General features: G+C 36.4%; 6 protein-coding genes across 8 annotated transcripts in view; 1 reads left to right on the plus strand and 5 right to left on the minus strand.

Annotated features, from left to right (window-relative positions):
- Nucleotides 1-127, minus strand: part of LOC117337673 (interferon-induced protein 44-like) — a 5,743-nt gene extending 5,616 nt beyond the window's left edge. Inside the window, exon 1 of the mRNA XM_033898774.1 lies at nt 1-127. This exon is cut by the window's left edge and continues 1,730 nt beyond it. The gene's annotated coding sequence lies outside the window, so the exon portion shown is untranslated.
- Nucleotides 128-25,910: 25,783 nt separating this feature from the next.
- On the minus strand, nt 25,911-40,003 carry LOC117337682 (interferon-induced protein 44-like). 2 transcript variants are annotated; one of them, XM_033898786.1, is made up of 7 exons: nt 39,908-40,003; nt 35,444-35,987; nt 33,937-33,989; nt 33,342-33,539; nt 32,442-32,588; nt 27,220-27,391; nt 25,911-26,651 (listed from the first exon to the last, which is right to left on the minus strand). In XM_033898786.1, the coding sequence occupies exons 2-7, from the start codon at nt 35,976-35,978 to the stop codon at nt 26,341-26,343; spliced, it is 1,416 nt and encodes a 471-aa protein (XP_033754677.1). In that variant the 5' UTR covers nt 35,979-35,987; nt 39,908-40,003; the 3' UTR covers nt 25,911-26,340. The 2 variants fall into 2 exon arrangements, with proteins under 2 accessions (XP_033754677.1, XP_033754681.1); XM_033898790.1 differs by lacking the exon at nt 39,908-40,003 and adding an exon at nt 38,850-38,944.
- A 15,226-nt stretch (nt 40,004-55,229) lies between these two features.
- Nucleotides 55,230-68,073, minus strand: LOC117337697 (interferon-induced protein 44-like). The gene is made up of 7 exons (XM_033898799.1): nt 67,990-68,073; nt 65,563-66,103; nt 59,913-59,965; nt 59,320-59,517; nt 58,419-58,565; nt 56,135-56,306; nt 55,230-55,556 (listed from the first exon to the last, which is right to left on the minus strand). The coding sequence occupies exons 2-7, from the start codon at nt 66,092-66,094 to the stop codon at nt 55,246-55,248; spliced, it is 1,413 nt and encodes a 470-aa protein (XP_033754690.1). The 5' UTR covers nt 66,095-66,103; nt 67,990-68,073; the 3' UTR covers nt 55,230-55,245.
- Nucleotides 68,074-72,679: 4,606 nt separating this feature from the next.
- LOC117337708 (interferon-induced protein 44-like) lies at nt 72,680-80,300 on the minus strand. Its single transcript, XM_033898808.1, has 7 exons — nt 80,198-80,300; nt 78,639-79,173; nt 76,264-76,316; nt 75,451-75,648; nt 74,594-74,740; nt 74,048-74,219; nt 72,680-73,182 (listed from the first exon to the last, which is right to left on the minus strand). The coding sequence occupies exons 2-7, from the start codon at nt 79,168-79,170 to the stop codon at nt 72,872-72,874; spliced, it is 1,413 nt and encodes a 470-aa protein (XP_033754699.1). The 5' UTR covers nt 79,171-79,173; nt 80,198-80,300; the 3' UTR covers nt 72,680-72,871.
- Nucleotides 80,301-81,261: 961 nt separating this feature from the next.
- Nucleotides 81,262-87,967, plus strand: LOC117328360. Its single transcript, XM_033885920.1, has 5 exons — nt 81,262-81,663; nt 82,223-82,304; nt 85,792-85,908; nt 86,679-86,854; nt 87,528-87,967. The coding sequence occupies exons 1-5, from the start codon at nt 81,346-81,348 to the stop codon at nt 87,603-87,605; spliced, it is 771 nt and encodes a 256-aa protein (XP_033741811.1). The 5' UTR covers nt 81,262-81,345; the 3' UTR covers nt 87,606-87,967.
- Nucleotides 87,968-91,038: 3,071 nt separating this feature from the next.
- LOC117337718 (chymotrypsinogen B-like) lies at nt 91,039-116,217 on the minus strand. Of its 2 annotated transcripts, none has more exons than XM_033898819.1 (4): nt 115,834-116,217; nt 93,946-94,495; nt 93,143-93,267; nt 91,039-92,005 (listed from the first exon to the last, which is right to left on the minus strand). In XM_033898819.1, exons 1-4 carry the CDS (start codon nt 115,924-115,926, stop codon nt 91,325-91,327), a joined length of 1,449 nt encoding a protein of 482 aa, XP_033754710.1. In that variant the 5' UTR covers nt 115,927-116,217; the 3' UTR covers nt 91,039-91,324. The 2 variants fall into 2 exon arrangements, with proteins under 2 accessions (XP_033754710.1, XP_033754717.1); XM_033898826.1 differs by lacking the exon at nt 115,834-116,217 and adding an exon at nt 102,743-102,769.
- Nucleotides 116,218-144,179: the final 27,962 nt, after the last annotated feature.

Consider the following 144,179-nt stretch of genomic DNA (forward strand, 5'->3'; position numbering starts at 1 on the left):
ATAAAATCCCTACATGCAGTATTCCTAAAAACAAACATATGTCCTTTTATCTATTAAATAAAAGTATGTTTTTAAAAGAAAATGTCATTGATGGACAATTGACAAACGGAGAGTCAGAGACCCCAGTTGAAAATAGAATTTTGTCCTCTTACCAATATCCGTATAAAAGAGAGAAAAAATATTCAAATTTTGATAATATCCGAATAATCGACAGAAGAGCTATTCAAATTGAGATAATATCCGTATAATCGACAGAAAAGCTATTCAAATTGTGATAATATCCGTATAATTGACAGAAAACAATATTCAAATTTTGATAATATCCTAATAATCGACAGAAGAGCTATTCAAATTGTGATAATATCCGTATAATCGACAGAAAAGCTATTCAAATTGTGATAATATCCGTATAATAGACAGAAAAAATATTCAAATTTTGATAATATCCTAATAATCGACAGAAGAGCTATTCAAATTGTGACAATATCCGTATAATCGACAGAAAAGCTATTCAAATTGTGATAATATCCGTATAATTGACAGAAAAAATATTCAAATTTTGACAATATCCGAATAATCGACAGAAGAGCTATTCAAATTGTGATGATATTCGTATAATTGACAGAAAAAAAACTATTCAAATTGTGATAATATCCGTATAATTGACAGAAAAACTATTCAAATTGTGATAATATCCGTATAATTGAAAGAAAGACTATTCAAATTGTGATAATATCCGTATTATTGACAGAAAAACTATTCAAATTTTTATTTACGACCGTCGTTATTTACTGTGACATAAATACATCCGTTTTATGATACTATAAATATAATATCATAAATTACACAATGAAGCATGCATCTTGAGGTACGTTGATATATTCTATATCATATTTACAATTTGGCCATTATGTTTCAGACCATATTGTAGCGTGTTGCACACTTGCCATGATATATATGAAATGGACGCCATCCGATTGAACGCCATGGTCATGCTCATTTATTTTATCCTGGATTATCCCATATAACTATTTTAATAACATTTATTTGATTTCGATCGAACTCATTGGAGGTTTCAAAACGGTAGACAATATACATTCAGATCGCTAAACCAAAGCAGCTAATATGATTACCAAGTTTACTGTGTTCATGTCGTGTGTCCTTGACACAATCCTTTATTTTGAAATGTGCTAACATATTGTATCTTCTGTATATTCCTTTGTCTTGAAATGTGCTAACCTATTGTGTCTTCTGTACAGTCCTTTGTTTTGAAAGGTGATAATAACATGTGAGCCTTGTACGACCCTTTGTGAGGGATGTCTCCCTTACCTGTCACAAAGGCTTGCTCTGGTACGTTCTCAGTCAAGGAAGTGATGTTGCATGACATGTATAGCTAATAGTAAAGATGTAAAGCTACCATGCAAGATGTATAGGAAAAACATGAGATGTACAGCTGCCACCTGAGATGTATAGCTAACACACTAGACGTATAGCTAACGCCAGAGATGTATAGCTAACACCAGAGATGTATAGCTAGTTCCAGAGATGTATGGCTAACACCAGAGATGTATGGCTAACACCTGAGATGTATAGCTAACACCTGAGATGTATAGTTAACACCAGAGATGTATAGCTAACACCAGAGATGTATAGCTAACACCAGAGATGTATAGCTAACACCAGAGATGTATAGCTATCACCAGAGATGTATAGCTAACGCCAGAGATGTATAGCTAGTTCCAGAGATGTATAGCTAACGCCAGAGATGTATAGCTAACACCAGAGATATATAGCTAACACCAGAGATATATAGCTAACGCCAGACATGTATCGCTATCGCCAGAGATGTATAGTTAACGCCAGAGATGTATAGCTAACACCAGAGGTGTATGGCTAACACCAGAGATGTATAGCTAACACCAGAGATGTATAGCTAACACCAGAGATGTATGGCTATCACCTGAGATGTATAGCTATCGCCAGAGATGTATGGCTAATACCAGAGATGTATAGCTAACACCTGAGATGTATAGCTAACACCAGAGATGTATAGCTAACACCAGAGATGTATGGCTAACACCAGAGATGTATAGTTAACACCAGAGATGTATAGCTAACACCAGAGATGTATGGCTAACACCAGAGATGTATGGCTAACACCAGAGATGTATAGCTAACACCAGAGATGTATGGCTAACACCAGAGATGTATAGCTAACACCAGAGATGTATGGCTAACACCAGAGATGTATAGCTAACACCAGAGATGTATGGCTAACACCAGAGATGTATAGCTAACACCAGAGATGTATAGCTAACACCAGAGATGTATGGCTAACACCAGAGATGTATAGCTAACACCTGAGATGTATGGCTAACACCAGAGATGTATAGCTAACACCAGAGATGTATAGCTAACACCAGAGATGTATAGCTAACACCAGAGATGTATAGCTAACACCAGAGATGTATAGCTAACACCTGAGATGTATAGCTAACACCAGAGATGTATAGCTAACACCAGAGATGTATGGCTAACACCAGAGATGTATAGCTAACACCAGAGATGTATAGCTAACACCAGAGATGTATGGCTAACACCAGAGATGTATGGCTAACACCAGAGATGTATAGCTAACACCAGAGATGTATAGCTAACACCAGAGATGTATAGCTAACACCAGAGATGTATGGCTAACACCAGAGATGTATAGCTAACACCAGAGATGTATAGCTAACACCAGAGATGTATGGCTAACACCAGAGATGTATAGCTAACACCAGACATGTATAGCTATACACCAGAGATGTATAGCTAACACCAGAGATGTATAGGCTAACACCATGAGATGTATAGCTAACACCATGAGATGTATAGCTAACGCCAGAGATGTATAGCTAACACCAGAGATGTATGGCTATCACCTGAGATGTATAGCTAACACCAGACATGTATGGCTAACACCTGACATGTATAGTTAACACCAGAGTTGTATGGCTAACGCCAGAGATGTATGGCTATCACCTGAGATGTATAGCTAACACCAGACATGTATAGCTAACACCAGACATGTATAGCTAACACCAGAGATGTATAGTTAACACCAGAGATGTATAGCAAACACCAGAGATGTATGGAAAACCCCCAAAAACCCCCCCCAAGGAGTTGTATGGTAACACCGGATGTAGGGAAAAACACCGGAGATGTGGGAAAACACCTGGATTTTATGGCAAACACCAGAGTTATGGTAACCCCAGAATGTATAGCAACCCCAGAATGTATGCAAACACGAGGGTATGGCAAACCCCGAGGTATATCTAACCCCCAAAAGGTTTTTGGCTAACCCCCAGAGATTATGGCCAAAACACGGGAAAAAAATGGGGGCTAAAACCAGAGTTTGTATGGTTTAAAAAACCTGAGATTTTAGGGAAAAAACACTGAGATGTTGGTATCACCTGAGTGTATTTTTTAAACACCAAACTTTTAGGCAAACCTGAGTTTTGTTAGGTTAAAAAAAAAACCAAAGGCAAACACCGAGATGTAGGGGCCTCCCCGAGATGTATGGTAACACCGAGAGTTTTGGCAAACACCTGGATTATGGCAAACCCCCGAGATGTATGGTAACACCGGTGATGTATCGGCTTCAACACCAGATAATGTATAGGCTAACACACTGAAGATATATAGCTACACCCGAGATGTATAGCTAACCCCAGAGATTTGTTTACCTAACACCGAGACATGTTATGGCTAACACCTGAGATTGTTTAAGCTAACACCTGAGATGTATAGCTATCACGCCATGAGATGTATAGCTAACAACCAGAGCATGTATAGCTAACGGACCAGAGATGTATAGCTAACACCAGAGATGTATAGCTAACACCAGACGATGGTATGGCTAACACCAGAGATTGTATAGCTAACCAACCAGAGCATATGTATAGCTAACGCCAGAGATAGTATGAGATAGCTAACGCCAACAGATGTTATGTCTAACGCCAGAGATGTATGGCTAACTACCAGAGATGTAATAGCTAACACCAGAGATGTATAGCTAACACCAGAGATGTCATGGCTAACACCATGAGATGTATAGCTAACACCTGAGATGTATAAGCTAACACCAGAGATTGTATAGCTAACACCAGAGATGTATAGCTAACCACCAGAGATTGTTGGCAACACCAGAGTTATAAAAAAACCCAAAAGATTTTGGCTAACCCCCGAGAGGTATGGCTTTTCCCCGGGGATTATGGGCAAAACACCAGAATGTATAGCTAACACCAGAATGAAAAGCAAAACCCCCAAAATTTGTAGGTTAAACCGGAGGGTTGGCTAACCCCGAGATGTATGGTAACACCAGAGAGTATGGAAAAACCAGAGTTTGTATGTAACAACAGAGTTGAAAATGGGCTAAACCCAAAAGTTTGTATGCTAACACCGAGATGTATGGTTTAAACCCCAGAGATTTTAGGGTAACACCGGGGAATATGGAAAACCCCCAGAAATGGCAAAACACCAGGGAAGGGTTAACAAAAGAAGTAAAAACAAACCCCCGAGAGGGATACAAAACACCAGAAGGTAGGGGCTAAAAACGGAGTTTGTATGGCAAACCAGAATGTAGGTTTAAAACCCCTTGAGATGTTTTCTAAAAAACCAGAATGTATGGCAAAACACCGGGAGTTGTATAGCTAACACAGAGATGTATGGCTAACACCAGAGATGTATGGCTAACACCAGAGATGTAGGCTAACACCTGAGATGTATGGCTAACACCAGAGATTATAGCTAACACCAGAGATGTATGGCTAACACCAGAGATGTATAGCTAATCACCAGAATCTATAGCTAACACCAGGACGTATGGCTAACACCAGAGATGTATAGCTAACACCAGATGTATAGCTTAACACCAGAGATGTATAAGCTAACACCAGAGATGTATAGGCTAACCACAGCGAGATGGTCTAGCTTTAACTACCCAGCCGATGTATGGCCTAACACCTGACGATGATAGTAACACCAGAGCTTATAGCAGCACCAGAGTTGTATGTAGCTAATCCACCAGAGATGTCCTAGTAACACCAGAATGCTATAGCTTAACACCAGAGAGTTATAGCTAACACCCAGATGATGTATAGCTAGACACAGACGATGTATAGTAACATCCAGCGATGTATAGCTAACACCAGAGATGTATAGCTAACACCCCGAGATGTGTATAGCTAACTAAAATCACCAGAGATGTATGGCTATCACCTGAGATGTATAGCTAACACCAGAGATGTATAGCTAACACCAGAGATGTATAGCTAACACCAGACATGTATAGCTAACACCAGAGATGTATAGCTAACACCAGAGATGTATAGCTAACACCAGAGATGTATGGCTAACACCAGAGATGTATGGCTAACACCAGAGATGTATAGCTAACACCAGAGATGTATGGCTAACACCAGAGATGTATAGCTAACACCAGAGATGTATAGCTAACGCCAGAGATGTATAGCTAACACCAGAGATGTATAGCTAACACCAGAGTTGTATAGCTAACACCGAGATGTATAGCTAACACCCTGAGATGTATAGCTAACACCTGAGATGTATGGCTAACACCAGCGATGTATAGGCTAACACCAGAGATGTATAGCTAACACCTGAGATGTATGGCTACCACAGAGATGTATAGCTAACCCACCGAATGTCTGGCAAAACCCCAAGAATGTATGGCAAACCCCCGGAATTATGGCTAACCCCGAGAGGTATGGCTAAAAACCAGAGGGTAGGGAAAAACCCCTGAGTTTTGTAGGGTTTAACCCCAGAGGAGGAGAGAGATGTATATTAACCCCAAAAATTTTATGGTAAACCCAGTGTTCCTAAACCAGAGATGTATGGCGATCCCCCTGGGGATGTATGGCAAACACCAAAAGGTATGGTATCACCTGAGATGTTAGCAAAACACCAGAATGTAGGGGAAAAAATTCAACATTTGAGAGGTATGGTTTAACACCAGAATGTAGGGGCTACACCGAGATGAAAGGGCCCCGGACGGTATAGCTAAAAACCGGGGAGTATGGAAACCCAGGATGTATAGAAAAACCACAGAAAATGTATGGCTATCCCGAGGGTTTTGGCAAACCCCCAAAAGAAGTTTTGGTTTTTTGGGATCCCCAGAGTTTGTATGGTTTAAAAAACCAGAGATGTATAGTAAACCCAGAATTGTAGGCTAACACCAGAATGTATGGAAAACACCAAAAGATTATAGAAACACCAGAAGGGTAAAGCTAAAAACCCGGGACTGAAAGGCTAAACCAGGGGATGTATGGTAACACCGAGATGTTTTTAGCAAACCCAAGAGAGGTGGTAACCCAGAGTTTGTATGGCAAACACCTGAGATGTTAGAAAAACACCGAATGTAAGCTAACCCGGGAATGTAAAGAAAAACACCAGAAGGGATAGCAAAACCCGGGAGAGGTAGTTAAACCCCGAGTTATGGCAAACCCCGGAGTTTAGCTAACCCGGAATTATGCTAAACCCAGGAATGTTTTGGTTAAACCCAAAAGAAGTATAGCTAACACCAGAGATGTTTTTTAAGGGTTAAAAACCCTGAGATGTAGGGCTAACCCCGAGAGGATAGTTTAACCCCAAGCATGTATGGCAAACACCGGAGAGGAAAGGCAAAACACCAAAAGTTTTTTATAGAAAAACACCAGAGATGTATGGCTAAACCCCGGAGAGTATGGCAAAACCAAAAAGATGTTGGCTAACCCCGGGAGAGGGTGGGGCAAAACACTGAAAATTATGGGCTAACCAGAGATGTATAGCAAAACACCGGGAGATTATGGCAACACCGAGATGTATGGCTAAAAACCAAAAAAAAAAAAAAGAGATGTATATTTAACCCAGGATGTATGGCAACCCACCAAGAGGTATGGAAAACCCCCAGAGATGTTGGCAAACACCGAGATGTATGGCAAACCCCCGGAATGTAGGGCTTCACCTGAATGTATGGCTAACACCGAATATTGGCTTAATTTTGAGAGTATGGCTAACACCAAAATGTATGGAACCCCGAGATGTTTTTGGTTTTAAAAACCAGACGTATAGCAACACCGAGAGTATGGCAAACCCCAGGAGTTTTGATTAACCCCAAAAGATGTTGGCTATCAAAGAGGGAAAGGCAACAAGAATGTATGGATAACACCGAGAGGGGGCAAACACCGAGATGTTTTGGCAAAAAACCAGAGGGTTATAGAAAACCCACCAGGATTATGGTAACCCAAAAGGGGTTGGGGGATCCCCCGGAGATGTTTTAAAGCAAAAAACCAAGAATGAAAAGGCTAACCCCAGGATGTAGAAACCCACCGAGAGTATGGAACACCAGAGAGTTGGCAAAAACCCCGGGAAGTTTGTATGGCTAACCCGAGATGTTTCCCAAAAACCCGAGATGTTTTTAGCTAACCCAGGATTTTTAAAGTTAAACCAGAATGTTAAAGCTAACACCAGAGATGTAAAAGTAACCCGAGATTTTAGGCCCTAACCCCGAGATTTTTATCTACCACCGAATGTATGGGTAACGCCGAGGTATGTAACACCAGACTTTGTTTTGCTACACCCAGGAGTTAAGTTAACCCCAGCTGTTGGTTTAAAACACCGGGGAGGTATGGGCTAACCCCCAGGGGTTATGGCTAACACCGGGGTTGGGGCTAACACCGACATATGGCTAAACCCGAGAGTATGGGAACCCAGGGGGGTTTTATGGATAACACCAGAGATGTTGGCTAAAAATGAGATTTTAAAAGGTAACCGAGAGTATAGCTAACCCAAGAGGGGAAATGGCTAAAAAAGAGATATATAGCTAAAAACCAGGATGTATGGCTAACCCCCGGGGGGGGGGTGTTTGGCAAACCCCGAGTTTGTATGGCTAAAACCAGAGATTTAGTTAAAAACCAAAAGAGGGTATGGTAACCCCCAAGATGTATGGCAAACACCGAGAGGGTTAGGGAAAACACCGAGTTTTGGTTTTTATTTTCGGAAACCCCAGAATGTATGGCAAACACCGAGATGTATGGTTTTCCCCAAAAACATGAAAAGGGGCTTTTAAAAACCGGAGGGTTAGCTAACCCCAAAGAAGGGATGGCTTTTTCACCGGGAGGGGTTATACCAAAACCCCAGAAAGTATAGTAACACCGAGATGTAGGGGCTTTTCCCAAGATTTATGGTTAACCCAGGGGGTATAGAAAAACAAGGGGGTGTATGGTAACAAAAGAAATTTTTTGGCAAACACCGAGATGTATGGCAAACCCACCAAAATTTTTAAAGCTAAAACCAAAAGATGTATAGCTAAAAACAGAGATTTATGGAAAAACACCAGGATGTATAGATAAAAAACCAAAAGATGTTAGCAAAAACCCAAATGTTTGGAAAACCCGAGTTTGTATGGCTAACACCGAAAAAATGTTTTAAAAGCAAACCAACCAGGATGGTTGGCTAAAACCCAGAAGTATGGTAACACCAAAATTATTTTTTTTTTAGGCAAAAACCCCTGAATGTATAGCTAAGCCAGGATGTTTTGGTAACCCCCAGCATGTATGGCTAACACCAGAATGTATAGTAACCACCGAGATGTAGGCTAAACACCTAAAGATTTTTAGCAAAACACCCTTTAAAGAGTTTATGGCTAACCCGAGATGTATAGAAAAACCAACAGCCCTTTTTGTTTTTAGCTAACCCCAGAGATGATAGAAACCCCGGATGTTTATGGCTACCACCAAAAGGGTAAAAGCAAAACACCGAAGTGGGGGAACACCAGAGATGTTTTGGCAACCCCGGGGATATTTTAGCAAAACACCAGAAAAGGGATAGAAAAAACCCAGAATGTATGGTTTAACCACCGAGAGTTGGCTAACACCGAGATGTTTTTTTAACCCCAGAGATGAAAGGGGCTAAAAACCAGATTATGGCTAACACCAGGGGGGGGTATGGTAAACCGAGATTTTATAGCTAAACCGACAGGGGAATAAATGTTGGTTAACACCGGGAATGTATGGCAAAACCCCGAGATTATAGCAAAACCCCCGCATTTTATGGTTTCCCCCTGAGTGAAAGCAAAACCCCGAAATGATGGCAAAAACCCCAGAGATTATGGTTTAACCCAGGGGGTATAGAAACCCAGAGTTGTTGGCAAACCCCCGGGGGTGATGGCTAAAAAAGAGTGTTGGAACCCCCGGAGAGGATGGCTAACACCAGGAGTTTGGCAAACACCAGAATGAAATAGCTAACCCCGAATGATAAAAAACACCGGGGATGTGGGGGAAAAACCACCGGAATGTAAAATTAACACCAGCCGGGAGGGGCTAAAACAAGAGATGTATGGCAAAAACACCGAAGATGGCAAACCACAGAGATTTTGGGGGCAAAACCCCGAGATGTTTTGGCTAACCCCCGGGAATGTTGGCTAACACCTGAGATGTTTTGGCTAAACCCGAGATGTTTTAATTAACCCCAAGAAGGAAAAGGCTAACACCGAGTGTATGGGAAAAACCGAGAGGGATGGCACCCTTTGATTTTTGGGAAAAATGGCTAACCAGAGATTTTATGGTAAAACCGAATTATAGCAAAACACCAGAGATGTATGGTTTAACCCCCGGGGATGATGGCTAAAAAGAGATGTATGGAAAAACACAGCATTTTATGGCAAACCAGGATGTAGGGTTTTCACCTGAGAAAAGGAACCCCAGGAGTATAGTTACCCCAGAGATTTTATGGCAAACCCCAAAAGGAGTTGGCTAACACCAGCGGGAGAAACCCACCAAGAGTATCCCAAACCCCGAGCTTATAGCAAAACCCCAGAAAGGGGATGGTAAACCGGGGATGTATGGCAAACCCGAGATTTGGCTAAAAACCAGAGTTGTATGGCTAACACCGAGAGTATAGTAACCCAGAGTTTGTATGGAAACACCTGAGATGTATGGCTAACACCAGATATTTTTCAAAGCTAACAACCCAGAAGGTAAAGTAAAAACCAGAGTTGATGGAAAAACCCGAGAGTTGGCAAACCCCCGAGATATGGAAAACCCCTGAGTTTGTATGGCTAACCCAGAGATGTTTTGGTAACACCAGAAATTTTATGGTAAAAAAGGAAGGGAAAACAAACACCGGGAGGGATGGCTATCCCCTTTGGAGTGTAAAATTAAAAACCAAAATTTGTATGGAAAAAACCACCGAAAAGTATGCTAACCCCAAAGACATGTTTTGGAAACCCCTGGATGTATGGCAACACCAGAGGTATGGTAACACCAAAAGATGTAGGGGCAAACACCTGAGGAAAGTTATACTAACCCCGCTTTTGTTATGGCAAACCCCGAGTGATGGCAAAACCCCAGAGATTATGGCAAACCACCGAGATGTTTTTACAAACACCAGAGAGGTAGGCTATCCCCTGAGATGAAAAACCCTAAAACCAGAGAGTATGGTTAACACCAGGGGGTATGGCAACAAAGTTTGTAGGGCCAAACACCAGAGATGTATGGAAACACGAGATGTATCTAAAAACCGAAGAAAGGGCTCCACCGGATGTATAGTAAAACACAAAGGTTGGCTATAAACCGAGAGTATAGCCTTTAAAAACCAAAGTATGGCATCACCGGGGAAAAGTATAGCTAACACCAAAAGGGAAGAAAAACACCGAGTGTTTTGGGCTATCCCCGAGATGATAGTTAACCCAAAAGTTTTTTTTGCTAAAAACCGGGGTTGAAAGGCAAAAAAGGAGTGTATGGCTCACCGAGAGTATGGCAAACACCAGAAATGTAAAGCTAACACCAGAATGTAAGTTTAACACCGGGAGTTAAAAAGAAAAAACACCAGAGAATGTATGGAAAAACCCCAGAGATGAAATAGCTAAACAGAATGTAGGGCTAACACCGGGAAAAGGATGGCTAACACCGAGATGTTTTTTTTTTTTTTTTTTTTTTTTTTAGCTAACACCGGGAATGTATGGCAAAACACCGAGAGGTGGGGCAAAACACCTGAGATTTTTAGCAAACCCCCCACCTAGATTGTATAGCTAACCCAGAATTATGGAAAACACCGAAGTATAGCAACCCACCAGAGATTTTTTAGTAAACACCGAGATGAGGCAAACCCCTGAGAGTTTAGCTAAAAACTGAAGCCCCAAAATGTATGGCAAACCCCAGGATTAAAAGAAAAACCACCAGAAGGTATAAGCTAACCCCCAGAGATGTATGGAAAACACCGAGGGGTAGGGGCTAACACCAGGGGATGTATAGAAAAAAACCCCAAAAAGAAGGAGGGCTAACACCAAGATTTAGGGGAAACACCGAGTTTATTGGCTAAAAACCGGAGATTTTATAGCAACACCAGAATGTTTGGGCAAACCCCTGAGATGTATGGCCCAAAACACCTTTGAAAATGTTTAGCAAAACACCGAACTTTAGGCTAACCGGGATGTATAGCTAACACCGGGACATGTTTTTAGCTAACCCGGGAGTTTAAAGGAAACCCAGAGATGATAGTTAACCCAGAATTTTATGGCTACCCAGGGGTGTTTAAAAAACTAACCCCGGGAATGAGGGCTAAACCCGGGTTTGTTAGAAACAAAAGATGTATAGTAACCCGGGAGATGTTTTGGAAAAACCCCAGAGTGTATGGAAAACACCGGGGATGTATAGCTAAAAAACCAAAATTTGAGGGCCCTAACACCGAGAGGGTAGGCTAACACCTGAGGTATGAAAAAACCCCGAATGTATGGCAAACACCAGGGGGTGTTTGGCTAACACCAGAGGCAAAAATGGGGTGTATAGCAAAAACCCAGAGGGTAAGAAAAAACCCCAAGAATGTTAGCTAACACCAGAGGATGTATGGTTAACCCCGAATGTATGGTAAAAACCGAGTGTTTAGTTAACCCCGGAGATGTATAGCTAACCCGAGATGTATGTAACCCCAAAAGGGTATAGCTAACACCGAGGGTTTTAGTTAACACCGAGATGTATGGCTAACCCCAGAGAGGTATGGCTAACCCCAGGAGGGGATGGTAACACCGAGATGGATGGCTAACCCCTTGAAATTAAAAGCTAAACCAAAGGGGGAGAGGGATAGTTTAAAAACCGGGAAAGATTTTTGGGCTAAACCGGAAGGGGTAAGGGTTTTAAGAAAAGAGATTTTATAGCTAACCGGGAGTGTATAGCTAACACCGGGAATGTATAGGCTAACCCCAGAAAAATGTATAGAAAAACACCAGAAGGTATGGCTAACACCAAAGGAGGAAAACCCCAAGAGGAAAACCCCCCCGGGGGGGAAAGGTTAACGCCAGAAGGTATAGTAAAAAACCAGTTTGTATAGAAACCCCAGGGGTTTTAGCAAAAACCAGAGATGTGGTTTAAAAACCTGAGATGTTTTAGCAACACCAGGGATTTTGGGCAAACCCCGAGTTTGTATGGTAACACCGAGTTGATGGCTAACACCAGAGTTTTATGGGTTAACACCAGGGTGTATACCCAAAACACCAGGGGGTGTATAGAAAACCCCCAAGAGGTGTATACTAACACCGGGAATTTTATGGCTAACCCCAGAGAGGGGGAAAAGGGGGGTATAACCCCAGAGAGGGTTTTGTTAACACAGAAAAGATTGAACCCCGAGATGAGAAAAACCCCAAGGGGTGTTAGCAAAACCCCAGGAGGTGTATAGCTAACACCAGAGATGTATAGCTAACACCAGAGATGTATGGCTAACGCCAGAGATGTATAGCTAACACCTGAGATGTATGGCTAACACCAGACATGTATAGCTAACACCAGAGATGTATAGTTAACACCAGAGATGTATAGCTAACACCAGACATGTATGGCTAACGCCAGAGATGTATAGCTAACACCAGAGATGTATAGCTAACACCAGATATGTATGGCTAACACCAGAGATGTATAGCTAACACCAGACATGTATGGCTAACGCCAGAGATGTATAGCTAACACAACAGATGTATAGTTAACGCCAGAGATGTATAGCTAACACCAGATATGTATAGCAAACACCAGAGGTGTATAGCTAATACCAGAGATGTATGGCTAACACCTGAGATGTATAGCTAACACCAGAGATGTATAGCAAACACCAGAGATGTATAGATAACACCAGAGTTGTATGGCTAACACCAGAGATGTATAGTTAACACCAGAGATGTATAGCAAACACCAGAGATGTATAGCTATCACCTGAGATGTATATCTAACACCAGACATGTATGGCTAACTCCAGAGATGTATGGCTATAACCAGAGATGTATAGCTAACACCAGAGATGTATAGCTAACACCAGAGATGTATAGCTAACACCAGAGATGTATAGTTAACACCAGAGATGTATAGCTAACACCTGAGATGTATGGCTAACACCAGAGATGTATGGCTAACACCAGAGATGTATGGCTATAACCAGAGATGTATGGCTATCACCAGAGATGTATAGCTAACACCAGAGATGTATGGCTAACCCCTGAGATGTATGGCTATCACCTGAGATGTATAGCTAATACCAGAGATGTATGGCTAACACCAGAGATGTATGGCTAACGCCAGAGATGTATAGCTAACACCAGACATGTATGGCTAACTCCAGAGATGTATAGCTAACACAACAGATGTATAGTTAACGCCAGAGATGTATAGCTAACACCAGATATGTATAGCAAACACCAGAGGTGTATAGCTAATACCAGAGATGTATGGCTAACACCTGAGATGTATAGCTAACACCAGAGATGTATAGCAAACACCAGAGATGTATAGCTAACACCAGAGATGTACAGTTAACACCAGAGATGTATAGTTAACACCAGAGATGTATAGCAAACACCAGAGATGTATAGCTAACACCAGATATGTATAGCAAACACCAGAGATGTATGGCTAACACCAGAGATGTATGGCTAACACCAGAGATGTATAGCTAACACCAGAGATGTATAGCAAACACCAGAGATGTATAGCTAACACCAGAGATGTACAGTTAACACCAGAGATGTATGGCTAACACCAGAGATGTATGGCTAACACCTGAGATATATAGCTAACACCAGAGATGTATAGCTAACACCAGAGATGTGTGGCTAACACCTGAGATGTATGGCTAACACCTGAGATGTTTAGCTAACACCTGAGATGTATAGCTAACGCCAGAGATGTATAGCTAACACCAGACATGTATAGCTAACACCAGAGATGTATAGCTAACACCAGAGATGTATAGCTAACACCAGACATGTATGGCTAACGCCAGAGATGTATAACTAACACCAGACATGTATGGCTAACGCCAGAGATGTATAGCTAACACAACAGATGTATAGTTAACGCCAGAGATGTATAGCTAATACCAGAGATGTATGGCTAACACCTGAGATGTATAGCTAACACCAGAGATGTATGGCTAACACCTGAGATGTATGGCTAACACCTGAGATGTATAGCTAACACCAGAGATGTATAGCTAACACCAGAGGTGTATAGCTAACACCAGAGGCACCAGAGGTGTATAGCTAACACCAGAGGTGTATAGCTAACACCAGAGATGTATAGCTAACACCAGAGATGTATGGCTAACACCAGACATGTATAGCTAACACCAGAGATGTATAGTTAACACCTGAGATGTATAGCTAACACCAGAGATGTATAGCTAACACCAGAGGTGTATAGCTAACACCAGAGGTGTATAGCTAACACCAGAGATGTATAGCTAACACCAGAGATGTATGGCTAACGCCAGAGATGTATAGCTAACACCTGAGATGTATGGCTAACACCAGACATGTATAGCTAACACCAGAGATGTATAGTTAACACCAGAGATGTATAGCTAACACCAGACATGTATGGCTAACGCCAGAGATGTATAGCTAACACCAGAGATGTATAGCTAACACCAGACATGTATGGCTAACACCAGAGATGTATAGCTAACACCAGACATGTATGGCTAACGCCAGAGATGTATAGCTAACACAACAGATGTATAGTTAACGCCAGAGATGTATAGCTAACACCAGATATGTATAGCAAACACCAGAGGTGTATAGCTAATACCAGAGATGTATGGCTAACACCTGAGATGTATAGCTAACACCAGAGATGTATAGCTAACACCAGAGATGTATAGCTAACACCAGAGATGTATGGCTAACACCAGAGATGTATAGTTAACACCAGAGATGTATAGCTTCACACGCAGAGATGTATAGCTAACACCAGATATGTATAGCAAACACCAGAGGTGTATAGCTAATCACCAGAGATGTATGGCTAACACCAGAGATGTATAGCTAACACCAGAGATGTATAGCTAACACCAGAGATGTATAGCTAACACCAGAGATGTATGGCTAACACCAGAGATGTATAGCTAACACCAGAGATATATGAGCTAACACCAGAGATGTATGGCTAACACCAGAGATGTATAGCTAACGCCAGAGATGTATAGCTAACACCAGAGATGTATAGCTAACACCAGCGATATAGTATGCTAACCCAGAGAGTCTAGCTAAACACCAGAGATGTATGCTAACGCCAGAGATGTATGGCTAACACCCAGAGATGTATGGCTAACCTAGATGTCTAGCTAATACCCAGACGATGTATAGCTAACACCAGAGAGTATAGCTAACACCAGAGATGTATAGCTAACACCAGAGATGTATGGCTAACACCAGAGATGTATGGCTAACACCAGAGATGTATAGCTAACACCAGAGATGTATAGCTAACACCAGAGATGTATAGCTAACACCAGAGATGTATAGCTAACACCAGAGATGTATAGCTAACACCAGAGATGTATAGCTAACACCAGAGATGTATGGCTAACACCAGAGATGTATGGCTAACACCAGAGATGTATAGCTAACACCAGAGATGTATAGTTAACACCAGAGATGTATGGCTAACACCAGAGATGTATGGCTAACACCAGAGATGTATAGCTAACACCAGAGATGTATAGCTAACACCAGAGATGTATGGCTAACACCAGAGATGTATAGCTAACACCAGAGATGTATAGCTAACACCAGAGATGTATGGCTAACACCAGAGATGTATGGCTAACACCAGAGATGTATGGCTAACACCAGAGATGTATGGCTATACACCAGAGATGTATGGCTAACACCAGAGATGTATGGCTAACACCAGAGATGTATAGCTAACACCAGAGATGTATAGCTAACACCAGAGATGTATAGCTAACACCAGAGATGTATAGCTAACACCAGAGATGTATGGCTAACACCAGAGATGTATAGCTAACACCAGAGATGTATAGCTAACACCAGAGATGTATGGCTAACACCATGAGATGTATGGCTAACACCAGAGATATATGGCTAACGCCAGAGATGTATAGCTAACACCAGAGATGTATAGCTAACACCAGAGATGTATAGCTAACACCAGAGATGTATAGCTAACACCAGAGATGTATAGCTAACACCAGAGATGTATAGCTAACACCAGACATGTATAGCTAACACCAGAGATGTAAAGCTAACACCAGAGATGTATAGCTAACACCAGACATGTATAGCTAACACCAGAGATGTATAGCTAACACCAGACATGTATAGCTAACACCAGACTGTATAGCTATACCGAGATGTATAGGTAACACCAGAGATGTATAGGCTAACACAATAGATATGGCTATACACCAGAGGGTATACCCAAAACCAGAGTTTTTAATGGAAAAACCCCAACGGGGAAAGAGTAGGGCTAACCCCAAGAGATGATAGAAAACCCCGGGAAGATGTATAGTAAAACCAGGGGGAGGGCTAAAAACCAAAAGATGAAAATTTTTTAAACCCCCCGGGGGAGATGTTTTAAAAAAACACCAGAGAGGGATGGCTAACCGAGAGGTATATTAACCCCAAAGAATTATGGTTAACCAAAAAATTTATGGTTGAACCGGGGATGTATAGTAACACCAGAGATTAAAGCTAACCCCAGAGTTTAAAAGTTTAACCCAACCGGGAGATGTATAGCTAAAACCGAGGAAAAAAAGATGGCAAAACCCCGAGATGAAAGGTAACACCAGAATGTTGGTTTAAACCCGGGGGATGTATGGCTAAAAACCAAAATAGGATGGCAAACCCCCCGGTTTGAAAGGGCTCAAACAGAGATGTTGGGTGTTATCACCAGATGTATAAAAAAAACCCCAGATTGTATGCTAAACCAGAGATTAGGGCCCAAACCCCGAGTTTGTAAAAAAGCTAAACAAGAATGGGGGGCAAACCCAAGTTTGGATAGTAACACCAGATTGTAGGGAAAACCCGGAGATGTATAGTTAACACCAGAATGTATAGAAAAACACAGGGGTGTATAGAAAATTACAGAGATGTATTTTAACACCGAAATGTATGGTAAACCCGAGATGTTTGGGGAAAAAACCCCAGAGTTTGTAAGCAAACCACCAGAGAGAAGTTAACCCAGGATTTAGAAACCCCGAGATGTATAAAAAACCCAACCGGGGATGAAAGGCAAACCCACCAAAATTTTGTATGGCAAAACCGGGAGAGGGTAGGGCTAAACCAGAGAGTTGGAAACACCGGGAGATGATGGCTAAAAACAGGATGTTGGGGGCAAAACCCCGAGAGTATGGCTACACCGAGTTTGGTTATAGCAAAACCAGGGGTTAGGGTCCAAAATTAGGGGTAACCCAGAGTTTTGAAAGGGAAACCCAAAAACCGGGTTTGGCTTAAGGGATAAACCCACCGATGATGAAACCCCCTTTTTTTTTCCCCTTTCTGGGGGCCCCAATTAACAATCCAGAGATTGTTCCCCCCTGGGTTTTCAAACCCACCAAAATTTAAAAACACCAAAATTTATAAACCCTTGTCGAAACCAAAGAGAGGTTTAGGTTAAACCCCCCCAAAGAGATTGTATAGAAAAACCCCCCAGAGATGTAAGAAACACCGGGAAGTAAGAAAACACCAGAGATGATGGTTTAAACAAGAGATGTATGGCAACCCCAAAAGATTTTAGGGGCAAACCAGAGATGTAGGGCAAAAACCCTTTGGGGAGCTAAAAAAGAAGGAAACCGGTTTTAAAGCTAAACCAAAATCCCAGTTCCCGAGGTTTTCTCCCGGGTATGGTTCCGGATTTTTTTAACCCCCGATAATTTGCCCCCCAAAGGGGTTAGGAACCCAAAATTTTGCGGCAAGGGAATACAACCAGGAAATTTGATGGCAAACCCACCAGAGAGGGTTTTGGCTAAACCAAAAGATTATGGTTAACACCAGAGATGTTTTTTTTAAAAGAATTACCCCCCCCGGGAATTTCACCCCCCGGTTTTTTTGGTTAAAACCCCCGCCCTTTAAAGGGCTCCCCAAGTTGTTAAAAACCCGGGAGTTATATTATTTTAAAAACCAGAGAGAAAGGGTTTAAACCTGAGAGGGATGGCTAACCCCCAAAGAGAGGGAAGGCTAACCCCAAAATTTTAATCCCCCCGGGGGTTTCTAACCGGATTTAGGCAAACCCAACCAGAGAGGGCTAAACTAATAACAAAGGATGGATAAGCAAAACCCCGGATGTATAGCTAACACCAGAGATGTATAGCTAACACCAGACATGTATAGCTAACACCAGACATGTATAGCTAACACCAGAGATGTAAAGCTAACACCAGAGATGTATAGCTAACACCAGACATGTATAGCTAACACCAGAGATGTATAGCTAACACCAGACATGTATAGCTAACACCAGACATGTATAGCTAACACCAGAGATGTATAGGTAACACCAGAGATGTATGGCTAACACAAGAGATATATGGCTATCACCAGAGATGTATAGCTAACACCAGAGATGTATGGCTAACACCAGATATGTAAAGCTAACACCAGATATGTAAAGCTAACACCAGAGATGTATGGCTAACACCAGACATGTATAGCTAACACCTGAGATGTATAGCTAACACTAGAGATGTATGGCTAACACCAGAGATGTATAGCTAACACCAGAGATATATAGTTAACGCCAGAGATGTATGGTTATCACCTGAGATGTATAGCTAACACCAGAGATGTATAGCTAACACCAGAGATATATAGTTAACACCAGAGATGTATAGCTAACACCAGAGATGTATGGCTAACACCAGAGATGTATAGCTAACACCTGAGATGTATGGCTAACACCAGAGATGTATAGCTAACACCAGAGATGTATGGCTATCACCTGAGATGTATGGCTAACACCAGAGATGTATAGCTAACACCAGAGATGTATGGCTAACACCTGAGATGTATGGCTAACACCAGAGATGTATAGCTAACACCAGAGATGTATGGCTAACACCTGAGATGTATGGCTAACACCAGAGATGTATAGCTAACACCAGAGATGTATGGCTAACACCTGAGATGTATGGCTAACACCAGAGATGTATAGCTAACACCAGAGATGTATGGCTAACACCTGAGATGTATGGCTAACACTAGAGATGTATAGCTAACACCAGAGATGTATGGCTAACACCAGAGATGTATGGCTAACACCAGAGATGTATGGCTAACACCAGAGATGTATAGCTAACACCAGAGATGTATAGCTAACGCCAGAGATGTATGGCTAACACCAGAGATGTATAGCTAACACCAGAGATGTATGGCTAACACCAGAGATGTATGGCTAACACCAGAGATGTATAGCTAACGCCAGAGATGTATGGCTAACACCAGAGATGTATGGCTAACACCAGAGATGTATGGCTAACACCTGAGATGTATGGCTAACACCAGAGATGTATGGCTAACACCAGAGATGTATAGCTAACACCAGAGATGTATGGCTAACACCAGAGATGTATGGCTAACACCTGAGATGTATAGCTAACACCTGAGATGTATAGCTAACACCAGAGATGTATGGCTAACACCAGAGATGTATGGCTAACACCTGAGATGTATGGCTAACACCAGAGATGTATGGCTAACACCAGAGATGTATGGCTAACACCTGAGATGTATGGCTAACACCAGAGATGTATGGCTAACACCAGAGATGTATAGTTAACGCCAGAGATGTATAGCTAACACCAGAGATGTATGGCTAACACCAGAGATGTATGGCTAACACCTGAGATGTATGGCTATCACCTGAGATGTATGGCTATCACCTGAGATGTATGGCTAACACCAGAGATGTATGGCTAACGCCAGAGATGTATAGCTAACACCAGACATGTATGGCTAACACCAGAGATGTATGGCTAACACCAGAGATATATAGCTAACACCTGAGATGTATGGCTAGCACCAGAGATGTATAGTTAACGCCAGAGATGTAAAGTTAACGCCAGAGATGTATAGCTAACGCCCGGGATATACAACCGACACATGGATACACCAGTGATTTATAACGATGCAAATGAGATATATAAAGATAGGTCAAAGACGTGTAACGATACATCACGATTCACATGAGATGTATATTGATATAACAAAGATGAATAGAACAGTTTGACATACAAATATAACAATAGCCCGATATATATACATATATTAAACGGATGTATAGCGACACGCCAAAAAGACGTATAGTAATAGAGATTTATAACGATACATCAGCGATAAACAAATGATACAGCAGATATGTATATCGATACACTGGCGATGTATACCGATACACCAGAAAGGTATATCGATACACTGGCGATGTATACCGATACATCAGAAATGTAAACCGATACACCAGCGACGTATATATCAGAAATGTAAACCGATACACCAGCGACGTATATATCAGAAATGTAAACCGATACACCAGCGACGTATATATCAGAAATGTAAACCGATACACCAGCGACGTATATATCAGAAATGTATACCGATACACCAGCGATGTATATATCAGAAATGTATACCGATACACCAGCAATGTATATATCAGAAATGTAAACCGATACACCAGAAATGTATACCGATACACCAGAAATGTATATATCAAAAATGTATACCGATACACCAGAAATGTATACCGATACACTAGAAATGTATACCGATACACCAGAAATGTATACCGATACACTAGAAATGTATACCGATACACTAGAAATGTATACCGATACACCAGAAATGTATACCGATACACTAGAAATATATACCGGGCTTCCGGTCAGGCCATACGGAAAATCATTTTACCTTGACCAGAACTTTGAGGAGGATGATAAGGTCACATACAACTAAAGTATTTGTGTAAAACGAAATACGTTTACTAACTTTTATGAAGTGAACATTTAGAATGAAATAATTTCTCCCATCGAGTTGTAGTCATGGTTAGTGGACACTTGTACACTTGTATATACAGGTGAAATACGCGTGAAAGTCATGACAGCGAACGGGAGAGCAGGATTTTCGACGTTGTGTGTTTGAACGATACTTTGAGAATGAGAAGTCTCCACCTTGGAGAAAATACTTACTAAAAAGAAGACAAAATAGACGCTCTCCTGCGTACTAGCGAAGTTAAGATAATTGTCTTTGAACAACAGGGCAGAAAGAATAGTATCAGAATATACGGACTATCAGGCGACAGAGACGAAAAGGACGAGGAATGTGTGTCGCCAAAGTGGTTAAATTGGTGAATGACAAGTTGAAAGTTCCATGCAGTGCTAGGGACATAGATATTACACATAGGATGGGCTACTTCAACAGCGGCAAACCTCGCAGTATAATCTCTAAATTTACGCACAGGCGACAGAAGCCAGATATCATCAGACATAGAATAGCTCTGAAATCGACTGGTATTGTGATTGTTGAAGATTCGACAGTTATGAACAGAGACCTTATCAAAATTTCTCGATGTGGAAGGGGTTCAGAATTCGTGGATCATGAATGGAAAACTTTATGTTAAACTCAAAAACGGTAAAGTTAAAAAGAATCACACACCAAACAGTCCTAGAATAACTTTCAGAATGGAGAAGGCAATCCGTCTAAAACAAAGACTGCATAAGGTACATAAACAACTGTATCAATAATGTTAATGAAAAGTCTGAAAATAAGTCGTTCTAAGTGAGCAATAAGTACTATTGGTTGACTATCTACAGACGTGAAATGACTGAGTTGAATTGTATGTACTTGAAATTTGCATAGATATTAATATACAATGGTAATGAAATAGCATGAGTGGAAGATAGTGGAGAGCACGTGATGTGATAATTAAGTTCTCTTTCAATATATAGTTGATTAAACTTAAGAGAAAGATAAGGTTTTGTAAGATAAATCCACTAAATATGATGTTGTATGTGAATAGCATAGATGGAAAGTTTAGTTATAAAAAGTTTGAACCATGTGCTATATAAGATATCTTATATATTCTATAAGATATCTCATATACGATATGAGATATCTTATATAGAAATTAAATCAGATTCTATATAAGATATCTTAATTAATATATAAGATATCTTATACAGTATATGAGATATCTCATTTAATTTTCTATATAAGATATCTTATATAATATATAAGATATCTCATATAGCTATATAAGATATCTTATATAATCAAAGATCTCGTTCCTTTATAAGATATCTTATATAACAACGAGATTTTAACAAAACGATGAAATGAAGACTCCCCGTCCGGAAGTTGGTCGGACACGAGGCTGGACAAACCATGATGATCTTTTAATACATTTAGTGCTGCTTTAGAATAATCTATATAGTCTAGTATATGTTCTGATAAACCGTTGCCATGAAAAAGAAAATTTTCGGCCTTTTCACTACATTGTTCAATGCCATCGCATAATCTATCCTTCTCCGCCATAGTTTCATTGGACCACGTGTTCTGTTCAAGGGAGAAATTAGTTTCTTCGTTTATTCCTATATAAGATATCTTATATAGCAACGATATTTAAATTATATAATATATCTTATATAACATATGAGATATCTTATATAATATATACGATATCTTATATAGAAAATTAAATCTTATATGCGATATAAGATATCCTATAGAATTATATCAGAATCATATAAGATATCTCATTTAACTTCCATATGAGATATCTTATATATTATATACGATATCTCATATGCTATATAAGATATAATTCGATAAAATACAGAGTCGACATTGCTCCTTGAATAAATGAATAAATTGGCTCGCCATAGCTTATAGCTGTAAAATGCATGTAGGTGATGAATGTAATTAAATAAATATCTCGTTTTAGATCCATCAATTTTAAATAATTATCATCACTATAAATAGATAAATACTCCTTTAGTTGGTTGACTTTACATAGTCATCCAAAATATTATACTGTAATTACACTGCCGGGCGGAGTTCCGGAATATAGTGTTTACCAATATGTTAAACGCATTCGATTATCAATAGTGAACTATAGTTTTTCATCTCTTTTCTCTCGTGGATTCAGAGGACTGACAATGGGACATGTTTTGGACTTAAAATTCCTAAGATAAGATGGAAGAAATAACTATATTAGCAGGAAATCGCCAGGGTCTGTGTGGTAGAACAGACGCAGTTTACTGCTGAAATGGAAAACACCATAAGATCTGAATGGGGAATTATAAACAGATAAATAATCCTAAAGCTAGGCATATGGTATTATACCTGATAGATGATTTAGATATGGTTGATATTTATAGAGAACAACACCCTAATGATAGAAGTTTGTTTTTTTAAATATCTGATAATATGGAAAATTATATATAGACGTCAAACAAAGACATTGGTTATAGATCAGATCATTCCTCACCTACTATCTCCTTCAAATTTGATGAATTTAAGAAGGGAAAAGGATTGTGGAAATTGAATAATTCACTGCTTTATGAAATATAAAGTATATTGACTTAAGTAACAAGGTTATTCTTGAAGTGAACTTACAGTATGCAGTACCTGTGTATAACATTGAGTTTTAACATTTCTGACAATGAGATTCAATTTCAAATAAATGACCAAACTTTTTTCTGGAAACACTTTTGTTTTAAATTAGGGGAAAAACTATCTCTTACTCTTCTTATAAGAAAAATAACAGGAACATACACAAGAAAATCAAATTATAGAGTCAATTAAATTGCTAGAAGCCCAAGACAATATTGATTTTGAACAAGTAGAGGTGAAAAAACGGGAATTAGAAAATATAAGAAAACACAGAATGAAGGGAAGTCTTATTAGATCAAAGGCTAAGTGGGTTGAAGAAGGAGAGAAGCCTACAAAATGCTTTTTAAATTTAGAAAACAGAAATTTCATTTAAAAAATGATTCCTCGGGTGGAAAAAGATAATTGAGAAATTATAAAAGATCAAGCAGATATTTTAAATGAAATAAAGTTGTTTTATGAAAAGTTGTTCTCAAGAGAAAGTTATATTAAGGAGGTAAATCTAGATGCTTTTTTTAAATAGTGTTACTAATGATGTTCCTAAATTAACTCAGTCAGAATCCTGTGCTCTGAAGGGTAGCATTTCTATCGCTGAAGCTTCACAGATCTTACAAAATATGAAAAACGAAAAAAGTCAGGGGCCAGACGGTTTTACGGCAGAATTTTTCAAATGATTTTTGGGGAAGATAGGTTATTTTATGGTACGATCAATTAATTTTGATTTATTAAGGGGGGATTTTCAGTCACTCAAAGACAGAGAATTATTACATGTAAACCAAAGGGATATAACCCTGACATTTTTTAAGAAACTGGAGACCGACTCTACTCAATGTAATTTATTAAATAGCTTCAGGATCAATAGCTTGTAGAGTTAAAAGGGTTTTGGATAAATTGATAAACAATGATCACACGGGTTTTATAACGGGGAGATATATCAGAGAAAATGCCAGATTAATACATGATATCATGCAATACGCAGAAGAAAACGAAATTCCAGGCATGCTTTTAATAATAGATTTTGAACAGGCTTTTAACTGTTAGTTGGGAATATATTAATAAGGTGTTGACTTTGTTTTCATTTTGGAGTTGATATATGAAAATGTATTAAAACTTTACATGAATTAACTGTCTCTTACATAAACCAGGGTGGAAATCTATCAACATTTTTTAGTATTAAAAGAGGTTGTTGTCGAGGCGATCTGATCGCCCCCTACATTTTCATTTTATGTGTTGAAATATTAGCTATAAGGTTCAGGACAAATAGTAATTTTAAAGGAATCAGCATAGAAAATACCCCAACTCTAATTTCTCAGTATGGTGAGGATATATCAATCATTTTAGATGGTTCTAAGAATTATTTAAAATAATCTTATTTTTAATTTAATACTTTTGCAAAAATATCTGGGCTTAAGGTAAATAAAGGCAAAACTCAGGTAATATGGATAGGCAGTGAAAAATATACTAGAGTCACATACTTTCCGGAATGGAATTTACAGTGGGCAGTTACAAGGGTTTAGTTTTAGGCATTGAATTAATGACAAAATTAATTGAATTGAATTATTATGACAAAAAACTAGTAACACTGAATTAAGATATGGAATAGAAGGTTTTTGACACCTATAGGGAGAATCCATATAATCAAGTCTCTCCTTATTTCTTGGGAATTGGAGTGATATATTTATCAATTTAAGATTCGTATTGACGTTACTCTCAATCGTTCTCATTTTTCATTTTGATATAGTTACGTTTCTGTGTCCCCAAAGTTTGGTGTTTTGAATATTCTCTTGAATATAACAGAATGTTTTATATGAAATAAAAAATGCTAGGTTGGATTACGGAAACTTAATGTTAGATAGTACATATATATTCTATATTCCAGCTTTGTCCTCCTGGAATGATCTACGAGTTGTGTCTTAGTTATATATGGCGGCTATGGACTATATTGGGGACAGGGGGTCGATCATGCTAAAATGAACTATTTAAATTATAGATAACACGTTTTTATTATAAGTACACGACTATGTTTATAGTTACACTGGTATATTGAATCGAGCTTCTCAATAGCAAAATCAAAATGTATAATCTAAATTTAGATTAAAAATGTACACCATGTGTTTTCAATGTGTCATGACTAAAGGACAAAACCACAAACAATGTTTTCAATCAATCATTGATCTTTACTAGTATTGGTCCTGTTGAATTTGACTTTATTTGATACAGTAAAAATACGATAACAAATTCAAGGTTTGACGAGCTAGTTAGCAACAGTACTTCATGCAAAGCAGAGTAAATAAATGCTCATAGGGCAATCATACAATTCGCCAGTATGCTATAAAAGTAATAAAGATCTCGAAAACTGTCTCTTCTCACAGATATCTGAAATACAACACATACTATTTGGTTCGGTTATTTCCGGTTTAATCGCCAATTTTAACCTTTTTTAACTGCTCAACTTCGATTTCGTCCAGTTTGTTGTACAGGAAGTCATCCACAAAATGTAGAATTCGTCGGAGGCTGAGAAGTGACAGGATGTTGGTGTTCTGGTCAAGCTCTACCTCACACTCATAGTTCTTTATAGGAAGTATGTGTGACCGAGGCAGACCCATCACCATAGCAACCTTGTCCACACTCTCTTTCATTGCCGGACTGAAAAACACTTTGCTGACGTCATCGGAGATTTCCTCACATATTCTGTCGATTTTTGTCAAGAGCACAACCTGGGGTACACCTGTGAACGAGATTAAATGACACTTTGAAATGTTACCCAGCGAAATCGTAATGCAGACCTATACACATCGACTAATGGATAGTTTGATCACTGAATTGCACTTATACTCAAATAATATAACAATCTCCAGACTGCTGTGGGAATTTCCTCTCACCAGAAATAAACGTCTATCTTCCCATATTTAGAAAGAGAGTAAATTGATCTTTATGACTTACCATTTTGGTTTTTATGTTAATTACATCTTACGTGAGTGATTTTGATAAATTGTATGGCAATATTAAATTAATTTGCAAAAAAACAAATTGCTTTTCTTGCTTTCGATTGAAAAGCTAAAATATGAATGAACAACTAGGGATATTTTAGCACAACCACGCAGTAATCAGTATCCATGTGTTTAAAGATGAAAATTCATACAAACTGCAAAGTAACTATTGTTCTGACTATTGCTCTGAAAATACTCCGTGCGAAGCAGATATGCATTGAAAAGATATAGCCAACAAGCCTGTGTCTTCCTTTTTGTGACAGATGTTATTTACAGTAACTGAACAAGAGTGAAACAAAATATTACCTCTTTGATTCATCCGCACCTGCATGGCTTTGATCCTCTCCAAAACCTTCTCAGGGATAACATCTACAGTACTAACGTCTAGGACGAAAGCAACACAGTGGATTTTATCTGACAACGTAGGGTGCTTTAAAAATCCAATGACATCAGGAGATAGAGGAACGGACGGGTTAAACTGTAAGAACAAAGGACACAACATTACAATGAAAGAGATTATAAACACACATAGTGGTTTTTTAATACATATCTGGTTTAAAACGGATTTTAAGAAGCAGCTTTTAAAATCTTACTATTGGCTTCCACTGCTTTATCAGATTGTAATGAGTTACCCGACAGGGTGATTTTGTGTTGTTTTTTCGATATGCAGACATTTTTACATTTTTACTTTCTAAAGAAATTTTCCTTTCGTCTTTGAAATAACAAGGATGGATAGTATTGCAACAGCAATACAAAGTCCCCTGCCTGAGCTAGAAGTGCACCTATTCATTTTTGAAAAATGGATTTTCGAGAAAAAAAATGTGGGATGCACAGCTACATGTTATACTGATCATGTATACCAAGTTTCGTCAAATCGGAGTAGCACTTTAGGAGGAGTTGTCCGGACAAGCCTCAACCAATGAGAAGCCGGCGGTCATTTTGAAAAATAGAGTTTCGAGAAAACAAATGTGGGATGCACAACTACATGTTATACTGATCATGTATACAAAGTTTCGTCAAATCGGAGTAGCACTTTAGGAGGAGTTGTCCGGACAAGCCTCAACCAATGAGAAGCCGGCGGCCATTTTGAAAAATAGAGTTTCGAGAAAAAAAATGTGGGATGCACAACTACATGTTATACTGATCATGTATACCAAGTTTTGTTAAAATCAGAGTAGTACTTTAGGAGGAGTTGTCCGGACAACTGTTGCGTGACAGACAGACAGACGGACGGACAGACAGACGGACGGAGGGGAAACCTAAAGTCCCCCCGTTTTTCAATCGGCAGGGGACTAATAACTGAAAGAACGGTGAGCATTTTAGATTATGGTAGCACACCACAGTAAGACAGCCTGGCCATGGGCAATTTTTTTGTTAAGCAAATAACTCCTGTATTATGATATGCATAAAAAATGAAAAAATAAATGTACACTATAATTGGTATATTCAGTATGAAGTAGTACATACAGGCTTCACATTTATTAAAACAAAAATCAATAAATTGGTTCCGGATTTTAAATATCCGGATTTTCCGAACGTGTGTTTACACAGGAAATTTAGTTTTGCCTACAGCGCAAAATGGCAGCCCACAGAAAAGGTAAGATAGCGGAAAAACTTAATTTACAACATATGTCCAAACAAGATTAATTCTGTCTTTGGGATAGAGATATTTAATTTTAAATAGGTTTCAGGAAAAAAATTGTGTAGAGAATTGTGCCATTTTGGGTCAAATATCATAATATTTTGCAATTTTTGAGAATTTTTTAAGCTGTTACCATGGTATTCACAGCTCTAAAAATCACAGAAAATATCAGTTTACTTATCCTTCAGAGCTCTATTAAAATTGCAAATGTTGTACAGATTTCAAATATATATACTTTATTAGAGGTTATATGTAAGGTTAACTGGCAATGTTTACATATCTAAAACATGTGCCATATTTTTCAGAATTTGGCATTTTTACTGTACACTGCTACCTTATAAGGGCTGAAAAATGTTATTTTTTGGAAATTGTGCTTAATTATGCTTGATTAAGCTTCATTTTAATTCATTATTGCTCAAAAATGCATAAAAACAATCTAAAACTTGTTTATTATCTGGCTTGTCATATTAGAGGAATCAAGGGAGGTAACTCGCATATCTACCCATTTTAAGGGTGGGTTAATTAAGCATAATGTTAATGAGTCAGTGTAAATTGAAAAGATATTCTATGTTTTATAACAAACCCAATATAACTTATTGGGTATCTAACAAACCATATAGACTGAATTCTGGTTAGTTTTACCTGATTTATTACCCCGTATCCATGGAAACTATTACAGTAAGTGTTATTTTTTGAAATATTTGGTGAAACCATTATTTTCAGTTTATTTATACAATGGTAAGCATGTAATTTCAATGGCTTGAGTGTACGGTTGATGCAATATTGTCAATTATGGTCATTCACTTAGGTAAAGCAGAAAAAATAGCATTTTCCGCATAAAATGGGATCAGCGGACACTTTCATATGATCATTGGTACATATCTGAATAACCGGGGTGGAAACAGATGATTGTGATGTCATAGGCATGACATTTTGAAATCTTGGATGTCATGCCATGATTTATCAGTTAGAATATTGCATGTGTTGCTAAGCTGAGGTTTGGAAAGGAATTTGGTTATTTATTATGACACCATTGAGTATTTATGACGTCATAGATACCATCTGATGACGTCATAGTTACTGATGACGTCATGGTAACTATGACGTCATATTACAAGGCTAAATTTGATAGTTGTATAGTATTTTTTGCTTGATTACATGCACAGAGACTCAAAGTACCACATTCAACTCAAAACACAACTTTATTCAAGAGATATACAGAATTATGGGAGTTTTCATCTTTAAAATTACCTCCCCTTATTACTGGATTGGGAGAAAAAGTTGCCAAAATACACCTCTCAGGGAAATCAGCAATACTCGGTGACTATTAAAGATACACGGTAACCGGATATGTCATTTTGTTCGTCGGAACATGTCCTAGACATTCATGGGGTTTTTAGTAAAATTAGAATTTAAAAAAGTGATGTATAAGGTAGCACACCACAGTAAGACAGCCTGGCCATGGGCAATTTTTTTGTTAAGCAAATAACTCCTGTATTATGATATGCATAAAAAATGAAAAAATAAATGTACACTATAATTGGTATATTCAGTATGAAGTAGTACATACAGGCTTCACATTTATTAAAACAAAAATCAATAAATTGGTTCCGGATTTTAAATATCCGGATTTTCCGAACGTGTGTTTACACAGGAAATTTAGTTTTGCCTACAGCGCAAAATGGCAGCCCACAGAAAAGGTAAGATAGCGGAAAAACTTAATTTACAACATATGTCCAAACAAGATTAATTCTGTCTTTGGGATAGAGATATTTAATTTTAAATAGGTTTCAGGAAAAAAATTGTGTAGAGAATTGTGCCATTTTGGGTCAAATATCATAATATTTTGCAATTTTTGAGAATTTTTTAAGCTGTTACCATGGTATTCACAGCTCTAAAAAACACAGAAAATATCAGTTTACTTATCCTTCAGAGCTCTATTAAAATTGCAAATGTTGTACAGATTTCAAATATATATACTTTATTAGAGGTTATATGTAAGGTTAACTGGCAATGTTTACATATCTAAAACATGTGCCATATTTTTCAGAATTTGGCATTTTTACTGTACACTGCTACCTTATAAGGGCTGAAAAATGTTATTTTTTGGAAATTGTGCTTAATTATGCTTGATTAAGCTTCATTTTAATTCATTATTGCTCAAAAATGCATAAAAACAATCTAAAACTTGTTTATTATCTGGCTTGTCATATTAGAGGAATCAAGGGAGGTAACTCGCATATCTACCCATTTTAAGGGTGGGTTAATTAAGCATAATGTTAATGAGTCAGTGTAAATTGAAAAGATATTCTATGTTTTATAACAAACCCAATATAACTTATTGGGTATCTAACAAACCATATAGACTGAATTCTGGTTAGTTTTACCTGATTTATTACCCCGTATCCATGGAAACTATTACAGTAAGTGTTATTTTTTGAAATATTTGGTGAAACCATTATTTTCAGTTTATTTATACAATGGTAAGCATGTAATTTCAATGGCTTGAGTGTACGGTTGATGCAATATTGTCAATTATGGTCATTCACTTAGGTAAAGCAGAAAAAATAGCATTTTCCGCATAAAATGGGATCAGCGGACACTTTCATATGATCATTGGTACATATCTGAATAACCGGGGTGGAAACAGATGATTGTGATGTCATAGGCATGACATTTTGAAATCTTGGATGTCATGCCATGATTTATCAGTTAGAATATTGCATGTGTTGCTAAGCTGAGGTTTGGAAAGGAATTTGGTTATTTATTATGACACCATTGAGTATTTATGACGTCATAGATACCATCTGATGACGTCATAGTTACTGATGACGTCATGGTAACTATGACGTCATATTACAAGGCTAAATTTGATAGTTGTATAGTATTTTTTGCTTGATTACATGCACAGAGACTCAAAGTACCACATTCAACTCAAAACACAACTTTATTCAAGAGATATACAGAATTATGGGAGTTTTCATCTTTAAAATTACCTCCCCTTATTACTGGATTGGGAGAAAAAGTTGCCAAAATACACCTCTCAGGGAAATCAGCAATACTCGGTGACTATTAAAGATACACGGTAACCGGATATGTCATTTTGTTCGTCGGAACATGTCCTAGACATTCATGGGGTTTTTAGTAAAATTAGAATTTAAAAAAGTGATGTATAAGGTAGCACACCACAGTAAGACAGCCTGGCCATGGGCAATTTTTTTGTTAAGCAAATAACTCCTGTATTATGATATGCATAAAAAATGAAAAAATAAATGTACACTATAATTGGTATATTCAGTATGAAGTAGTACATACAGGCTTCACATTTATTAAAACAAAAATCAATAAATTGGTTCCGGATTTTAAATATCCGGATTTTCCGAACGTGTGTTTACACAGGAAATTTAGTTTTGCCTACAGCGCAAAATGGCAGCCCACAGAAAAGGTAAGATAGCGGAAAAACTTAATTTACAACATATGTCCAAACAAGATTAATTCTGTCTTTGGGATAGAGATATTTAATTTTAAATAGGTTTCAGGAAAAAAATTGTGTAGAGAATTGTGCCATTTTGGGTCAAATATCATAATATTTTGCAATTTTTGAGAATTTTTTAAGCTGTTACCATGGTATTCACAGCTCTAAAAAACACAGAAAATATCAGTTTACTTATCCTTCAGAGCTCTATTAAAATTGCAAATGTTGTACAGATTTCAAATATATATACTTTATTAGAGGTTATATGTAAGGTTAACTGGCAATGTTTACATATCTAAAACATGTGCCATATTTTTCAGAATTTGGCATTTTTACTGTACACTGCTACCTATCCATATTTCTATCTTGGTACATATCAACATTTGTAGATATGTGTACATATTCACTCACCTTGTACCTGTCTGGCACGTGACCATCAAGTAGATAATCAACATCGTGGTCATCAATACCTTGATCCTCTTCGAGACCACGCGTGTCGCACAACCGGAAGTTGAAGGGTTTACCAGCATATCCATCTCTGACTTGATACATCCGGTACTAAATGGGAGGAAAACATTATTGAAAATTCGATATGTAATATTCCATTAAAACATTATTACATAAGTAATACTATTTCAAATCAATCACTCCTGATGGCTCGGTCGGAAGCGCGCAAGTGGAACTACTGTGAGAGAGAACTGGAGAAAACCACATCTGGTCGGGGAATCGCACCCCTGCCGCCTAGGCAAACGACAAGTGTGTTAGCACTATGCAACCCAGTGATAGCCATAGCTTGACAGCCGAGGGGGACGATAATGAGATTTACCTGACCAAGTTTATAACTTTTCTCAGGATAGTACATAAGTAATAAAACTCATGTTCGTCGTAAACTCATATCTGGATTTAAAATTAGCAGATTCCAAAATGGATCTTGACTTCCCTGGTATGAAATCATTAAATGTAGTATTTAAAAGACTGTCTTCTTATCTATTAGTCTACCTTTGTAGATACAACATCAACACAAATGTTGTGAATTGGCTAAATATATTCACCGCAGTTACGCAGGGCACCAAAGTCAACCCGCAAATTAAGGTTGACTCATCCAGCAAATACAATTCTTGAGAAGCAGTGGTAACTAGGACAGTTAACGAGGATATGTATGCAACGAACGATGATCAGATGAAATATAAAGTGTAGCCACGAGTGGTAGCAAATTGAACAACATAGCATTGGACGATATCAAGCTATATTCATGATATAAAATGCTATAACGTAATTTGGTTTCCAAGGATTAAGGCTAATGATACTCACAGCTGTTGTAAGACTATGTTCCGCACTTCCAGTGTTAGCTTGGCCACTGATATGCCCCCGGAAGATGGAGTTAATGGTGTTGAAGAAGCTCGACTTTCCAGCCCCGACCTGTCCGACCAATAGAATCCTCGCCTGCTGAAGGTCCAGTCCAGGTAAAGGTTTGTATGTGGCCACTTTGTCCTTGATCTCTTCCTCAAGCTGAAAACAAAGTGACAACAGATAGATAAATCTGTTTCTACTATATATCACGTAAGTTGATCAAGTTGAAATGAGATTCTTATTTATGTTACCTTCAATAGGTCCGACAATTCGGCTTATAATGCATCCTAATTCATTTAAACTAATATACAACGTGTCTTAAGAAATGCGATTTAAGGTATTCTAAATACATAAATATTTTGATAGTTTTGATGTACTACAATGTTTTACATACGAACCGTAACTTTATAATGCAAAATATTATACAGAGGACATACACAATATTTACACCTTTCAACCGGAGAGTTAAGAGCCAAAATTTGATTGAACTGGGTTTTTCTTTTCGTTTGTCAGGGACTCGTCACTGATGCTAAGGGCCTAAAGGGTTCTGTCTAACCTGACTACTCCAGTCGACATTTTGAATCCACGGCTTTTGAAGCAACTGCTGCTCTGAAAATAATAAAGAGGAAAACAGTATGTTTCAAAAAGTATTTTATTGATCAACATATTATGTCGTTGAAATATCAAAATTACTCCAAGGCTGTAAAATATATATACGGATTGTATTGCAAAAACAGAAATTCACGAAACAATGCAAGTCCATATCGTTTATAAATTGTAAGCTGTTTTGCAATGATTTCAACCTATAAATGATGTTATGTATTTTGTCCGTTTAAATAGCTGTGCCTATCCAATGAGACATGCACAAATACAAACAAGATGTTGTTACAGGGACATATTATCTACCAACATTGAAGATGTACAGTAATGTTAACCAATAAGTAATAAAATTGTCATATCCAAAAAGATATTTTCAGACAAAAATATGTTTTGCAACCTTTTATCATATAGGGACATGTAACACAGACTCATTATGACACAAAGAGATAAGGTCACACAAAGACATGTCATATACAAAGACGGAGACATATTGTCAAACAAAGAAATATTGTTACACAGAGATATTCTCACAAAGAGATATTGTCACAAAACAGATATTGTCACAAAACAGATCTATATTGTCACAAAAACAGATATTGTCACACACACAGATACTGTCACAAAGAAATATTGGCACACACACACAAATATTGTCACACACAGATATTGTCACACACAGATATTGTCACACACAGATATTGTCACAAAGAGATATTGTCACACACAGATATTATCACACACAAATACCGTCACACACAAATATTGTCACACAGAGATATTGTCACACACACGGATATTGTCACACACACAGATATTGTCACACACAGATATTATCACAAAGAGATATTGCCACACACAAATATTGTCACACAAAGAGATATTGTCACATACACGGATATTGTCACACACACAGATATTGTCACACACAAATATTGTCACACACACAGATATTGTCACACACAAAGATATTGTTACACAGAGATATTGTCACACACAAATATTGTCACACAGAGATATTGTCACACACACAGATATTGTCACACAGATATATTGTCACACACACAGATATTATCACACAGATATATTGTCACACACACAGATATTGTCACACAGATATATTGTCACACGGATATAATCACACACATATATTGTCACACACAGATATTGTCATACACATACATATAATCACACAGAGATATTATCACACAGAGATATTGTAAAAAACAGATATTATCACACAGAAATATTGTCACAAACAGATATATTGTCACACACAGATATATTGTCACAGAAAAGCATATTGTCAGTTACTATATCGTATAAATACTTGAACACTAAGACATATTGCGTCATCGTGATAATCACCTCTACAAATTGGTTAGTTTCAATAACCCCAGAAACCTTTGTTATAGAGTGTATATCTGTGTATCAGTGTGGTTTTGTATGTCATTATACTATGTTACCTTCGACACGGTAGACTTCCAGATCCAGCACCTGTAGGTGACCGTTCATCACGGAGTTGTAGTTCTGTTCCTGAAAATCGTAGGTAGTGCCGAGTCCGCTAGTGTTACCATTTAACGGAAAATAGGTTCCTGACTTATTTATACTATCACTAAAAGAATGTAGATCATGTCCACCACCGAAGGTTGGTCCGTATCTGGAAGCCCCATATAAAGCATTGGTTCCGTTGGATTTGTTGGGAAACTTCATCGGCTGTTCTGCACCATTGAATTTTAGTTTAAACAGAAATGCGTTTACATCAGCGGAATAGTCGCCATTCGAGTTCCAACTGACAGCTGCGTATCCCCCATACACCGAACTATTTGTGTTGTAAAAGACAGTGACAGTCGGTCCCTTGTTGTCACAGTAACTGTGGAAGGTCTGGGCGTTACACCCGTCACGACTGATCTTATACAGTAAAGTAAACTTGTGTGTTTTTGATGAATCAATCCATTTGGATAGTTGATTTTTGTGGGTTGGTGTAAGCTCTGTTGCCATTATGTATACCTAAAAATAATACAACATACATTATAGATAACCAATTTTCCTCACATACTTAACAGGGTTATCCGGCGGTTGATAGGGAAAAGATTTATAGAATTTTTCACCCTCTTGGGGTGAGATAGGGGTTTGGCAGCTTCATTATCTTACCTCGAGGGTTGAGATTCCTCTGTCTCACTTCCTTGGGGTCGAATGATTATTTTTTCTCTTATCCTGTTTACCCTCTTATGTATCTAATTTTGACGTACATAAATACAAGGAAATATTGACGTGAAGTGATTGAATTGTCGACATGACGTCATTGCACTATTGCCGTGACGTCATGGTATTGTTGACGTGACGAAATACAATTGTTGAGAACGTGAAAAGAGCACGTGTAGCTTGTCTTTTCCCTAGGGTGAGATAAGAAAATCTCAACCCGGTAAAACTGCCGATATCCTTATCTATGGTAATCGAAAAATCGATCTTACACAGGGGGGTTAAGACAGCCAGCACGCGCTATATGACGCTTCTCACAATAACATAACGTGATCATTTTACATTCAGTGACCAAGTCGTAAATGATGACGTCATAAATTTTGACGCACATTCCAAGAAGCATTGAAGATGGCGCGATGAAAAACTTTTATAAAAACTTACATTTGGTTGCAAGTATGTGGGGAAAATAATCAAACATGGGTCTGTTCCGAGAACAAGGATATATCAACCCTAGTGTAAGAATTTGGCTGGCCAGCACTCGGCAAGTCTCGTGCTGACTGTCCAAACCCTTACACGAGGGTTGAGATATCCCTGTCCACGGAACAGACCAAGGTTAGATTACTTTAGTCACACTTTGAAATGACTAATATATGCACTATTTGCCAAACTCAGGTAGATCCAATATCACTGATACGAATGCAGTTATCTCTTTATAAATTCCCTATATTCTCCATTTCCCCATTTCGGATCCGCTTGACAGTCATGCCCCTATCACAAATATAGTCTCATGTTCAACCATGCTCCTGGTCAAACTTGGAGCAGAACACAGGAACGTTTTGATAGGAGTGTGATTCTTCATTAAATATAGGAATAAATTGTTTTACAACAATAGGTTACTTACATTAAAAAGGTTACAAAAACAGCAGTAGTCCTTTTTTTATATTTAAGACAATTATACGCGGATTGTTAATTGTAAATCAATTTTCAAAATCAAACATCAATTTGTTATATACAGGATATTAATTAGTTTTATTTCATATGAGATTTTTTGAAACGAGATTTTTTTCCCTTTTTTTTCATATTTTTATTAACCTTGGTGAGCAAGCTTAAAACGAGTTTCATGAAACCTCATATATAATGAAAACTTAAAGATACGTTTCATCAAATGTCTCAGAAAACTTTCATTTTGTGAAAAAAATAGAAGCCCAAATTAAAAGAGGGCAGCCATTTTGTTTCGCCATTTTCAATTCATGACGCAACGTCACTATCCATATCATGACGACACATTCGATCATTCCAGGGTACAGAAAAATTGTTGAATTAATGACGAATCCAACAGGTACGACCGATTATATCATAAAAAAAAAGTTTTATTCTCTTATTTCTAACTATATTTAATGAAGAATAGGCCTAATGAACCTGAATCGCCCACCTACTTCTAGAACAACTTTGAATTTGATCTACATGTGTAGGTCCTTCATGTAGATAATAAGCTGATTACCATTCTATTCAAACATCAGAGTAGGCTAGGTTGTTATTGTAAATCACTCCATTCCAGCATACTATTGTCCCAATATATCTTGGAGTCTCTTTGCTATCACGATTTCATTGTTTTAAGATTTAAGTCTATTTTACTCCCGTGACCGTGAACATAGGTCAATGTCATTCATATTCTTGGTATCCCTTCATACTAGTATACTACAAGCCCAGTATCAAGTCCCTAGACCTCTTAGTTATTGAGAGGAAATTGTTTAAATATTTCAGCATATTTGAGCCCTATGCCCTTGAATGAAGGTCAAGGTCGTTAGTTGGCGATAGCATGATAGCCCTTCACCCTAGCATGCTAAAGACCCTTTATCAACTCCAATTGCCTCTTGGTGATTGAGAAGTCGTTTAAAGGGTTAAGTCAATTTAACCTGTGTGACCTTGAATGTAGAGCAGGGTCAATCAACAAGCTTTGTAGCCCTTCACCCCAGCATATTACAGACCCAATATCATCTCCCTGATCCTCTTGATGTTTTGAGAACCAACTTGTTATAACTTCACCCTAGGATGCTACAAACCCAAGTCTTGGGACATGTTGGTTATTGAGAAGATGTTGTTTAAAGAGTTTTGCATATTTGACCCCTTTGACATTGAATGAAGTCAAAGAAATTTATTTGAATACATTTGGTAGTCCTTTACCAAAGCATGATACAGGCCCAATATCAATCCTTGGGCCTCCTGGTTATTGAGAAGAAGTTGTTTAACGATTTTAGTATATTTGACTCCTATGACCTTCAATATGACCTTCAATGTTTGTCAAGATTTTGAACATATTCAATAGCAATAACATAGGACCAATAGTAGGCCTCTGTGTATCACGGCTATTGCGACGAAGCTGTTTTAAGGAAAACGTTGACGCTGGACGGCCGGACGACAGACACCGCACCACGAGATAAACCCACTTGCTCTTCGGGCAGGTGAGCTTTAAATCACATTCCTATAAACTACCTGCTCCAAGTATATCTACAACGCCCTCTTATATATGTAATATTACAGTTCTTAGCCCAAACATGCATATTTGTAAACAATAATATAAACATTAATGTAAGGCGGTGACATCAGAGGTAAAACATATTTAAACACCGTTTACAATGAGGTAAGTGGTCACGGTATAGCGATACTTACGTTGCTGCCTGACCTGTCACGACTTTGTGGTTATTAAGTGACTGAATTTTGAAACTCTAATATACTTCTGCCTACAGGGTTTTCCCGACTCTTCTGATAATGAAAACGAAAGTAGAGAGCCGCGATATATACTTACTGAAAACACGTTGATGTATTATCGAAAACAAGCCTGTCTTAATGTTCTATGAAACGAAAGCGAAAGTAGATAATCATTATTCTGTGAAAAGGGGAGATCAGTACACATGTGCTTCAAATTATAACCTGAACTTCGATATAAACTTTACAACACAATTAATCTCAGATTTAAACGGTTAGTCATACCTGACCTAGCTTTTATCTATATAGGCTTAGTCGATAGTGACAAAGTCCTTTTCTTACTGATAATCAACAGACTATCGCCTCGTCTGTCAGTACACCCAACTATCAATTCTCGCCTCGCCTGTATATATACCCAATCTACAATAAAGAATTGTATTTTAGGTGTATTGACAGGAGGTGGGTTTCTGTGAATATCTAAGTAGCCTGACGTTTTAATAAACTTCCAAAATTATCAGAGTATAAATTAATTGTATAATAAAGATTGATATTAAGCCAGACAAGCAGCCAATAATATTCCGTATGTTAAAAAGTACATTCGCTGTGTTCTATACAGGCGATCACTAACTGTATTGTTTATCATAATACATGTAATATGCATCCTTGACATTCAGAAAAATCTAAATATACTCTAACCCGTACAGTACTAGTCTATGTATTTGTGTACATATATTAACCTGTGATAAGGTCCGGACTTCAGGACACAAAAGAAAATAATTCAAATTACAGACTACGATATATATGCTATGTCTTTTACAAAGTACGAAGTCTTAATAAAAAATAATCAAAACCGCCATCTTCCGTTTGGACCAACAGTTCAAAAATATCTTCATAAATACTGTCTGCACATTTCAAATATCGTTATAAAAGGAAAGCAATTATCTAGTCTACGTCACATGTTTTGATGATTGATTGATATTGTGATGAAGCAATATTCTCATGAATTGTAACAACATACTTACGTAGCTATACGGTTACGACTCCTTTAAAATGGCGTGCCTCTCGCTGTGGGTTTTTCGATGACTTCACTTCCTCTTTCCTAGTACAGAAAGTGAAAGTGAAAGTTTAACACTTAAAAGTCCTATTACGGTACGGTCGTAATGCATGCAAAAGTTCATGAGATATGGTAAGTTATATCTTAACAGGAAAGATTATGGCCGCTCTATCAAAATGTTTGTTGATTTTGTCAATGTGGGAAATCGACGCATTTCACAACTAGTCAAATAACCTTTACATCATTATTTTATAAAGTATCAATACTTTTAAATATAACAGATTTGTTTGTTTCATCTCAAATACAGAAAAAAAAACAATACACATAATAAAGGGGGGGGGGGGGGAGAGAGAGAGAGTCATATATGTTTGTTTTTATGTACATAGTACAAAATATTTAAATTTCCTAATACATTTCTAGATGTTATATCCGATAATGTCAGTGATCTTGATGAAAACATGGTTATTAGAATATTTCAGTTCCTGATGTGCATTTTATGTATGTATGTGTGTAAATCAAGACAAACGAAATTGATATTTATTTATTCAGCAATGTCGATCTTTACCATTTAAACCATATGCGTCTGCTTCAGGTTGATATGGTAGTGGAGACATTTTTTTAATACTTACACTTACAAGAAACAGACGCCTATATATAAAATGAACATATTATATTTAATTTGTGAAAATTATTAATAGATCTAGCTAGATCGATTTGCAAACATTCACGTGGTCCTGATATTGACATCAGACCGAACAGAAATAGCCACTGTACATTATAGACAGGAAATAAGCCCAACGAAACAATGAAGTTCCAATCCCAGAAGAAATCAGAAGTAAAAACCGAACATACTTGTGTATTTACCCAATATTTTATAAAACATAGGATCGAATGATCATCGGTTTCAAATTCCCAGATGTGCTATATTTAGACTGTCTAATTATACATTGGCTAGGTGTATATTCCCATCAATTTTGCTCGTCCAAATTAAAAAACTCAATAACCTTGTATTGTATTGTATCTGTATGTGTTGTTGATGGACCAAGGTTTAATAATTTTTGACCCACCATTAAAGCTTTCTTGTCACCAAATTCCACCAAAACCTAATGATACATGAATATAATTCAAACACTCTCAACAACAAAATGAATAATTTCGATGCGAATATCACCAAACAATATGAGTTTGAATATGTCACTGCAAATACAGCTTACAACTTGTATATTTAATTAAATTGAATACATGATACAAATGCGATAGGTTAAAATAGTACACCCGTTTAAATCGTCAAAGCTGTACCCAAGACTGTACTGACAAAGCTCATGTACCCTAGCAAATACTATCTTAAATAAAAGTTTTTCTATTTATATTTATAATTTATAAAGCAAAGACCGGTAAAGTGAAGAAAAATATCGCCCAATTAATGTTCTTCGAACTTTGTTTTTAATAATGAAAGATTATTAAGTGATCAGCTTAGTGATAACTTTCAGAAATTGACCCCTTTATAATGGATTTTGGGGCATCATATAGATGTTAAAGCAAATTTCAGGAAGGGATCGACTCAATCCTAAACATCAACCTAAAATTCATGTACATACAATACCATACTGGTTTCCGTTATGAATATAAGTTTCGCTATACACTATACCCATCCAGTAGGATAGACTATCTGGCACTTGAATCGACTTTAGTGCATATGTATGTCGACCTCACATTCTGCAACCATTTATATGTGTCTTACCTGTGAAGTACGCATGCGTGACTCCAAAGCACTCGGTATACTATACGTAATGGATATCGATTTCAGTGACGTTATATATCGCTATATACTAACCTGGACTCGTGCACGTGCTTCGCGGCTTGGTATATGTCAAACCAGAATGACCTGCCGCGTTGACCTTTTCGTGGAATATTCACAGTGGGTAGTTCCATTTGTGCACAGGTGTGTTAACAAAACATATTGGTTAGGAATACTTTTGTGTGCAGCAGGGTGCTGTTTTGGACCATTCGTTTTTATTACAATTTTATATTGACAACACAGGAATTGTATCATTTATTTTTGATGCATGGTTTACACAACAATGTGTTCAATTGTTCACATATTAACAGTTTTGTCGCTAAATCTAGGCCAGTATAAATACAAATGATGCAGCTGATGATAAGGTTTGTTATATTATCAACAACTAATAGATATACATTTATATATACAAAGCACCTATTCCCCCTAAATAATTATAGACTCGTCTGTAATCAATACGCTAATCAAAGTTCAAAACGACAGGTCATTCTGGTCGGACACTAAGTACACCAATGCATAGCGACACTGAAGTTGATAAAAATTCAGTAAAAATGTGTAACTGAAGAGTAGTCAAATTGTTAGCCAGCGGGATTTTATACTGAGGGTATGTGTCTGTGTGGGTTCGAATCCCAGCAGGACAAGATATACGCTTTTATATTTTTGTTACAATATTAAATATATTCATTATGAACTTCGATTGGTTATTTTTCGAAATACACATTCCACGGGCGAAAGTTATTTTCCTTTGTATCAAAGTACATGTAAAGAAAAATGTATACGCAGGGAATAGAAAATGAGGGCATTTCATCAACCAAAACAATTTTGTCGATGTTCCAGCTTCTGAAAAAAACGTTGAGCGAGGCAATAGATATTTCGGATATGTTCGGCGAAGCTGGTCCCTCGGATATGGGTGTGGTCATAACCATTGCTATGGTACAGGTATGGATGTACACGTGCTCCAAACAGGACAGTATTTGGAAACTTACCTCTGCTCCTGCGGTGTATGGGGTAATACGACCAATAATGACTCTATGCAAACAAAGGAACCATGCGGTAAGTGTAGTTGCCATTGTTTCTCGCTGGTGTTAAAAAAAAAAAACAAACAAAAACCGACATTTTTTTTAAATGGATGATTTTGTTTTTACATTAATAATTTCATAAATTTGACCAGTTTGACCTTCAAAGTAAGTCAAGGTCGTAAAATTGAACAAACTTTACAGTCTGCTATCAAAAAAAGCACTGAAGTGTCCCATTATCATAATCCTGGACCTCTTGGCTATTGGGAAGTTGTTTAAAGATTTTAACACATTTGAACCCTGTTAGCATGAAAGTACATTAAGTTAGATACTTTGAACATCTCTGGTATTATGGCGATGAGCCTTCTGGTTATTTGAAAGTAGTTGCCTAAAGATATTGAGGTACACATTTGACCTATGTTACCTTGAAAGTAGGTCAAGGTCATTCTTTTTTTAAAAACTTCGATAGTCTAAGTCTTTTATCCAAGCATGTTACTGGGACAATATCATGATTCTGGGCTTCTAAGTTATTTAAGGATTTGAACATATTTGACTCATGTGACCCTGGAAATAAATCAAGGTCATTGATTTGAACAAACTTTGTAGCTCTTAATCCCAGCATGCTGCCACCCCTATACCATGACCATATGCATGGATATTGTTAAGAAAGTAATTTAAATGTTTTATAAAATTTGACCCCGTGACCTTGAAAGTAAATCAGTGTTTTTGATTTCAAAAGAAAATAGTAGGCCATCGAACGTTTCTAACACTTATGAACTGTATTCTAACGGGCAGTATTCAAAATGTAGGCCTGACGTTCGATTGGTAGGCCTGACGTTCGATCGGAAATCTTTTTGTCGGGAGGTAGCATTTTATGAGTGTTTCATATCCCATTAACAGCCAACATCTCATGATGGGGTGTTTAGAATGGAAATAATGTTCATTAACAAATAATTCAAATATTCGTATATTCAACATTTTTAATAATAAAGCTCAATATAAAGTAAGGTTTGCTGTTTCTGAATTTTCTTTCCAGTATTGCACATAAATGTATTATATTTGCAAAAAAAAGCCAAAGGATGAACAGACAATGTTCTCACTTCAGGAAATGTTCGCATCATAACAACACTTCTGATCTTTTTGATGATACTTGTGGAACGGATCATCTCCGTAACAAAATCAAAACGCTATCGCACCTAGATAATAATGGCTGTACAGATTTTCAGCGACTTGAAAAATAAAATAACTGAAGGTAACTAAGCCTACAAACAATGACATGGTATACAAACAATGACATGGTATACAAACAATGACATGGTATACAAACAATGACATGGTATGCAAACAATGACATGGTGTACAAACAATGACATGGTATACAAACAATGACATGGTACACAAGCAATGACATTGTGCACAAACAATGACATGGTATACAAATAATGATATGGTATACAAACAATGATATGGTATACAAACAATGACATGGTATACAAACAACGACATTGTATACAAACAATGACATGGTAAACAAACAATGACATGGTATATAAACAACAATATGGTATACAAACAATGACATGGTATACAAACAATGACATGGTATACAAACAATGACATGGTATACAAACAATGACATTGTATACAAACAATGACATGGTATACAAACAATGACATGGTACACAAACCACGACATGGTATACATGACATGGTATACAAACAATGACATGGTACACAAACAATGACATGGTATACAAACAATGACATGGTATACAAACAATGACATGGTATACACACAATGACATGATATACAAACAACGACATGGTATACAAAGAATGACATGGTATGCAAACAATGACATGGTACACAAACAATGATATGGTATACAAACAATGACATGGTATACAAGCAATGGCTAGCATACAAACAATGACATGGTATACACACAATGCCATTATACAAAAAATGACATGGTATACAAACAATGACATGGTATACAAACAATGGCATGATATTCAAACAATGACATTGTATACATGACATGGTATACAAACAATGACAAGGTATACAAACAATGACATGGTATACAAACAATGACATGGTACACAAACAATGACATGGTATACAAACAATGACATGGTATACATGACATGGTATACAAACAATGACATGGTACACAAACAATGACATGGTATACAAACAACGACATGGTATACACACAATGACATGATATACAAACAACGACATGGTATACAAAGAATGACATGGTATGCAAACAATGACATGGTACACAAACAATGACATGGTATACAAACAACGACATGGTATACACACAATGCCATTATACAAAAAATGACATGGTATACAAACAATGACATGGTATACAAACAATGGCATGATATTCAAACAATGACATTGTATACATGACATGGTATACAAAACAATGACATGGTATACAAACAATGACATGGTATACAAACAATGACATGGTATACAAACAATGACATGGTACACAAACAATGACATGGTATACAAACAATGACATGGTATACATGACATGGTATACAAACAATGACATGGTACACAAACAATGACATGGTATACAAACAATGACATGGTATACAAACAATGACATGGTATACAAACAATGACATGGTACACAAACAATGACATGGTATACATGACATGGTACATAAACAATGACATGTTATACAAACAACGACATGGTATACAAACAATGACATGGTATACAAACAATGACACGGTACACAAACAATGAGATGGTACACAAACAATGACATGGTATACAAACAATGACATGGTACACAAACAATGACATGGTATTTCAAACAATAAAATGGTATAAAAACAATGAAATGTTACACAAACAATGACATGGTTTGTTTGTTTTTGTTGTTGTTTAACGTCCTATTAACAGCCAGGGTCATTTAAGGACGTGTCAGGTTTTAGAGGTGTAGGAAAGCCGGAGTACCCGAGAAAAACAAACAATGACATGGTATGTTCACAAAGCAATGAGTATAGAAATGTCTTGTTTCAACTGGTCAGCTTCGATTTCGTCCAGTTTGTTGTACAGGAAGTCATCCACAAAATGTAGAATTCGTCGGAGGCTGAGAAGTGACATTATGTTGGTGTTCTGATCAAGCTCTACCTCACACTCGTAGTTCTTTATAGGAAGTATGTGTGACCGAGGCAGACCCATTACCATAGCAACCCTGTCCACGGTCTCTTCCATCGCCGGACTGAAGAATACTTTGCTGACGTCATCGGAGATTTCCTCACAGATCCTGTCTATTTTTGTCAGGAGCACAACTTCCGGTATCTCTTGTGGAGAGAATACTTCTCAATTGATTCAAAATTGAATTTGTATCACAACTTCATCCTAAAAGAATAAGTATTAACCTTTCATAGTGTTTATTGTTCACTACATGACAATGTACAGGTGTATTATCATGCATCCCAAAATTGAACATGAATTTTGGGATTTATATGTATTAACCTTTTAAGCCCAGATGATGCATTCATGCATCAACGGGCCTGGGCCGAATGATGCATTAATGCATCACCGTGTCGGGGCCGAATGATTCATTAATGCTTCACGGAAGTAGATTTTTTTCTGCATTTTTTTTAAGTGATGATACAGCGATTTAAATACTCATAACTGATTCTCACGTGAATAAGATAATGTGGGCAATAAATAATGAAATTAACAAGGCGTAACACGACTTTAAATGTCTAAATTTACGTGTAACGTCGTAATTGTTTCAAACTTCTGCTCTCGAGAACTTCCGGTCGGACGGGAGCAAGTAAACAACTGATTCCCGAAAAAATATATTACTAATTTAGTTTTTTATCCTGTGACATAAAGCTAGGATTGTTCAAGACAGTTTGCAATATGTAATGATATTGACTTTTTGTACAAATGGTCAACATATTCATGAATTAAAAGCACAGAAACAACGATACGTTTCATTAACTGAATGAGCCACTGGTGCATCACGTCAGCGGTGCGGCAGTGTCTGCCAACTTGCTAGCTTTTATTATCAAATCTTCACCATCTATCAAAACATCGTTCAAAAACTATTTGTGTGGTTTTATATGCATGTTTCATTGTATTTCTGTTGATACTTTATCGGAAAACGAGCTAATAATTCGGAATTTTAACACACACGGTAGACCGAGTATTCTAATTTGAGTAACACAGATCATGATCACATGACCGTATCTTATCCAAGATGGCTCTATAAACACACGTGAGTAACGTCGATTGATACGAATTCGCGATTTGATTTAATTGCGTGATTTTTTAAAAGATTTTGAACTTGTAACCTATATCATTTTTTTTACATTTTCGTTACATGTCAAAGTAATATATTTACTAATAAAGTAGCGATCTTTGTTGTCATATAGTTATTATGCGTGCTGTCGAAATCTGAAAATGTCTACGTTTTTGCTTATTTTGAGAGAGGGCTACGACATATTTTTACATCAAGGGGAAACACATGACCAACAAGGTCAGTGACTCAGGAGTCAGTGGATTCTCTGGCATTGTTATTAAATGAGAATTATAGGCTCAACACAGTAAATTCGAAATTGACACAAATCCGGAACAAAACAAAAAGGCAAGCAACCTCGGAAGGGTCGCCTTGAAAGGCTGTTAGTGTTGTTAGATGGAAGCTTTCCTGTGTCTTTGTATGGAATTGAGTGTGGTCATGAACCTGTCAGTAAAACTTTATGATAATGAATTCATCGGATACAATATTATGGTATTTTTGCTCCTACTTGCAAATTGCATTGCATTCATACTGAGTTGTACTAATTGTGAATACATGTATCTCAAACCTTATACATCATCCATAAAGATGTATATATTGCAAAGATCAAATTTATTAACATTCACAATGTATCCACTCATAACAAATAAATCCCTATATTACTTAACAATAACATTTTTTTCTGGTGTGTTCTTAATAGATTAATTGGAGGAAGATGCCATCATGCAGAAGGGGCTCTAGCCAGCAGTATTGTGAAGAAATGTTTACAGGGGACTGGTATTCAGGGTCAAGGCTACATGTATACTTGGATGACTCTTATACTTCACCAGACCTACTAACATATCTTTTAATGAAAAAAAACAATGCCTGTTGTACAGTAAGGTCTATAGTAATTAAGGTCCAACTTGCCGTGATTTGCCAAGGGATATCACGCAGAAAAGGCCGGGTGATATTGTACAAAAAGGCACACTGGTATCTGTTGTATGGAAAGACAAAAAAAATGTGTCACTGCTCTCTCTACTATTCATGAACCTGTCACAGAAATAGAACAGATTTTTAAACAAGAAGATGACATGTTAAATAAGAAGATGACACGTTTGCTAGGGAAAATGTATCTTGCCCAGATATGATAGCAGACTACACTTCCCACATGGGTGCTGTAAACAAGGCAGATCAAAACTTCCAGTATTATTTGTTTAATCATAAAAGCTGAACTCTTATCAGTTGTTCCTTCAAAATACCAACAACCTTCCTGGACAGGACAAGCAAGAGTTGTTAATCCTGCAGTTTACGCAAAGCATCATATGGGGACTGGTTGATAAGTTCACCTCAAGAAAGGATCGCCTTACCCTACCTGGGACAAGTTTGTATCTCGATCTTGGTATCATGTTTGTTACATGTGTTGCATAGGGGACAGCATGATAAATCTAGTCAATCTTTTTTGCTGGACATTTCACTTTTCTTGCAGTATTAATTTGCATGAATACCATTTACCTCATAGTGAAAATTAAAAAAATAATGAAAACAAGAAAAACAAATTAAAAGAAAGAAAGAAAAATTGAAGGAAAAAAAGATTAAAAGTCTCACAAAAATGCGTTTTTGTAATCCTGCATCAAAATATTTTTTAAAATCATGTATTTGAAAACACTATTTGGTAAAAAAAAAACAAATAAATAAACAATGAAGACAAAGGTTGCTATTTCAATAACTACCCACCCTTGATGCAAGCGTTTAACTTTTAATTTACTGTGTTGTTCATTGTATTGTTTTCTTTTTCTTTTTCCCTCGTTTATATTAAATATTAGAAGAGCTGTTTCAAACTGTGTTTTGCTTCCTAAGTTTTCGTTTCGGCGAGAGTTATCCTTCTTAAAGTTGGAACCGCGTCGTCAAAATGGCGGCTAACAACCAAAATCGAGAATTTGCTGTTGGTACTGCATGCTACCGCTCACTGTTCAGAACTGTTTCCAAACAATTTCCAATCGTTAAATTGGTACGTCTCGTTTTTAAAAGCATAATATAATGTTTGTTTCTATGACGAATGCACCTTTTGATCGCGCTTCAAAACGAAAGTACACATTCCCAAATTTGGAATCGTGTTCTCCGCTAGTATTATACGCAAAGTAGGCAAGTCACCAGCCTATTTTTTGTTATCGCCTGTATTTTTCTCACGCATTAGAACTATAAGAGATATTCTCGATAATCCTATTTACTGAAATGCGTCTGTATCATCAATTATGCAATGCATTTCTCTCAGAAACGTGCTTTTAAAAATAAATGTCAAATTGCACCATCAATAATCGTAAATTAATACAGGCCAGGAAAGGTCACGTGCATATTTTTCAGGGCCTGAATACCTTTCATGCAATTTATTCAGTAACAAAAGTGAAGCCATGTGGAGCTAGTATGGCGCTAGTGTGGAGCCGTGAGCAGCCGTGTGGGGCCAGTGTGGAGCCAGTATGGAGCGGTGTGGAGCCAGTGTGGAACCAGTGTGGAGCCATGTGGAACCAGTGTGGAGCCAGTGTTGAGCCAGTGTGGAAACGTGTGGAGCCGATGTGGAGCCAGTGTGGACCCATGTGTAGCAGGATGTTTATATTGTGACATTTAGTGGTAACGGCTATGTAGTCCACACAAAATAACAACACATGGTATGTATTTTATTTGTATTCAAAGTATCGAAATATATATTAAAAAACATTAGAATCATTGTCTCGTTTGTCATTTTTAAATTGCTGTACAATATCTTTCATAGGCAAATTATGACATTTCATAAGTAAACAATATAACACATAATGTTCGCACACTTGAGATTTTTTCTGCTATAATGTGACATCATTCCAAATATACGAATGAGTGTTACGTTGTATAAAGTTTATGAACTGTTCGTTGTAATGATCTGGAGCATGTCCAAAACTGTCAGAGAATTCTGCATTTTCAGAACCTCGGAAATAAATTGCAACCCAGTGTTGGTCCGGTTTTGATGACGGATCCGTATTTACGATGTATGCGCAGGGAAACAACGGTACGTGGACAGGGAGTGTGTTCATAGCATGTATCCCCTTCACAAGGTCGTTCAAACAGGTATTCTTTATCATAGTTGATAATATCACCGTATTCATAGTCTTGCGTAATTGATTTCTCTGGATTCGGTAATTTCGATAAGCGCAGGGAATGTTGCGAAAGCCACGTAATTCAAATTTTCGACCGTGTTTGTTTCGAATTTAACGTCCAATCTGATGTCGCCTTGACGCACCAGGTTTGTATACTCAGAGGGTGCGAGATCAATGACGTACATGGCAGTAGTAAAATTATCTCTGTTGATCATCAGATCTTCATTTGGTTTCATTGTTCGGCCACATCGAATAAGCTGCAGAATGGGGTCACGTTATTCCTGTTATCTCCTATATCCATTTTCATGGGACGAGCAGGCACGCTTTTTCCGTTGACGTAAAGGGTCACGTCTTGTGCCAAGTTGACGAAATTGAAAGGGGTTTTGGTATAATCACCATTCACGGCAACCTGCTTGACAAATGCGAATACGGCTTTCGTCGGCATGTTATTAGCCCATACGTTATGCCTTTTAAAGGAGCCGGCGCCAGATCCGACAGTATTTATTTTGACTTCCGTTCTGACAAATGGGTATTCGGCAGTGGTGTCTTTTAATAACTTGGCATGCTTTACCAAGACACCGCTGTCCACTTTGATCATACATGCCTTAAAAGCCACGTCCAATATATCCAACTTGTAACTGGGATACGTTTCGTCACTCATCAGAATAAATGGGCATTACTTTTAAATAGCTTTAACTGTAAGTTAACACCGTTAAGAAGATACTTGTCGATTCCGAAGATATCTTCGTATCAAGGCCCTTCCATGTCGAAAGTCTTACTTTCTTCAGTGTAAGCATACTTCTTCTTTTACCCCGCGTTCGATCCCGTCACGATGGGTTTAGCATCGTCCATACCGTTATAGTCCAAGTAAAATATTTGCGAGGTGAGTTGTGATTTTGTGGCATCAGTCCCACTAGACAATATGGTTTTCAGGTAATCCTTCCAAGGGTAGTTGTTGGTGTTGAGGGATACCAATTTACCATTCATGTAAGTATCGATCTGTGACCACATACTCTGTAATAATAAATTGATGACACTTGTTTTCTCGTTCTCGGCTAAAACAGAGTTGTCGGCCTTTTTGACCCGGCATTTGACATACAAACTCGACTTGTGCAAGTCGATTTACCTGTCACCGGATCCGGGTACGTATATTTCTATGGGTGCGTCGGAAGTACTGAAAGAAGACATAGGTCGACATTCCGAAAATTATACCCTTTCTATCGCTTACCTGATTGGGTGGGACGGTAAAGATAGACAGAGTGGCCGGTAATCCAATATGGCTGACGTTGTCACTGAGAAAAGACATTATTTAGGCGAGTGCGTCTATCGGTTCTTCTTTCCTTTTTTTGCTAGATGATGTTGTTCCTTTGCCTTTCCTTTTCAGACTGGTGGTCGTCTTGGACATTGTCTTATTTATAGGTACGTGAGGTATGTTATGTTTGGCGGCTTTTTTAACATCTTCTTTGGCTCTTTCCAGCACAGCATCCATCGGTGTGCTCCGTTTTCCTAACTTAGTACCACTGTTTGATTTGTAATTGACGGGAATCATGTACGGTTTGTTAGTGTACATACCAGCGAAACCACCACCCGTTTGGAGTCCTCTATATTGACCTGGGTGTACCTTCCTTTCTTTTAAGTCTTTAAAAGTTGTTCCCAAACCTTGAGGTCAGACACGTACGGAGATCCAACCATGATTGATAAAAATGGCGTTTTCTCAAAACCAGCGTCCCCGACAGAGTTCCTTCATCAAATGACACTGGTTTGTTTTTGTGTCCTTTATATGGACATGAACGTCTTGAAACTGACCGAACCTGACGGGGATCTCGCACGGGTAAGGGAACATGATATGTCCTGCAGTTTTAATGTAAACCGATCTCAGTAGGGGTAATTCCGCATCTCCTACCATAGTTTCGTCACAAAGAGTACAACAAATCAAATATTCTTTGGACAAAGAGGGTTTCCCCTTTCCACGATGAAATGTTAATTCCATAAGAGAGACCGCCCAGTGTCCATCTAATGTTAATGGTCTCGAAAGGTGAATTCCAAAATCCCCTGCATTGTTATTCGGTATAACTGTGGGCTATTCGAAGACCTCAGTACCATTCGCGTACCCATGTTTCTGTGGCAATCCGTTGAATACTTCGTCGTATTTATACCATGTCTTGTTCTGGAATCCAGGAATTTAACTTTGATAGCCAACCCAACCATTTCACGTACACTTCAGTCGTACCAGACCTTTTTCTTTTCCTCAACACTTTTTTCCACACGATATTTAGTCTCGGCATCGGCATTCACCTTTTGCATTTCTTTTTCATAAAAGGTTCCAGATATCTCATCGTTTACAAAATCTTTTAATTTAGAAACCGGTATACCTTGTCTCAAATATCTTCGATCTAGGATAAATAGTTCATCGGTCCATTCTCGTTGATAGTCTCTCTGAAACGTTCGTTTGGCGTGTGAGATTCTGACTTTACCACCTATCTTAAATTTACACGTTTTTTTTTTCATTCGGCTTGATATACGTTTTACGTCTTTTTTATGCACCAAATATTTGAGATATCGGACTTCGTCTTGGTTTGATTTGCTCACGCTAGAGGAAGACAATTACCTCAGTGATTTATGTGGTCTATTGTTGTAATTTGAAACTAGATCCTGGAGTATATCGATGTATCTATACGTTTGCTTTGACGTAAAGTATATATACATCAAGTTTTTAAGTGTTACGCCCCGCATAATTTTTCTGGGTGGAATTCTGGATAAAATGTACCCGTATGTTTTCATCTTCCAGGTATTTCCTTACTTTATCATTCCGAAACTCTGACTTCTTGTCATAACGAGCTGTACTTTCTTTTTTTTCCTTTTTTGAATATAGATTTTAGTGCGTTGGCGACGGTTTTACCCAATTTGTTTTTCAATGGTACTACCCATAGAAAACATTAATTAGTATTAAAAGGTATTTAATACCGTCATTGAACGATGTCAAATTTTGAAAGTGTGCCAAATCTCCGTCAAATAACGAGTCGATTCCTTCCAATACTACCCGATTCTTCTGAAATTTTGTGATCAAATCTTTCTGTAAACTGTAAGCGTCTTGATCTTGAAGCCATTGAGTTATCCTGCGTATGCCTATTTTAACCTTTCCTTCTTTACGTACAACTTGATCTATTTTTTTATGTCCAGCAAAAGATCCCGGATGTTTTGTATCATACCAGATCCTATTGAGATAGTCTTTCCAGTCAGCAATTCTCACATCTGGTGAGCATATGCACGTATGGTGTTTCCTTATATATCCAATAACAAACACTCACATTACAACAGATATTTTATTATTTACAAACAATATACACTCATTATACTTTTCTAATTGACACGTTGATGTTGTTAAGTATAGTATTCGCTGTAAATAATTCCACTGTCTGGTGTTTTAAGCCGATACCACGAATGGTGGCTTTTCCGTTGATGAATTGTCTCAAGCCAACCAGTATACGTCCTTCGTATCGACACACGGAAGCAAAGTAGTCGTCGGGTAACGGATACTGTTTCAAGCAGCTACACAGCGTGGTATTCAGGTTTAGCAATGCTTCAGAATTCGTAGTATTTGTCAAGATCTTGATGCAGTCCGATGTCTCATCACTTTTTGCTGCCATATTTTCTGTTACAGCCAGAGATGTCATAGTCAATTTAATTAAGGCAATTACTCCAACACATTTCACGATACGGACGTGAAGACGGTACCTATCGTATGCTGAATTTAAATTGGACATCATACTTTCCTTCATATCTGGTACGACGACACCGTCGAATGAATTCGTCCTGGAGATCGTTGTTCCTTAAACTGTTTTCACAGAATGATTTTTTGTGCAATACCCTTTTATATGGAGTTCACATATCCCAGCATGTATCATTCGGGTGGCATTCCGAACAATAAATAAAAGACATATGGTTATTATGATATTTATAACACGGTTCAATGTCTTTCAGTTCCAGTATTCTACAAGGTAACTCCTTCATGACCTCCTTCAGTCGCGTATATTGGTCGAAATGTAGCGCCACTCCAGTATGGGTAGGAGCTTTTTACACAGGTGCCTTCGGGCCTCCAGAAATGACGAATGTCCACTGTGGGATAAGGGTGATTTACCGAAACGTGTACATTACCACCTATATGTTCACAGAACGTTATTTCTTTGCCTGCTTTGAAATCCATCACGGCATCATTTACTTGGTCTACTGTACAGGTAAACTCTTTCCAGCGTTGTAGAGGAAACATAACCTCCTTGGTGTCCTTTATGAGACAAATCAACTTTGCGCATGCCTGTTCCGTAACTTCCCAAGTCGTACGTAAATCTACATACTTTCTCTTCGCTCAGGTTTTCGGCCGCCCTATTCTGTAACGGAATCATCGGTCAATGAAAGATTCTTCATGGCTTGGATAATGCTATCTAAGACGTCTTTAAGTATCGCCTTTGCATACTCTTTATCATTCAATGGGGTTTCCGTCATTTCCACATCTCGATTTTCTGTTATTTCTCTATACGAACTCATGATCTGTAAGAATAATAATGAATGACCGTAAAAAACTGTAAAGATTAACGATCTGCATACTGTGTAACAAACATTCATTATGAATCTTACCTTGTCTGGGATGTGTTCCGTTCTTTGCTTTGTAGAGGACTGATGCTGGACGATCGAATACCTTGTCTTTAAATACAGTTAAGTGGGTCAATTTTTGGGGCAGGTCACGCTAGGTCAGATTTGGGTCTGCGCAGGAGTATAGGTCGCGGGGGCTAGGTCAGATTGGGGCTAGGTCAGGTTGGGGTCTATGTAGGTCACGCAGGTGTTGGGTTAAAGTAGGTCAAGTTGGGGTCGAATGTAGGTCAAGTTATAGTTAAAGAGACGCCTATACTACTCATGCTACAATGAACGATTTAAATTGTTAACAACAGTACCTCATGCAAAGCTGAGTAAATAAATGCTCATATGGCAATTATACAATTCGCCAGTATGTTATAAAAGTAATGAAGATGTCGATAACTGTCTTTTCTCACAGATATCTGAAATACAACACATCATATTTGGTTCTGTTATTTCTGGTTTAATCGCCAATTTTAACCTTTTTTAACTGGTCAACTTCGATTTCGTCCAGTTTGTTGTACAGGAAGTCATCCACAAAATGTAGAATTCGTCGGAGGCTGAGAAGTGACAGTATGTTGGTGTTCTGATCAAGCTCTACCTCACACTCGTAGTTCTTTATAGGAAGTATGTTTGACCGAGGCAGACCCATCACCATAGCAACCTTGTCCACACTCTCTTTCATTGCCGGACTGAAAAACACTTTGCTGACGTCATCGGAGATTTCCTCACATATTCTGTCGATTTTTGTCAAGAGCACAACCTGGGGTACACCTGTGAACGAGATTGAATGACACTTTGAAATGTTACCCAGCGAAATCGTAATGCAGACCTATACACATCGACTAATGGATAGTTTGATCACTGAATTGCACTTATACTCAAATAATATAACAATCTCAAGACTGCTGTGGGAATTTCCTCTCACCAGAAATAAACGTCTATCTACCCATATTTAGAAAGAGAGTACATTGATCTTTATGACTTACCATTTTGGTTTTTATGTTAATTACATCTTACGTGAGTGATTTTGATAAATTGTATGGCAATATTAAATTAATTTGCAAAAAACAAATTGCTTTTCTTGCTTTCGATTGAAAAACTCAAATATGAATGAACAACTAGGGATATTTTAGCATAACCATGCAGTAATCAGTATCCATGTGTTAAAAAGATGAAAATTCATACAAACTGCAAAGTAACTATTGTTCTGACTATTGCTCTGAAAATACTCTGTGCAAAGCAGTTATGCATTAAAAAGATATAGCCAACAAGCCTGTGTCTTCCTTTTTGTGACATATGTTATTTACAATAATGTACAGTAACTGAACAAGAGTCAAACAAAATATTACCTCTTTGATTCATCCGCACCTGCATGGCTTTGATCCTCTCCAAAACCTTCTCGGGGATAACATCTACAGTACTAACGTCTAGGACGAAAGCAACACAGTGGATTTTATCTGACAGCGTAGGGTGCTTTAAAAATCCAATGACATCAGGAGATAGAGGAACGGACGGGTTAAACTGTAAGAACAAAGGACACAACATTACAATGAAATAGATTATAAACACACATAGTGGTTTTTTAATACATATCTGGTTTAAAACGGATTTTAAGAAGCAGCTTTTAACATCTTACTATTGGCGTCCACTGCTTTATCAGATTGTAATGAGTTACCCGACAGGGTGATTTTGTGTTGTTTTTTCGATATGCAGATATTTTTACATTTTTACTTTCTAAAGAAATTTTCCTTTCGTCTTTGAAATATATACTGACCATTAGAGTAACAAGGATGGATAGTATTGCAACAGCAATACAAAGTCCCCTGCCTGAGCTAGAAGTGCACCTATTCATTTTTGAAAAATGGATTTTCGAGAAAAAAAAATGTGTGATGCACAACTACATGTTATACTGATCATGTATACCAAGTTTCGTTAAAATCGGAGTAGCACTTTAGGAGGAGTTGTCCGGACAAGCCTCAACCAATGAGAAGCCGGCGTCCGTTTTGAAAAATGGATTTTCGAGAAAAAAAATGTGTGATGCACAACTACATGTTATACTGATCATGTATACCAAGTTTCGTTCAAATCGGAGTAGCACTTTAGGAGGAGTTGTCCGGACAAGCCTCAACCAATGAGAAGCCGGCGGCAATTTTGAAAAATAGAGTTTCGAGAAAAAAAATGTGGGATGCACAACTACATGTTATACTGATCATGTATACCAAGTTTTGTTAAAATCGGAGTAGTACTTGAGGAGGAGTTGTTCGGACAATCCTCAACCAATGAGAAGCCGGCGGCCATTTTGAAAAATATATTTTCGAGAAAAAAAATGTGTGATGCACAACTACATGTTATACTGATCATGTATACCAAGTTTCGTTAAAATCGGAGTAGCACTTTAGGAGGAGTTATCCGGACAAGCCTCAACCAATGAGAAGCCGGCGGCCGTTCTAAAAAAAAGGATGTTCGAGAAAAAAAAATGTGGGATGCACAACTACATGTTATACTGATCATGTATACCAAGTTTTGTTAAAATCGGAGTAGTACTTTAGGAGGAGTTGTCCGGACAAGCCTCAACCAATGAGAAGCCGGCGGCCATTTTGAAAAATAGAGTTTCGAGAAAAAAAATGTGGGATGCACAACTACATGTTATACTGATCATGTATACCAAGTTTTGTTAAAATCGGAGTAGTACTTTAGGAGGAGTTGTTCGGACAATCCTCAACCAATGAGAAGCCGGCGGCCATTTTGAAAAATATATTTTCGAGAAAAAAAATGTGTGATGCACAACTACATGTTATACTGATCATGTATACCAAGTTTTGTTAAAATCAGAGTAGTACTTGAGGAGGAGTTGTTCGGACAATCCTCAACCAATGAGAAGCCGGCGGCCATTTTGAAAAATATATTTTCGAGAAAAAAAATGTGTGATGCACAACTACATGTTATACTGATCATGTATACCAATTTTCGTTAAAATCGGAGTAGCACTTTAGGAGGAGTTGTCCGGACAAGCCTCAACCAATGAGAAGCCGGCGGCCGTTTTAAAAAATGGATTTTCGAGAGAAAAAAAATGTGGGATGCACAACTACATGTTATACTGATCATGTATACCAAGTTTTGTTAAAATCGGAGTAGTACTTTAGGAGGAGTTGTCCGGACAAGCCTCAACCAATGAGAAGCCGGCGGCCATTTTGAAAAATAGAGTTTCGAGAAAAAAAAAATGTGGGATGCACAACTACATGTTATACTGATCATGTATACCAAGTTTTGTTAAAATCGGAGTAGTACTTTAGGAGGAGTTGTTCGGACAATCCTCAACCAATGAGAAGCCGGCGGCCATTTTGAAAAATATATTTTCGAGAAAAAAAATGTGTGATGCACAACTACATGTTATACTGATCATGTATACCAAGTTTTGTTAAAATCAGAGTAGTACTTTAGGAGGAGTTGTCCGGACAACTGTTGCGTGACAGACAGACAGACGGACGGACGGACGGATGGGAAACCTAAAGTCCCCCCGTTTTTCAAACGGCAGGGGACTAATAACTGAAAGAACGGTGAGCATTTTAGATTATCCATATTTCTATCTTGGTACATATCAACATTTGTAGATATGTGTACATATTCACTCACCTTGTACCTGTCTGGCACGTGACCATCAAGTAGATAATCAACATCGTGGTCATCAATACCTTGATCCTCTTCGAGACCACGCGTGTCGCACAACCGGAAGTTGAAGGGTTTACCAGCATATCCATCTCTGACTTGATACATCCGGTACTAAATGGGAGGAAAACATTATAGAAAATTCGACATGTAATATTCCATTAAAACATTATTACATAAGTAATACTATTTCAAATTAATCAATCCTGATGGCTCGGTCGGAAGCGCGCAAGTGGAACTACTGTGAGAGAGAACTGGAGAAAACCACATCTGGTCGGGGAATTGCACCCCTGCCGCCTAGGCAAACGACAAGTGTGTTAGCACTATGCAACCCAGTGATAGCCATAGCTTGACAGCCGAAGGGGGCGATAATGAGATTTACCTGACCAAGTTTATAACTTTTCTCAGGATAGTACATAAGTAATAAAACTTTTGTTCGTCATAAACTCATATCTGGATTTAAAATTAGCAGATTCCAAAATGTATCTTGACTTCCTTGGTATGAAATCATTAAATGTAGTATTTAAAAGACTGTCTTCTTATCTATTAGTCTACCTTTGTAGATACAACATCAACACAAATGTTGTGAATTGGCTAAATATATTCACCGCAGTTACGCAGGGCACCAAAGTCAACCCGCAAATGAAAGGTTGACTCATCCAGCAAATACAATTCTTGAGAAGCAGTGGTAACGAGGACAGTTAACGAGGATATGTATGCAACGAACGATGATCAGATGAAATATAAAGTGTAGCCACGAGTGATAGCAAATTGAACAACATAGCATTGGACGATATCAAGCTATATTCATGATATAAAATGCTATAACGTAATTTGGTTTCCAAGGATTAAGGCTAATGATACTCACAGCTGTTGTAAGACTATGTTCCGCACTTCCAGTGTTAGCTTGCCCACTGATATGTCCCCGGAAGATGGAGTTGATGGTGTTGAAGAAGCTCGACTTCCCAGCCCCGACCTGTCCGACCAATAAAATCCTCGCCTGCTGAAGGTCCAGTCCAGGTAAAGGTTTGTATGTGGCCACTTTGTCCTTGATCTCCTCCTCAAGCTGAGGACAAAGTGACAACAGATGGTGAATCTGTTTCTACTACATATCACGTAAGTTGATCAAGTTGAAATGAGATTCTTATTTATGTTGCCTTCAATTGACAATTCGGCTTATATTGCATCTTAATTAATTTCAACCAATATACAACTTGTCTTAAGAAATACGATTTAAGGTATTCTAAATACATAAATCTTTTGATAATGTTGATGTACTACAATGTTTTACATACGAACCGTATCTTTACAATGCAAAATATTATACAGAAGACACACAAAATATTAACACTTTTCAATACAAATTGAGAGTCAGATACTTAAGAGCCAAAATTGGATTAAACTGTTTCGTTTGTCAGGAACTCGTCAGTGATGCTAAGGGCCTAAAGGGTTATGTCTAACCTGACTACTCCAGTCGACATTTTGAATCCATGGCTTTTGAAGCAGCTGCTGCTCTGAAAACAATGAAGAAGAAAAAAGTATTTTATTAATCAACAGATTATGTCGTTGACATTCACGAAACAAAGCTAACCCATTTCGTTTATCAATTGTAAGCTGTTTTACAAAGCTTTCAACCTATAAATGATGTTATGCTTTTTGTCGGTTAAAAAAGCTGTGATTATCTAATGAGAGCCGCGCAAATACAAACAACATGTTGGTACAGGGACATATTATTTACCTACATTGTCAAACTGAGATGAACTGTTAAATAATAAATAATACAATTGCCATGCAAACAGATATTGTCAGACAAAAATATGTTTTGCAACATTTTATCATACAGGGACATGAAACACAGACTCATTATGACACAAAGAGATAAGGTCACACAAAGACATGTCATATACAAAGACGGAGACATATTGTCAAACAAAGAAATATTGTTACAAAAGGAAATCGTTTCACCCACAAAGATATTGTCACACACAGAGATATTGTCACACACAGATACATTTTGTATATTGTCACACACAGAGATATTGTCATAGAAATATTGTCACACATAGATATATTGTCACACACAGAGATATTGTCACACACACACAGATATTGGCACACATGTATTGTAACACATTGATATGTCACACATAGATATTGTCACACAAAGATATATTATCAGAGATATTGTCACACACAGATATATTGTCACACACACAGATATTGTCATACAGAAATATTGTCACACAGATATTGTCACACAAAGAGATATTGTCACACACAGAAATATTGTCACGGAGACATTGTCAAACACACAGATATTGTCACACAAAGATATATTGTCACACAAAGAGATATTGTCACACACAGATATATTGTCACAGAGATAATGTCACACACAAAGATATTGTCACACACATATATATTGTCACACACAGATATTGTCACACACAGATATATTGCCACACACAGATATATTGCCACACACAGAGATATTGTCACACACAGATATATTGTCACACACAGAGATATTGTCACACACACAGATATTGTCATACAGAAATATTGTCAAACAGATATTGTCACACAAAGAGATATTGTCACACACAAATATTGTCACGGAGACATTGTCAAACACACAGATATTGTCACACAAAGATATATTGTCACACAAAGAGATATTGTCACACACAGATATATTGTCACAGAGATAATGTCACACACAAAGATATTGTCACACACATATATATTGTCACACACAGATATTGTCACACACAGATATATTGTCACACACAGATATATTGCCACACACAGAGATATTGTCACACACAGAGATATTGTCACACACAGATATATTGTCACACACAGAGATACTATCACAGAGATATTGTCACAGACATATTGTCACAAAAAGAGATATTGTCACACACACAGATATTGTCACACACACAGATATTGCCACACACAGGGATATTGTCGCACAGAAATATTGTCACACAGATATTGTCACACAAAGAGATATTGTCACAAACAGATATATTGTCACAGAGATAATGTCACACACAGAGATATTGTCATACAGAAATATTGTCACACAGATATTGTCACACAAAGAGATATTGCCAGACACAGATATATTGTCACAGAGATGTCACACACAGAGATATTGTCAAACACAGAGATATTTTCACACACAGAGATATTGTCGCACACAGAGATATTGTCACACACAGAGATATTGTCACACAGAGAGATATTGTCACACACAGAGATATTGTCACACACAGATATATTGTCACAAACAGACATATTGTCACACAGAATTATTGTCACACAGAGAAATACTGTCACAAAAGGAAATCGTTTCACCCACAAAGATATTGTCACACACAGAGATATTGTCACACACAGAGATATTGTCACACACAGAGATATTGTCACACACAGATACATTTTGTATATTGTCACACACAGAGATATTGTCACACACAGAGATAAGGTCACACACAGATACATTTTGTATATTGTCACACACAGAGATATTGTCACACACAGAGATATTGTCACACACAGATACATTTTGTATATTGTCACACACAGATACATTTTGTATATTGTCACACACAGAGATATTGTCATAGAAATATTGTCACACATAGATATATTGTCACACACAGAGATATTGTCACACACACACAGATATTGGCACACATGTATTGTAACACATTGATATGTCACACATAGATATTGTCACACAAAGATATATTATCAGAGATATTGTCACACACAGATATATTGTCACACACAGAGATATTGGCACACACACAGATATTGTCACACACAGAAATATTGTAACAGAGACATTGTCAAACACACAGAGATATTGTCACACAAAGATATATTGTCACACAAAGATATATTGTCACACATATATTGTCACATAAAGAGATATTGTCACATATATTTTCACATACATATATATTGTCATAGAGATAATGTCACACACAAAGATATTGTCACACACAGATATATTGTCACACACAGAGATATTGTCACACACAGATATATTGCCACACACAGATATATTGCCACACACAGAGATATTGTCACACACAGAGATATTGTCACACACAGATATATTGTCACACACAGAGATACTGTCACAGAGATATTGTCACAGACATATTGTCACAAAAAGAGATATTGTCACACACACAAATATTGTCACACACACAGATATTGCCACACACGGGGATATTGTCACACAGAAATATTGTCACACAGATATTGTCACACAAAGAGATATTGTCAAACACAGATATATTGTCACAGAGATAATGTCACACACACAGATATTGTCATACATAAATATTGTCACACAGATATTGTCACACAAAGCGATATTGCCACACACAGATTTATTGTCACAGAGATGTCACAAACAGAAATATTGTCACACACAGAGATATTTTCACACACAGAGATATTGTCGCACACAGAGATATTGTCATACACAGATATTGTCACACACAGAGACATTGTCACACAGAGAGATATTGTCACAAACAGAGATATTGTCACACACAGATATATTGTCACACAGATATATTGCCACACAGAGACATATTGTCACAGAGATATTGTCACAGACATATTGTCACACACAGAGATAGTCACACACACAGATATTGTCACACAGGTATTGTCACACAAAGAGATATTGCCACACACAGATATATTGTCACAGAGATAATGTCACACACAGAGATATTGTCACAGAGATAATGTCACACACAGGGATATTGTCACACAGAAATATCGTCACACAGGTATTCTCACACAAAGAGATATTGTCATACACAGATATATTATCACAGATATGTCACACACAGATATTGTCACAGAGAGATATTGTCACACACAGATATATTGTCACACAGATATATTGCCACACAGAGAGATATTTTCACAGAGATATTGTCACACACAGATCAATTGTCACACACAGAGATTGTCACACACACAGATATTGTCACACACAGAGATATTGTATCACACAGAGATATTGTCACTCAGAGATATTGTCACACACACAGATATTGTCACACACACAGATGTATTGTAAGAGATATTGTCACACACAAGAGATATTGTCGCACACAGAGATATTGTCACACACAGAGATATTGTCACACACACAGATATTGTCACACACAGATAAATTGTCACACACAGAGATATTGTCATAGAGATATTGTCACACAGATATGTCACACAGAGATATTGTCACAGAAATATTGTCGCACACAGATATTGTCACAAACACAGATATTGTCACACACACAGATATTACCACACACAGGGTAATTATCACACAGAAATATTGTCACACAAAGAGATATTGTCACACAAAGAGATAATGTCATACACAAAGATATTGTCATACAGAAATATTGTCACACAGATATTGGCACACAAAGAGATATTGTCACATACGGATATATTGTCACAGAGATGTCACACAGAGATATTGTCACACACAGAGATATGGTCACAGAGATATTGTCACACGCAGAGATATTGTCACACACAGATATATTGTCGCACACAAAGATATTGTCATATACAGAGATATTGTCACACACAGAGATATTGTCACACAGAGAGATATTGCCACACACAGAGATATTGTCACACACAGATATATTGTCACATATATTGCCACACAGAGAGATATTGTCAGAGATATTGTCACACACAGATAAATTTTTACACACAGAGATATTGTCACGCACACAGATATTGTCACACACAGATATATTGTCACACACACAGATATTGTCACAGAGATATTGTCACACACACATATATTGTCACACACACAGATGTATTGTCAGAAATATTGTCACACAGAGATATTGTCACACACAGAGGTATTGTCACACACAGATATATTGCCACAAACAGATACATTGCCACAAACACAGAGATATTGTCACACACAGAGATATTGTCACACACAGAGATATTGTCACACACAGAGATATTGCCACACACAGGGATATTGTCACACAGAAATATTGTCACACAAAGAGATATTGTCACACAAAGAGATAATGTCATACACAGAGATATTGTCATACAGAAATATTGTCACACAGATATTGGCACACAAAGAGATATTGTCACACACAGATATATTGTCAGAGATTTCACACACAGAGATATTGTCACACACAGAGATATGGTCACACAGAGATATTGTCACACGCAGAGAAATTGTCACACACAGATATATTGTCGCACACAGATATATTGTCACACAGAGAGATATTGCCACACAGAGATATTGTCACACACAGATATATTGTCACACATATATTGCCACACAGAGATATTGTCACACACAGATAAATTGTCAAACACAGAGATATTGTCACGCACAGATATTGTCACACACACAGATATTGTCACATACAGATATATTGTCACACACACAGATATTGTCACAGAGATATTGTCACACACACAGATATTGTCACAGAGATATTGTCACACACAGATAAATTGTCACACACAGATAAATTGTCACACACAGAGATATTGTCATAGATATTGTCACACACAGAGATATTGTCACACACAGAGATATTGTCATAGAGATATTGTCACACACACAGATATTGTCACACACACAGATATTGTCTATAGATAGTGTTACACCTCCAGAGATATTGTTACACACAAAGATTTATTGTTACACACACATATATATTGTCACACAGAGAGATATTGTCACAAAGAGAGATATTGTCACTGAGATATTGTCACACACAGGGATATTGTCACACAGAAATATTGTCACACATATATTTTTACACCTCCAGAGATATTGTTACACGTATAAATATTGTCACACACAAGATATATTGTAACAGAGATATTGTCACACACAGGGATATTGTCACACAGAAATATTGTCACACAAAAACATATTGCCTCATCGTGATAATTATCTCGACAGATTGGTTAGTTTGAATAACCCCAGAAACCTTTGTTTCAGAGCGTATATCTGTGTATCAGTATGGTTTTGTATGTCGTGATATTATGTTACCTTCTACATGGTAGACTTCCAGATCCAGCACCTGTAGGTGACCGTTCATCACGGAGTTGTAGTTCTGTCCCTGAAAATCGTAGGTAGCACCGAGTCTATTCGTGTTACCATTTAAAGGAAAATGGGTTCCTGACTTATTTATACTCTTAGTAAAAGAATTAAGATCATGTCCACCGAAGGTTGGTCCGTATCCGGAAGCCCCATATATAGCACTGGTCCCGTTGGTTTTGTTGGGAAACTTCATTGGCTGTTCTGCACCATCGAATTTTAGTTTAAACAGAAATGCGTTTGCATCGGTGTAATAGGCGCCATTCGAGTTCCAACTGACAGCTGTGTATCCTCCATACACCGAATTATTTGTGTTGTAAAAGACAGTGATAGTTGGTCCCTTGTTGTCACAATAACTGTGGAAGGTCTGGGCGTTACACCCGTCACGACTGATCTTATACAGTAAAGTAAACTTGTGTGTTTTTGATGAACCAATCCATTTGGATAGTTGATTTTTGTGAGTTGGTGTAAGCTCTATTGCCATTATGTCTACCTAAAAATAATACAACAGCATATTACAGACCCAATAACATCTCCCTGAGCCTCTTGTTTTTTTAGGAAGTCGTTCAAAAATATTCTCTGTGATCCCTTTGACCGTGAATGTACCTGTAGGTCAAAGTAATTCATTTGAATACACTTGGTAGTCCTTCGCCCCACCATGCTGCAGGCCCAATATCAATCACTGTGCCTCCTGGTTATTGAAAAGAAGTTGTTTAACGGTTTTAGTCTATTTGACAACTATGACCTTCAATGTAGATAAAGGTCATTCATTTGAACAAGCTTGTTAACACTTCACCCTATGATGCTACAAACCCAATATCAAGTCTTGGGACATGTTGGTTTTGGAGAAGAAGTTGTTTAAAGAGTTTTGCACATTTGACCCCTCTGACCTTGAATGAAGTCAAGGTAATTTATCTTAATACACTTGGTAGTCCTTTACCCAAGCATGCTACAGGCCCAATAGCAATCCTTGGGCCTCCTGGTTATTGAGAAGAAGTTGTTTAACGATTTTAGTATATTTGACTCCTATGACCTTCAATATGACCTTCAATGTTGGTCAAGATTTTGAACATATTCAATAGCCATAACATAGGACCAATAGCAGGCCTCTGTGTATCATGGCTATTGCGACGAAGCTGTTTCAAGGAAAACGTTGACGCTGGACGGCCGGGCGACAGACACCGCACCACGAGATAACCCCACTTGCTCTTCGGGCAGGTGAGCTTTAAATCACATTCCCATAAACTACCTGCTCCAAGTATATCTACAACGCCCTCTTATATATGTAATATTACAGTTCTTAGCCCAAACATGCATATTTGTAAACAATAATATAAACATTAATATATATAAAGGCGGTGACATCAGAGGTAAAACATAATCAAACACCGTTTACAATGAAGTGGTCACGGTATAGCGATACTTACGTTGCTGCCTGACCTGTCACGACTTTGTGGTTATTAAGTGACTGAATTTTGAAACTCTAATACACTTCTGCCTACAGGGTTTTTCCGACTCTTCTGATAATGAAAACGAAAGTAGAGAGCCGCGATATATACTTACTGAAAACACGTTGATGTATTATCGAAAACAAGCCTGTATTAATGTTCTATGAAACGAAAGCGAAAGTAGATAATCATTATTCTGTGAAAAGGGGAGATCAGTACACATGTGCTTCAAATTATAACCTGAACTTCGATATAAACTTTACAACACAATTAATCTCATATTTAAACGGTTAGTCATACCTGGCCTAGCTTTTATCTATAAAGGCTTAGCGACAAAGTCCTTTTCTTACTAATAATTACACCCAACTAAAAATCCTCGCCTCGTCTGTATATATATCATACATACCCAATATACAATCAAGAATTGTATTTTAGGTGTATTGATATGAGTTGAATTTCTGTGAAAATCTAAGTAGCCTGACTTTTTAATAAACTTCCTCCAATTATCAGAAAATCAGTTAATTGTGTAATAAAGATTGATATTAAGCGAGACTAGCAGCAAATAATATTCCGTACGTTAAAAAAGTACATTAGCTGTGTTCTGTGATCAATATAGTATATACATCACTAGTCTATGTATATGTATATGTGTACATGTATATATATTAACCTGTGATAAGGCCGGGCCTTCAGAACACAAAAGAAAATCATTCAAATTATAGACTACGATATGCTATGTCTTTTGCAAAGCAAATCAAAACCGCCATCTTCCGTTTGGTCCAACAGTTCAAAAATATCTCCAGAAATAATATCTACACATTTTAATATCATTATGAAAGGAAAGCAATTATCTAGTCTACGTCACGTGTCTTGATGATTGATTGATATTGTGATGAAGCAATATTCTCATGAATTGTAACAACATACTTACGTAGCTATACGGTTACGACTCCTTTAAAATGGCGTGCCTCTCGCTGTGGTTTTTTCGATGACTTCACTTCCTCTTTCCTAGTACAGAAAGTTTAACATTTAAAGTCCTATTACTGTACAGTCGTAATTCATACAAAAGTTCATGAGATATATGGTAAGTGACATTTAAACAGGCATGGTTATGGCCGTTCAATCTAGATGTTTGTTGATTTGTCAATGTGGGACACCGACACATCTCACAACTAGCCAAATACCCTGTACGGCATTAATCGATCAAGTATTAATGACTTAAAATATAATAAATTTATATGTATAATCTCAAATACGGAAAAAAACACATAATAAGGGGGGGGGGGGGGGGGGGGGGGGATTTAGTCATATAGTCATATATGTTTGTTTTTTATGTATATAGCACAAAATATTTAAATTTCCTTATACATTTCTAGATGTTATATCCGATAATGTCAGTGATCTTGTTGAAAACATATGGTTATTAGAATATTTCAGTTCCTGGTGTATGTCTGTCTGTAAATGAAGACTAACGAAATTGATATTTATTTATTCAGCATTGTCGATCTTTACCATTTAAACCACAATCGTCTGCTTCAGGTTTATATTGTTGTATTAGAGACATTTTGTTTTCTTTTAATGCTTACAAGAAACAGCCGCCTGTGTAAAAAAATCAACATATCATATTTAAAATTATTTATAGATCTAGCTAACTCGATTTACAAACATTCACGTGGCCCCGATATTGTCATCAGACCGAACAGTATGAAATAGCCACGGTACATTATAGACAGGAAGTAAGCCAAACGAAACAATGAAATTCCAATCCCAGCAGAAATCAGTACAAACCTAGCATACTTGTGTATTTACCCAATATTTTATAAAACCTAGGATCCAATGACCATTTGTTCCAAGTCCCCGATGCGCTATATTAAGACTGTCTAATTATACATTGGCTAGGTGCATATTCCCATCAATTTTGCTCGTCCAAATTAAAAATAAAGCCAATAACCTTGTATTTGGTATCTGTATGTGTTGTTGATGGACCAAGGTTTAATAATTTTTGACCCACCATTTAAGCTTTCTTGTCACCAAATTCCACCAAAATCGAATGATATACATGAATATAATTCAAACACTGTCTACAATAAAATGAATAATTTCGATGCGAGTATCACCAAAAAAATATGAGTTTGAACATGTTACTGCAAATACACGTTACAACCTGTTTATTTAATTAGATCAAAGACACGATACAAATGCGAAAGGTTAAAATTGTACACCCGTTAAAATCGTCAAAGCTGCACCACAGTACTGACAAAGCTCATGTACCCTAGCAAATACTATCTAGAATAAAAGTTTTTTTTTACCAAGCTTAAGAGAGCACCACAGGTTACAATTTATAAAGCAAAGACCGATAAAATGAAGAAAAAAACATCGTCCAATTAATGTTCTTCGAACTTTGTTTTTAATGATAAAAGATTATTGAGCGATCAGCTTATAGTAATAACTTTCAGAAATTGACCCCTTTATAATGGGTTTTAGAGCATCATATAGATGTTGAACAACCTTGCATAGAATTGTTGAAAATTGAAATACTGTACATGATAATAACTTGCACGTGGCTGCAGTCTTTATGGACTTATTTTTAGTTTTTTGAAAGTTTTCAAATCAAATTGCACAATACAATGTTATTTAATTAGTCTTCAAATCAATTTTATTGTACTGTTTAATGTAACTTGCAATCATCTTCTTGGATCCAAAATTATTTTACTGAAATTCACCTACATGTAATCCACATATCTTACCCATTTATAAGAGATAAGCAACTTGTAGGAAGGGATCGACTCAACCCTAAACCTAAACCTAAAATTCGTGTACATACAATATCTACTCCAACAATATTAATATTAGAGGTTTTACACGGCGACGTACTTTAATTTTGACAGGCGCCATATTAACATACTGGTTTCCATTAGAAATATAAGTTTCGCTATACACTATACCCATCCAGTGGGATAGACTATTTCGCACTTGAATCGACTTTAGTGCACATGTATGACGACCTCACATTCTGCTACCATTCACATGTGTCTTACCTGTGAAGTACGCATGCGCGACTCCAAAGCACTCGGTATACTATATACGTACGTAATGGATATCGATTTCAGTGACGTTAATATATCGCTATATACTAACCAGGACTCTTGCACGTGCTTCGCGGTTTGGTATAAGTCAAACCAGAATGACATGTCGCGTTGAACTTTTCGTGAAATATTCAAAGTGGGTAGTTCCATTTGTGCACAAGTGTGCTAACAAAACATATTGATTAGGAATACTTCTGTGTCCAGCAGGGTGCTGTTTTTGACCTTTCGTTTTTGTTACAATTTTATATTGACAACACAGGGATTGTAGAATTTATTTTTGATGCATGGTTTACACATATTAAAATAACAATGTGATCAATTGTTCACATTTTAACAGTTTTGTCGCTTAATCTAGACTAGTATATAAATACAAATGATGCAGCTGATAAGGTTTGTTACATTATCTATATACAAAGCACCTATTTCCCCTCAATGACTATAGACTCGTCTGTTACATTATCTATATACAAAGCACCTATTTCCCCTCAATGACTATAGACTCGTCTGTAATCAATATGCTATTAAAAGTTCAACACGACAGGTCATTCTGGTCGTACACTAAGTATACCTATGCATAGCGACACTGAAGTTAATATCCGACTTACCGCATTGTCGGTGAAATAAAAATTCAGTAATAATGTGCAGTAGTCGAATTGTTAGCGAGCGGGATTTTTTACCAAGGGTAGGTGTCTGTTTTGGTTCGAATCCCAGCATGGCGATAAATTTACTTACATACTTATATTACAAAATTAAATATATCATTATGAAGTTACATTGGTTATTTTTCTTAATACACATTCCACGAGCGAAAGTTATTTTCCTTTGTATCAAAGTACATGTAAAGAAAAATGTATACGCTGGGAATGGAACATGATGGCATTTCATCAACCAAAATAATTTTGCCGATGTTCCAGCTTCTGAAAAAACGCGGTTTAAAAACTTTGAGCGAGGCAATAGACATGCCTTTCGGATATGTTGGGCGCAGCTGGTCCCTTGGATATGTTGGGCGCAGCTGGTCCCTCGGATATGTTGGGCGCAGCTGGTCCCTTGGATATGTTGGGCGAAGCTGGTCCCTCGGATATGGGTACTGATCATAACCATTGCTATATGGTACAGGTATGGCTGTACACGTGCTCCAAACAGGACAGTATTTGGAAACTTACCTCTGCTCCTGCATTGTATGGGGTAATACTGGTATTATGCCGATGAGCCTCCTGGTTATTTAAAAGTAGTTGCCGAAAGATATTGAGGTTCATTTGACCTATGTGACCTTGAAAGTAGGTCAAGGTCATTCTAGTTTAAAAACTTCGATAGTCTAAGTCTTTCATCCAAGCATGCTACTGGGACAATATCATGATTCTGGGCTTCTAAGTTATTTCAGGTTCAGGATTTGAACATATTTGACTCAAGTGACATTGGAAGTAAATCAAGGTCATTAATTTGAACAAACTTTGTAGCTCCTAATTCCAGCATGCTGCCGCCCCTATATCATGACCTAATGCATGAATAGTGTAAAGAAGTAATTTCAATGTTTTTGTCGCGAGGCAGCATTTTATGAGTGTTTCATATTCCATTAACAGCCAACATCTCATGATGGGGTGTTTAGAATGGAAATAATGTTCATTAACAAATAATTCAAATATTTGTATATACAGCATTTTTAATAATAAAGCTTAATATAAAGTAAAGATTTGCTGTTCCTGAATTTCCTTTTCCAGTATTGCACATAAATGTATTAGAAAAAGCCAAAAGGATGAACAGACAGTGACGTTTTAGCATCGTAACAACACTTCTGATCTTTCTGATGATACCTGTGGATCATCTCCATGACAAAATCAAAACACTAGCGTACCTAGATAATAAAGGCTGTACAGATATTAAGCGACTTGAAAAATGAAATGAGGGTAACTAAGCCTACAAACAATGACATGGTATACAAACAATGACATGGTACACAAACAATGACATGATACACAAACAATGGCATGGTATACAAACAATGACATGGTACACAAACAATGACATTGTATACATGACATAGTATACAAACAATGACATGGTACACAAACAATGACATGGTATACAAACAATGACATGATACACAAACAATGGCATGGTATACATGACATGGTATACAAACAATGACATGGTACACAAACAATGACATGGTATACAAACAATGACATGGTATACAAACAATGACATGGTACACAAACAATGACATTGTATACATGACATAGTATACAAACAATGACATGGTACACAAACAATGACATGGTATACAAACAATGACATGGTACACAAACAATGACATGGTATACAAACAATGACATGGTTTACAAACAATGACATGGTACACAAACAATGACATTGTACACAAACAATGACATGGTACACAAACAATGACATGGTACACAAACAATGACATGGTATACAAACAATGACATGGTATACAAACAATGACATGGTATACAAACAATGACATGGTACACAAACAATGACATGGTATACAAACAATGACATGGTATACAAACAATACATGGTATACAAACAATGACATGGTACACAAACAATGACATGGTATACAAACAATGACATGGTATACAAACAATGACATGGTATACAAACAATGACATGGTATGTTTACAAAGCTATGCATATAGAAATGATTTTTGATGAATTCTAAAAAAGCACCATAGGAAATATATCGTCACTTTAAATTTGGTTTCATTCGCTGATTTTAACTTGTTTCAACTGGTCAGCTTCGATTTCGTCCAGTTTGTTGTACAGGAAGTCATCCACAAAATGTAGAATTCGTCGGAGGCTGAGAAGTGACAGTATGTTGGTGTTCTGATCAAGCTCTACCTCACACTCGTAGTTCTTAACAGGTAATATGTGTGACCGGGGTAAACCCATCACCATGGCAACCCTGTCCACACTCTCTTTCATCGCCGGACTGAAGAACACTTTACTGACGTCGTCGGAGATTTCCTCACAGATCCTGTCTATTTTTGTCAAGAGCACAACTTGTGGTATTCCTGTGGAGAGAATACTTCTCAATTGATTGAAAATTGTATTTGTATCACAACTTCTCCCTAATAGAATAAGAATTAAACTTTCATATTGTTTATTGTTCACTACATGACGAATGTACAGGTGTATTATCATGCATCCCAAAATTGAACATGGAATTTGTGATTTTTAGGTATTAACATGTATTTTATCACAGAAATACAGTTGTTTCCAAGCAGTTTACATATCATTATCTGTAGTCATATATATCTACTAGATATTCTTTTATTTCAGAATTATATCTGGAGCTGTATGGTAGATATATTGTGAATTCTAGGCCTCATGCACGTATGTTAGATCTACCAAAGTCTTTGAAACACAGACTTGAAAGTGAGCATCTAGATGCAGACTATCATAGGAATAAATATTGATCATCATCTAACAAAATATTATGATGGACCTCTAAATGTAGACTTTTAAGGTCTTAGACTCACAAAGCATCCATATCTTTTGTGGTGTGGCAGTGATGACATCATACCTGTATGTCAGTACGTCCGTATCTTTTGTGATGCATCAGTGATGATGTCATACCTGTATGTCAGCACATCAATGTCTTTGTAGTGTAGCAGTGATGATGTCATACCTGTATGTCAGCACGTCAATGTCTTTGTAGTGCAGCAGTGATGACGTCATACCTGTATGTCAGCACGTCAATGTCTTTGTAGTGTAGCAGTGATGACGTCATACCTGTATGTCAGCACGTCCATATCTTTTGTGGTGTAGCAGTGAGTTCATTATACCTGTATGTCAGCACTTCAAATTTTTAATTATTTTTTTTTACATGTATATGAGTGAGATTCCTCATATCTGAAGGGTATAACAGTACATTACCTCTTTGATTCATTCGCACCTGCATGGCCTTGACCCTCTCCATTACTTTCTCAGGAATAACATCCACAGTACTACCATCGACCACAAAAGCCACACAGTGGATTTTATCTGTCAACATTGGGCTTTTCACAAATCCTAAAGCATCAGGTGATAGTGGAACCGCAGGGTTAAACTGACAAAGATATAAATACATACATAACTCATACAGTATTTCTTGACAGGTGTATTTCTCCACAAGTATTAACAACAGTGAACAATGAAAAGGTGGTGGTTTAACAAATAACAAAATAACAAATATATTTACATTATATTAAATCTCATTTCACTCTATACAGAAATTTTCACCTTGTAACCCCTATTTCACTGTCTATAGCAATATTTTCACCTTGTGACCCCTATTTCACTATCTATAGAAAGATTTTCACCTTTAGTAACCCCTATTTCACTATCTATAGAAAGATTTTCACCTTGTAACCCCTATTTCACGGCCTATAGAAATATATTCACCTTGTTATCCCATTTCACTGTCTATATATATACATTCACCTTGTATCTGTCTGGTACGTGACCATCCAGTAGGTATCCAACCTCATGGTCATCAAGACCCTGATCCTCTTCAAGACCACGTGTGTCACACAGCCTAAATTTGAAAGGTTTACCAGCATATCCGTCTCTCACTTGGTATATCCGGTACTAAAGGTTCACCAAAATACAAAATAAATATGATAAATTAAAAAATTAAGTATAGATTCATTAAAAATCCTTTAGATATCTGCAATAATTAAGGCAATAGTTGCAGGCATCGTTGTAATTTTATTTTTTCTTAATTTCAATTTTCATGCAACTTTTTACCAACCTGTAAAAATTAACAAGTCTGTTTTTTTTCCAGTTATAAATTAGTAACAAGTTACCTTGTGTTACATCTATTCAAAATGATTCTACATGTGGAAATATGATGATTAAAGAATGCAATTTCTGTAAATATAAAGGGGCATTCCTTTGTTTGAATAAAGTTTAGGTCTTTCAAATGGAGCTTAATGGAAAATATGTATTTTTCCTGAGTAGTTTAAGTTGTAATCTTTACATTAATAGGGCAGTTTTACTCCCAAGTAAAGGTAAACCAAAGTTCTTCAAGTGTTAAGTCCTAAAAATTCTTAATTTGCCCAGAAGTATCACTAATTACCGCAAAGACAGATGATATTTGTGTATGATTTGTCATTTTTCTGTACATTTCGGCATATTAATTGCATTACTAGTAGGCCCAAACACTCATAAAACCCTTGTTTGGACATAGATTTCATCAATAGAAATTTTGCATGTTTCTGATGCCGGACGAAGGAATATGCCCCTTTAATATCTTACCAACTTTACTCTTTATTGGGGTTCTATCAAAGAAAACTCACAGATGTTGTTAAACTATGTTCAGCACTGCCTGCATTAGCCTGGGCACTAATATGTCCCCGGAAGATGGAGTTGATGGTGTTGAAGTAGCTCGACTTTCCAGCCCCGACCTGTCCGACCAATAGAATCCTCGCCTGCTGAAGGTCCAGTCCAGGTAAAGGTTTGTATGTGGCCACTTTGTCCTTGATCTCTTCCTCAAGCTGAAGACAAAGTCACTCACTTAGTTCTCAATAAGTCACTCATGCTTATTATACTGAGCCTCATATCCTTCTGAATTTAATATATCAAGTTTGTTATATTTGCTACTTGAAGTCTGCAAAACCATAACAAATTTTAATAAAACATATTGATGGAATATTATTCCAAACATTTTTGCATGCTTCTGGACAAAGAATATATGATAAAAGGGGCATAACTCCCATGAGAATTGCTGATAGAATAAGGTGCATGTAGATTTTTCATGAAAATTAGTTTGGAAAATACGAGCAGCATTTCATCCACATAATGTATACAAACTTCAGTCCTTAAGTTTAAAGAAGATCCAATTATTATTTTTAATCAAATATCAAAATCCAAAATGGTGACTGGTGGCCATCTTGGAAATGTGATCAAGCTGAATATGTGGCATGCGTAACTATATAGGACTGGACTGCATGTCTCAAGTTTCAAGAAATTTCCTTTAGGGATTCCTCTGAAATATGGCACCAGCATCTCTAATGAGGATCTTTAAATGATAGAAATTTAAAACAGGTTTACACCATTATAACAACTTATGTAAAATTACTGATAATTGTTAAAACAAAAAGCTATCTAACCTTACGACTCCAGTCAAAATCCCGAATCCAGGGCTTATGAAACAGCTGCTGTTCTGAAATTAAGAAAAGGTACTAACAATAGTGATCAAAGATATTTATATTGATGTATGGAGAAAATAAGAACTAGATCTCAAACTGTATTATATATATCACAAACCTGTGTATAAAGGACACTCATGGGACAAAGCAAAAGTGTCCTTTATACAGAGGTGTCCCTTATATAGAGGTTCAATGAGTTATGTCCCTAATAGTTTGATTACAGTACATTATATACATGTATCTCCTGATTTATTATATTTAAACAAATGAATAAAACTCAAATAAATAAAGTTAGATGATTAATTAATTTTTCAAGATTCAAGTCACCAATATTAAAATTAGTTTGATAGTTTTGTAATTTTAAAGTAGCAGTTTCAAAATAATTCCTCATAATATAAAATTATTGCAGGATAAAATTCAGAAAAATACCTAACATAGAAAAAAAGTAGAGATAATTCAAATTATCCTGGTACCTTAATTATGAGTATAAAATAACGAAAAAAGGGGATTCGCTTTTTTCTGTATTTAATTTTACTGTAGATCCATCCCTTTTTGCTCATCTGTATTTTTAGATACAATATGAAAGTCCAGTCATTTTATTGGATCGAGATTATATGCCACTCAAATGATGTATAATCAATAATATTTTTCCATTTTTTTCAATCAATACAATTCTACAGAATATGATTTCTAAGTATATTTTAAATAATTTGTCATTTTAAATTTTAGATTTTTGTTGAATTTACCTGCATACTCCAGAATGTACAAAAATTTTGTTGTTCATTATGCAAAACAGGAAGAACAAATAAGAGGCCTAACAGACCTGTATTGCTCATCTGCTTCTAATGCAACTTTGAAGTTATTCCATTTCCAAGCAGATCCTCAACTACATAACCTTTTTAAGCAAATATTAGACAAAGAATGCTAGGTTTATTCATTCCTGCATACATGTACTACTGAACCATCATCAGGTCTCGTGGTTTCATGGTCACCAGTAAATCCTTGTTTAAATATTTCAACACATTCAACCCCTGCGACCTTGAATGTATAGCTTATTAGGTTGAGATGATTCATTTGAATAAACATTGTAGCATGTCAACCCAGCATACTACAGACCTAATATATCAGGTACATGTATGGGAACCTCTTCAGGTTATTAAGAAGAAAGCATTGAAAGATTTTAGACTATTTGACATCTGTGACCTTGAATGTAGGCCATGGCATTTATTTGAACAAACACAGCAGCCCTTCATCCTAGAGGACTACAGGCTCAATAGCAGGTCTCTGGGCCTTTTGGTTATTGAGAAGAAGTTGTTTATAGGAAAATGTTAACACCAGCTAACTGGACGGATAGATGCCAGATGCTGCACCACAGCATAGAATATAAGCTCACTTGCCCTTTGGTGAAGTGAGCGTAAAACATACATTGGCATTTTTTAATGAGTGTCAAGCCAATATTTTCATTGGGATTATATTATTGCATATTATATACATAAAGCAGAATCTGTCATCAAGGGGGATAACTACTCCCAACTAATGTTTTAGAACTATAATGAACATGACCCTTTTGCCCAACACCAGGATTTAATGTTTCAATACTTAAGATTTAAAATTTGGTTTATTTCTATAAATTAGGCAGATTTCATAAGGTTAAAAATGTAAAAATTAAGAGTATAGGTCACCTTAATTTTACTAGCTCAGGCTAGGGGGAATTTCCTTCTTTTTTTCATGACTTCTTCCTATTAGATTTGGTCATTAACTACTCCTAGTGAAAGCTATAGGAGATTAAGAGGTTTCCTTAGAGCCAAATAACCTATGTTGAGGTTGTCATTAGGGGTGAAGGAGGGAGTAAGTGTAAAAGCTCATGGCTAGAATGATTAAAGTCCACTTAGAGAGAGAGGCTGGGATAGCTTGTTTGAGACCCAGTATCGGTAGAGTATTTTTCATTATTCCTTAATTCTTATTACAAAGATACACAAATTCTGTCTGGATATGGAACATAAATTCTTTGAATAGACAATGTGAATGTTTTAATGAAACAATGGAAGAAATACCCATTAACCTTTTTAAGGCAACATGCAGAGCTTTGAAGAATAAGCAATTGAAATAGATAATTGATGCTAGGCAAATAAAAAAAAAAACTATTACTGTCCATCTGTACAGTACAATGTCTAGAAAAAATATATATTCCTCTATAGATCACCAGACAGAGTGATATATATATAGATTCAAGTTTTCTGTGATTCTTTCAAATATCTCTCTTTTTTTATAATTTAACCAAATCAAGAAAAATGAATTATACAGAAACATGTATATATTAACTTGTAAAAGTTTACCTTCTACGCTGTAGACCTCCAAGTCCATCACCTGTAAATGTCCATTCATAACAGAATTGTAGTTCTCTCCCTTTAAACTGTAATTATTTCCAAGTCCGCTGGTGTTACCATTTAAAGGAAAGGTTGATCCCGATTTACTCACAGTCTCTGTGAAACAACATAGGTCATTTCCATTTCCAAATGTTGGTCCATAGGAAGAACTTCCAAAGATTGCATTCGTTCCATTGGTTATGTTTGGAAACATCACTGGTTCTTCAGACCCATTGTACTCCAGTTTAAACAGAAATGCTTTTGGATCAGTGCTATAGGTACCCTTGGAGTTCCAGCTAACAGATGCGTATCCCCCGTACACCGAGTAGTCAGTGTTATACAGGACGGTAACAGTCGGTCCCTTGTTGTCACAATAACTATGAAAGGTCTTTGCGTTACACCCGTCACGGCTTATCTTGTACAGCAACGTGAACTTTTGTCTTTTCGGTGAACCAATCCATTGGGAAATTTGATTTTTGTGTCTTTGTGTGAGTGTTGACATTGTCTGCAAAAAATGGAAACAATACGTAAATTGCTTAGATATATGTTTCTTACACTGCATGCCTCCCTAACAGCCCACTACAGAAGGTGTTTTCTTCTATATCATCATCTAAATGTATAATATAGTTATATATGTCACACACTGCCCTTAAATTGACCAATTATATATAATTCATTGACTCATCATTCACTCGTTAGAGTAGTCAAAATCATTTTGTGTCACATTTCATTGACTTTTGATCATTCAGGTTGATTATGGTAATAAATGGTTTATCGATGAGAGTGACAGAAAAGAAATAAGTTGGACCCATTTTATACCACAGCAATGAAATTGGAGTAACCCCTATAACTTCATACCACAGGGGCTCATATATGTACAAGTAGATCTCTATTTATATTAAACATTTAGAATTTTTATTAAAGAAATATAAAAACTGGCATTATCTACAGCCGCGGATCCAGGAATTTGAAAAGGGGGGGGGGGGGGGGGGGGTCCAGTAATTAAGTGATAATGCGAGCCTAATTTTTTTTGGCGAGGGGCCTGGTGGCCAAAATTTCGGAAAATGAAATGATTATTTTCGATAAGCGGGTGGGGTTGTCATAGACGTTTTTTTTTCTATAAAAAATGTTCCTCATCCGAAAAAGGGGGGAGTCCTGAGTAGCCCGGAGAGTAGTGATCTATGCGTAACTCAGATGTCATATAGATCGTGGGAGTTACCTCCCTTACAGTAAAATAGCGTCTATATTTAACCACCACAAATGGATAGATAAATTGTCATTCACATAAGTTAACAATATGCAAAATCAGGAATCCATGCAACAATATGCTGACAGTGACAATTTCACCCACAAACACAGACAAACACACACCATCAGCACAGTTTAGTAAAGGTTCCCGCCAAATCGGTTAGTAGCATAGTGTTACAGTCTACATGTCTACGTTAATATAGATTATAACATAAATTGGTATATAAACAACATACGTAAATCACCAGTGAATATTGAGTATATAATATTGGCATACTCACTGCTCTGTATTACGTCACAACAACCTCTCAATATCTGCAGCTGCAAGAGATGCATAAAATGAAAGTTGAGTATCATTAATCTCCGACACGGACTGAAAAGGGACCGACAGGGAGAGTCTTTGTGTACAAAGGCATACATGTATTTTTAACACGCATACGATATACGCTCATGGCCGCAATGCCCGAATAGCTAGAGAGAACAATATCGAGACCAGAGAATTTGTTACAGTCTATGTGTAATAGGATCCTTCCCAATTGTCAGATTATTTTTACCGGATTTTCACTCCCACCCATCCTATTGCTGTATACATGCATCATATATCCAGAGGTCCCGTAGACAGACGTACCGAGTTTGTGTTGCCTTCATTTGAAAGACGACATATTTAACGTGTTGGCAGTGATAATTTTCAGTATTATCTACATCTTTTGATTTTTTTCAAGTAAGAGAAAACACACTAATATTGTCAATTCTAAGTTTCCAAAATTTTGAAGTAATTATAGTTTAAGAATGGTGAAACCTGATAGATTTTAGTGCCCTAGATGATACTTTTACATTATGTACGTATACTGCCGCTTAACCTTTCGAATCGCCTGGTCTTGCCACATTTTTGTCCTTAATGTAAAATCTTAATATAAATATCTTCATTGTGTATGTTGACGCGTGAATCCATTCATTTATAGTTTTTCTGTTGAGCTGTTTCTTGTCTGCATTGGACTGTAGGCACAGACTATAAATGTTCTGAAATTACGATTTTTCTGTGATATGCATGGATCATATAATATTAACCCGTTTCGAAAATGAAAAATAGAGCTTGATATTTGGAATACTAATGAAACATTAACTGTAAGAAAGGATACAACTAAAACTAAAGATAGGAAATCAGAATTTTTAAAGTATGATATGTATGTCAAGTTTAAATTTATCGCAAATCCTATCTTTATTACTGATACTGTATTATATCAATCCGTACGTACAGAATGTCGGGTACGTGGTAGAGGTATTATCAAGTATATATATACTGATAACAATACACAGTACGTCACAACGTCTAAAATTAGATACACATCTAAACAAACATATACCAACAGGCGTCAACAGATAGAGCTCAATTTTGAGTATTGGTGTACAACAGGACTTTTAGCTAACCATGTGGAGTTGGCTCCTTTTGTCCTCAGCTTGGGCGATTCTGTTATGGAAGACGCCGGTGCAAGCAGACGAAATATGTTGTGTGCCTGATCAATTCGAAGGGACGGCTTTCATTGGATACGGAAGTGTCTTCATCGATAGAAAAACAAGGCAAAACTCATCGCCTCGTACAGCCTACTCCTACATAAACGGTACCGTGTCAATATCGTACGACTATACCAACAAACTCCTGCTTTTAAATATCCGGGGGACAGAAATGTCTCCACTATTACCAAAACCGATGTCAGCAAACACAATATATCTTAGCGATTACGGTAAGGTATGTATGATATGAATTTGTACATGTATATTTGTGTCAATACGATTGAGCTGAAAAATATATGATTATATTTTCATAAGGAGCCCATTCCTGATCCAGTGTTCCTTTCTTAACGCCTGGGATTTTTTTTTCGTTGTGTACATTTTATTTCAGTGCTTTGTTATTTTGTAATCATTGTAGAGATTCCACAAGGCAACTGTGATCATATTCGTTAAACCCTAAACCTTAAATAAGCAAAATGTTGTGTCTGGAATTCAAACAGTGAAATAAAAGAGGTCATTTAAGTGCAATTAATACCTGATATGCATACTGAAGTATTCTATAGTACATGTATATGACCCATGTAAGTTAAACATAAATTAATTACATGTACGTACCCAATAACCAGTGAAAATCTTATTTATTATTATTTACAATTGCGCTGTTTTTTTCTGTTACCATGTGATTTGGTCATTATGGATTGCGCGATAGTGACAATTTTTAATTAACACAGTCGTTTGCAGTCAAGAGTTGCATGCTGTTTTTCAACTTTGTGATCAGAACGTGTTGTTGGTTATAGGGTATCCTGTACAACGTTGGTTTGGATGGCTCCTGTCAGAAATCCCAGCTTGATAACAACATGACCAGACAATGCATTCTGTGTAAGTACATGTATATATTGTTATATCATGATATTTTTAAATTTCCAGATTGGCTCAAAATATTTTCATATGATTCCAATAAAATGTCGTATTGGCTAAAAAAATCATCTGGAAAAGAAAAACTTACTGACCGCTAAAAATAGATTCTGAATAACTCCCACTTGAACTCAAAAATGTTCAAAATCTTGAGCGCAACACGACAAGCAAGAACTCTGTACTTTTGAAAGTTATTATGTGTGTGCTATTTGACTGTGTGGTGTTTAGACTGTATGGTTGAATATTAACACAAATTTGATAGCGTGCTATAGAAATAAATTAATGTAGATGTATTCATGTTAAAATGGACGAAAAATAAGCCTAACAAAGCAACACACAATTCCTATCCAAGCAGCAATTATTAGTAAACAGGGTGTATTTTATCTAGCGTATTTGCAGGACTTTACATCAAATCTCTAGTATTCTGTAAGTGTTCATTAAGGCTGTCTAATCTTATATTGGCCACCAATTTCGCGTGTCCGATTTGACCACATGTTCTCAGACCATCAGCATCCTGATATATATATGTAAATTGTTTGAACTATTCTTCTTTCCTAAATTCATTGTTTTGCATTTGGACGGGTGGAATGTTAGTAGCCAGGTATCCGACCATTCTTGTAAGTTAATTGTCTAGGTCCCGCTTAAGATCCCTATTTACCCTGTAGACTTGATACAATTTCGTATCGCCGGCAAACAGTAGGGCGTTAAAATTGTCATTGACGACGTCTGTCAGGTCATTAGTGTACACAACAAACAACGAAGGCCCAAGTACACTGCCTTGTGATATGCCACTGGTGACTTTTATTGGTTCCATTTGGAGGTGTGACCATTTGCAGCAACTGCTGTCTTATTTTAGACAAAAAGTCTTCTGTCCTACGTATTAAATCTTCTGAAAAAAACATGCAAATTAATTTTACCGATTGACTTTCTGTATGGAACGGTGCCAAACACCTTCATAAAGTCAAAATAAACAACCCCGATATATGTACCACTACCTTCATCAATGATTTTCGTCCAGACATCCAAGGTTTAAGAAATCTGGAGTACTGTGGATCTACCTTTCACAAGCCCGAACCGCTGAGTACTAAGAAGATTGTTGTTTATAAGATGTCCCATAATACGATTTCTTAAACTCGTTTACAGCATAACGCTTATGTCCTTACTTAGAATTTGCTGTTCTATTCCCCGCTTTCCAAGCTGATGGCACAGAGCAAGTACGCATTGATTGATTGAAAGGTATTTGGAGTGGTTTAGTTATTATAGTTTCAATGCATTTTAACACTTTCGAATGTATGCTGTCTATGCCTTGAGATTTGTCTGAATTCCGATCTTAAAGGTAAACCATGCCAAAGAGTCCGCCAGTGTAAACATTTATAGCAGCCTTGAGACGCCATACATGTGTGTGAATGTTCATATTTCCGCTGTGTTAGAAATGGTCCGATAAGTATGAAACAGATTCTTTTCAAAATATATATTTTAAACGGATTTTCTGTAATATGTATAGCATGAAACGCAGCAGGCTATGTCGTAAGAATGGTATTGTAAATTTAGACCGTCAAGACAGTCCATTACCGCAGCATTGGTAGCAGCAACGAACAAGAATCTAGGTCAGCCGCAGGATTTTTTTGTTGGTACAGTAAATGTAATTGACATTCTGATGTTTTACTCTGAAGTGTCTCTGTGGCGATTTTTGGCAACCTCACATAGGCTAGATGATATTGTAGTTGATTATTGTAGTATTATGTTATTTATATAGAAGGCAATTACAGTATGTTAAATTATATCATTATCTGTACTTTTTTTTATGTGTTCTGAGTCATGAGTATGACTCTAGTTTTTATGTAGTAAATTTTAAATGTCACCATTTTGGTGGCCATTTTCACACAAATCTGTTGCCCGAGTTTTTTTTTTTTTTTTTTTTTTTGTTATGAGTGTAGATCATAAATGTAAAATTTATCGATAAGCGGCAAAGCGGTTAACCTTACGTCTGTAGTTGGGAGGACCGTAATATTATAGGTCTTTATCAAGGTAGTATATCGATTTTTTGTTATCATTGGTAATCTTGGAGATCGCTGTACTGTAGTTTAACCTCCATGTATTCTTGTTTTCAAGAAGATGTACCGTTACCGTGCTTTGCTGGACTGGTATTTTGGCCTTTATGCACTTGTTAGATGATGTTAGAGTGGGTTCAAATGTACTTTAGTGCGATTATGTATTTGTATATATATATACATGTAATAAATTGTACACAGTTCCTGTATAAGTTCTTGTATAATTGCTTTCATTCCCAGATACCTTAATTTCAAGCCTGGTCTACATGGAAAACAAGTAAAACTATTATGACGAATTGAAATCAAAATATGCTAAAAAGAAATAGCTAGACCTAAAATGAACTAGATTATCTCAATTTTTTAACTCAAATGAAGCAAATCTCAAAGCTTTAACTCCAATGAAGCAAATATTACAAAACTTCAATTTGATATGTTCGAAGATTCTGAAATAAATCTATAGTTCTGCCTGCCTGAATAGACAACATGTATGATACCGATTCTGAAATAAGACATATTAACTAAAATGATATTACATAACTAAAGAGGCAAAGAAAAAAGCTCAAATTACCATGATATAGTTTTTCTTTGATTTTTCATTTTTGTTTGTGCAATTTTCTTTTAAAATTCCCACTTCAGCAGACAAATCTTTCCAATTTTATTCATACTGTCTTCACGAAAATTTCAATTAAAATGTACACGGCCAGGTCTCCTGAGAAAAACAATTGATTATATAAACCAGATAAGAATGAAACCGTCTAACAATGATGATCCCCACGTGACAAAGTCACATTGAGGAGGGGATATTGCGTTCCATTCGCACGTACAAGGACGTATAATATGCGCATGCGTGCGTTCGTGCTCGTGCGTATAGATGTACATTTGTTTACCTTTGTGATTGCTCTAGTGACTTCATGTTTAGATAGATTTTGATCAAAGCTATGCGAATGCCTCAAACGTGTTCGCATCAAGGGAAAGTTACTTTAATTATAGAACATTTTTGCCAGAGCTCCAGCGACATCATATTCATGCATATCTGTGTCAATCTTAATCTAAGTTTGAAACACGAACCTGCCTCGAACGTGTTTCCGTTTCCGGGTGCCAGGGTCAAGGACAAGGTTACTGTTACTATTAATAGTAAACCTTTGTTAGCGTTCTAGCGACTTCATTTTAATTTCTAACTTTCACATATTGGTCCAGTGTGGTGAGAATTACCTCAAACTAGTTGGTTTCTGATGCTGTTGCAGACAAGTACAGCGAATTTGTTTTGTACGAGCTTGGGGATATTATCGGTACAGCTTGCGATGCCTGGTTTTATATACTTATCTAGCTATTAAAACATTTCAACGGTAAATCGGACAGGAGTAAACGAGATGGATATTTAACCTTACTTTTGTTTTCAGCTGGTGGATCCCAGGTGGTGTATGGATTCTTGGCGGGAGGAAATTCTAATGTGGCTAACTATATGTTCACCAGCGGAGGATCACTTCCCTCAAAGATCACGGCGTCCGTCGTTAGAGGTACTGTAGCGACTTTGATACGTTTTAACTTTAGCTAGAGTAAAATGTTAATCAGTTGTTGATTTTCTTTTTTAAGTATATGTACATCCATAGGGCGGTAACTCCGATTTATGCAATTTTCAGCTGTTTTAGAAGATAAATCATAGTTCCCTGCTTACCTTTGACTTAATTCCAAGTGTGGCCATCCAGAAAGTAATTTTCAAAATCAAATAAGCATTAAACGTGTACAAAGAAATAGCGGGATATAGATCAATCTTTAAATTTGCTAAATGGAGGTTCAACGTCTGACGTAGGAACTGTATGCATGTGCATTGTACATGCTCCCACTGTTCATTGAATTTACCCATCATATCATCATAATTAGTGATACTTCGGGTCGAACTGAGAATGTTCAGGACATAATACTCGAAGAACTTTGGTTTATCTTGAGAGTAAAACTGCCTTGTTAATGTAAAGATTATAACTTTTACTATTTGGAAAAAATAAATATTTTCAAGAAAGTTTAATTTTGACGACCTAAACTTTATTCAAACGACGGAATGCCCCTTTAATATGAATGTATTTGCATGTTTATTCCAAAGTTTCCTGTCATTAAAGACATGTGATCAGAAAACTATATTTCCACTAAATAATACTGCCGATCATCATCCAGAAATTCTTGCTGAAGCTTCATAATGTCTTGCGCTTCATATTGTTTATGTCCTATTGGTGTCAATTCCTAATTAAATTCGATTTGTGTTTTTTACCCTCTTGTCATTCCTTTATCACAGACGGAAATGATTGCTGGCCTGTTCGAGCAAACTTTGTACCTGGACCTGAAATACAAAGTGGAGATGGACAGAGTGGGATTATGTATAATTTTGACGTTCTGGATACGTCAAGGGGAATTCGGAACCCCTCTGTATTTAAACCTCCACCCCAATGTAACGGACTGCCATTTACAAAGGTATAATTTTATACGATAGTTTAATTTCTTGATTTAAGACAAAATGCTTCGACTCCATTGATGCAAATATAGTTGTACAGTACGGAATTATCCTTAGTAAAGTGAATTTAAATTTCTTCCACGTCTAATAGTTGTACAATACTCATGGTTGATATACATTCTAGATTCATCATGTACTTGAATGTGTCTCACACTATAGCAAGTCCTGAAGGAGTCATGTCTTAGAATTTACATAAAATAAATAAATAGATAAATAAACAAGATACAAAGAATGAAAATGAAAACAAAAAATCTGTTTGATCGAAAAAAAAAATGACATTATAGAGGTTCGATAGTACCTTGTCTTAGCATTGTATTTCCACATATCATTCAGAAAACTTGGATGTCAATTTATTTCTATCATCTTTACCTTTGTTCTGCTGCTTAGTAAAAAATTATTTGGCTTTTTAAATTAATCAGCCTAATTAAACTGTCATGTTGTATTATTGTTTGTTATGATTTAGGATTGAAAGTAGCTATGTGAAAAGTTCTTTTAACACTTACTGTGTTTAAATGTCACTATTGGCAATATTAATTTAGTTTTAATTATCTAAACATGTACACCGAGTACATATTTAAAGACCAGCTCAAAAAAAGGATTTGAAATAAAATTTATATGGTTGTTTTTTTTCAGAGAGCTACCGAAATAACGGATTATTTTCGATTCATTTTGGATCAAATTGGAATTTCAAGACAAGGAAGTGAGACATGATATATATATACCAATACCTGTTTTTAAGATCACGGACATGGTATTCTGTTAGCGTACTTAACTTAACGCAAGCAAGTTTTAGCGGAAAACCAAATTAAAAAAGACTAGAGGAATAATCAATTATCAATTAGTATATAATATAAACTACGCAATCTTAATTTAGTGGAAAGCTTTCATGGCGAAAAACATTAAGATAAGATAACCGCCAAAATATGTACGTTTATTGTGCAAATCGGCTGAGATTAACACGTGGTTTATCGCCTACATGCCCCACCCCCCTCCTCCTCCCCCTATTCCTAGATTTCGTCCCGCTAGGTTCAATCAGTGTTTTGTCGGCGTACCGTCGTTTGGGTGATAACATATATATTAAAGCGAGCTTGAGAAAAAAAATCAATCCCAAGCGATTTTTTTGTGTGTTTTTTTGTTTTTGTTTTGTTTTTGTTTGTTTTTTGTTTTGGTTATGCTAAGTTTGACTGTGCATGCTGTATTTTTGTTTTATTTCATTTTCAATCGGTATATAAGTAAAAAATGGATTGTATGCCAGTTTCATACATGTATGATTTTTATATAAATAAAAAAGGCCAATAAATTAACAATGTAGTGATGCAAGCCCTCGAACCTTTTTATAAATAATGATGTTTTTATAACTAGTATACATGCAATGAAGTGATGCTGATATTTTGAAAAGGAGAAGACGATTTCGACACTTACCATTGTGTTTTAGTAATTTTAATACGTCGTCAAACGCAACTCAGTATAGCATTGTAGAGAGCAGTTAGAGTTACCTCCCTTATAGTGTTTAGCGTACCATATACGGTCAATGTCGCCAAAGTCAGTCTAATTCTACATGTACATAAATATGCATTCCCTTCGTTTGCTTACCACACAGGCAGGGAACAATAACCATATGGTCGATCTCGCCACAAGTTCAATTCTAAATGAATTTATATTAAGTTTTGTTTAAATATCAGAATAAAAGATATTTGGTATCATACAATGTCTGACATAAGTTCCTCAAAAACAATAGATATCAGAAATAAAAGAGAATGCGTAGTTCAATCTCCAAATTGAAATATACCGAGAAGAACACACGAACAATTAAGGAAGTATACAGAGCATAAATGAGCAGGCGTTCTGCAAGGCTAAGCGTCTTCCTTAGTGATCATCTATCACATCTGTCACTTAGATATTGTTTGTTTAAGCGTTTGTTAACTAGTGACAATCACTATGATTCCTATTAAAAATATTGTGACATTACCAGTTGTATTTTTGAGCACATCTTATCCAAGTTGTTTTAAAAAGCTTAAATTTCAAATAGATACATTTAAATTTCAATCATGAAGGACCAAGTTCGCGCCGTGCTTCTTGAACAAGTATGCCGTAATGCTGATGAAACGCTTGTTATACATGTAGGAGAGTAAGTCCCGAACATCACTCCTTTTGTTATGATTATTTATTTATTGATTTATTTATTTATTTTTAAAATCATCTTTTTATTCAGTGCATATTATTTTTTTCATTAATAATGATTTTATTCTAGTGCGGATTATTGGGGCATATCCCTAACATTTGTATTCATTCTGTTCGATGAGTTCTGCGTTCATGCCGTTATCTATCTTAGGTTTGGATTTGGTCACTTTCGTTTTAGTTATGCTTGTAATTTCGCATGACTAAGTTAGTTCTCGCTTGAATGTTTTGTCATTTATTTTAATTTGATATGGTCCCCGTCAGTCAGACTTTTCTTCTGAAAATTGCTTGAATCCAGGCGATGGAAACAACAGTGTTTCCGAAGAAATACTAGAATCGTTCCGTGGAAAACAAACCAAATTAATCATGTCAGAACACGTGATAAACGACACTAATTAGAAAATATCAAGAAAATAATAATATCCTTGCTAATGTTTTTTTCATATGCACTTTTCTAAGATAAAAAATATGAAATAGCATTTGTATTCGAACCGTTTTATATGCGAGTTTTTTATGAAAAAAAAGAAACAAACAAACAAACAAAAAACGAGGAATTATTTCACTTTGCCAGGTATTTCGGCTGTTCTGTGGTATATGTAGAAACTTGCTGACGTCGTTTGATGGTCCCCTGGTTTGATTAGAAGTGTATAAGCATATACATATATGTATACAGAAGAAACATTTTCCTCAGAGCTGCATAACGTTTTATTTTGAATTGTAAAAATTTTTTATTGGTACAATCAAAACGTTACATGATACGCACATGTACAATGGAAACTTGCATCCGAATATGTTTCGGAAAATACTTCGGATTACTAAATACATGTGACATAATTTTATTTGGAAACTTGTTAATCTTAATATAACACGGTAACAAACGTATTATTTCATAAACTTTCGGCATTTCTAGTGCTGATGCCTACACTTTTCTTGTATTAAATCTATGCATTCACATTAAGTAATTTTATATATACATATAAACAAAAAATAAAACAAAACAAAAAAAGAAACAAAAAAGCAAATAAACAAACAAATATCGAATATTTGTATATTTCTTATTTTGATAAAAATAATGGTTGCCTTTTGAGTTATTCAGTTTAAAGAAAAAAGCTTCTGAATTTATTGATTTATTGATCTTGAATGAAAAACATATGATATATTTACACAATTAAGCCTATTCGTAGAATCGACTGACGAATACATATATACATACATCAATCAGCCGATTTGTCAATCCGATTGTCAGAGACACAGTTCTCTGTTAAGGAATTTATTTTACAAGGTTCTAAATCCGCTTTTTTAGAGGAGAAAATAAAGAAAAAATATACACTAAAATTGAAAAAAAAAAAGATAAAGAGTGAAATTTATTGCCAGGCATTTTCTATATCGAAAGCTGTATTGAAGTTTATTCGTGAAGATTCAGTGATTTTGCTCAATCTCAATGATCAATGTGAAAGAATAAAGCTACCGAAACCGAATGTCATTTATTATAGAGAAACTTGTTTAGTTCAATAACTAAAGTACAATGTACCACGATCTTTGCTTCAGCTATTGCTAAATCTCTGAAAATTAAATCATCGGAAAATTTATCTTTATAGTATACATCTACATCCACGCTTAATTTGCTGGGCTTTTAAAAGTTTTGTACTTAACAAGGAATTGACACAAAATCACGAGGCTGAGCCCACGGTCCGTAGAGGTGACGTATATGTACAGGTTCGGGAACTTTTGCCAAGTCGTTGTGTGTGCTGAGCTTCTAAGCAAAAGTGTGTGGGATTCTATTTTCAAACTTTTCTTGCTAAATGTTCGCGTTGAATTTTTCCAAACTACCCGTACAATATATCAATGTGGGAGCACAGGGACTGGTAATAAAATATGGAAAGAATAAAACACTCATTTTCAATTATTTAGGATGGTGATATACAACAAAGGAAATCCTATAAATGATTCAGTTGAGTCGATGAAAATGAGTTATGTACTTGGATTTTAATATACATCAATTTAACTTATTGAAAATAACAAACAAACAAATTCACAATGTTATCTTTTATAGAAATATTCCGATTTGCGCAAATCAAGGGGCGCAACTCCTGTATACTTCTGGGAACACTTCTTGTCCAGCGGAACGTCGATCTTATACCGGTAGTTTCCAATTTGGAAAAAAAGTTAATAACGAAGATTTCAATTCCTACTGATAAATAAAGGATAACAATTGTTTCCTGAGGTGTACAGATAATTTTGGCGTTCCAAAATTATTTCTTTAAAAGGATTTTTTGAATCCAGTGCATATACTTTAAAACATTTGTATAAATTCCGAATTTTCCTTTTTCTCCACATCCTTCTCCATAACTTGTGACACCATTTACATACCACCGTGTTTCATTGTCATTTGAGACAAAAGGACACAGAAGTGGTCCCCCACTGTCACCAATACAAGAATCTATTCCTCCTCGTTTGTATCCTGCACAAAGCTGGGAGCGAGTAATTGTAAAATCAAATGCTTTTTGACACTTTCTTTTCTTGACTATTGGCACGTCTGCTTCCTTCAATACGTCACTTCCTGTCAAACTCTTACTCTGCGTTCGGCCCCAGCCAATTGTTTTACAAATAGTCCGACTTGAAAGTCTTTTGGATTTCACGGGAAGACAAGCATATCCGGTGATATTAGAAGTCTTTACAGGCGCACTCAATTTTAATAATGCTATGTCATTCATTACGGCTTTATAACTAAATGACGGATGAGGAAAATATTTCGAAACAGTATAGTCCACTTCTGTCTTTTCTAGCTTTGTGACGTCATGCTCGCCCACGCGCACAATTATCTTACGAGTTTTGCCTCGTTTCCGTATGCAGTGAGCCGCTGTCAGAACCCAATAGGGGGCGATCAGCGTTCCTCCACAGAAGTGTTTCTTCCGTTTATTCAGTAGCTCAACCTTAAAAATATGCAAAAGAAAATACAATGCATTAGAGTGTACATCCTCTACGTTAAAAACACAATATTACACAAACAACAAATATAAACATCGAGATGCATGTATGATTGTGTATTGGCTATAAATATATTTTGTCTCTTTAGGTTTTGATAATTTTGTCTCCACTATCGAATACTCTAATGATTCCGGACATTTCTCAGAAAATAATCCGTCGTCGTATGACCTTGGCTGTTGCGAGAATGTTCAACCTATGGTGACTGATTTCGATCTGGCGGCATATTCGCAATGAAGACCCCGCCAAACGAAGAGGAAGGTGCGCCACGCAACAAAATGAACGCCCCATTGCGACAAAGATACGCGAAAGTCTGACATAAAAAAAACTGTCAAGATTTCAAAATTTTGTATTAGCACTCAGGCACACTATTGTTTGCAACAAGAGTTCAACAAAAGGTACAAGGCATGGCGGATTACGGTATTTTACAAGGTCGGATACAGGAAATGCAAAATCCTGCATTCTAGGGTATTTAACGATAGATTTAGATTCATACAATTTTTTTTTAAATCCGCCAGTGCTATTTCATATAGGCGCATAGCATGGAAATATGCTTTCGATGAGATCTCGCTTTATGCTAATTTTAGCTCATTTCTCTGGTAATATATCTGGTTTGATTTTTCCTTCTTTTATTGAAATGATACTAATTTGGAAACGTTTTTGAAAATTAAAAGTAACAATTTTTTAAGGTATTATTTAGGAGATGGCACATTGAGTTGTTCAGAATGATGTATTTTGTGATTTCCAATTAATACGTCCAACTTATGTTTACGAATGAACCCATGTGATATTACCTATTGTGACGTCATTGAATGATAACGAAACGGTAGTATAGTAAAACACAAAAGTGAGTATATAGAGAAATTGGATTTAAAGCAAAGATAATGACAAGTATTATATGCAGACATGTTTCCTCCGACATTTATTGAACCTGCAACATATTCGTCGATTCGCTTCCATGCAAACCTTGCTTGTACAGCGCACATGATACAGTACAATTGTTTTAAAGAATACCAAATCCCTAAACCATGTTTTCTTAAATACATATATGATTCATAAGACGTAAAATAAATAAAGAAACGAACCTGCCATGGCCAGCTGTTTGGGGCGGAATATTGCCCTCCAACAATTTTGAATCGCCCGGATGTACCAGGAGGCCTCAGTCCACACGAGATTTGGAGACTTTCTAACGTAGTATTTGATGCAGCGGCTGGAAACACAAAATTATCAAGTTAATACTGTTTTCATTTTACGTCCAAATCTATTTCATCTGTTATGTTCTTCACTTTATCACTGCATTATGAAGGTTTTTAGTTTCAAATATATTGCTCATCAGCGATCTTAGTTTATTCAAATTTCTAAATTTACGGAAGACCTTATCCAAGAATATCATTATACTACGGTAGCTGATTGATTGCTTTTTCTTTAATTCACCATATGGAGGCAGTTCCATGGTAAGATAAGCTTTACCATGGACTTATATAACATGATACCAAACAGTTGATTTATTTGCGTTTATGGCGACCTTGATATTCAATATAAAAATACAATGCACATGAATGTCGACTCATTTCGATATATCGTTTAGCCGTTGATACAAGACGATGTTAAACGTGGCTAAATAACGAAATGGCACAAAATGACCTAATTTAAGAATAGGCGGTCACTGTTTATCTACGACAATAGTATACAGGCGAATGGGGCTTTCATTTAAAATCGAAATTAGTTAAATAGCGGTCATTTTCCACTTGTTTGATACATATAAATACTACAGAATGTGCAGGTTAACTTCATATTGTTACGATTCTTGCGAGAGATCCGTCATAACAATTAAAAGGGACAATCATGGTTTCGAAGTTAATATCACGCGGGAAATACTGCAACATACCTTCCTGTTTTTGTCTGCCCCTGTCCTCGTCAGGCACTTTGAATCTGTTTGTACTTAAAATGTAGGAACCATGGCATGTGTCGTTGATGATACGACAGTATCTCTCCTCCTCAAGGTAACCACTTCCGCATACGTCAGTAAACTTGCATCGTCGTCGACGCCTCTTCTTACACGTTCTCGAACAAGAACCCCATGATGACCAAGGCTTATAAAACAGATCGTACAACAAATCTTCTTTCTTCCTGTTGGATTTTGTTGACCCTATGACCTTGTAGGTCACTTCTTTACAGGGTCCACTCTTTCTATTACACGGGCGCTTTTCCCGGATGCGCGAGTGACCACAAAATGTTGGGAATCGGCATTTCCGTTTCCGGGTTTGTTGGCAATGGCGGTTGCAACGAGTCCAAGATGACCAAATGGTGTAGTAATCACAGAAGATGTTGTTTTCGTCTGTTTCTCCTAAACCCTCTGTTAAAATGTTTTCAGTTGGAGCAGTCATATTATCTCGTCTTGTCTTATTTTCGATTTTGTCACGTGATGGTTCCGTCATCTGAAGAAAACAAATGTAAAATATTGAATTATCAAGATGATAATGCTATTTTTTATACGCACATCTCTTCCGTACAAGCTCATTAAACAACAAAATGAAAGAATGATAAATATTTTCCTTGTAGAAAGAAGAAACTGAAATACATTATTCTATTCCATGCTCTTTTGCTCTGTATGTTGGATTTAACAAGGGTATAAAGGAAATCCGTTCTGGTAAAGTGAGATTTATCGATAGTCAATTTTTTACGGTTTAAACCGTAACTTTTGGCGGAAAATAGCATATATTTCACACACAAAAAATATGAGACTGACATATTTTCGCTTTATATGATTTAAACGTGTTAAATTTTTGTAATTTCTTTATTCTTAAATTTTCCGAAAGAAATAAAATTAAATAATAATAATTTTTCAAGTACACGAATGTTGATTGATCCATCTCATTGTTTTACGAATCATAACAGAAGAACACATTTACGTAAGTCCGTTACGTTTCGTTAATGGGAGAATGAAACGGGTCACTATATGATTGTTGAGTTTCTAATCAGATCATGTCTGCCCTGCAGGTAGGGCGTAAGAATTGTACCTGCTGTCCCCATTGCATGATCGGGAAAGGCGACTAAATTGGGATTTTATCTTTTCTTATCTTTCTTTCTTCACAACTTTCTCCTATCTAGTACCTCCCTTGACACGATCTCACTTCTGGCCTTTAGTTAAGCGTTCGCGTAGCATTTTGAGGGCTGGTTCGCCCGTTATCAGTATAATATGACAGGGTGAGGTGGCCTGTTGGATGTCTTCAGCGGTATGCTTCAGTGAGATAGTACTATACAAGTCGACATCGGTTTCGCGCTAATACGAGGAGACAAACACAAACAAAACCGCGGTCTACACATACACAAACACACCCTCACTACAAACATGTATCTCGTAGACAGGGGAGGCCATCCCTAAATTACCGTAGCTGTTAATGGGACGTTCAACGATACAAAATTAAATCAGCTCTGAGTGTGTACATGGTACCGATTTAGTTTAATCAGAAACGACGGCAAACCGTCGATCTCTACGTTTTTCATTAATGAACATTTCAAATTCTGCTCAAAGTACTCATAGAAGACGCAATGAAACACAAACAGACAATATCATCTTAACAACAGCATTGCACATCAGTATCATAATGGTTAAAGTCATCAACATCTTGCAGTAGCCATTGTTGTAGCTAAAAAAACAACCTTTGAGGTAAGCGACTATCCTCAGGATTATGAGTAATAAAAATTAATCTCGCCATATATCAGTGAAGTGCAGTTGACATGTAAATAATGTACGTGTATTACTATAAGCTGTATGTCGAAGAGCGCAGAACCACATGGACTTGCAGGAATTCCCAACAAACGGTCGATATTATACAGGCATAAGTCCCTGTGCGTTCAACAGAAAAGCTTGGTCTAATTCGTAGGGTTAGGTGTTTTACAAAGATGACGTCACAATGATATCTTTGTTAAGTGAATAACCACTGGAAATGACAACCCAGTCACGTTCCCTTACAAAGTCTACAGCATTATTTAACCTTGTATCAATATTTTCCCTTTCGCTGCGAAGATTTGGCAAGCTATATGAAAGTGTTCAATATAAAACGAAATAAAACAAAAAGTCCTGTTCTTTTAGAAAAAGTAGCACAAGACAAAAAATTCTAAATATTTTCTAGTGCAAACACTTTATCGCTGTCTTTTTTTTAGGTCAGGTCAGTCGCTCAATGAACACCTTTACAAACGCATTAAAGAAAAACTATCGCGTGTCCTGTCGATATATATAAATACTAAAGTAATACAATATCGCCCCTCCCTCCCAAAAGTCTTTTGTTTGAACATAACCCTTTTGTATGCCGTTTAAAAAACGGGAGAGCTTTGTTTACGCATATTTTGTAACTTTTCGTTGTCGCATGCGTGTCAATTTCAGTTTGGGGGCGTGGCTAAGCGATTGACTACGACCGGATGCAGGCACAATGTACATTGTGACGAAAATCACAATATTAATTTGCCACAGTGTAAACGAGACGGGTTGAAAAGGAGACCAGTGCCATACTTTGCTGTACGTTAAACTATTATGTCATTAAAGCAATAACCTTCTGTATAATTACTGTCGAAAGCAATTGCTCAAGATGAATGGACGGAAGAATCGGCTGAATTTATAAAACGACGCAAATTCTACCGGTATATATAAACATAAAACATATATACAAATTCACCTTTGATGTCAATTGTTGACGTTTGTTAGCGGTGAATGTGGTTGACATGAAGTGACCTTGTTTGATATTTATATGTTTTGTTTAGAGTCTGGTCAAATTTTATTTCTAATGTAAGAAAATACTTTGTTGTAATTCCGATTTGTGGTACATGCAGTCGATAGACTAGAGAAAAAAACAATTTAAAGTCACAAGATCCACAATATTCACACATAATTATATATCCAGTTTTCAAGCTGAATATATTAATTCAAATACATGTACTACCTACCTTATATTTGTTTGTTTTATTTTTATTTTCATAATCGTAATAAATGAGATATTGACGATGTTTTTCCACCATTTTATTTTGATCGCACCAGCTTAAAGTACCTACCGATTTAAATAAAAATAAATAAATAAAACAAACAAACAAATAGCGCATTTTCCGCGTAATATTCAAGGTGAAAGAAAAAATCACAATCTTTTCTATACACATAATATACATATATGTGAAATGAAGCAGACAATGTTTTTGTGAGGAAATATTGCAGATCTTATGCGCTTAAACTCGCAAGGAGGTGCGAGGCATGTGCTGTTCAATTCCTATATCCAGAGCGTTCTGTTTCTCAGGGAATTGCGGTCATGAACTGTGCTGTGTTTTCATACTTGTGTTTCATGACAAGACATTTCCCCAATTGAGAGCAAAATAGCATGCGACGGGCCTTCCGCGTAATTTTTAATTGTGGTATTCACCAACTACTACAACATAACGACTGCCGACAACTAAAAAAACAAGTAGCCAACATCGTTGATTAGATTTTCTTATAGGCTATATGCTGAAATTTCTTCACTAATGTAAATACTATGTGCAAACAAATATCACACCACATGAGAACGAGGCCCTGACCGTAAGCCTCTGGATGACCATACTGATCGGAAAACACCTTAAATGACGAATTGATGAAATGTATTTCCATGTAGGCATGAATGTAAGGACGTATTGTGTTTTATTGAACCCTATTAATTTATATATCATTTTAAGCATGGTACCTTGTTATAACGTTCAAACCATTTGCATCGCTACAAAAACCTCCACATAAGTCGCCTCCAGCATGCGCAACCCACGCCCCTCCTCCTCCTCCCTTCTCTTCCATAACATAAGCCAATCGTCACAACATATTAAATATAAGATTAAATGATATTTATTGATCAAACAAGAGTAATTCCTTCTCAATTTGTATTACTTTGTAACGAGATGATATCTTTCGCCTACGTCACATTCATAGAAAAAAGCCCGAATCCTGATATTTAAAGATCCGAACGGTTCATTAATTTCTACCTCTATACAATTAGATGACGTCATACTATTGTAAATATAGTATACGTATGTCATACGATATCTATGAAGTAAGTATTTGCTATATATAGTAACAAACCAATCATCTGATAAAAAGAAATTACGCGATATATATATTTGGTATAATAAAAGAAAAAAAAGAAAAAAAAGCTGAGTTTGCTGAATTGAAGCACACGTATACGCATTACAATATCGACCGTGCACAGAGCGCGCGCTCCGTTTACCTACATACTAGTACTATAATTCTATTGTATTTTGTATCTGGTCATACACAAACATATATTGGTCATCGATACCAATCAGGAAGACAGTAGAAACCGTGGCCTAAAAACCTAGTTTCTGATAGAACAATCTATTGGGAAAAAAGCGAAAGATAACCACATTTAGCAGTGCTTGGTAGTTCGTATACAAATTCGAACGCTTTGTGTATAACGTATAATATGTATGCACATTGTTCATCCTGCTCATGTTGCTTGAAAAAGTTCGTTTTAAAATTCTAAAAAAAATATTCTTTTTTTAGATCAGATAACTCGAATAGCTCGTCATCAGCATCATTATCAAAACTGTCAAGAATTGTAGAGCTTCTTCACTAACGGACTCGAATGGCGTGCGGGTTGGTTCAACTTTGCTTAGCAAGGGTTGTCTACGATACTGTCCTTTTGAAGACACGAAAATCTATGACAATTTCATGTGTACGGAACTATTGAAAATTACTTTTTGGCTGATTGACGACTCATACTCACGAAAACACAATATTGTCCCCTCCTCCATATGTCCACGTTGTCCCTTCCTCCATATGTCAATGTTGTCCCCTCCTCCATATGTCAATGTTGTCCCCTCCTTCGTAGGTCCATATTGTCCCCTCCTCCATATGTCAATGTTGTCCCCTCCTCCATATGTCAATGTTGTCCCCTCATCCATATGTCAATGTTGTCCACTCCATATGTCCATGTTGTCCCTTCCTCCATATGTCAATGTTGTCCCCTCCTCCATATATCGATGTTGTCCACTCCTCCATAGGTCCATATTGTCCCCTCCTCCATATGTCCACGTTGTCCCCTCCTCTATATGTCAATGTTGTCCCCTCCTTCATATGTCAATGTTATCCCCTCCTCCGCATGTCAATGTTGTCCCCTCCTCCATATGTCAATGTTGTCCCCTCCTCCATATGTCAATATTGTCCCCTCCTCCACATGTCCATGTTGTTCCCTCCTCAATATGTCAATGGTGTCCCCTCCTCCATATGTCAATGATGTCCCCTCCTCCATATGTCCACGTTGTCCCCTCCTCTATATGTCCACGTTGTCTCCTCCTCCATATGTCAATGTTGTCCCCTCCTCCATATGTCCATGTTGTCCCTTCCTCCATATGTCAATGTTGTTCCCTCCTCAACATGTCAATGTTGTCCCCTCCTCCATATGTCAATGGTGTCCCCTCCTCCATATGTCCACGTTGTCCCCTCCTCCATATGTCCACGTTGTGTCCTCCTCCATATGTCAAGCTTGTCCCCTCCTCCATATGTCTATGTTGTCCCCTCCTCAACATGTCAATGTTGTCCCCTCCTCCATATGTCCATGTTGTCCCTTCCTCCATAGGTCCATGTTATCCCCTCCTCCATATGTCGATGTTGTCCCCTCCTCCATATGTCCACGTTGTCCCCTCCTCAACATGTCAATGTTGTCCCCTCCTCCATATGTCAAGCTTGTCCCCTCCTCCATATGTCCATGTTGTCCCCTCCTCCACATGTCCATGTTATCCCCTCCTCCATATGTCCACGTTGTCCCCTCCTCCATATGTCCATGTTGTCCCCTCCTCAACATGTCAATGTTGTCCCCTCCTCCATATGTCCATGTTGTCCACTCCATATGTCCATGTTGTCCCCTCTTCCATATGTCAATGTTGTCCCCTCCTTCATATCTCAATGTTGTCCCCTCCTCCATATGTCAATGTTGTCCCCTCCTCCACACGTCAATGTTGTCCCCTCCTCCACACGTCAATGTTGTCCCCTCCTCCATATATCAATGTTGTCCCTCCACCATATGTCAATGTTGTCCCCTCCTCCATATATCAATGTTGTCCCTCCACCATATGTCAATGTTGTCCCCTCCTCCATTTGTCAAACTTCTCCATGTAAGAATATGCCGAAATTTCAGTGCTAATTTCCACGAATGTGTTTTATCGATTTAAAACATGGTCATTAAATACTTCACCCTTATAAAATGAAATATGTACTTTATGTACGTTTTTATATAAATGCATTCTTAAATATCTCATCTGTTTTCCTTCCCCTCTTTATTGACCGCTTATTTCGAAATATCTTAACAACAGATCAAAGTTTTCAAACAAAATTCTCTGCAGCGTTGTATTTGAATTTTATTAGACAGGAAGAAAAACAATTTAATACGATAATATCATTTAGAGGTTGGTATTCAGTTAGAATATGGCTCCATGGAGTCCATACATATGATTAATGCTCTGTTCATACCGCGTCAACATGTAGGTCGCTGAACGCGTCACTGAAGTCTAAAATGTCGGTCAGACAGATTCAGCAGCCATCGATTACAGCCTTATAGCACAGTGCCATCTCTCACAACTTATTTCTCAATTACAAGTACCGAAAATGGCCAATTTGTCTAGACACAGGCTTATCATGATGAATTGTGTTCCAAAATGACCATGTTAGAACTGTGAGGTCTCTGTTTATGGATGTACTTCATAAATGTTACAACAAAAATTAATCATTAAAATCATAAAAGAAACATAAAATATGGTAGTTTACAGATTTATCGTGTTGATTGATATCATCATGGAGGCAAACAAACCCAATATTAGTCAAAAAAAAAACAATTAAATAAAAAAGAAAATCAGATTGGCTCAGGTTAATAAAATTGATACTTTGTCATCGGTTTTATTGTTCCGTGTCATGGTTACTTGATAGTATCATCATGTATGACACTGAAGTTTTAGCCATATGTGGATCCATCACGTGCTTATTCGTTGTTGAGAGATTTTGCTGTAATTCGTAATTTTTGGATGATCACAAGTCAAATATGCTTTTCAAAGATATTTCATACACAATTTGTTGTTTGTTGGGTTTATCGCCCCGGCGAACAGCCAGGGTTATTTTGAGGTGGAATTTCCTTGTAGTAGTTTGTGACTACCTCAAAGAATAACCTAAGGCAGGCCAGTCGTATGTCATTCAGTGCAATAAGTGTAAAGTGTCTGTACCAAGAACACAACCACAATAGCACAAACCGTGACGTTTATCAGTTTCCCGGTAATGATAATGACATTCACGTTTACTTTTGTTCGTTTGATTTGGTTTTGCTTGGTTTATTTTGTTAACATCCTACATAGTATTAACAGCTAAGGTCATTTAAGGACGGCCTCCCGTGCTTGCGACATGCATGCGTGTGGTTAGTGCGTATGTGTGTTTTGGGAGGCTGCAATACGTTCGTGTTAAGTCTCCTTGTGATAGGCCGGAACTTTTGCCGATTTATAGTGCTACCTCACTGAAGCATACTGCCGCAGACACCCAGCAGCACACTCCAGCCGGACACATTATATATACTGACAACGGGCGAACCAGTCGTCCCACTCATTATATGCTGAGCGCTAAGCAGGAGTAGCAAATACCATTTTCAAAGACACTGGTATGTCTCGGTCAAGGGAAAGAACCCAAAACCTTCCTCACATTGAAAAACGATCGACTATTTTGCTATGGTTTCTTTGCCATATCATTAGATCAAAAACTAAAACAGAATCTACTCTGCCTGAAGGGTAACAGAGAACACGTAAAACAGGAGTCTTATATATGGGAGATGGGAGACCTAACGCGCCAAGGCCGTGTCGCCCCATCACATCATAACGTCATAGGCGTGTCACGTCATACCGCATGCCGGATAAATTAGCAGTTTTTTCATCTGTCCACACACAAGCCACATTTTAAGCACAATATATGTCCTTTTCAGACTGATTATATAAAATCGCTTCACATGAAAACAAACTTTAGGCATCGCAAAATGTATGTGTTAAATATAGTTTCATACTTTTGCCTTAACAGAATTAACCGTTGACATACATGTACATGTGCATTGTACTTCACAAATGTCAATACCTGTCAGTATTTGACATCTGACACAGAAATAATGCAAATGAGAACAAATCCTTGATTACTGAAACAACTCTTACGACACAATCTGATGATATAAAACGACGGATCCGATATTTTTTTTTTTTTTTGAAATTAGATGACGTTGACAAGAAAAAAAGGATGTCGTTTCGTGTATTGATCGATAGAATCATTTACAAGAATGATTTCAAATGAAAATGAAATTGAGACATTTTGACCATTAAAGCTGACAGTGCAAGTTAAAAAGCATCCAATTGAGATTTAAAAAAAAATAATACATGTACAAATTTCCCAAAAATTGTTTCCGAGACAATCCCCAGTTACGGTAGTGTCGTATCTAAGGACGGGCAGACATTTTTCTTTTTTGTCATGCGTGGATACAACCAAGCCGCCGCTGCTATAAATGGAACGTGCTTCGTCACACTCGCATTCACTCTAATCTCAGGTGTTCTCGGTGACACACTTGTATCACCTACACGTTATCTGTACACCACGTGACCTACAACTGTATTCGCGAACGACACCAAACAGAAGCACTTACCTGTAACCTGAGCAGAAAGATTGTCAGTGTCTCTCAATTATCTTTCAAATCTTGTTGAAAATGAAATCTGCAAATAAATGCTGGAATATGCATGACGAATTAATCCCAAATGCTCTATCCATCTTCTCGCGTGTTTTTCGTGGGTGCAGCCATTTTCATAATAAGTAAACAGTCCGAGGAGTTCCGATTTTTACTCGAATTCACACTAGCACTCTTCGGATGTATTCCTATTGCCTACACTATACTAGGGCTGTTGTGTGCAGTAGTGCGGTTTTATCACGCTTTAATTGCGTTATGACACGTGCACAAATAATACGAAGACACGGGAAAACAGTTCTTCTTGCTGCATATCCCACTGGAAAGACTCAGGTAGGAATTTACTCATATTTACTCTGTTTATAATTTTATTAGGTGCATGTTTTGTTGAGGCCCAAATATTTTGTATTGTCAATACTTTATTTTTTTCTTTTATTGTAAAAAATATATATATGTATTTATAGGGTTATCTCTTCAAATTCCATATTCAAGTTCCGCAATTGCGTACAATGTGAACAAAAACTCATTGGCGTGTGTATTGAGAACGTATACTATGTATAATGGAGAGATGTGTCGCTATGCGAATGTATCGATAGACTGATACTTGTCTCAATGACCGCACGCGTTTTTATAGCGGCTCGTGTCCACGAATAACAAAAATGAAAAATGTCTGCCCGTCCTTAGATACGACACGTCCATAATTGGGGGATGTCTCGGAAACGATTTTTGGAAATCTGTACATGTATATTTTTTTTTAATCTCAATTAGATGCTTTTTAACTTGCACTGTCAGCTTCAACAAAGAAAAAAAATTATCAGTTGTTCCATAATCGTATACTTCTTTTGCTTCATCAATGACACATGGCATGTGAATTCGAGTCGACTTTGAATAATGTCAAGTTTTCCAAATAAGAATCGGGGTAATAAAGATAGAGCAACAAATATTACACTGACCAGGCTCATAATCATTCAAATCAATAGGAAGTTTCTAACAATAGCTTGATGGCGACCTTATCGTTCTCATAAACCTTCGAAACCCCATGGTTTACCATTATACATTAGCTGGAATAGACAGATATTGGGACCATGCCTTGGGATACAGAAGCAACTCTGTGATGTAAAGACGGATTTAGAGAAGCTGATATGGTATTATCTCAGGAAACCGTGCAATTGATTTTTCCCGTATGAGATGCTTGGCAGCTTTTGACCAGATTTTGGTTCACATCAATGCGGCCCAATCACGGCTGTTCATTAGATAATGTTTCGTCCCATCCTGTTGGGTCGGAGTTATTTGTAGTCGGCTACTTTTGTCTGGTATCAAGGAGCTCGTACGCAATTGTTTATTTGCTGTCTATTTTTGTGTGGTTTCTTACGAAATCGTACGGTCCGAAATTACCCATACACCAAGCAAGGATATCGTTATCAAATTGACCGCTTGAAGTGAACCAATCTGTCAAAATATGTCTAAATTTGAACACTGGAACACTTAATTCTAAAATCAATTTCCATGAATGGAAACCGTAATTCCAAGATACAGCAGACATAGTGATTTACAATACCGTCCTAATTTCATTGATAAAATTTTATGAATCGTTCTGTTACGCTAACACACACAGACCTTCCTTTAATCAATCTGAGAACATGCATGTAGCCTGCTCGTAATCATAATGCTAACAATGTCTACAGTCTTCAAAATTTTACGATGCCGTTTGATGTTGAAGATAATGTTAGGCCCGAGTTGTCTTTCCATTAATTTCCGGGGTTTTATTATGACCAGGCAAAGATATGGTTAGTCTGTTTTACAACATAAAGGATGCACGGGCGGACATTGTATTTTTTTTTACCAAATATATTTGGTGGTTCTCCGAAAGTATTGTGTACAGGGAATAAAGTCAAATAACAGAGAGAAAATTGCTTTTTCTCGTGGATAAACATAAAAAAGCTGTTAAACAACTTTTGTGACAGGACATGCACATGTGTTTCGATGTTTCTTGCTTCTTTTTACTGCATATATGCCATTGTTTTCTTTTCCTATCTAGCATACAAGTATATCTATTTATATAGTATCGCTTTAACGTCTTATTAACAGCCATAGTCGTTTAAGGACGGCCTCCCCTGTGTGCGAGATGGATGTGTGTGACGAATATGTGTTTTGGGAGACAGTGGTAGGTTTGTGCTTGTCTCCTTGTGATGTAGCGGAGCTGATGCCGACTTTATAGTGCTACTTCACTGAAACATACTGTCAAAGGTTCCCAACAGGACACCCCGACCCGCCCCAAAAATGCTGAACGCTAAGCAGGAGCAGCAACTACCATTCTTATAGACCCTGGTATGTCATAGCTGGAACACAAAGCCTTCCCCAAAGGACAAATATTTAGCTAAGGGTAAAAAAAAATGAGAAATTGTCTATGGAGACATAAGGAAGAAGAATACTACAAATTTAGTCGCCTCTTAATTTCATGCAATGGGGACAACAGGTAGAATTCTTAGCCATACCAGCAGGCGAGTCGTGACTTGCCCATATGCTTGCTGTTTGAAATATTGTAAATGCTATATCATACACGTATGCTTCTGTAGATGGGGAAAAGTACCATATCAACCGAAGTCATTTTCTTCATTAACTTCGTAGTATTTTTTTTTTGTCCTGAACCAGCCATTACTTCTACAGTCCTCAATTATATTGTGCTTTGTCCATAATTGCAGTTTAGAATAGGGCGGTGACCTATTTTAAGCAATAACCATCGGTTAGTCGCTTGCAGTTTCGCTGTTTGTTTTATATAATTGGACCACAATGACACCTGATCTTGAAATATTAATTTTATTAAATGTCCTCAACCCCGCTTTGTACATATACATGTAGATATGACACTTTTTTACGTACATAAACATGTAGTTATGTCCCTTTATTCGTACATAAACATGTAGTTATGTCCCTTTGTTCGTACATAAACATGTAGTTATGTCCCTTTGTACATACATAAACATGTAATTATGTCCCTTTGTTCGTACATATACATGTAGTTATATCCCTTTGTACGTACATAAACATGTAGTTATGTCCCTTTGAACATACATGTACATGTAGTTATGTCCCTTTGTACGTACATAAACATATAGTTATGTCCATTTGTTCGTACATAAACATGTAGTTATGTCCCTTTGTACATACATACACATGTAGTTATGTCCCTTTGTTCGTACATAAACATGTAGTTATGTCCCTTTGAACATACATAAACATGTAGTTATGTCCCTTTGAACATACATAAACATGTAGTTATGTCCCTTTGAACATACATAAATATGTAGTTATGTCCCTTTGTACGTACATAAACATGTAGTTAGTTCCCTTTGTTCGTACATATACATGCAGTTTTGTCCCTTTGTACGTACATAAACATGTAGTTATGTCCCTTTGTACGTACATAAACATGTAGTTATGTCCCTTTGTTCGTACATAAACATGTAGTTATGTCCCTTTGAACATACATTTACATGTAGTTATGTCCCTTTGTACGTACATAAACATGTAGTTATGTCCCTTTGTACGTACATAAACATGTAGTTAGTTCCCTTTGTACGGACATACACATGTAGTTATGTCCCTTTGTACGTACATAAACATGTAGTTATGTCCCTTTGTTCGTACATATACATGTAGTAAGTTCCCTTTGTACGTACATAAACATGTAGTTATGTCACTTTGTACGTACATAAACATGTAGTTATGTCCCTTTGTACGTACATAAACATGTAGTTAGTTCCCTTTGTACGGACATAAACATGTAGTTATGTCCCTTTGTTCGTACATATACATGCAGTTTTGTCCCTTTGTACGTAAATAAACATGTAGTTATGTCCCTTTGTACGTACATAAACATGTAGTTATGTCCCTTTGTACGTACATAAACATGTAGTTATGTCCCTTTGAACGCACATAAAGAATGTATACATGTAGTTATGGCCCATTGTACGCACATATATATCCAGTTATGTCCCTTCTTGCGTACATAAACATGTAATTATGGCCCTTTGTACGTACATATATATGTAGTTATGGTCCATTGTACATACATATACATGTGGTTATGACGTTTTTTAGATTCTTGCCTATATCTTGTCTATGTCAGTTTTTCACCTAGAATCACAATATTTTGTTCTTGTTTATTTTTACAATTATTCTTGATGAGAATTGAAAATTGTTTAAGCTATAGCGTCAACGATTCTTCAAGCAATCACTACTTTTTGACCTCGTTGCATGCCAGATACCATTGTACCAACCATTCTTTGTCTGGAGTCTCCATGCATTGTACACCGACTATTGACTAATATAGGGTTTGGTAAATTGCAGTTCACCTTTTCAACATGCATTCAAACGGTTTCCAAGACTTGTGACATAAGGAACAGTTGTTCGGAGTATCTGCAGAATTAGGGCACCAATGCAGAGGCGTAGAAAGATTAAACCTACTGTATATCACTGCATATACTAAGAGAAAAGAGAATATTAGCTGCGTAATGTAAACTTTATTTTTTTACAACAATTGCGAAACAAGTTATATCAGCTTATATTAATCATGCTTGTTGGTCCCGGATGGAAGCGCGCGAGGGGTCTTACTGTGGGAGGAAACCGGAGTACCCGGGGAAAACCCAGGTTGTCGGGCAGGTGACCTTATACCTTTTCACGTACGATCGGGGAATCGAACCCCAGCCGCCTTGGTGAAAGGCAAGTGTGTTACCACTGTGCACCCGACCACCCTAACTTAACTGCGGTGCCTTCATGCAGCATATTCTGCTTACCATAAGGAACCCAGGAAGCCAAGGCCTGTTTTCCTTCCTGATACGTATCGTTTGAGGTGACTAAATATGGGACATCCCCTTGACGGAACCAATGAAGCCCTACGCAACACTTCAACGCAATTGACACCAGCTGTCATCCAGATCATATTATGTGATGAAGCTTGTCACTAATGTAGCTTAAGTGTCTTGTCTATGACAAATCTCGGAAGCTCCTTTTTAATTCCGTCAACCTAAACTGATCATTATGTTATTGTTGTCATCGGTGGCATTTGTTTTACCCTGAATAGCCTTTGAAACCACACAAAATGTAATTATAGTTGATGGCCAAAGGCTGTCGGATTACGTCAATGTTACGTTACAGTGCTCAACGTCAGAATTATGCATGCAACGATATGCCCTGCGTCTGTGTTTGGACCAATAAATTAATTAAATGCAAGATAAAGTTTAGGATATTTTTTAATTTTGACGCAAATTGTTTGTTTACTGGTGATAGACGAATGTTTCCTCCTATGAAGCTAGACGCTAAATAGCGATAGGTCATACGGATACAAGTGACAGAGACTGCAAACACACATCATAAAATATAATTTCACCTGATAATAATCTGTTGGATACTGATGAAATAATCAACAAAGTCATTTATTATATTGAATAAATATAACCATTGAAGATATTAATCTAAAATGATAAGTTCATGCTAAAATAGTGCAATACATTGAAGTTTACTTTCCTGGAATGAGTGTATTTAGGGCTAACTGATCAAGAAGAAATTATTTTAAAATGCATTACGGATATCTATATCCAACAGGAATCCTCTTTTGTTAAAAATTCCAATATTTACACAAAACAGCACATAAACACACTAATTCGGGAACAATGGCGATATCTCGCGTTCCGAAACATGCAACTTTTTTTTAGAAGGATGACGTAAAAGTACAAAGACAATTGCCTAAAGAATTCAAAATAATTACGCACGTGTTTCTAGCACGTGTGTACAGGCCAGTCAATTGCCCTTTTAGTTCTAGATCTAGATGATCGCCATGATGAGTTCTGTCTAGGAATTGAGACAGATTATCAAGTAGGCGTTACAAGGCTTGAACACACTGATGACAAAATTCGTGTGATATATTCCGTTGGACATTTAGGAAAATTTAGTTCTAAATTACAAAAACTAGACATTTCCTATAAATGAAAAGATTGTTTTAAAGTGAAAATAATCATAAAATACAACGATTCTGTGCCTAATAGATAAATACAAGTCAATAAGATAATTGGAAGTTGATTACTTTTAGTTAAAGTACTTCTGCGTGTTAGTGAAATAGAGGAACATTTCAATAGTTCTAAATATATTAAAACATTCCGAGTCAGCGACATTTGCATTGTAACACAATGAACGTGATAGTATTCGTCATTTGAAATTAAATACCCCGAGTGATGAGGGGCCATACAGAGAAAAGTGTCACAAAACTACTTAACTGGGTCAAGATTTTTCCTAAAGAGGACAATCTCTCACATTCTATTAGGTTGATGACAATAATTATGGGTCAAAAGATCAATGGAAGTTCCTACTATTAACACCGAGTTGACATCCCTTTAATCAAGCCCGTTTTCCATGTCCCAAAGTGACTAAGCGTTTGTACATTAAAGTAGGATCAAATTTCATGAAAAGCAATATATTTTCAAACAAGGTAAACAATTATGACGTCATCAAAACTACTCCCTTGACAATTGAATACTGACAATTTGCCATAAAGGTGTTTTATTATTGCTTTCGAGTTAAACATAATTGTAAATCATCACATCCCTCTCCGCTTACTATTTAGTTACATGCAGGACACCACATCCAAAACACCATCAACACGTAACAAGTGATTTATTCCTGCAATATCAATACCGTATGACGTACGTGTAATAGGATATCATAAATCGATGACGTCATACGAATGTACATATTACAGTGCATCTAATAATCGAACCGATTTCATTGAATATATGGCGATTTGATTTGAACGACCATTAATCATATCATTTCGGATAGCTACGATATATTCAATAAGTATTTTCATTATTCTGATCTGCTAACTTGCAGACTACATATAGACTATATAGATTTCATAAAAGCAATATTTCTATAAATCATATCATTGTGAATTATTACTGTTTACGCTCGTGTTCTGTCACGTGTTATTGGTTTATAGCAACTAGCATCAGTTTAACAGCACCAAAAAAGTTTTTGAATTTTCCAACTGTATTAACTCACGAATGGGCTAATAATACTCGGGCAAATGTTCTTTATCTCTTCTTTCTTCTTCCAATCTCCTTTCAAGTAATTATATAATGCCGGTAGATTTTTCTCTTCAGTTTTGTGTTTTTGTTAAAGGTATATTTAGATTTAGGTATATTTTTGTCTAACGTCCTATTAACAGCCAGGATCATTTAAGGACCTGCCAGGTTTTGGAGGTGGAGGAAAGCGGAAGTACCCGGAGAAAAACCACGGGCCTAAGGTCAGTACCTGGGAACTGCCCCATGTGGTATTCAAACTCGCAGCCCAGAGGTGGAGGGCTAGTCGGGACACCTTAACCATTCGGCCACCGCGACCTTCGTGTTTTTGTTAAATAAATCTCTGTAATCCACTAAACATTATTTCAACTAATTGATATAAGTTTTATAACTCGTTTTTGGTTCCTAGTTCATTGTATGTTACATTACTTTGATGGTATATTGTACAAACTTACGAAATCAGATATTATCTATACTAGCAACATATTGTACATCTTTCATCATTATTTCAATCATTTTAACTGAATTTTCTTTTTTTCTTTAATAATAAATCCTACCTTTAGAAGGGTTTTCAAAAGTTTTCGCCTTTTGCCCAATGTTTATACCAGATCTTATAATACCATATTCTATAATGAAAAATACATTTGATTCTTTAATTGTTTAATCGCATACATGTACCATTGGTAACTTACTGTAAAATACATATTTTAGCGCTATTCGCTCTTGAAACATTCCGCTAATTGCATTATCTATGTGCTATTCCTACAGAAAATATGATAATGCGCTCATTCTTCATTGCGCTGATTTGTTATAATTTGGAAATGCGCGGGAATTTGAGTGCACCAAAAGTAAAACGTTTACAGTATATGAAAGCGGTTTTTTTTTCTTTTGTTTTTTTTTTCAAATAAAATAGCGTCGAAAATTACTGGTTACACATTTTAATTAGAAATAGTTTAACAGATCACGATCATGATCTTGGAACTCTGGAAGCCGACAAGTACACACATCTATGGGACTAGAAATAGTTTAACAGATCATGATCTTCGAACTCTGGGAGCCGACAAGTACACAAATCTATGGAATTATCGGGGCACATGGGTGCAAACATCTCACACACAAAAATCTCGGATGAACAAAGCTTTTTTTTATGCACGTCCTTGAATTTGACATAAAGGTCATACTTGTTTCACCCACATCTTACGATATTAGTTGTATCAACGCCGTGCAACGCTGTACATTAAAACCAATAATTCTATCTTTGGATCGTCTGTGTTCCAGAACTTGCATGTGATTCCATGCTTGTCTACCATTAATATAGTAATGACTATCGAGGTTTGCGTGATACTGCTGGGCTGTTCACGAATCATACTGCAAGGAACCGATCGTCCGTGAAAAATCTACATAGCTTTAGAATACGACACAATAAATAAGGCATGTGCAACTTAGGATTTTTTTTATCAATGTAAGCATTTTAGCCGTATTTGCAAATTAAATTTCCATTTGAGAGTAAAAACGAGAAAAAAAATATTTAAAAAAACGTTAAGATATTGATTGTATTACTATGAAGATTAAGAAACTTCGAGTACTATAAAATTACAGTTTTTAAGATTCCAACTTTAATTTACCGCCTATCTGATTATTCTAATATTGTATTTTCTTGTTTCCGTGACATGATTTGTGGTTGTGAATTTATACACGTATATATATAGGTACAGTGTACTGATGATAAGACGTTGTAGGGTGCCGTTTCCCAATAGAAAAATATTCCCACGTCATTCGTTGTATGGCTTTAAATCAATGGCCGTAACGGACCACATTTGTCCCAGAGAAGCCAGTATCCTCGATAAAGGTACAATAAAATATGTCTGTGTTCTGCAACAACAAATCCTTCAGCTCCCTTAACCCAACATGTCTTCAACATACAAACATTGATAATTTTGCGTTATATGCACTTTCATCGATCATTTTGTTTCTCTTTTCATATTTGTAGAACTGGAATGACAATTAACTTACATTTCATTCTTTTTTCCCGGTTCATGCAATCGTAGTTATTAAAGGATTGTGAAAAAGATATTCAAGTCAACAAGACATTTCAATACAAAAAGTTAGATACAGTAGAGCTTAAATGGATTAAACTGCAGAATACAACTATTTTGTCTTTCTAGGACTCGTCAGTGATGTGAGGGACATCATACAACTATTTTGTCTTTCTAGGACTCGTCCGTCAGTCATGTTAGGGACATCATACAGTTGTTTTGTCTTTCTGGAACTCGTCAGTGATATTAGGGACATTATACAGCTGTTTTGTCTTCCGAAGACTCTTCAGTAATGTAACCGTCAATGATGCTTGTGACATCACACAGCTGTTTCTTCCTCCTACGACTCGTCAGTGATGTTAGGGACATCATACAGCTGTTTTGCTTTCTCTAGGACTCGTCAGTGATGTTAGGGACATCATACAGCTGTTTCTGCCTTCTAGGACTCGTCAGTGACGTTAGGGACATCATACAGCTGTTTCTGCCTTCTAGGACTCGTCAGTGACGTTAGGGACATCATACAGCTGTTTCTATCTTCTAGGACTCGTCAGTGATGTTACGGACATCATACAGCTGTTTCTATCTTTTAGGACTTGCCAGTGATGTTAGGGACATCATACAGTTGTTTCTTCATCCGAGAACTTGTCAGTGATGTTAGGGACATCTTACAGCTGTTTCTTCATCCGAGAACTTGTCAGTGATGTTAGGGACATCTTACAGCTGTTTCTTCCCTCTAGGACTCTTCAGTGATGTTACGGACAACATACAGCTGTTTCTTCCCTCTAGGACTCGTCAGTGATGCTAGGGACATCTTACAGCTGTTTCGTCTTCCTAGGAGTGTCGTCAGTGATGTTAGGGACATCATACAGCTGTTTCTTCATCCGAGAACTTGTCAGTGATGTTAGGGACATCATACAGCTGTTTTGTCTTTCTATGATTCGTTAGTGGTGTTAGGGGCCTTACGTGTTGGGGCGACAAAAGGAACTGAGATACGTCGAAAGAAATGTAAAAATCTTGATAGGGACGTATACTGGCAGCATAATGCAATAAAGTTCATAATTTTCAATATTGGATTTCAAAAGAACTCCAAGAGCTAAAACATGAAGTAAACTGCGTCATACAGATATTTCGTCATTCACAGGTTCGTCAGTGATGCTTAGAGCTTAACAGTTTTGAAACCTGTACGTGGAAGGCGAATGAAGAAACACATCTATATTATTATACCAGTAGGACTAAATCTAACTTGATTTCGCGTTATGATGGTAATCGTTCTGTAACAGGACACGTTATCGTGTTAACATTTCGCGTTTAAATTGTTATATTGCGCGTTGGCGTTTAAATTGTTATATTGCGCGTTGGAATCGTAACATTTCGCGTTCGAAGGATTACATTTTGCATTGAGAAGGTAGCATTATACTAAGAGGGCTGATACACATTTATTTGTGTTGCTAATTTACTCGAGATGGATGTAATCTTGAGTTAAAATGGAAACATATTATGTTATTGCGTTTTCACCTCTTATTCCGCTTTTGGAGGTAGATATTAAAGGATACCGTCTTGGGATTGAAAGCTTGCATTTTAGAAAATAACCTCAAATATTATTATTAGCTTTATGTGCATATAGTGTAGATTGCGTTTACGCCTTTTCTTTTTTCATAGCCAGACGCCTCCACTCTATACTGCTGCAAGGTCTACCTCCCCCCCCCCCCCCCCCCTCCCCCTCCCCCTCCATCCATGGCCCTCAGTATTTCCTTAAAGAGTTTTGCATCATTTGTGCTAATTAGAGAATTAAATGACAAAACAAGACAATAATTCTTTAGACAAATATATCAATTGTCTTATTAATCAAAGTATGAGGTAGCGCACACCCTTTTCTATATTTTATCATTTGTCCAAGCTAGTTTTGATTTTTCTTGTTCCACTTTTGGTTTACAACATTTTTGGGCCTCAGCATCACTGATAAGACCTAGAAGGACCATACTCCTGTTTAACGCAGCTTTACATTATTGGTCATATACCATATCATCGATATTAAGCAGTGTTAATAATTTGTCTTCTGAACTAATAGATTCTTAAGTTGACAACACGAGGCTTGATGAGTGTTTGGACACACGTAGTAGACAGCTTAGTGCTATGAGAGTCTAATTTCGTTTTTTTTTTATAAAATTGATACGTTTCGAAGTTAACATTATATTTTAATGTACGTCGTGAATGGAAAACATTAAAACTACGTCAATGAAATTAACGACATCATAGTCAATGAAATTAACGACATCATAGTCAGTGAAATTAACAATATCTTACTCAATTGTAATCAACAAAATCATAGTCAATGAAACTAACAACACATACGTCAATGTAATTTGCGACATGGTACTCACTGTAATTAACGAAATCGTAGTCAATGAAATCAACAATATTATAGTCAATAAAAAATAATGACATCTTAGTCAGTTTAATAACCGTAAATGTAGTCGATGGAATTGACAACATCGTAGTTAATGGTATTAACGATACCGTAGACAATTCAATTAACGACATCGTAACCAATGAAATTAACGACTAGGTAGTCAATAAAATAAACGATATCGTAGGCAATGAAATCAACGACGATGTAGTTAATGGAATTAACGACATTTTAGTCAATGAAATTAACGAATTCGTAGTCAATGAAATTAAAGACATGGTATTCAGTGAAATTAACGACATCGTAATCACTAATTAACGACTAGGTAGTCAATAAAATGAACGATATAGTAGGCAATGAAATCAACGAAGATGTAGTAAATGGAATTAACGACATTTTAGTCAATGAAATTAACGAATTCGTAGTCAATGAAATTAAAGACATGGTATTCAGTGAAATTAACGACATCGTAATCACTAATTAACGACTAGGTAGTCAATAAAATGAACGATATCGTAGGCAATGAAATCAACGACGATGTAGTTAATGGAATTAACGAAATTTTAGTCAATGAAATTAAAGACATGGTATTCAGTGAAATTAACGAAATCGTAGTCATTGAAATTAATAAAATCAAAGTTAATGGAAATTAATAACATCGTAGTCAGTGAAATTAACAAAATCAATGTAATTGAAGAATAAGAGTTTAGAGAATATATATCTTAATGCGATATCAAGAGTACCCATACGAAACGAGTGACAGAAAACGGAATACTATATTGAATTATTCCACTCGACTATCACGTGCATATACATTGAAATTATTGGAATCAAATTATGAGAAATACACAGTAATTGATATTCTGGATTTTATTGATGATGATAATGTTTGGGACGAGATGACAATGATTCGTTTTTCTCTTTTGAAACCATTACACAACGTGGGAACATGATGTATTGTATAAGAATATCCTAATCTAGGCCGCAATGGACTACAATACACAGTGACCTCGATCATAGGCGATCTATATTGTGGTAGTTATATCACTATTATACAGAAAGCGGCCGTACTATTCTCTATTGATTTGCCTTGGACAAACTATGCGGTATACACGAGTTTCTGTATGTATGCCAATTTGTATCCTTTCCGCAAGCTTTACGGTTGAATTGGCTTATGTTATTTTAAATACCGCTTAATTTAAAAACTTTCCATATCAAGAAAAATACTAACATTGAAAAAATATTTGTTAAAAGACAAAAGCTGAGGTACATGTAGTATATTCGTAGTATTTTCCCCCTACATACGTAAAACACTAACATACATATAAGTAATAATAAAGTAGTATATCCTATTTGCAAAACATATGTACAAATCATGAATTGATGATATTTTATGATTTGCATTTACATTGGCCTTTAGGCTAAATCCCTCTAAGCCTTTACTCTTTTTATAACCCAATACACATACAGTGTAGATATAGCTAGGGTCGTATAATGAAAAAATATGCATAGAGTAGTTTATAAAAAGGCACTTACCTGTGCTGTAGACATCAAAGTTAAACACACCTGTACTGCTAGGAGTACCTCTGTCTTCCGAGATGTAGGCCTTGTGTGTGACACACGGAACATAATAAGAGGCGATAGTTAGTTCATATATAAATATCAACAGGTTGGTTCTGTATAACACAGGTGCTCTCCTAATATTCTGCCGTGTGTAGTGATAAAAACCACATTCGTAGTATGGAGTGGTATGGGCCTATGGGATTGGGTATATATACCACTGGTTTCTGTAAGCTATTTCATTTATTAACATAAAGGTCGGTTAATAAACGTCAGAATAAGCCATTAGCGCTGTTTCGTGTGCCCTCTACATCAAACCGATACTCTTTCCTTCAATTGGCCCACCTATCTAATAGCAAATAAGCATATCTGTTCATACTCGTAAAGTAACTACCTCGGCGTGCGTGACTCGATCTTTTCTAGCACACTGCGTATATCACGGGAGAAAACAACCGATAGCTTGGTACTCGTCATTCCACTGCCGAGCGTGTCCAGAGACCGGCCAATAGCATGGTACATAGTATTCCTTCACTTGCAGTATCGAAAGGATATTAGTCCGTATGTCATAGTGCGGGCAGGTGCCACATGTACGTAGAAATTAATTTCAGATGATGGTATAGAATGGATATAATATAAACTTACGAATTGTTTTAAAGATGTTTTTATATCATTATTTTATCTTGTAAAGGTCTCATTTAATGCATTAATTTCTTTAAACATAGATTTCTGTATTAAGTTTGACTCCGTAAACAAAGAGAACGATGAATATCGACATACCGACTTCATTTCCAAATCAATATCGAAAAAATTACAACACAACATTAACAAAAATATAAATAAGCAAGGAGACCAGTGGAAAAGTATAAGAAGAAAAAGATCATGCAAATTGAGGTCAAATCCGGACTCGGTCACATTTAAAGTAAGAACTAGGTCTATGGTAACGGAACCACTGGACATATTAACACGACTGGAACACGTTTATTCTTTAAATTTCAGCAAAGACGAAACAATAATGTGTTTTTCAACTAAGGACGGGAATCACACTGGAATATTTACTCATAAAATGTACAGTATGTATTGTGTCATCATTGATGTTTATGTTTTTCTTCTTTTTTTTTTTTAAAGTGGGGTCTTACTCTATTTGGTCACTGTATGTCCACGAGTAACCTTTGTACTACATTTATGTTACAGGATTACATCAATTGTGTAGTTACATTCCCGAAATTTACTGTTAAATAATATAATATTTCCACAAACACACAACGATGTTGCAATTTATAAAGCTCTCACGACGACCATATATATATATTTAGTCCGAATTTACTTACGACTTTTAAAACTATACTTGTTTTAATTTTAAAAGTTTTAGTTTATTTTCTGAATATATTACATGCACATCTTATAGTATTCCTTACAAAGTAGAAAAAGTAGAAAATCAACGAGAATTAAATTCTCATCGAACACAGATAGATATGAAACATGACTATTGACTTAATCGAACAACAATGAAAACATGAAATGTTATGATGATAAGGAACAAACTGTTGACATGATAATTTCCTTTAAATAAAGAGAAAGACATTAAGATTCATTAATCCTAACTCAACTCTCACGAAAGTCCTCCCGAATAATTGACGAAATATGTCTGGATACCTTAAAAACATGTGGCAAGAATATTGTATCTTCAATATTGACAACGTCATTTCAATTTCGAAATAGTCAGAAGATACAATACAAAATAGTTTTACCAAGCCTTACAGCAGTGCTCCACCTCATTTCAAAACGAAACCAAGTTTCTTTATCCATATAGATGACGACGGTGACGTCAAGTGTTGATTATGTATGGTTGTATATCCATCGAGTGGCGTAATATAAAGAAATATGGCCGCTGACGCCATTAAAATGAGCGCCGATTTAAGATTTTGAACAGTTGACATTGCTGTTTGTTACATTTTGTGTGTGGTATCTTCAGTGATTTGGTTTGGTTTGGTTTTTTATTTGTTTAACGTCCTATTAACAGCTAAGGTCATTTAATGACGGCCTCCCGTGCGTGCGATATGCATGCGTGTGGTGGTTGCGTATGTGTGGTTTGGGAGACTGCGGTATGTTTGTGTCAAGTCTCCTTGTGATAGGCCGGAACTTTTGCCGATTTATAGTGCTACCTCACTGAAGTACACTGCCAAAGACACCCAACAGGACACCTCACCCGGTCACATTGTATCTTCAGTGATAAAGTGAAGAAAATGTGTGAGCTGTAAAGTCTTACCTTGCGATACAAATAGTGAAAAAAGAAAACGATTTGTGTATATATAAGGTGAGAACGAATTTCGGTGGAACATATATATAGATGCTATGCAAATATATAGGTGATGTCGACTTAGCATCGCTTTATCTCAAAGTATGACTGAACCAATTCCTAACGACAAATGTGGAATAGAGCCATGATTAAATCTATATATGTAAATGGAATGGCAGATGGATAATCCATGATCTTTGGTGATAGATAAATATTCGAAGATAAAAAATTGTTGCTTACACCAAAAACACTGATAATTAATAGCTCAAAGTTATGAAATCATTTGTCCCCAATTCACATTGTCATTTCTATCAAGTTTGAAAGTATGAATGAGTCAATTCAAAGTAAATATGACATATCAACACGGAAAATACAAATGATGGTAGGATAGCTCAGTCCTTGATGTGGTAAAATGTAAATTCATGACCTGCACTCACTCCCTCATTGCTCCGCCAAACTGACAGGAAAAGCAAAAGAAAAAACACCCAACACGTCGTTCTTTTGACATATATTGTATTATGTGTTCGCTGATACTGAATGCAGTGATGAGCAATAGGTTTTTTTTTATGGAAATTCGTTTCTCCATTAATTTCTAAGGCAATAAAAGTATTTCTTATCATTGACGCATTGGCATCATAATAGATTGGCGGTTTAACCAGGAACGTTACTTTAACGAAACCGCAAGAGGTCAGCTGATTATCAGAGAGATTGGAAATCGCTGTTGTGTCACTACTATGGAAAAATATACCTTTGAAATACAATACTTCTACATCCTTTTATTCTAAAATATAATACCATTTTTTTTCTTAAATATCTTTTCGTGTGTTATCGCTAAACTATCGGAATACAGAAATCCCACGTACCGCATGATACTGGTCGTAATGTATTATGTAGTGTCAAAAGGATTTGTCGTGAAATGAATTACCCAGTATCATTTCACTTTCGCTCTTGCAAATTAATTCAAATTAATTCAAATATGGGAACAGACTGTTTTTATCAATGTAAATACGTGTATTTAGGGACATGATCGTAACTCAAAAATCAACATATCAGTGTGAACAGTAAAGAGGTGCCTTCTACTTTGAATATCATATCTACAGTATCAATCGTATATGAGGACAATGCAGATATCGTGGAGAATTGGCCGTGTGGTTAATTTATATAAAACACTTTTCGTAATTTGCTGCTAAAGTGGCGGAACAATTGTTTTCATATTTTAACAAATTGAAATACAAAGGTTTACCTGGCTTTAACAATGATGCATAAAATGAATCATTGCGCATTGAATACACAGTCATGGAATGAAAAGGACGAACATGGTGATACAAATCACTCGCAAGCAAGCAAATACACAACACATGAGTTTTCAACACTATACATATATATATATATATATATAAAGTACTTGCGAAAAAACTTCTGTTCATGAATTGACAGTAACAAAATGGACAAATGTATGGAAATCAATCAACCGAGGTGTTATTATAAAGAAAAGCCGAAGGTACATGTAGATGGTAGGTAATTTGAAGGTAGAATACATGATCAAGCTGATGTAATAGTATGTGAAATTATGCAAAAATAGAATATGCCATCACGCGTATTGATAGAAATATACATGACTACAGAGAAAATGTTTGATAATTGAAGCATTACTGATCATCTATATATCTGGCAGAGTAGTCTCATTTGTTTGAAAATTGCATTATCTACATGTATATATGGTGCAAAATAGTAAAGTAGCAGTTTGATTACAAAGATATCAATAAATGTAAAAGATATAGATGCCGTCGTCGAATGACCTCTGTGGACGAAAGGTTAAACAAACAAATAATAACAAATCATGGACATATTAAGAAGACAAAAAGAAATTGCATTTATGGTATGTATCGTAGTGTAGAGAACACTCGCGAAAAAGTACGTAATAAATAAAGGTAACATACACCCTTAAGGGAAAAAATATCCAGTAGAATTTACTACCGAGCTAAATATAGAAAGACGTTTAAGTGAATCGGTACATGAGTGTACACACACTCAGTTTTGAGGTCACGGTGAGGTCACGGGGAGGTCACAAGAGAATTGAATAGCCTCTAACTTGACAACGCGCCACAATGACACATATATATACAGGTTTTGTAACCGATGTTACCACATCACATTCCATTCACCTAGGTATTTAAAAAATATGACTCCTTTGAAGTACGTCGATCACATTTCGATCCCTGTTTATTGAAACTAGGATGAACATACAAGTTTCGGCAGTGAATGACGTTGTCAGTGTTATTTATGATAAATCCTTATTGATCTTGAGACGGTCGACGTACTTTAATGCTTTGTGCTATTTTAAAATGGAAAATCAATTAAATAATGTATTCGTAGTGTCGTAAAACATTTTATCAATTTCAATGCAGGTGTAAAGGTTGAATTTAGTTTTTAATTACTTTTTCTTTCTTTTTTAAATTTACTTTTTTCGATAAATGGGGCAGATGTTTTATATTATTGATAATAATTTAATTACATGTATATATATTTAGTAACACTCTATGCAGACTTGTCTGAAATAGATCGAGTTTCTTTTTTTTGTATTATAGAAATTTCGCATTGACCAGACAATCTCTAAATAAATCTCAGAGTTACGTTATACACCAGAATTGTGATTGAGTCGCGGGCTTATCCGAGCAAAAACTGGGAGCTTTATGGAAATGGCAGCTATTAGTTTATAATGTCCAGCTCCTGGGATTCGATCCCTGATCCACTTGATTACCTTGGAGGAACCTTATATATGTCTAATGTAGATCTATAACATAATAACATATATGAGGAAGTGCTTGGAATGCCCTGACTTTTCTCAAATTTAAGCTTATATTTAACTTAAAATAGAGGAAATACTTTTCTTTTACTCTGGACAGGGATATTCGCAGTTTTACCGGGTTGAGATTTTCTATATCTCACCCTAAGGAAAAGACAAGCTATGCGTGCTCTTTTCACGTTCTCAACAATTATATTTCGTCACGTCAACAATACCATAACGTCACGGCAACAGTACAATGACGTCAAGTCGACAATTCAATCACGTCACGTCAACATTTCCTTGCGTTTATGTAACCTTAATATTAGATACATAATAAGAGGGTAAACAGGGTAAGAGAAAAATAATCATTGACCCCCGTGGAAGTGAGACAGGGGAATCTCAACCCACGGGGTAAGATCATTAAGCTCCCAAACACTCGGCAAGCCTCGTGTTTGGCATCTTAAGAATCTTCCCCCTCGGGTCGAGATTCCCCCGTCTCACCCCCAAGGGGATGACATATTATATTTATCCCATACGCAGAGAGGTAGTGTTGAGACAGATGGTTTTAATATGATCTCTGCGACGTGGGTGTGGGAAAAAAACTATTCTGTTCATAAAGGACGAATATTATCATCCCGTGCTAGTCATTAGATTAATAAACTGATGTCACCTGTAGGGATATGTCTGTCATGATATATAAAATATAGAAACACTTCCTATGATTTTCCATAAACAGGTTTCGCTTTTGTCAACAGAATATCAGACTACGGATTAATGGCCAGATCGATAGCTGGTAATTAGCCTAAACTAGTGGGCTATACACAGTGTCAATAACGCATCGGTAGGGATTTTATATTTAGGCTTCGCTAGGGAAAATGATAGTTTGTTTTGCTTCTGGGTGCAAACATACTCAATATTCATTGATCTCGATTTAGGCATTCAGAAGATTCTACAAAACTACAATTCACCATTAAATGTGAGAACTCAGTCTTAGATACAATGAAACTAAAAGAAGATGGTCTGTGGTGCAGTGCTATCAGGCTCACCTTCCATCTAGGGGGCCAAGGTTTGATTCTCCGATCGGACAATAAAGGTTATGAGGGTCACCTGCCCGACCACTTTTCTCCGGGTACTATGGTTTATGCCTAAGTGAGACCCCTCGTGCGATTCCATACAGGGCAACAGGAGTGATCAATTGAAAGAAAGGCAATTTAGCAGATTTTTATTACTGAATAAGAAGATCATTAATGAAATGTTTTCATTGACTGTCGTTGATGAAAACCATACCTATAAGTATGCCCACATCTTTTACGAGAGTAAATCATACCAATACAATCAGAATGGGTGTGGCTGAAGGCTAGTCTTTAGCGAACAGCGACCATACAATAAAATGTTGGATTATAATTTGTCTGAAAGAAAACTAAATTAATCTGTCATCTATTTGATCAACATATATCACATAGTGACCATGAAAGTATTTTGATTAAGAAATATTATCATTGAATAAGCTCAAACTTGATGCAGATAGAAAGCTGATTTTTTTATAATGTATCATTCTATTTTATTTTTAATACATAAAGCTTTCTATACTTGACAGAGGTGACAGTATATAGGGAAACCTGTCTAGTGTTAGAGCCTTCCTGGGAATGAAATCTGAGTACAATATGGTAGATTTTAGCCATTGTTTTAGGCTCAACATGGTGAATTAATTTTACCAAGGATACTACTATTCAACATTTTAATGCTTTTAATGAATAAATCGTCAACCGAGGACATTCGATGGAAATTCAATATGCCTTACTGTGCGACTAACTCATAATTAGTTAATTTAGGATTTATTCCATGAAGTGTGCAGAATTTGACAAATCATCGATTGCATCCTTAGCGCGAAATATGAAATAATCGAGATGCTATCACAATAACATACAGGGGGAAATCATATATATATATATAGTGTATGTGTATATGGTTATGAAATTAACAAACTAAGAATAATGATAAGACTGACTCTAAAGTCAGTGAAATTCGCGAGTCATTCATTTCGCAATTTTTATCTCAAACGAAAAGTTTTGCAATCTTTTCGTAAGGGGTTGTTTAAATTTCGCGAATATTGCACCCGCTGTTGAATAACAAACTGTTTAACACGTGATTGTTGAAATGGTATATCATAACTGATAATACATCAAGATTTACAATGTATATGTGGCGTTTTGACGTAGTTGTTGTTCCGGTGTGAAATATCTAAGTATTTCATCAGTTCTGAACAATTGTAATTGTCGAAATAACCTTGAATGAATTGACGTAGCCGAGTCGGCTAATGCCAGTACATTACACTAAAAACTCGAAAATAAGACGTGGCTTATTTTCTATATAGAAAGCAAAAACAGAGCTATTTTCGAAGAAATGCTTAATTTCGAATGAGGCTAACATTTGATATATATAATTTGAATGGTCAACTATCCACCATATACAGCTTATTTTGTGCAATATGATGAAACTCTAGAATTCCTACGGTCCTTGAAGTATCAATTACCATACTGACTGATGATAAAGGTGCCATCCACATAATTTCGCTGCACTAGGGGCAGAAACGAATGTATTGAATATCAATGGACACGTGTTATCTCTACGAATCAGACCTACTGCAACCTAGTTAACATCATATTCTATTTACCTTTTTTCAGGAGAGGTTTGGCTTGGCTTTGCACTGTTTAACGTCCTATCAACAGCTAAGACCACTTAGTAACAAGCCTCCCCTGTGTACGAGATGAATGTGTATGTTGACTGTGTGTTGTGTGTTTTGTGAGGCTGTGATATATTCGCGGTTTGTCTCCTTGTGATAGCGAGGACTGATGCCGACTTTATAGTGCTATCTCACTAAAACATACTGACGACGGCACCAAACACGAAGCCTATTTGCACACAAGGCTTGTTTTCAAGTCAGTGTTGGTCGCAAGAATCTAAAACCTTATTCATAGGACAGGCTTACTTTTGAAGTCGACCTGTTTTCGAGTTTTTAGGGTATGACAATAGTCTTAATGGCAGATAATGTTTAATTTGTCTTACCTTCACCTTTGAAACTATTTCCTATCAATCTCGATTTACTGACAGCCAATCTGTTAAGATGCCCCATCTCATCTGCATATCATTATGCATAGATGATTTCAACCTCTGTGAGGCAAATACTATTCAATCAACCTTTTGCAATTACAATACTATATTGTAAATTTACACTTACAAATAAGTTGCCAGCCAAGAATCAAATGATTGTTAATAAATAAGACCTAGATGTATACGTCTCATTGGACGATATTTGACAGTAAATGAAAGGAAAAATAAATGGCGGTAATACTGTGAAGAAAAATCATAACATAACAACAACAGCTTGAAATAATAAACCGAAAATGCGTACAGTGTAATATTGAATGTTTTAAAGATAACAATTTAAGATTTTTGAACAGAAACATAAGGTACTGTACATTGCATATTGTTTTGTAATATACATAAATAAATAATAGTTATATCTTTGAATGCATATATAGTTTTTAGAAATAAAATGTAATGAAAAATAACATATCTCTCTTAATTCTGATGGCTCATGATTCATCTGTTAAATATTGAGCCTTTGCACCTAGCCATTCAGACTTTGGCATTTCTGTTGATCTAGGTCCATTTGTGGTCGCCTCCTATCATCGACAATTTAGGTCCTTGATCCTTTTAGGACAAACGGCTGTATGGTGCAGTCTAAATCGATGTTATGTAACTCTGAATTTGTTTAGAAGTATACTCATATCTTGTGGGTATCTTGTCTTGCACAAACCTACATATTATCTTGCAGTATTTGATGTGCATGTTGTTATCCATAAAGTGTTGTTTTTTTCAATACAGAAATGCAAAACTGACAGGTTACAGATTTAAACAAACTTTGTTTCCTTTTATACAAAAAAGTAGGTCATGAGCCTCAGAGCTTCATCGGTTTGGGGTCACGAGGTCATCGTTATTGACTTTGTTGTTGAGGCGTCTCTTACAAGTGTCGGCCTAACGCAGATCCTCATTCAGTACACGATAATCTACTTCAGACATGCCCTTGAAAGTAAGTCTTATCATTGCTACTCAAGTGTCATTTAAATTTTATGGAAAAAGCATCGTTAGTTTTGTATGTCCTTGTTTTATGGATGAAATTTTCGTTAAAACATAGGTTAAAATCAAGAATTAAAAAAAAAATGAAAAAACTACTTAAAGATAAAATTTATGTTTGTTTTAGCTGTGAATGGACAAAGGGGTCTTTCATTTGCCTCTTTTTGTTCTAAATATTAATCTCTTTTACACTTAGCGGGTGACAAGATATTCTTTCTTGTAGTTAAAAAAGTATGATGAATAGCGTCTTACAAAAAGACATTGCCCTACATACGTTTAAGGAGTGTAGGTTACCAATGGCTGTATGCAATATTGATAAACTTCATAGCTTCACTCCAAGTTGTCAGGGTACTTCACAACCGCCAACACGATGTAAATCAATTCGTTTACACCAGTGTAAATAAATACAGTGGGGATTTTGCAGTCAAGGCTACAATGTAGTCATAATATAACGTCCCGTCTGGTTAAATATAAATTGAACCTGGATATCTGGTCTTATTTTGTTCGCCGATGATGAAATAGCTAGAGTGTTTGAATTTCTGGCTAACAACAAGATTGTCGAGTTTAAAGGCGTGATATCCCGACAGGCTCTATGCATACAAACTGTACCTAGATCTTGACCGAATTTTATTCGAAAAAGCTTATTTCGATGTGCTCATTAGAACAAGGAGCAGAGTACTTCAATTTCATCTGAAGTTATAACAAGAGTTCTTAAAAGGTACATTACCTCCAGAAATGTTCCAACTTTGCGGAATTTTCCTTCAATATCGATATAACCAGTTTCACTCTCACTAGCTTGGTTTTCTATTTTATCTAGCCCACCAGTATGTAAATTGAGATATTCATATATTTGTATATAAGTAAGCTATAGAGTATTTGTGTTATTATAGCAGACAAATTATATCTTTATAAGTTCTGTGTGTGAAATTATCTACTTTTACAATCTTTATTTAATATGAATACATATTATATTTAAATTATGATCACGTGCCTGGTAATCTCGATAAAAAGAACAGACATCAAATCATCCCCGTTCCGAAATCCATGTAGCTGTCAATTATGCCATTAAATATTTTAATTACAGGAGCGAAGATTATTAATGATAAATGTTTCATTGTGGAACTCTTCATTATATGAAACATGTTGAACTACAAGTAACATGCAGCCTTAACTGTTTCGATAATGTTTTTTTAAATGTATATATTGATCTAGTTTATCTAGTGCAAATATATTAGGCTTTAAATTGAAGTCGGTCAAAATGACGTCATATTCAACAAAGAGATAAAAAAAAATGATAGCAATAATATTTATTGCGACTTAGATCAAGTGCCATATACATGTACTTTGAAGTGTTTCAATATAAAATGTATAATTTGTAAAATCAAAAGCATTACTTACTCTAAAATGACTTTATAAAGACTTGTTTTGATGAATAATATTAAAATAATAAAAAAATATTTGATTTTACAAATTTGTTTTTGAAGTTGGCCTAACGAAGTTCTGATCGATTGAAATCCATAACAGCAATGTCATACCATAAAAGAGTGATGCATTGGTTCAGTTTTAATACACTGGCATTTTACCTAGGGCGAGTATAAGTGTTAGGGTTAGTGGTATGGATTGTTTCCTAACTAAAATAAAATAAAAAGGGGTTCTTACATGGGTTGATATCACATGTGCCGAATGGCATATCACATTACTGAAAGAGTTTAATAATGTTCATATAGTATAGCCACAAGTGTAAGATTCTATTGATCACATAACTCCTATTTAAGATGATATTACCAAGAAACTTGTCTACTTGTCCACCCAGACAATCACGCGATGCCACATATTTAACATGATATCACATATGTATATGACGTCATATATGACGTCACAATAGTATTATTACACATGTCTTACGATATTTATGATAAACAAAGTTAATAGTTATTTAATACATCTAAGCGAGAAATCCAAATGACAATGGGATTAATACTATATGTATACGGTACGAGCCTATTGATGTAATACTGTTTTACATGTAGAGCATAAGAATTGCACACGCTGCTCCATTTGCATGATCAAAAGAGGCGACTAAATTTGGGATTTAATATTTCTTTTCTATGTAACTTTTCTTCTTCCTTATCGGTCTGAGCTGTCGTTGTTGTGTCCATGGAGCAAAACACTTTACCCTAATTGCTCTGAATGGCATGCTACAGGCCTCCAGGTTGTTATTCAGTATGGTAGCCACCAACTGCTACAGGGATACCGCGTTTTAAAAATGACGGGGCGGTAAACCAGCAAACAAGCAAATCTTCCTAATGTATCCCATGACACTGCCTCAAATTTTGCCTTTAGAAGAGCGTCCGTCTCTCTGAGGAAGGCTTTGGGTTCCTTCCATTGGCCGAGACATAACACAGTCTATAATAATGATCCTTGCTAGTCCTGCTTAACGCTTATCATTTTTGGGAGTTGGGCAACCGGCTCACTCGTCTTCACTAAAACAGGACCGGGTGAGATGTCTTACTTGGTGTCTTCGGTAGTACGCTTCAGTGAGGTAGCACTATAAAATTGGCATCAGTCTCTGTAACAACGAGAAAAACACAGATATTATGCAGCCTCTCAAAACACAAGTAAATTTCACGCAAACATCTCGTACATAAGTGAAACCGTCCTTATATGACCTTAGCTGTTGATAGGACGTAAAAAAGTACAATACCAAACCTAATCTTTTATAAAAAAAAAAAAAAAAAAAGAAGAGAGAATGGAATATGATGTTCGATAGATTTTAGACGGTCTGATCCATAAAGATAGCACGCGTCAAATGCTATTCCAATACATTTGTTTTTACCCTAGAGCAACGAAATCATGTTGATGTCATGTACATTAACAATAATGCAAATCAAACCATTTTATGATATGTATCCGATTTTCGTTTTTAGATATTAATTAGTCAAAACACAGTATGGTTTTCTGTATTTCATTTTAAACCTCTGACCCATCCGAGACCCAACATCCCCACATATCACACTACCACCATCACCACCACATACCCTTAAATGCTTGAAGATGCTTGTCTTTCCATCGACGATAACAGGACGATATCCTTTGCTCTGCAAATTGTCCTTGTTTAATCAAACAGATTTCCCATGCTAACGTAGCATGTATATATTGTGAAAGTCTATTATTTTACTCGTAGATTAATACCACATGAGATATATATCTACAACCAGATGGAAGCAGTAAATCCCACTTTCACGTTTTCCCCCTTTTACTTAACTACAATATACCCTTTTATCTGACCCAATTCCGACTGATGTTTTAACATTAGACTCTATTGCCATTGTGATACGATGTTGTGTTTTGTCATGTCTATGCTGTTATGTAACTTCAATCTATATATGTATATAGGTATCACATTATTGATTAACTTCAAATTATTCATTATCAAAATCATGAAATTTAAAAAAGCCAATGCATGGGCTTATGACGAATTTTATTATATATATATAGAAAAGGGAGTAACTATAACTATTTTCGGAACACCTCGGTAATGTTCGCTTCCGTGTAATGTATCTATAATGCGTAATGCGCTTTTACTACACAATCAAACTTATGTATGTAGGTTAAATATTGGTCAATAGAATTCATGTTACAACTGATAAATATGGCAATGAATAATTTAATGATTACAGTTCTGTTTAGAAAGAGAATCGTTCTTAGTCGTTTAGATATTCCGAACAAACCTAGCAAATCTAATCAGGGAATGATGAAACAATTGTGACGACGTCGATAGATTTAATTAACCGACTTTTTATGATAATTCAAAGTACTCCGAATGACCTTGACTTTCACCAAAGCAGACTGGGATACATCTGCCAAGAAGGTCATTTGACCATTGTGAGACTAGTTATAGAAAAGTATAACAATATTTCAAATAATCTAGTTCATGAATTATTAATAAAGTAACGTATTCGCCTTCCTCGGCGGCTCGTAACTGTGTCACTGTACATAATGGCCTTTTGTCTATCTTCATAAATCGATGGCTATGAATAATTGTCGAGTTATTAGAACCTTCGGCGGTGTAGCCAGTACGGAAAGTTCAATAAACTGGTCACGTGACAATTATTGACGAAGGCAGTGTCCAGTCGAAATGATGAGCGCTGTAGTGAAAATCTCGTGTCGTTGCAGGAGACCCAAATTCTGTTAAGTATTGTTAGATTAACGAATTTATAGCCCAGCATCATGGCATTTCGGCCTTTCAGCGGGCGAGCCTTGTTAAGCAGTACTCTCTTGGCTACTTATACACCCATTTCGCTTACTTCCAAACTAAACCGCTGTTGATACATGTACTAAGACTTAATATGTAATGACAAAATGTACTTTTTGTCTTAGAGAAATAATTCGACTCAAATATTATAAACAAGAATGGCATCTTAGAGTCTACTCTGTGTGTCTGATTCGTGTAGCTAAATCACCTCTAATTGAAATTAATGTCATAGCGAATCCGTACTGGAGCCTGTAACATATTGGTGTTTGTCCACATATCAACGATGTATTTAGAGAGACTCCAGTATCGACTATTTTGCTATACAGTCACGTGATAAATATGATAGATTATGTATCTGTATATAGAGTAAGATTTAAGGACTTTATTTTGATATTAAAATAAAAGAAGTACATCACAAACCGCAGAACAATTACAAAGATATTCCCGTATTTTTGCAAGTTTTTTTTCGGATTCTTACTTGTCTGCTTTCAAAACATTATCATAATCAAGTTCTACAATCTTTTCACCGTACCCTAATGTCTTCGTCGAAGACGGCGACTAAAAGTGGGCCCCCTGAAGAGTCGGGCATTTTCTTCCATTACTTCTAATTAGTGAACATCGAAGTGTCCATCTCTTTAGTACCTCATCGCTCTGTCTATGATTGATTGAAACCCGTCCTCTTATGACTCTTGCGAGGACGTTAAACCCCGCAAAAACAAAATGGATTACATCGAAATTCCTTATGAGAAATCCTCATATTCTTACCAAAGTTAGAGCGTTGATTTCGAATTTCGGCGGACTAGGTCATGATGTTACAATTGATTTTTCAAGGAATGCATGATGATAAATTAATCTGCACTGATGTTTCACGATTCAGCTCTTGCAGTTTATCATATCACTTAAGACTTTGTTTCGTTGTTCAACCCAACATTGAGCCCCTACATCAACATTACAACGTAATGCAAATAAATGCATTTATGATTTAGGGTCACAAAATATGTATAACTCGTAAAAGGATTTCGATTCATATTCATATATGTCGAGATAACCACGTAAGTTATTCAGCATTCTACTGTTAATTCTCCCTTTTGTCTTCCATTAATCACTTAAATATCATAATACATTTTTGTAAGTTGTCGCAACTCTAAAGAAGTGTGCTAGGATTAAAATGGTCGAAATTTCAATGAATATAGCATTTACAGAATACATGTAGCTCATGGTCCCTTAGGAATTGCCTTATTTTTTTAAGTGCAGATTATGAACTACAAGAAATGTATGCTTTTGAGAATTCTGACACTAAAAATACTTTAGACGTACAAATGGCTACATTTTCACCTGAACATTTTCATATCGGTCTCCTATTTCTCTTTGCAGACTTATACAAATCCTACAGTTAAGCCGACTTCTCAAAGGACATTTACTCTGTGTGAAGTACACATAATTCCAGACAATTCTTAAAGGTTACATTTTTTCATGTTTCGCGGATTATCATCTACATTGACAGCGCCGAGATGTATCCGAACACGGGAGTCTGCCCTGGGCGACAATTACGGCACTTTGTGACAGACCAAAGCGCTGACTTAGCATGGTGCAGAAGCGAAATAAAAAGACTTCCTGAACCTTTAATGACTGTGAAGGTTGCGTTAGCAGCATTTCGTCAACGATTGCATCTTAACGCCAATTTCAACTGTCGTCTGGAAGAAAATGAACATGTTCTATACTGCGTAGAGGTAGTTTTTAATTCGCCAAAGGGCGTGATTTTTCTGCTCTTGTCTGTTTCTATTTTAACTGATGCCGTCAATTTATATTACGGCATCGTCTGAACTTTGCCAGTTTGATGTTAATGAAGGTTTATTTTTTGCATATTCAGCACCCTAGGCTTTCCCTATTTATACAATATACGTACAGAAATTGCTGAGTTTTCATAGTTTTTGAAAATGTTGAAACTTAGGCCGTGTCTTTCGCATTCCCTCGCCACCAGTCGTCGAAGGTATAAAGAGATAGGCTAGAATGTAAGTTAGTACGAACGTCCTTAAGAACGAACCTATATAACCTCTACACAATTCATTAATAATCCATTTTTCTCCATCTATTTGCCGAATCATAACCATAATCTATCGTACCTGTTTGTTTTCAATCACCTTGGATCCAAATTGAGTCATTGTTTATAGAAACAGGTGTATATATTCCATGCCCAACAGACTCTATATGGCTGGGTTTTTTTTTCTGAAACTTTATACACCTTTTCACAACTATGATCTCTTGAATGTATTTGCATTGCGATTTCCTGAGATCAAAATTCAGGGCAATATTACTATAAATAGATTTTGTCGTCCTCGCTCTAGCAACTTTGTTAATTACTCGGATACATGTAGTCTTTTTAACTCCTAAAAACTATCATATCTTGGTATGATATTTAGCATTTTCCTTAGCAACATCTGATTCGACAATTCCTACCATTTTTGTTGCTAATTTGTCGATGTTGTATAGCAATGGGCATCCATATCACTCGAGAAGCATTGATGGTAATATATTTAACAAAACTGCTTTATTTTCATAGTATAAAGTAAAAACAAAACCAAAAAACCAAAAACAAAAAGACATGAAAGTCGATTCGTGACGCGATTTCTGCACAAAGTATCGTCTAACTAGCCATCAGTGCAATTAAACAAGTACTGTCAAAACTGTCATCGATATAAATCGACAGTTAATGCCGACAAACAGTGTCTGAACAATTATTAGTTTTCACATAACTACAGTGGCCCCTTGAGATACCATCTCCGTTGTATCGCCAACTTCGCGCCCCAATAATTTTTAGGGGAACGGATATTCTATACTACATGAAAAAAAAAACTGTTAACAGCGCAAACACGCTGTATCAGCTATTCTGGAACATTCCCTTCAGGTTGGCTATGAAAAAATGATAGACGTTATATAACACAACCGTTATGATAATTTACAGTGTGACGTTTCGGTGACTACACTGTCATCTTCATCAGAACGATGTGGAGCGTATTGGCACTGACAACTGAAGTGTCCGAGATGGTAATAGAGTCAACCGACTATTTTAGAATGCTTCGTCTCTGTCATGATCCTATTGACACCAAGCTCGAGATCAGTGTCCGAGATGGTAATAGAGTCAACCGACTAATTAAGAACGCTTCGTCTCTGTCATGATCCTATTGACACCAAGCTCGAGATCAGTGTGACGAGATGGCAAAAATAAAAAAAAAAGATTTAAAGAAGTATACAAGATGGTATGATGTACAATACAGCCGTGCAACATTATTTACTTTTCTTGCATGAAGGGCCAATCAGATCATCATTGGTAAGTATGTAGGTAAGTTATAATGTGTATAAATCTTAATTACGTCATTTTGATAATGGGTCAGTTCAGTACATTTGTTTACGCTTGGTCTTACGCCAATCCTACATAAACAATACAAAAGAAAAAAAACGCAATAAGAGTTGAGTCGTTATCAGACATCGACAATAATTACCTGAAGATTTTAAACATACATGTACATAAATCGTGCAACGTTCAAGGTCAAGAAGGTTATATACGTTTTTTTCATTAAAAAATCATATAGTTAAAATTGATTAGATAATTAAAACGGACAATGTTTTGGGACGAAATACCGCTGAAAGTTTGCCTTTAATGTATCAGTTTTGCAAATATATCAGCATTATTCTACTGTTTCCCATTAAACAAGAGTCAGAAGGTAAAATGAACATTATGGTGTACAAAACAGCCTGTTATTTAATTGCACGTTCCTTCTTTAACACATTCCTTGTATTGTTTAAACTTTCCTGGTGCAGAGAACAAAACAGCATGTTATTTAATTGCACGTTGCTTTTCTAACATCTCCCTTGCATTATTTAACTTCCCCGATGCTGAGTACAAACGTGCCTTAAATAATTCCTCCTTGGACATTGTTATTTATCGTTATTGATAATTTAATAGCACGCGCCTGTCCCCTGTGATACCAATCAAGAAAAAACCTAAGGTTGACTGACCTGGCTGTTTACTTCTAAATGCAATAAAACAATATAATGAACTACTATCGCCATGCCTGCCCACCCACCTACAATAAAGATAGCATGCAAACTCCCCTTGTAGTGCATCTAACTACTTATTAGGTAAAATCGAGGATGGTTGCAAATTTTTTATGCAATTTTGATATAGATGTTGTATGTTTTATACATATATATATTTGAAAAGTATTTCCTCCACTCCAATCGTTTTGGCATGATATAATCATTCCGGCTGTCTGACGGTGTAGCAAGATAAAACATGAGTGATACACTTTGCTATCAGAACAAAAAATGATTCATGGAAAACCAATTTCATATATAGAACAACACGGATTTCATTCCATTATTGTTTGGAATTAATGATAAAAATGCATGTTATGAAAAATCGGTCTTCATTTTGCGCAATTTATATAGGAATATTTAGTGATATTAGCAGACGACACTTACACAATTACGGAAAGCGACATAGATCTAGATGAATTAGGTCAGGCAAGGTCTCGGAAACGTTTTCATGAATGGAGAACTGCATGTTCCTGGGTAGTTAGATAAATGTTCCAGACAATAGCTCCCTAATGAAATCGACAGTGCACGTTCCGTGTCTCTCTAGCAGATGCCGCCCTCGACAATTTCAGTAGATATATAAATATATATGCATTTGTCTACATCGTGTCCAGTCGACGAATTACCAAGTAAAGTGGCAGGAGGAGATTTATGAATGCGATTCGTACTAACATTCTCTACTGTGCAATGCACTTGAAACAACTCTTCATAGAAAGGTCTTTTTGGTGCGGACGATATCTACCATTAATTCTTCTTCAAAGAAGCCTCAAAATCCACTGTCCAGAATGTTTGTTGTTTGTTGTTGTTGTTTTGTTGTTTTTGTTTGTTTGTTTGGTTTTTTTTTTTACATAAGTATGTAAATCAAACCTGAACAAAAATATTCGGAACTGAACTAAGTTGTATGCAAAATATTTATCCAAATCTCACTTAAAGATATTAATGTAGTTGAGCTGCCTAAATTGTCACTTTGTTGTGATCAAATATGTTATAAATGATATTGCACTTAAGGTTGTCGTAACCTGAATGTCACGTTTTTGCTTTATTTTTTCTAAATTGAAGAGTTACAATTCATAATATACGGTTATATATACCTGAAGTTTTCTTTGAAATTCAATATTGAAAATAATAAAATGAATTGTGAAAGGTAGCGGATTTAGACTGGACTGAACTCCGCTGGCTAGTATCTTAAAAGGTTGGAGAGTCCGTCTGGTGTCTGGAGGTCCCAGGTTCGAGTCCCGGTAGGGTCGTTGCATTTTGTCTCTCCTGTTACATTTGGCGCCTAACGTGGGACCTAACAATGGCGGCCAATAAATAGCCTTTTGCATCTCCGTAAATATAATGACATTCTTTCGACCTACTTTGAGTTCCCTCAGTCGCATCTTAGGTATCACTGACAATTCAAAGAGAACAAAAATTGCACAATGCTGGTAAACTGATTTTTTTGCTCTATTGCATCCTATTCATAATTTGTATTGAAATGTGTTTCTTGTACTTACTTGCATTTTCAAAAAAGATATATCGAGCTTAGTCGATCTTCAAGAGTAATATAATCACTCTTAATATATTATAAACAAAGTTGTAAACAATTTTCAATTTCTGGCCAAGTTCCTGGTATTATTGAATTATTACAATATTTGACTAGTTGTTTATTTTAATGACAGTGTATATACATTATGTATATTCTTTAGATATACCGGCGTCATAATCCCATTCGCTATGTTAGGTTAAATGTTTTAAAATGTTGCAGGTTAAAGCAGGACAAATATTGATTCCGACATGGTAATTAGATTTAATTTTTTCTTTTTTGTTGTTTTTTTTTTTTTTTTTTCCCCTATGTTTAAACTAAGTATTACATATGATTTCATTAAATGAAAACCAAAACAATTCTCAAAATGTGATGTTTTTTCATGAATTTCAAAATAAAAAATTCAGATCATTTGTGTACTTAAGACTTTATGCAAAAGAATTCTGTGTAATTAATACTACAAATGGAATACCATTTGAATTTAATATCATGTTTGACCATACATATTGTTTCATGTTCTTTCCCATTACTCCAGGGAGATATGATGATTTTAGAATAATTTTCAATTGTAAGTGAGAACCTAATGAAACTCTAGAAAATAAGTCTTTTTTCGTTTTTCTCTTATTGACTTGTTATGTCAACAAGTAAAAAGTGTATTCCATGATGGAGGCGGGTTGCAGGGTAGCGTATATGATATCAACTGTACATATTCTAATAACCGTACCTCGCAATTTAACACCAACCTTTATGGAATGCAAAACCTCCAACGACAGACCCTTCAACTACCTTACAGTCATTTACATCTTTGACAGGCGGTGACAGAACATCAAAATAGTTTACGATTGCTATGTGACAGTCTAAACAGCAAACTGACACTTTGTGATAAAAAGTGACTGGATAATTGGATTGCCTCCATTGGTGGTTATGGAAGCGTACACACGTATGTGTCCATCGATATGTGAAACATCTCTATATATTTACATTTGTCTGGCATTATGACTATATAGTCTGTTTGAGTGCTCTGGCATGGATGTACGTTTAAATGCAATCTATCACGCGCTACACTTATCAGCGTATTAATACAACACAAACCGGAACTACAATATCCAGGATAATTAAGTTTAACGACTAACTATTTTGTCTACATTATTTGTTATAACAAATAAGCCATTTGCGCATTACATTGATAATAAAATAATTAACAAAATTGATTTTTTTTTTAAATTTCCATGTACTATTTTGTTTGCTAAAAAGCACGCGACCATGTTCCGGCTGTTCCAACGGCTGACAAAAAACAAATCTGCTGACTGTCGGTAAGGCGGGAATTATCAATTTTCAATATGAATTATAGCATTTAAAAAATAAAAAAAAGTAAAAGGAATGTAAATATAAGCGTTGAACTGTTTTTGTATGGTATTTATGATCTATTTGAATGCTAGAGCTTTGCAAGCAAACAAATCATAATGTGCTAACGCATATTATGTTGTTTGCTTGCAAAACTCTGGCATTCAACTAGATCATAAATACCACGAAAAAAACAGTTCAATGCTTAAATAATCCTTGTCGGAGGTTAAGGATACTGAGAGAAGATTGTTAAAAACTAATGATCTTCCTCGCCAAGGTTGACAATCAAACGAATGGTAACGATGAGCATGGTCACGTGATTCAAGGAGACAGAGAAGATTAAACAAGTATAAGTAGTCGGAGAAAACCTTATAGCAAAAAATGTTGTCACAAGGATTAGTTGTACATTAATGATTTGTTTTAGTCTTTGATAGATTACAAAAAAGAGAAAAAACAAGAAATAAAATGGGTGACATCGAAAGAAAAAAAAAGAGGAAATTGATCAATATTTAAGCATATACTCTGAGACATCAAACGTTTACCTGTTTACATAAATGGCAACCACCAAATAGAGTTGTAAATGCTAGATTTGAATGGCCTTAATGTTGGTTTCCAAAGCTAGAAAGTGAAACGTAACATCCCTGATTCCTCTACCAACGGTATAAACATGTCACTGATGATTTGAAATCAACGAACCTTTTCCAAATATCATGATTCCCTTGATATATATCGACTACAAATAGCGTAACAAACATCACAGGGTTTCAGGAGAAGTAGATTGATGAAGACAATTGCTCTCAATGAGAAATACTCTATGTTCTTACATATATGTGTAAAATGAAGTTAAATGTTTCAGAGATTGTTATTTTAATCGTTTCTTTGTCAGTACCCCGGTTATCATTTTTTGGAAGAGACATAACTTTATTTAACATTTAACATGATGAGTTTCCTCAATGAAGCGGAAGACGTTTACCCTTCTTAAACGCCTGGTCTTCTTATCTTTTAACTTTCTCAGATGTTTCTTTATACTTCATATTTTGACATCGTTTTAATCATTAGATGTTATTTTGACTTACGATGAAGGAATTCTTCGATTTCACATCCATACTTAGCGGATTGTATGCAAATGGAAGGCAATTTAATTGACTTCATACCGGCAGAAAGGTTTTGATACTCTTTTTCAATCTTTACAAAACGTTACGCTGTTTGTCCCGAAATCCTGTTTCAATAATAGGATACATGCTAGGGTGCAGCGATTTTTAGGCTTTTGTGTGTCGATTTGCACAATTACCTCCGAAAATAAATTGAAATGCCTTCATTATGTTGGAAGAATGTGTTTGCCATATGAAGGAAGATCATGTCTGAGTTCCAGAACGTTTATCGGATTTCAACGCCTACAACTTCTAATTCTCTTGAACGAATAGAGAACTGGCAATCCGACTTACGGAGACAGACACATATCGGGTTCTGTTCTCTATATATTGGCCCATAGGAAAGGATCTTTTTATATTCCTTTTTAATTTGTATTTAATGTCCCCAGAAACAGCCGAGGCATTTCAAAGATATATGACTAGGGAGACATCACACGAGAACAAAGTGAAAATTGAATTGAGAAAAATGTATATGCGGTTGATGAATTAATAATGCCTTGGGGTGCTGAAATGGGAGAGTATGTCAGTTTTGCTGTCTGCAAAACCCGTTTGATAAAAAAAGTAAAATTCTTGTTCTGCGTGGGCGGAGGTATAATTCATTACCAGACACATGCTTTACCCAATGTTTTCGAAAGAAATGGAAGTTGGAATTATCACACCCGATTTTCCAGGGAGTCGCTTTAAAAGACATTATTACTTTGTAGGTAAATGCCATACAAGCAAATGTAATATACGGAGAAATAATGAATGGTTTGCCGTTGAATATAACATATATTTTAAGACTATGAATGAATATCGATATTTTATCAAAATGTTTTGTCATTCGAGTGAAATATATGTTATATTAATCGCGAAACCATTCATTTTTTTCATTTTGTTGCATTTTTATGATAACAATAATAATAAAAACATTATAAACATCGAATAGTTAATAGAGTCTAAAAGTAAACATGACGTTTCTTTGTGACGTTACTCAATGTCAACTTGACGGCGCCATTTTGAAAGGACTGTACAACACAATTAAGCATTTTCTCCTAGTATCAAAGAATCCGTGCATGAAAAGCTAATGTCAAGTAAGACTTGTGTCAAAAACTAGTCTGAATGTTTCAGATTTACGGCACAATAACCCGTTGATCTATTTTCCCTGGGATTCGAAAAATCATCACTAATGTCTGCCTTAACAATGCCTCAATTTGGCCTTGATTTGAACGTTTGCCCGTTTGAAGAAAGCTTTGGGTTCTGTCCCCTGGCCGAGACATACTAGAGTCTTTAAAAATTGTAGACTCTACTCCTGCTTAATGCTCAGCATATACGGAGTAGGACGACTGGTTCGCAAGTTTAAGTATAATGTAATCGGGTGAGGTGTCCTGCTGGGTGTCTTCGGCAGTATGCCCCAGTCAGGTAGCACTATATATCAGCAAACGTTCCGGCCTATCACAAGGAGACTTCACACAAACATACCGCAGCCTCGTAAAACACAACTACTCAACCACCACACGCATGCATATTGCACGCACGGGAGGCCGTCCTTAAATGACCTTAGCTATTGATAGGACGTTAAACAAATGAAACCAAACAATATTCTAACTTGCTTAGAATTATCAGCATGGGATGGCAGTTTGATGGCATGCACCTGTTGGCCTGCCTGACACTTAGGGGCAGTTTGGAAGGGTCAAATTGACTGAATTATTCCAAATCCCAGGTGCCCGTTAAGGCCCTCTTGTAAACAAGTCTCATAGATGTGTGAAACATATGGAATTCAGGATCCGTCAAATAAGACAGAAGAATTCCATACAGCTTTTACTACGCGCTTTTCATCAGTTTATTCATTACATCTACTTGAAGACCAACTTATCAATGACCATGTTTCGATGGCCAAATAAAGAACGGAAGCAGCTTTATCTTCTTATTTAGTATATATTTGCCTCATGTCTGTCAGCTTATCATATGCTTCTCTCCTATACAGAACATTGAGTGCGATGTGTATTGTTTTGGTTTGATGTTCCTTGCAGGAAGTAACAGAAGTCTTATCCCCTTTCGATCCATTAGCAGATATTAACTATCTCTGATGATGAAATGAAAACAGTTTATCCTAACAAACCCGGCGACAGAACTGAGACTATATTAAATCTTGTTCCCGGTTAGAGGCACGAAGTTAATTTGATTTCTGATCAGTTCAAATTAAATAACGAAAACAGAATATCGTTGTTAAGGATTTTTTTTAATATATAAGTTGGTCAATTGTAGGGTGATTATCCTTTTTAAATAACTGTAAAGGACTGCAAAGAGGACATTCAAATATCGTCTTTAAAAAGTCAAGAACCAAACGTGTGAGAATATAAATAGTAAATCTCGAAAGTCAGAGCTGCGCTTGTATAATTAGTAAACTGCGGAAGAAAAAAATACTTTACACCTATAGCCCTCATTCTTGGAAAATGATTTTCAGAAACTACTTTATATATTTAAACCATTAGGTACAGTTTAACGTGGCATACAAGACAGTGGCAAACCCCAGGTATTAAAGAAATCTTTTAATAATATTAATTGTGATTTAACGCAATGCTATTTTTACTCTTCTGTGCATTTTGGTCAATCTTAATAGTTCTTGTTTGTGCTGTCAAGAATGCTTACGAGACAACATGTCATAACTGTTTCCGTCTTGAATTTGGCTTCGTTTTTATGGCATTTGGCTATGAAAAAGAAGGTTTTTTTTCAGATTTTCTGACCACCTGCATGTATCAGGTATTCTCGTTGAAAGTTGTATTCAGTTATATATCAATATGCAATATTTCAATCTATGAAAAGATAACTTACTAACATTGTAACCTATCTTGTCGTTGTGAAAAAATAAGAACCGTATTCAAAGGTGTACCTCTTTCGAACAGTAGTGATTGCCAAAATTGCAATATAGATGAATAACTCACTCGTATTTTGCATTGGCTTAAAAATGACGTTATCTGTCCGTCTCGTAAAACATGACGTCAACATTTGTAATGTCGATTTTGACTGGCTGATTGATACAGCGGCGTAATAATTTCTAAGAGAGAAAAGTTGATCAATAAACATAGGTTTCCATAGGGATTGTGAACAGTAGATTGGATCATAAGGATTAACTTGAATATATTTTTTTTATGTTAGGGAGATACACCAAACATTGAAGTGTAATCATATCATAAACCTCTTATTTAGAATACATTCAGTTTTCTTGTACTCTATCTCCATTACCTAAAATATATATCCAAGTTAATTCTTAAATAATCTGACAGTGTGTGTATAGTAATGTATGTTATTTCGGTAAAAGCGCGGTCGTAGAATATCCTAAGGCAAAGTTGCACAGTGGGAGAGTAAATATTTTACAAACCACTTCGGTAGAAATACATCATTTTGATATTTAATCGTAAATGGTTTCAATAGAAAAAAATCAATATGCAACCACAAGCTAATTATGATTTGTGATATCGCTTTATAATTTACCAACCAGCGTTGCCTTTACGCGATCTCCTCATTACGTCTTGTCTGCTGTCGAATTCATTCATAAAACCGTCGTTGTGATTAAGAGGTCCGCCGAGTTGTCTAACTTGTGATTCTATGAATGGTTTGTATGAATGGCTGACGCGACATGATTGTACCAGAACCATTTATTCTACTTGTATGAGGTCGTGCGTGGGTGTCGGACAGGTTGGCAGGAAACTAAAATGTGATTGGTTGTTCTACGTAATCGGTGTTATCTACAAGCTACCTCGTAAATTGACACAATGCATCAGACCTGCTTAGAGATAGATTGGACTGGGATTTCCACAAATCACAAGTCAATCGAAAAACTAGATTTGCTGTATAGTGAAGTGCCATTCATAAAGCTCTGTCGATGTTAGTAAAAGTCTAATCCGATAAGGATTGCAGCAACGCTGTACGTCAAAGAGCTACCTCCGAGTTCTATTTTCGTCAAAAACGCCAATGTTAATCAACAGGGAGTCTGGGAATTCTGCAGGGATTCATTAATATCCATTCATACCGAATAAAAGGAAAGTAATTGACTGTTAAACCAATATTGCTATAAACAAAACGATATAATTCGAATCTGATTAACAATGATTTGCAAACAACATATTTACTATTTTTGGAAAAAAGTTTCTACATTGACATGTTGATGATCGAAGCATTGGCAGATATCACATCTAAAAACTTCGTTTCCATTTAGTTTTCAGATATTTATAAAAACACATCTGGACAATTGATGAAATCATCGTTTTATCGGCCGTTTACAACGTACCAGCATTTTAAAATAATTTGGCTCTGTTGTATGAAAATGCTATTTCATGATTGATAAATTAAGCGCTTTGTTGAACGATCGCTTGGTTCAAACAGTGATGTAGAAGAGGAATGCATGTCCAGAATATAAATAATTGTCTGGGATGAAAATAATAATAATAATAAAAAAAACACATACACAAAGGAAACTGTCAATATAATAAAATGAATAATCTTCATGGATAATCTGATTTTACGAGAGAAAACTGGAGATAAACGATGCAAATTGAAAGGGGGCTTTAAGTGTGTTTCACATGCAATTGCTTTTTCTTCCATCCCATTTTTAATCACCGACTTTCCTTATAGACAGACTTACATACATAACCTTGCCATGGAACATTTTCTGGACATGGTCATAAACAAACACACTCCTTATATGGTCACATTCTATAAGCATTTTTCATAGAGAGCAAAATCAAGTCAAGTGACCTCAACTAAACGAAATATCAACTCTGCAAACTGACCCCAAGGTTGAAAGAGAGAAATCGATGTAAAATGAAAAGGGATTTTAGTGTGTTGTGCATGTAATTACTTAATATTGCAAAATCTTACATTTTTACTCTAACAGCCCTTATAGTAAGTTTATGCTACTGAAAAACTGAAAAACTGAAAATGAAGTATATATCACAAATTTTCAAATCGTTTGTTTTTACGTTACGTATTGTTTTCAACACTTCAAGCCCGAATGAAATGGTATATCAGATAGTTAGTACCTACAGCGAACTGCTCTCTGATGCGGCAGCGTTCGCATACTTTAAAATCCTATATACCTCTTCAATTACGTCTAAACTATGGACATTAATAAGAGATTTGTACATCTTACCTAGTAGTAAAGAATGTCTGCGTATTCAAACGAAAATCCATCATAGAGAGTTTCATTAGAACCAATATAGTTATTAACTTTATATATTATGAAATCGTTAATTTTCGTTGATTTTGATGGTACAAAGCATAAATTTTTATGCATGAGCGATTTCTGAATGTTAATAAACCATTCTTCAGCCCCTACTTCGGTTTGGTTCATTGAAGCAATTAGCTCGATTTCTTCTACATAGTTATCGGTGGCGTATATTATCTTCATACCAAACTTTGAAAGTCACATTCACTTCCGTTTTCCGCTTCAATGATTTTGGCAAGGTTTCGTCTTTAATTTGATCAAAGATAGGAACATATTTTTGATTCACTCTTCTCAAAGGAGAACATACTCGTTTATATTGATAAAACTGGAACTTGTCATACATTAAAGGAAAAATATAATTGATGAAATATCAAAAGTCCTCAAGTTGTAAGTTGCGTTAAAGTATATGTGCTAATGGAAAGACTGTGACTTTTTCTTCCAATCCATTTTTTAATCACCGACTTTCCAAAGATACATTGACAAACATAACCTTGGCATTGAACGTTTCCTGGACGTGTTTATCAACAAACATATACTCCTTATATGGTTACATACTATTAGCATGTTTTTAAAGAGCGCACAGTCAAGTCAGGTTACCACAGTTAAACGAAATATCAACTGTGCAAATTGACTCCATAGTCAGAACGGAGAAACAAAACATAATAGTTACTTGATATTAAAGTTATCACTATAGTTCTTACACGTCATAAAATGTCTTCAAAGAATGGTCCTTGCTGAGCGTTGCTTTGCCTTTGATGTCGTCTTTCACGGTCCATATCACATAGTTTTACCATCACGCTTCATTTATAAATAGGGCTCATTTGTGACATTCAACCCGTACTTAATATTACGCGCACCAGTATTGTTCAATTTGTATTCTTTAGCAAGGCAAGTCCATCGGGACCAAAACATCGAGTGCAAGATCACGCATGCAGAAAACTCGAGCATTTTAGTCAGTCATGTGTGACTATTTAATTGTTCAAGGAAGGTCATATTTAGGACAAGGAAGCGTTTGTAAACAAAACAGAATTTTTTGTTCGTCTTTTTATTGCATGTCACTGAAATATTACGTGTAATTATATTTTAGCAATGGGAAGGTCGTCGTTAGTACAACATAGGGAACATAAACAAAGTATGATTTTTTCTTTGTTTATATTGCGCATTTGTGTAACACGCTACATGGACACTGTAGAAATCTATTATGTTATTCTATCGATAGTATATGCATGGGAGCATAATTTGCTTTACCAAAACACAGAACATTACATTGAAGCGCGATAATTAACAAACCATTTTGCTGTTTATGTATTACTTAAATCGTTTTATTATTATTTATCGATAAGGGACCTCTTTCACGAACAATAAAATTTTGCCCACGAACCAATATGACCAAACCCCGCTATTATTTGTAGTACCCTTAGAGTGAACACATGCCCCTGCGACCTTTTGCATTTTTGAAACCTGTTTCAAGTGTTCAATATAAGGGAGCTACAAATAACATTTGGTCAAATTGGTTCCAGGACAA

The sequence above is a fragment of the Pecten maximus genome, chromosome 1 (assembly GCF_902652985.1).
Source record: "Pecten maximus chromosome 1, xPecMax1.1, whole genome shotgun sequence".
Classification (NCBI taxonomy): Eukaryota; Metazoa; Mollusca; class Bivalvia; order Pectinida; family Pectinidae; genus Pecten; species Pecten maximus.

Bases quoted from the DNA above. Each gene is read 5' to 3' on its own strand.
- LOC117337682 (XM_033898786.1), bottom strand. From the start codon at position 35,978: ATGGCAACAGAGCTTACACCAACCCACAAAAATCAACTATCCAAATGG. The intron at 33,990-35,443 runs GTAACATAGTAT...TATTATTTTCAG, and splicing joins GGAAGTCTACCGTGTCGAAG to AGCAGCAGTTGCTTCAAAAG. The intron at 32,589-33,341 runs GTGAGTATCATT...CCTCCCATTTAG, and splicing joins AACATAGTCTTACAACAGCT to TACCGGATGTATCAAGTCAG.
- LOC117337718 (XM_033898819.1), bottom strand. From the start codon at position 115,926: ATGTTCCGTGTGTCACACACAAGGCCTACATCTCGGAAGACAGAGGTA. The intron at 93,268-93,945 runs GTATGTTGCAGT...TTGTGTTTCCAG, and splicing joins GGGCAGACAAAAACAGGAAG to CCGCTGCATCAAATACTACG. The intron at 92,006-93,142 runs GTTCGTTTCTTT...CATATTTTTAAG, and splicing joins CAAACAGCTGGCCATGGCAG to GTTGAGCTACTGAATAAACG.
- LOC117328360 (XM_033885920.1), top strand. From the start codon at position 81,346: ATGTGGAGTTGGCTCCTTTTGTCCTCAGCTTGGGCGATTCTGTTATGG. The intron at 82,305-85,791 runs GTAAGTACATGT...TTTTGTTTTCAG, and splicing joins GACCAGACAATGCATTCTGT to CTGGTGGATCCCAGGTGGTG. The intron at 86,855-87,527 runs GTATAATTTTAT...GTTTTTTTTCAG, and splicing joins ACGGACTGCCATTTACAAAG to AGAGCTACCGAAATAACGGA.
- LOC117337708 (XM_033898808.1), bottom strand. From the start codon at position 79,170: ATGTCAACACTCACACAAAGACACAAAAATCAAATTTCCCAATGGATT. The intron at 76,317-78,638 runs GTAAACTTTTAC...TCTTAATTTCAG, and splicing joins GGAGGTCTACAGCGTAGAAG to AACAGCAGCTGTTTCATAAG. The intron at 73,183-74,047 runs GTAATGTACTGT...TTCTCTCCACAG, and splicing joins GGTGCGAATGAATCAAAGAG to GAATACCACAAGTTGTGCTC.
- LOC117337697 (XM_033898799.1), bottom strand. From the start codon at position 66,094: ATGGCAATAGAGCTTACACCAACTCACAAAAATCAACTATCCAAATGG. The intron at 59,518-59,912 runs GTTAGACATAAC...CTTTGTCCTCAG, and splicing joins ATGTCGACTGGAGTAGTCAG to CTTGAGGAGGAGATCAAGGA. The intron at 56,307-58,418 runs GTGAGTGAATAT...TTGTTCTTACAG, and splicing joins ACGTGCCAGACAGGTACAAG to TTTAACCCGTCCGTTCCTCT.